Source organism: Sylvia atricapilla, chromosome 1 (assembly GCF_009819655.1).
Source record: "Sylvia atricapilla isolate bSylAtr1 chromosome 1, bSylAtr1.pri, whole genome shotgun sequence".
Taxonomy (NCBI): Eukaryota; Metazoa; Chordata; class Aves; order Passeriformes; family Sylviidae; genus Sylvia; species Sylvia atricapilla.
In genome coordinates, this window is record NC_089140.1 from 118712623 (window position 1) to 118847100 (window position 134478).

Below are 134478 nucleotides of genomic sequence, written 5' to 3' on the forward strand. Positions count from 1 at the left end.
AATCACTCTTTTGCTGAAAAATTATCTTTAAAAAATTATCTCAGGAAACAGGGTTTGTTGTTTCTTAATGACTGTCTTTCGACCAGCTTTAATTACCCTGAAATTAAAGGGCTCAGAGACTCTTTACACCTGTATTCAGCTATGGGGCATTAAGTTACCCTGCACAGGTCTTCAAAACTCAGCTCAGAGTTCTCAGTTGCACATCATACATAGTATTATTCAAGCAGAGTTCATACATATAAACAGTATGTAGCTTATTCATGGAAAGGGTTTGATATTGAGTACTTCTAAATGTCAAACCTTCTTAGATAAATCTAAGAATACTTGCAGTTATTCCTGTCTCTTAAGAAGGTCAATTAGGTCTAAAGTGTTAGGTCCTTTTGGTATCTAAAGGAGGACTTTCTTTTTCCAAGAGTTCAGTTACTTTTCATTACCAGTGGAGTTGTAATGGTATGAAGATAAAGCTGAAATATTTCACATTATGAACTACTGGACTGCGAGTAGGGATCAAACCATCACATAAGAATCTGGTTGCTCCTGGTCCATGCTTGTGCTGTAGCAATTCAGAAGTAAATTTGCCTCATGCTAATTAGACATCCCTCATTCATTCTCTTCTTCGGTCTCTTATGTCTTTGTATTAAGTTCAGTCTTTCCACCTAAATTCACAATAACACATAATGATTGGTGCTCATCATTTATACTGCTGTCAAGACCATTGGTGAGGAATCTGTGCATAACAAAAGACAGTTATTGCTATCTTCAAAATATTTAATGGTTATGGTTCATAAACAATTGAAAATTACTAGTTTGAGGGCTTCTGTCCCCTAGATATTTAATAAACCAGAATAGAAACTTATGTTATTCAAACAAGACTGAATTAAACAAATCTGAACGAGCCTTCAGAAACTTGTGTAAAATAAACACATTTATTAACAAAATGTTAGACAAATACAATGCAATTCTGTCATCTTTGCTCACTGATTGCCTTTTGCAGTCCTGAAAACAATGATATTTTTAATTGAATACAGTACTTCCCCTTCTAAGACTTATAAAGATTGCCCATTTGCTAAGTTCAAGTGCCTACTTAGAGAGGATGTAGGTTTTTTTAAATTCCTCATCCTTAGTGTCAGGAATGTTTTACACATAGGTAAAATTGTTACTTACTTGAACTCAAGTTTTAACATTTAAGTAAAATATGAAGAATACTTCAAAAGTCTTTGACAACTTTATTAACAAATATATTTTAGTTTATATGTAGTGGCGTAAGATTAAATTCAAAATTCAGAAAGTAAAATATATGCTTCTGCAGATATAATAAGATTAAAAAACACAGTATTTTAAAAGTACTAAAATCCCACAACATGTTGTTATCTTTTCTGTGCTTTCATTGTTCTTTCAAACATGGTACTCATTCCCTTTATTTCAGCTGTAAGGCTTCTACCTTCACCTCTGGCTCACTTAAGAATCCATTAAAAATTTATTAGTTCTTTTAAAACATGCAAAAAAAATACAGCTTCCAGGAAGAAGAGCCACATAGCCTAAGAGCCACAGAAGTCACTGCAAGAATACTGATAAATAAAACATCAGTTAATTACAGTTTAAGGCGAAATCCTTGGCTGCTGGAAATGGGCAGTCACTGTCTACAGCAGAGCCCAGATGCACCAGTTGACTGCCAAGTCCAAGTTCAAGTTCCAAGTCATGGCAACTGTCTTTGTCTCTCTATAAGGTAGAAAATTATCTATTTTAATAGTATTTCATTATAATTCTTACACATCACTAGGAAAGTTACATTTTCAAAGATGATGTGTTGGTTTTGGGTCCACTCCAATTATGTACATTTGAAAGTAGATCTCTCTGAACAATTAAAAGAAACCTTGGTTCAAAATATTTCATAATAGGAAAAAAAAAATCACAAAAGTGCATATATGTATGTATGTACGTATACACGCAGAAGGAAGCCACACTGCCACTTGCAGTGCAGCCAGCTACCACTGTCAGGCATTTATTGCTGTAGATACAGGCCTGTGTTGAGTCACAGGGTATATATTTACATGAATGTAAACTTTATCCCTTGTTTTGAGAGACCCCATGGGAAGCCTTCATGTTAGGGAAAGGCGAATGGCCCAGAACTGCCTGGAAGTGGCACTTTGTTTAGGACCAGCCTCACTGAAATTGCAGAATTAAAGTTTTATAGCAAAAAGAAGAAACTATTTTGCACCAAACTGGTAACTAAGTTAGTATGTCAACATTATGGACTTCAGAAGAGCAGATGTTGAATGATTTTTCTTCCATTTTCCACTAAGTTAATTTGGCAGAAACAATATCACATTTACCATTAGCTTCTAGAATTCTGAAGTGGCCAAAACTTAGATTGGCAACTGAACACACTGAAAGGCATCAGCACTAGGAGTAAAATGTTTACTTGCAGCCCCTAGAAATCCATCTCAATGACATTTCTTCAGCAAGTGAAGAGTTATATTTTTAACTGCAAGCATGGTCTCTGTGCAGGTTGGTTTGATCAGCATTTCGGGAAGCAAAAATCCAAAATGGCCAGTGTCACGCAGCTCAAATGCAAATGCATACGGGATGCCATTTTTGTAGGCCCAGTCCATAGAGCTGCCAGAACTCACATCTGAAAGAGGCAATTCAGAGAAAGCATTAAAAAATATTAAATGCAGGTCATGCTGAAATCACCAGAAGGTTCTTGTGGCATTTTGTCGCTGGGACTCAGTGAGTATACTTGCAACTCCACCTGTTGCTTGCCTTAGTCTTGAACACCCTTCAGAGAAAATAGCATGAGCACCCAGCACCTGATGAAATGTGCTCAGCACAATATGGATTAGACCCTTCATTTTAATAGGAAAAAACATTGTAACTGTTTCATGTAAAGCAAAACTTTAATAAAAGAGAGTATCTAGAATAAAGCCTCTAACTGTTCTTGTCTCCATGTGAGCAGTCTGAAGTTTTTCTTCCTTTTTCCTTTCCATCCAAAGATCTCCCAGCTGTACTGGAGAGCTCTGCATGCTCCTAGATATAAATTGGGTTTTTAGACAATTCATTTGCAGTGAGAAGGGAGAAAATTGATAAAGTAATCTGCCATCTTCTTTTTAAAATTCTTTTCATTTGTCTTACTTTCTCACCATTTCCCCACAGCATGAGAGCATTTGCATAGGTGGTGTCTAATATTAACAAACCTTTCTGAGGAAGTGTGCTGCTTACGCTTTCATTATCTCCATATGCTGATTACCCAAGACACACTTTTTTATACAGATCTATCTCTCATGTGGCCTGCTGTAATCTGTGCAATTCTGACATTAATTCACACTGCTTTTCCTTTGACATAGTGACTGATTGCAGTGTAATGAGCACAAGATGATGACTATGCTACGAGATGGAGGCCCATGATAAGTGGAACTGTAGCTGAAACACAGCAACGGCAGAGGAAACACAGGAGGTTACTTGTGAAAAGTCCTTAGCTTTTCACTTTTTCAATGTCTGTCATCATTAGCCACAGCATTCAGACCTCAAGGTTTCAGTAAAGAAAAAAAAGTGTCCTGTTAAAGCCTGTTGAACTTCTTTTTCTTTTACCTCTCTACAGAGAGTTTGCCTGACAAATGCTGTTACAACTTAGTAGTGCATTTGCAGTATCTGATAAAGATATGGTTTTAAAGACTTTAGTTTTTCTTTTTTAAAAAACCCATAGTTTCATATGGTATGAGTATGTTATTTGCTGGCTTTTGACTGTCAAGTGCACTGCATTTCAATCTCTTTTATTGCATCAGCTGAGTTAATCTTACTGCAATCAACTGACTAAATCAATTGCAAAACTTTCTTTGCCCTTCCTCAGAACCCAAAACTGGAACAAAGTTCACTTTAAATAGTGTTTGCATTCTTTGTTATAATCAGGGTATTCTCCTTCTTACTGTAGGAAGGTCAAAGTCACAAACCTGCAGAGGGAAACTTACACAAAGTGCTGGAAGCAGGGCCATATCTGTATCTTACACCATAGGCTGACTGAAGAGCATTAACAGCATTATAGGCTGCTGATTCCTGGGGAGGAGAGAAAAACCAAATACATAGATTAGACTTTGAATTAAATACTGTACTGTGATTGAAACCTGAGTCAATGGATCAATGATCTCCAGAGCAATGCTGCGTTCCATGAGTCTGTGGCAGCTAAGTTAAAATGATTGTAAAGGATAAATGCATTATTCTTTTTAATGACAGTAGTTCCCTGAAAAGCTTGGTTTGGTATTTTCATGGCATAAAAGAGCTCCCTGGACCATGAATGATCAGATGTTAAGTATTTGTAATTATAGGTATATATGTCAATTTAACCACATGACAAATTTAGATGACACATAAAACCATGAGATGAAATAATCTCTTTGTTATGTGGTTTAAAAGCCATGCATGCATTTTCTGAAGAAGAATTTCCCAGTTCACTGAACCTTGTCTCTGCTGGGCTTGTGGAGGAGAAATATCTTGTTGACACTCACAGTGGTTCAGTGAGCAGAGTGGGAAGAAGAGAGGAGGCAAGTTCCACTCCTGAATCTCTGATCAGCAGGTAAATGTTCACTGCTGGTCTGAGTTTCTCTGGGGCTTGATGATGTAGTCTTGGAGAGCTCTTTCCACTATTTCAAAAATGTGATTTCAGTCCTGTTCAGGGAAAATCAGTGGCCACATTGCAACAGCTTGCAGTTGAAAGGCTGTTTAGGAGGTTCATGGTTCATCCTGTGAAACTGTGTGCAGAAGGCCTGGCCCATGGAAAATTCTGAGAGTCACATATGGATAATGGTTTGAAACACAAGGAAAAGATGCACATATTCAAAAGGAAAAGCAATGTTACCCCAAAGAAAAGGATACTGGCAAATATACAAAGAAGGCTGGGAAAACACAGTCATGTCTCTACAGAGAGACAGGAAATTATTATCTTTGGAGCTAGAAACTCTGGACTTTGAACTACTGTGTGAAGCTGCAATGGTTGTTTTAGTTGTTTTATTTCCTTCAACAGGTTTGTTTGGTTTATGCAAGTTTCCATTAACTCAGTCCTTACCTTGTTATTCATCAGGCACTAAATGAATACACTGGGGAAAGATTACCCTATACTTGCCTTTCCATTTATATGTTTTTCCTAACCTTCCACTTGTTTGCCCTTGTCAGGAGTTGGGATTCTGACTTACTTCTTGGTCTGACCCATGCAGGCTTTGTCGGAGTAGAGAGGCCAAAGAAAACTGCTTTAAATGTCATTCCAGAAACAAAAATAAGTTCATTTCAACTTCCTGATGTGCAGGTAGGGCTTTGGGGAGTTTATTTTACACAGTCACTCCTCTTAGCAAATGAAGAGCATGTATTTACTCCCTTACAAAAATTTGTTAGGCACAACCAGAATTTTTGTTTGTTTAGCACAAGGATGATGGTGCTGGAGACTCTGACCTTTTCAACTTGACTTCTTGCCACCTCCACAAGAGAGTGTGTAGAGGCAAGGACCACTTAATTCAGTGTTGCTGGAACTTCTGCAAGGCTGAGATGTGTTTTTCAGCCAGTGTAAGGGGCAACCTCTAACTCACCCTAACACCACAGATGAGAAGGGTCTGTCCTGTGGGAGAAGGGAGAAGTGCTGTCACTTGGCACTCTTACTCAAGGTGCCTTGACTTCTGAGCTGTGACACATAAGACCCATGATGGGGTTGGAGTTGTTGGACCCTGTGAGGGTGGCAGTGTGAGGTCACCGTGGTGGCTGTGGCTGCACAGGGCCCAGGAAGCTGCAGCCAGGAGCTGTTGTCTGGCGCCTGCACTTCCCAAGTACGAGACTGTTGCTCAGCCAAAATTTGCAAGCAGCTGTGCTTACCATCCCAGGGGCTTGGTGAGAAGCTGGGATGGCCTGACAAGAGGCCTGATGCCAAGGGAGCAGGAAACAGGGCTCGGCTGGGGGAGCTGAGAGGGGTGGAGGACAAAGTCCTGATAAATGCACCATGTCAAGGAGAACTTGGCCACAAACAAGAAGACTCCCTGTGCATGAGTTATGGACTGTACAGCAATGAGATAACAGATAATCCTGTTGAAATCTTTTGAGGAAATAGTTTGGCAAGGCCCATTTAAAATCAGCACAACAGTAATGGGTTCTGAGCAGAGGCAGAAACTTATCTGGAGGTCGGACCAGGAGCATCCCAGGTCCATGTCCGCCATGTGGGCATGCATCCTTGGGCACTGTGAACTTGAAGCTCTTAGGCTTGAGGAATGCAGCTGGCTCCCACTGTTAGAGCCGTGTGCCCAAAAAAGGGACAGTTCTCAACTGCATCATACTGTGCAGGTTGCATCCTGAATAAATCCAGGCAACCAGTCATGCAGCTGGCTCCCACTGTTAGAGCCGTGTGCCCAAAAAAGGGACAGTTCTCAACTGCATCATACTGTGCAGGTTGGATCCTGAATAAATCCAGGCAACCAGTCTTTGAACACCCTCAAGGAGAACATGCCACATAAAATTACCAGATTTTTGCAAAGATGTACACAAACTCAGTCATGCCATATAAGTTCACTGCAAACACTAAGGCAAATGACAGCACAGGAAGAAAAAGGACAAAAATCAGGTGAAATTTAAAACTCTGGAGATGGATGTGTGTTTCTGCTGATGTTTTTTCAATCTAAAAGAGTACTTTCATTTTAAGCATCTTAAAAGAACAGATTTCAGGAGAGTGTTAATAAGAGAGTGGTGCCTAAATTAGAACAGAATATGCATGTTGTGATCAGTACACCGCTCTCCAGTTTCAAAGCAGCTCTGAATAATTGAACGCTTTAATTGAAATGGTAACTGACAGCTCACTAGAATGATCTGACCCAGACAGAAACAGCCTTTCTTCTGCTCAGAATTAATCATAGCCCACTGTTAGCACCAAAAGCTATTTATTTGGTGTTCATGTGGGGTCCTACTGTTCTCTACTGTACATAGGCCATGTAGACCAACAATACTTGTTCCATCAGTGTCAGAAAAAAGAGATCTGTCACTTTCCAGCTCACTGCAATTTCCAAGAGAACTGGAGAATCTGAAACCTCAGCCCAAGTAATACTTTTTAAGACTTCAAATATTAAAAACTATACATTTATGAGCTACCAGGTGATGGAGCCTTTGGCTGTAGACAAGTATTAAAACACACAAATAAATAACCACCAAGTATTCCCTTAATTTTCATTTTATAAATAACAGGAAATTACTTTAGTTTCTCATTTCAACCTCCCTCTTGTTTTTGACTGACCACAATGAAAAGAAGCATGAGGTTCAAATACTGACAAGGTATTTAGAATTGGTATTTGGCTTCCATTTGTCCATGGGAGTTGTTTAAAACAGTGTCTTTTTCTGCTCCTTTTGCTCCACTCCCTCTGATGAGAAGCCTGATCCAAGGTCTTGTGAACCTGAAGAACATCTGCTAAACATCAAAAACTGGGATCCTTTGGTCTAAAAGCCATGGGTGGAAAGGCAGAATGCATATAAGCTGAGGGGCAGTTACGCCCCATCTCAGAATGAAATTATCCCTTAAGCAACAAGAACAACAAAATATACTGGCGTGTGTGAAAACTGTCAGATAAATCTTCCTTTTCCTTAAAATGAATTTCCCATCTATAGCATCTGCTACTGACTTATATTACTCTGGGCATTTTAGTCAGATACTCAATAATCATATACTTCCAGAGAAATTGCTGATTCTCCCTAACACTACATCTTTACTTTCTCCTCTGTTGTCTGTTCTTAAAAAAATATGTTTGCATCTGCTGATCTTCAAAGGAATGAGAACCTATGATTTTAAACTCCCAGTCTATGTTATTTTTCTAACTAAATAGTTATCAGATCACTTGGGGAACTCCTTTCTCCTTGTCATTTGCCAAAAGAGTGTGAAGGTAGAATTAAAAAAAAAAAATCATAAATTTATTCACAGTCATTACAGGGTTTGATGGTCAGTCCCACAAGTCTCATATTTTTAGCTCCTCTGGCTGCTTAGTTAACTTCTAATTTGCTCTGTTTCACAGGAATGGCATCAGACAGAATAATGTTTAGCAACTACTGAAATTAAATGTCTCAACAGAAATAAACCTACCAAGAGAGTTTAGTTTGTGGAGTCCTGGCTGCTCAGCCCATTGAGGGAACAGCTGAGTGAAACTTCACTGAAGCCCCAGGGACTGACAACATCATTTATTCTGCACTGGGTAAATCTAAAGTGCAGTTAAGCTCCTTTGGAGAAAACTAGCTTAAACCACCAAGTTAAAAGTCACTGCAACTTTCAAGGTCAAAATGGGAGATAAATGGAAAATTTAATTTTACTCAGACTGAGGGTGAAAGAAAGAGGCTTGCAACTGGTTGATGCAATGTGAGTTGGTGAGCAGGAGGAAACAGAGAGCAAAGCTTAGCCATGTGTCCCTTAGAGAATAAGCCATAAGGGGGGGATTATGAACAGTAGGCTGGCCAAAGCAGACCTCAGACTGCAAGCAGAGGGAATAGCTCTGCATTTGGATGAGCATGGAATACATGAAATGTACTCATCTGTGAATCGAGAGGCTTACATCAAAAAATGTGCTCTTATTAATTCATTTTTCTAATATACAGAAGCTCCTGGTTTTAATTACCTGCTTGTCTGAAAGGGTCAAAACCACTATGTCTGTCCTGAATGATACATAGTGTAACTGAAGCTTTAATTTTGATGAAATCGAAGCGATTCCTCCTTGAATTGATAAACATAAACAATTTCAATTTTATTTTGTTCATAATATTGAAGATGATCTTCCTTGTGTTCCTAGTGTTTTAGTTATGAACATGAAGAGACAGAATTTCAGCTAGATGCCCAAGGACCTAACGACGTAATTCCCATTACAGTTAATTAAATAAAATGATAATAACTATAATTAAAACTTAGGGATTTATCCTATAAAGTAATTTAAAGGGACTGATGGATGAAAGGCATGATACCATTTTAATCAAATTACCACTGAATCATGGTGAGTGAAGGTTATATAACCAGAAATGTGATTGCAAGTGGATCCAGAATAAATACTGCTCAATATTATATATGTGCAAAGTATAGAAGAAAAAATCTCCTTCAAAACAAAATGTACCAAAAAATATACAGAGGAGCACTTCTCCAAATTTTAATGTACTTACCACACAGTTGAAGTTTGGAATGGTTGCATATTTGTAGGAGTAAGGGTACAGCAGCATCTGTGCATATGCATGAAAGGACAAATAGGCTTTGATTTGTTTCCGGTGTTTGCGAAGAAAATGAGCCACAGCCTTTACTTCAGGCTCAGACTCGGGAAAAGGACCACAATAAGTGTCATCACATGGGTGTAATGAAGCACCTTCATCTAGAGGTTGAAAGAGAAAGTTGATGGTGAACAATCACAGGGAAATCACCAAGGGTCAGCTTCTGGCTCAGCCTCTTTTGGCCCATGTGCAAAAGCGTGAAAAGCAATAAACAAATTCAATTGCTTTCTTGTGCCTGATGGGGATGAGCCTGGGGACCTCAGTTCAGCAATCTGCTTCTTCACCTCATAGACACACCAAGCTCCCCAGTTGGCCACCTACACAGGATTCTCTCCCCAGAGGATATATTCTTTCCAATTGAAAAAGGAGAACCTGACTTCATTGTATTTTCTTCCGTGGCTTTTCCTACCAGCCGCACACTTTATGACAGCATTGTGGTATTAAAACTATTGATGGGTCTCAGTTGGTCTATTTGAAATCAGAGAGCTATACCTCTTTCATTAGTCACTCCCAGGACAAATCTAGCCTTTTACAGCTTTTAATGTATTACCTACTACAGCGGTGGTTACAATAGTAGGTAGACAACCTCAACAGGGATTATCTTAAAAACATGAAAATAGTTCCTGAGTACTGCCTATTTTCACCCCTGCAAACCTCATGAGAAAAAAAAAAAAAAAAAAAGAAAGAAAAACCACACAGTATGACTGCTCAGTCAGCTAAAATAGGAATCACCTCAGTTTGCACAGGGCCTAACTTTGCTTCAAGTTTGGGGACAGGGCTTCAGTTTTGAGGATATTTTTATGTCAATCTGCTCAGGTGGCAGCAAGCTGTACAAGAGTAGCCTACATACAATATCCCATGAGGTACTGAAAGGTGAAACTTAAGAAAGGAGATGTGGTGGTGGCTCCTTTATAATTTAGCTATTCTGGATGTAAGCCATCATCTCATTTACAGCTTAGGGCCTGGGCCTAAAAGAACAATATTTATGCAAATCTACTCTGCTCTTTTATCTGCTGCAAATTCAAAATACCACAGATTTTATGTTGACCTGCAGAATAATAATAGTTTGTTTGCAAAGTTCCCTGGAGCTATCAGGGACTTACAACAACAGTGTTTTATTAGCTTTACTTTGTATAGTAAGTACTGCTGCCTTCAATTAATAAGAAAAGAGCCATGTGTGAGAAGGCATAATGATATCAACTAAAACAGGGTTATGCAATCAACATAATGCAAAAAAAAAAAAAAAAAAAAAAAAAAAAAAAAAAAAAAAAAAAAAAAAGGAAGAATTTCATGCTGCAGTTTCATTTGTAGGATGAAAATTGAGGCTACCATTCAATGGCCACAGGTGGGGATTTCAAAAGGTATTAGTGCTTGGATTGCAGTGGATATGGGAGGGTTATAGAGGGCAGATGGTCTTCTCCATGCAGAACAGATGGCCCCAAGTCATCCAAATCCCAAGAGCACTCTGCCTCTATTTCTTTTCAGATAATATAGCTACAGAAGAGCTATTTAACAGTCTCCGGAGCCTTTGCCTTTTTTTTAAAGTTTTGTTTATTTTTTTAATGGATACTTCATCTCCTGTTTCAGTGTTGTGCAATGGATAACATCATGCAATGGATAACACTGTTAATAAACAGTGGGTTCCTACAAGCTAATGGTAAAATGACCCAATGGTAAAATATGGCTCAGTTTAGAGACTTCCAGGGAAGAAAAAAAAAAATCTCTAAACTGTTTAGCCTATTATGGTGAGCCATGTGCCATTCCAGATGTAGCTAATGCTTTACCTTAAGTGAAGCAGGCTGGTAAGAAAAAAAGGAGATTTCCATGGTGACCTTGGATAATGCAAGGATATGCTCAATTTTCATACTGGAAGTTCTTTTAAAGCAACTGAAGAATGAAAAAAGAGTTGATACAGTATGTATCAACTCCTGTGACATTTCTAAGTTACAGTCATGAGAAGCAAATGGAATTGTGTAAAATGTTACCATGCTGCCTTATTTTTGTACCTGATAGCATACTGGGGAGGACAAGTATCCTCTAACATCCACTATGAGACCCTATGAACAAAGGAAATGTGTGCCAAGTCTGATAAAACCAGTGCTTTGGTACAGACTGAGGGGATGAAAGAGCTGAAGCACGATTTTCAAAGTTCCTTGGCAGCCGCTTCTGGCAGTATGGGACACTGTCCTCAGTGAGCACTGGGGTGCACTGGAAATTGCAATGTACTGGAAATTTTAACTAGATTTGCCCTATGACTTAAATTAATTCTAAGTACCTCACTATTTGCTTTAAAGTTGCTATTACTTCATTATCATTAAACCATTGTACTGGTTATTGCACATATATGTGCATTGCAAGGAGCATTTCTACCCAGAGTTCTTGCTGCCAGTATTCATGTGGGTCTGTGTGCAATTTGTGTGCACTGTTTTGAGTACAGGTTGCTGCAACATGAAATCTAGCAGTGATATGGCCCTTTGCTTGGGCCCTAGAGAGTTATAAAGCTTACATCAAAGTCCTACACTAGAAAGAAAGAGGAAAGCAGATGGGATGCTGTGTTATCAGCACTGACTGATAGCATTTGGCGGCTTTGCTGAGGCCAGAGACTGCCACAGCACACCTGCCTGGAAGCCCCACTGTGAAGTTCATGCCTGTCTGAAAACTCTAAATGCAACTGAACTGAATAAAAAGGTTTTTACAAGCACACGCAGTTTTAAATGTTAAACATACCATGATTACACAAGCCTCAAAGTGTGATACGATCCAGATTCTTCTCTGACTCATTTCATGTCAGATATTAATGAGAACACCAGGTGACTGGTCAGGGTCATCTGAGAAACCAGTCAGCCCAGTTCATGAAAGACCTTTTGATTCTCCATGAAAATAGACAATCAGACAGACTTTGGGATCCAAAGCAGGAAGCAGAGCATGTGCTTGTTGGAATGACAAGCAGACTTAAAACAATTTTTTTTTGAACTTGGGCTGGGGACCTGTCTTTCATGTTCAGTGCAGGGGAGAAATGCAACAAGTAGGGAATTAAAACATACAACATATATGAGTATTGTTACAGTTCCATTAAGCCTAGAAAGAACAGTTTTTTGAATGGAAACTAAGCAAACATTTTTAGGACTGAATAAAAAAAGTGTTTTAATACAGTGGCTAGGGAGCAGGAAGAGGAAAGAGGAGCCCAAGAAAGGTTAATTAGAACTAGAAAGAAAATGCACTGAGTATTAATTTTGCACTGATAGGTACCTAACATACATCTTTCAACACACTATGAGAGAACTGATCATTCCAATTATGCCGATGGCTACCTTCTGAACTGTTAAAGAGTAAACAATGGTAACAGTGATGCAGGCCTCGTTCATTTTTATGTTATTTTTGCAGCATAAAATCGTCTTAAAGATTGTGGTATCAGCCCTGGGCCTGTCTTCTGTAACAGAGGGTTTCTCAACTAACACAGGCTTTCTGTAAATGCTTCTGTCTCAGTCCTCTCCTTAGTGCAGGTAGAATTGAAAACAATTTGAAGCAATTCACAGGTCCACACTGGACTGAATGTATGCATCTGTTCACAATCACTTTTATCCTTACAATTCTCAAACTGCTACTTAAAGAATGCAGCTGTTGCAAGCTGGACTGTACAGTGCTCACCCCTACTGCCTGCAATCCAAGTACTGTGGAAACATCTAGAGACTTCCAGTGGAAGAGGGATGGGCTGAAAGCAGGGCCCTTGCACTACACAAACACAGTTTCTTGTCTTTACAAGCTTGTAATATAAATAAGGAAGGTGGAGTAATGCTGGATGAGAAAGCAACTGCACAGAGAGCTGAAGGAAGTTCCTTGAGATGGGGGAACAGGTCAGCACGTATATACTGCCATTTTTAAGTGTTCTTACTTCCTTACACCAAAACGTTTAGGGGCTGCTTACCCCTGTGTGAATTGCACTATCTTTAGGTAAGATTTCATAAAATACAATTTTTTCTTGGCAGACCCGTTCCAAATCTTCTGGTAGTTATTTCATTACTGCTGTGTTCTCTGCAAAATCCAGGCCAATTTTTATGAAGTATGTACAGAAGTGCTGGGAATTTAAAATTGTATCTCCATGCATTTAGAAGCACCTTCTTTCTTTATTAAATCACTAATAATAATGGCCTTAAGGACACTGAGGCCAGCAAAATAAGTTTGACATTTCCAAAGCTAAAATAATTTCAGAGAAATGGCAAATTGAATAAAATGAAGCTTGAAATGTTTCCTGAAGCTGCAGTTAGGTAAATCTTGAAAAGTCATGGCTCATTCTCAATGCCATGCTTCAAATTATTTATATGATTGCCAAAATACAGAATAGCTGTATGTGTGATTTTAAAAATTTTGCCACATTCCCCATGACAAGTTTTTACTTATGATAAGGTCTGTTTTTCCAGGGTTGAGAACTTTCAAATTTTTTTAGAAGTTAGTAGGAAGATTTGAGTCTTGTCTTATGGCTTTATTGGAAAAAATCTTAAACTTCAACTATGGAAAAGAGAACACTTCACAACAGATGTGATCTAACCTACTTGGATAATTACCTCTGTTGGATAATTAAATACAGGGTAATCTGAACTGGGGGACCAAAGTATCTCCATACTTACCACACCATTTCACTTTCCAGTTGCGATTAGCATCAACACCATGACAGTGAAACCTCATGTTCTTTGATCTTGTTTTTCTCCAAAATCGATCCTAGTATAAGTTACAAAATATTTAAATGGCAGTATTACTCTATTTTGGCAAAAAGCTATAACAAATACACATAACAATACAAATACACATAACAAATACACATAAATACACATAACAAATCAACCCTGGTAAAAATATTCATTATTCTGTTTTAAGTGGAGTAATTTACTTCCATTTTGCAAGGCACAAAGTGATGGACCAGATTTATACAGAGTCACCTTTGAATTATGTTATAATCATCTGATCTTTCTTGTATTAATATTTTTTTGAATAATACTACTGCCATTACTTACATTTGTCCAGCTGAAATGATATCCATCCACATTAAATACAGGCATGACATAGAAATACAGCTGAGTTAGCATCTTTCTCATGTCAGGATCAGTCTGGTATGTCTGAAGAGCCTAAAGCAGAAAAGCCAAAGCAAACAGTTTCCATAATAAAAATAATTTCCCAATTAAGTACTGTGATGGACTGTGACAGGCAGTACAGAGGTCTGTTCTCATGGCAGCGCAGATATCCTCCTAGCTGTGCCTGAAAGGTTGACATCTTCCTGCAGATGTGATTCAGACAGTGAACATGTGAAAAAGGTGTTCTAAAGACTCTATTCTTTCTGCTTTTCAGTATTGCTTTCAGTACTCAAGAAAATACAACTCATATTACAGAGAAGCAAATGCATGCTAAGTTTTTCTTGAAGTTCAAGAGCTGAAAGTCAGTGGAAGAGATTCTTAGTTGAAGAAATGAGTTCAGCTCCTGTAAGACAATGGAGCCCCATTGCTTCCACCAGGTGATTTGATAAGGTCTTGAAGGATTTAAGGCTCACATTATCAACACAGATTTTGTTAGTATTCAAAGTACCTTACTATATGCACAATTATCAATGCAGGCAGTTTATTCCTTTACAATTAAGACACCTCTCTATTTTTGGAGGACCTTTTGTATATAGGTTAGTAGAAGAAGTCCAGGTAGGGAAAGTTTTTGGTTTTTCATCCATTCTGCATCTAAGAAAAATGCAGCAAAACCAGAGGCTCCTCAGCAGTTCTATTTGCTAGTGCCAGAGATGCTACTTTACCTGTTCCAGGAAGCTTATACTCCACATTCTCTTGCAAATACTGTCCCTTGTCATAGCTGGGCATCAAATTTGCCTCCTTCAAAGTTTAAGTTTTGATTTTATAAGGTGAGAAATCCATTGCTTCATGTGGTAATAGAAAGCATATCACGCTGATGCTGGTTTCAGAGGGATGCCTGAGCCTGGCTCCTCTCCTCCTGCTACTGTGATTACAGCCTTCTTCTCTGCAGTATTTCTGGCCCTTCAGATCTGAAGAGTAGCATGTGTTTGGGGAGCAAAGGGAAACATTTGCTCTGAAATAAACTAAGCTAAATGCTTTTCAATTGACAAATGCTTGGGAGCAGTGTGAAGTACAGGAATTCAATACTTCTGGGCTCCTAATGATGCAGCTGTTTGAATTACTGAAGCTGCCATGGGAGCTGATGGATGCTTTGTGTGGAATACCTGTAAGAAATAACCATACATTTGGACTTGTCTGGAGCTGAAATTTACTCATGGAGGAGTATGACTTTTTTTTTCTTTACTGAGGGGATTAGTGGGTTAATGAACCACATAGAAGAAGTCTAAATACTTCTTCTATGTGGTTCATTAACCGTCCCTCTGTTGTGTAGTCCCTTCTCCTTCCCCAGCTTCATCTCACCCTCCCAGAAGTGCTCTGCACGTGCAAGTCCTTCAGCCTCACTGTCAGATCCAAAGCAGCACATTATCCCTGTGAAAAGCCAAATCAAATCACCCAGTGCTCACCCACACCAAGCTCTTCTGTTTAGCCAGGCAAGAAGAGAGGACGTTCAGAAACAGAAGGCAAAGGGGCAAAGCACAGAATGAAATGAGACTTGGGCAGCAGCTGGGACAGGGTCGTGTGGAGCATTGCACATTAGGATTAGATCCTGAAAGAAGGGAGAAGACAATGACAGTGTGCTTTTGAGGGGAATCTTGATGGACTGCCCAGGAGGAAGCCCCAACCAATGGGGAGGTCATGGGTTCCCTGGTCCATTTGCCAGAAATTCCCCAAAACCTCTTTGCTGATATTTCATTTAAATTTGATTTACTTGTATGAAAAAGCCATATCGAGTCTTCAACTATATTTGGATTTTAAAAAATTGCTGTTCAGGGAGCTGCAAAAAAAATTGGTTTTGTCAAAGCACTGATTTGTCAAAAATAATGACCATGAAAATCAGGACTGTGTGTCATTGCTATTTCAGATGCAGAGAACACGTATTGAAGTAAACAGGGCACTGTGTGCATTAGGCTCTTCAATCTGCACAGGATGAAGAGGCTATATGGTAAGTATGGATGTTAAACTGGTGAAAACTGTTCTTATAGTTGGAAACAGAACCAACCCATGCTCCAAAATGTGAGCCAAGGAAAAGGAACATTTTTTTCTTGCTTATTTCAGGGAGAAGTAGTTTAGCTGAGGTGGAAATAAAGCACCACACACCACTTCTTTGATGTTTTACTGCTTTTCTCTTTTTAGACAGTATTAACAAATTAAGATCAGGTTGTGTCCCCATAGTTGGTATTTACATACCAGTGATGATGAAATTGGCATGTGTTTGTATCTGTATTTTGTTTGCCATTCTTTTGCTGTCAGTTACATCTGTAATTATGCATTTTGTTACACTGGGCTATATATACTGTGTTCTAAACTGCAATGCTGTAAGACTGAACTCTTTAAAACACTTTTAAAATAATCTTAAAATAACTACAGATAATTTATTAATATAATGCTTAAAATTGCATTAATGAATTTTGCATATTCATCAGAGCATTTCCAAATTTGAAAAAATGTCTTAACGAAAATATCTGGATTAAGACTTTTTAATATACAGTATGTTATAAATCCTGTGAAGAATATATTTTCCCTGCTAGGTGAAAGCACCACCATTTAAAAACCTAAACAAAATATAGGCAGCAAAATGCCAAGTTTTACAGTGGCTCTATGTTATTTTAATGCCTGTTGTCATTGACAAAATACTGCAAGAAATTTTGGAAAGCATGATAGTTCCCAGTAATAATCCTCAAAATTGAAAGTCTTAAGGTTGGTTTAGAGCCAAATATGTTATTCAATTCTGTTCTTTAAAGAATCTATGGGGGTTTAAAAATAACTTTGTTACCCTTTTATAGTAGTATTTGATTAAAAATATAGTGGATCTAGAGCGGCTTTCTTTGAAAGCAAGCAGATAGTGTGAGTGAGACCATATTCACTCTTTCCGCCAAGAATACTTCGTCTTTCATACCGCTTTTATCTGGTATTTTAATGTAATGTATGTAATCAGGCAACACAGGCAGTATAATCTTTGGCAATGAGCCTTACAGTTACCAAGGTGTGTCCTTGCTGGAGCAAAGCCCATAACTTTCCTTTTGTGACGTGACTCTGAGTCCTCCCAGCTCCCATGGCCGTGCTGAAAGGTTCTCTCTCTGCTGTGACATGAGCAAGGCGAATAGAAACCATTAGTGAATTAACTGCACTGTAGTTTGCAGAGAGCTCTCGGAATATGGGTTGATTCTGCTTCCCCATGGTGCAATCAATAGCAGCTTTGCCGCTGAATGTGCAGAGAGCCAGGCCGGCCCGATAAACGCTGAATCGTATCATTAGTGAGTGAACAGATGATGGAGGAACACTGCCAACACCGTGCAAGCGATCTGCCGGGGGGTGGGGAAAGGACCAGTGATTAATAGGATGGGGCTCCATCATCTGCATCAGCTGAGTGATGGTTGCTGATGGAGCCACACCGGCTTAGGCTGGCTGAGGATATGGTCCATAGGAAATTTAATTTAGGGGACGAAGTAAACAAAAGAGCTATATTGTAAACTGCCAAGGCTATAAAGGCAAGAGTGTAAAATGGATTTAGGATGCAGTCAGGCTTTTTATAAAATCAGAGGATTGACTGAGAAGGACAAAGCAAGGAGACAGGGTTGGGAAAAACTCTGAAATCCCAGTTGAGCTTAATAAGGATTTGCTATCCCACAATTAATTATTATTAAATTTTAGGTAACGATCAGCTTTTGCTGTTTCTGATTTTGCATTAAACAATCATACTGAATTAAACAGTTCCTATTTTAGCACAAGGAATTGACTCCATTTACTGCGCTGCCAGAAATTGCACAAAACTGCTTCTGGCAAAACAGGATTAACTCTTCCATGCTATTATTAAGATATCAGTTAAAACATCTTTTCTGACAGTAACACACAGTATTTTACTTTTATCTGCACATGTTACACTTCAGCAGGCTGACACTTTTGTCTACTATTTAGGCCACTTCATTGCCACTTTATCAGTTCGGCAAGTTAGTAATTAGCTCTGTCTCTGCTCTTGGAAACAGTACAGCTTTTTATCTCTGTTTTCCCTTTTACTGCTAGTGTCCTGCTTTGGCATTCAAATCACAGGCAGAGTGGTAAGCCCATTATTAAAGCTAAGATACAGCCAAGTATTTAAAAACAAATGGCTTAAGACAAAGGGTCAAATTTTCAAGGCTGAAGCTTGAACTGTGTCCAATTTATCTTTTTTTGTTTAATACAAAGCAAAACCTTCCTTCCTCTTTGAAGGCATTACAGGAGAAAACCAGAAACAACTGCGAAAGAGGAGTGTGCTGCAACTACTCCTCAACACTCATAAAAAGAGTCTGACAAGAAGGATCTGCAGAATCCCAAAGACTTGATTATGTAGCTCCTTCAGGATGCAAATGGAAAAGAGCTGAAGCACAGAAGAGGCAGAGGGATGATGGTGGGATTGACATGTTAGAGAAGCAAACAACCATTCCAGGAAATCTTGTGCAAGGCTGGGACCACTGAAGCAAGGGCAGAATCTTGTGGGGAAAGAAGATGCATAATTATACAGATCTTAATAGAAACTGGAGAGACAACTTCTTGTTTCCACTCAGAGAGGTTGTACAAAAAGCAAAAAATGAAAATCCTCTTAGATGCCAAACAAGTCAAGAACTTCCTATCTGGGGAAAAAAAAAAAGGCCTGAGTTATTCTGAAGCATTGTGAATGCTTTGAAAGGAGCAACACAGATTTCTTTACTAGCAATTGTATGAAATTAGTGCCCACCAAGATACAGGCCTCTGAAAAATGTAGTTATTGAATTTTACATCCTAATTCTGTTGCTCCATGGTACTACATATTGAGGGAAACTCAAGAGATCTCACTTGAATACAAGGTTTAATTAAATTTTTGAGACAGAATTAAATACTTAAGATAAAAACAATTGCCTGTAGTTCCATTTCTGGAACAAATAAATTGTCCAACATGCAGAATTTTCTTTCACAGTCCTTTTTCATGCTCAGTATGTGCATGTGTGTGCACATACTGAGCTCAGTGTTTCTGCACATCAGCAGTTTTACTGAGGCCCTAATTACTCAGTACCATCATACAGGAGTGGAGTGCTAAAATACAGAGCAGAATTCCTTCCTTAGGGCAATTAATGTGTTGGAACAACAATGTGAATTTTTTTCATGCCTTGAAGAAGAACATACCCAACAGCTTAAAAGCCTTCAGGAGGTAGAATCTGAATGTCCTAGTGATGAATACTTAAATAGCATTTACAGGAGCAATTTACAGGAGCAAGCGTCATTGAAGAATTCCTATTAAAGGCACATCCCAGCTGCAATGTTGCTCTTCTTTTATTGAGATCTACTCACATTGTGAAAAATTAATAGCTGCACGCAAAATGAAATCAGTTTTTACCTTCTTAAGGTCATAGGTAGGCAGGAAGATGCGGCTGAGTAGCAGAAAGTGCACACAAAAAATAATGCAGTACTTACTTTCTTTTGGAAAAGGAAAACTGAAAACAATTTCAACCGTTTTTTTTTATTTGTTATCGTGAAGGTGTAACAGCAAAGGAAAGAACCTTCCCTAAACTGTCTTATTGTTGAATAAAACTTGGGAAATTCCATCACGGATCAAAAGAGACAGCATACTTAACAGCATAAAAATGGTTTGCCACAGTTGCCTTTAAAACAATGCATCACATGCCTCGTTGTGGTGGTACCATGGTACTGCACTCCATCTCTTTGGCATTGGCTTAGATTTTATCCATTAAGGAGGAAAAAAAAAAAAAAAAAAAGGCACCACAACCGAGGCCCCAGCCAGATCAGGAAACTCTTGTTGATAGTGTTCACTGCTACTTTATTTTCCTTCCCCTCAGAAGTGGCGCAGATTTTCAGTAGCAAGCATGTGCTAGGGAGATGCAGATAGTCAGAGAGAAGCGTTGTATAGGATGGCTGCCAAAAAAAAAAAGGGAACACATTCAGAACTGACACAGCTGTGGAGGGGAAGGGAGACGTTGAGTAGAAGCAGAAACTACTACACGTAGGTGTGAATACTGCACATGAACTTCAAACGGCAGGAGCAGCATTTGCAGGATGGAAAAAATCATGAGGCTAAAACAAATTCAGCATTGGTACCAGTGCCTCTTGCTGCTGAAAGGCTGATGAATGAAGTGCTGAGTGAAGAGGCTGGAAGAGGTGATCTCTCTGATGGAGTAAAAACAAATAGTGTTTCAGGCAGAAGCTCTGGAGAGAGAAGAATGAATTAGCTAAAGACAAGTAAGGCTGAGTGTTTCAAATATAGATACTGCAGGATGAAACAGATGGATTTTTTCCTCCAGATAATGAATATATAGGGAGCACTCAGAGAAGTCCATTTTTTTTTTTTTCTGAAATTAGGCAGCTAAAAAGACAGCTGAGGAGATTAGTATCCGGTAAACAATGAAAATTAAGCTCCAAGGATTGTATTGTGTTTGCTCAAAGAGCTGCAGACATTCGTGGTGAGATTGTCACCAGATGACTGGTCCTTCAAGGTGAAAAAAGCCCAGTTTTTGTGGTGCTGTCACCACTGGCATGTGTGAAGGAGGCTGCAGGGGGATGAAACAGCCCTGGGAATCTTCTGACTCTCCTAAACCAAGGGTAAACTAAAAATTGATCCAGAAAACCCAGATAGGAAGATTTCACAGAGTAAGAAGATGCAACTATTTAAAGAGCAACAAACATTTTCTGTCGAGCCAACATCAGCTGAAGAGCTTTAGCTGAAGGGAACAGACTTTGGAAAGAAAGAACAGCTATAGGATGAAAGAAAAAACCTATAGGTACAATGTTTGTTTTGGCTTTGCATGCCTCACATTCACTTTGGAATATTTCAAATTATTGCAAAAGCTCTTCAGATTTTTGAGGCCTATCAGTCAAAGATACTTTAGGAACAGTGGCATACCTGTGCCCAGGAAAGGACTGGCACAAATGTCTGATTTATATGGACAGGCAATCAGGTCCTTTTTTTCTTTCCTCTATGGTTCAAAATTTGGAGAGCTCCAAAAAATGGAGGTGGAAAGCCTATCACAGTGGATGGAACACATTGTCTCAAAGAATAGCTAAATATAGGTGTAATGAGCATCCTTTGAATTAATCTTAGTCTGAAACCCTGGGATGTGGGAACACAGCATTTCAGTTGTACCTGTTCAAAAGACTTTAGTTGGTTGACAAGTGACAGATCAAGTGTATAATCTTTAGGAAACATTATTGTGTTGCTTCACATAACTATTTTACACACCCCCAAGATCAGACTATTTCTGAAGTGGGTGGAAAAATGGTATCTGAATTCGATAATTAGGCAGTATTTCAAGGCTCTGGTAGTTATGGATAACACAGAGAAAGAAATTTTCTAAATCCTAAAAGACTACTGGTTTTGATGGAGCAATGCAAGACCCAGCAATGATCCAGAGTATGAAGCTGTTTTCCTGACGGTGTGAGCTTCAGCACTGGAATGAATGACTGAGTGCTGCTCTGACTGTCGACGCAGATGTTTTGTCCATCAGGACATGGACTGTGGAATTTTGCAGAATGAGTATAAGTGCTACACTGGCTTTCAGCAGATCTTAGAGTAAGAATACTTATAGTTTTATTGCCTTCTGACCACATGGCCTGAACAGTGCAGAAAAGCCAACCCTTTTTAACACTGTCTGAGTCTCCTGCTTGGCCCTGCATCTGAGCACACTGTTGTCCTGAGTGAGTTCTGTGTTTGTGCTGTTCCTTTAGCTGCCTGCACTCAAGCACTTCATAAACATTCTTGAGGAAGAATCTGAGGTCTTGAATGCTGCAAAATTCCTGGTAAAGACTGCTCTCTGGGGCCTGGTCCACAAGCCTAATGGCTGGCTAATTGGCAGTATGCATCCCATATGCATCCCACGAGGTGACTCATAAATCATTCTCAGGCTGAGAATAGTGGGGGCAGATGTTGCCACTTTGCTTCTTAGACAGTCTGTGTGTCTCTCTTGGCTCATTATTACGGAGTGAAAAGACAGGTTTCTAGCCTGGTTTTGGAATAAATCAGTACCAATGTCAGCATAAAAAAAAAACCCAACCAACAAGAAAATACCTCTGAGAACTGCCCTCAGCCTTTAATTTCTTTTTCTGGGGCTATATGTTTGTACCCTGGGAGCATGATGACGTCCAAATGCATAATCTTGAATAATTTGGGAACTCAAATAATTGTGATCACTGTTGAGGATGGGAGAAAAAAGTGGTGAAGGTCACAGCAGTTCCAAAGTGTGAGACCATTTTCACCTTCATTTGAGGCCCTGAACAAGGTCACTCCTTTAGGGAGATGCATGTGATCTTAATGGACATTTCCCTTACAGCTGACATTGGATTCTTAGGACATTTTTTCAAGAAGAACAATCAGTGCATGCTTCTTGAAGATTTTGAATTACATTTCTTGAATTTTATAATCTTGAAATATAAATTCCTGCATCAGAAATAAAGAATAACACACCTCAAAGTCACATCTCAACTACACTGTTTTCTGAAAATATTGTATGAAAGACATCTCAAGGTTATACATCATTGAAATGGATCAAATGGCGGTATTTATTAGAGGGAAGAAAGTCAAACCAGATGTAATGGGAATCCTCATCTGCTTTCACTAAAACTGAAACAGAATCTAGTTTTGATGTTAATTTGAATAGCAGCCTGTGAACCATATTTCAGATTTTTTAAGAAATGGTAAAATCCTAAATTTGAGGTCTGGATAATTTGATAGCTGAATTCTGCTTCTCCTCTCTCAATGAATAGGAGTTAAATGTTCTTACTTAACATATGTACATATATAATTGTATTTTTACAAAATGGCTATGTCTTTGTTTCTGTGAGGGCTATTTAATTTTGGATAAATACATAATATATCTTAATTTTGTCTATAAAGTTTACTGCTTTCTACGAAGTAATTACACATAATAGAGCATCTTTTAGTTCATAATATTTACTAACACATACTAATGTATTAGATCCCACACAGCCTTTTTAAAAATCTAGTTAGGCTTTTTTTTTTTTTTTTTTTCCCTAAATCTTTCGCTGTGGACACAAGTTCTGGGGTTATTTATCTTTGCAGATTGCCATCAAAGTAGCCGACATGTAATCAGTTCCATTTCCTTTTACAGTTTGCCTCTCTTCCCTACTCCAACACAAGTCTTGTAATGTTCCCACTATCAGAGCCCTTTTTCCATCCCTTTTTCCAGCTGAGTAAGGCTTGCCTTGGCTGGGACTCCACTGTAACCTGACTGCTATTTGACTGCAGTACAGGTGCAGACGCTTCTCTGTAGCTTATTAGCAGGTACCTAAAACTCTGGTCCTGTGTGTGTCCCCTTTCTTGACTCGAAACTCAATGACAATGAGGTGGGATTTGTCAGAGGCCACCAGTGCAGCTAATCCTGACAGAACATCTGATTATCTTTAACCAGAGCCTACAGACACTTAGGGGCGCCTTCCACAGAAACAGTGATGTTGTTATTAACATCAGACTTATGGAACACGGAGCCAAGGCTAGAGCTCATTCTGGAGTAGATTATAAGAGAAAAACCCAAAACACACAGAAAACCAAACAAAACCCACAACTCCCCACACCATAGTCTTTGCTCTCCTTTTGTTTCAAAATGTGAGTAGACTGCTTTTGTACTTTGAATTATATTATCACATAATATCCTGTGCATTCTCTTTCACTTTTAAATCTTTAATTTCTGTGTATTTCTTTCTCTAGTTCTTATTTTCATTTTCTCTAATTATTGTAACTGCCCAAATACAGAACAAGCCTGCACAGCAGGCAGCTTCTTGCCTTCCCATGCTCCAGCCTTACATCCTCACTCCCCAAGTCTGATCTGCTTTAGTCTGTTTTGCATTCCTAAGTAGGTGGGAGCCAGGTCCAGTTTAGCTGAACGATTCCAGATTCTCTGTAGAAAGTGGGGAGCTGCTGCCATACCCAGGAAAAACCCAAGAGCAGCTGCTCAGTGCCACCTCCACCTTTTTTGGAGGTGCTCTCCTGCTGCTAGCAGCAAATCCACTGTCATGCAGAAACTGCCACTTCTGTCTTGCAAGCAAGATACTGAGGGTTCCCAAACGGAATAGGAATATTTGGTGAAGTTTAAGGCACCCAGTCTGAGGCTTGAATGTTCAGTGACATTCATGCAAAGAGGGTTTTCTTCCTAAGATAAATTGCTTGAAAAGCCTTCTTATACACAGGAACGTGGTTATACTACAATAAAAATAAGTTTCAGAGATCACAGGGTGAAGAGAAAGCTTGGTAAGACATTTCAGGCTGCCTGCATAGCAAAGGAATGCTGTTCCTGCTAGAAAAGAAGCCAACATCATGTAAATCCAGCATTTCTTCTTGCTTGCCTTAAATCAATGGACTTGTGGTGCTATTCCTTAGAGTCAACAAACACGCCAGGAAAAATCTGTTTCCAAGCTGACAGCCCTTTCTCAGAACTGCCCGTAAGTACCAGGGAGGATGGAAAACTGGGCTGCCAGGCTGCAGAGGTGCTTAAGGGAGGAGTTTGCCAGCAGAAGAGAATTGCAGAGTTTGAAGTGCAATAAGACCTTCAGTTTTCCCAGAGTTCTTACTAAAAATTTATAATTTATACAATGAGAAAAGTAATATCCTAAACCAAGCCATGTAATCATCTTGTCTCTCCTCCTTAGCCAGTCTTTTTTAATATGATGATGGAGACTATGAGCATAATGTATTCTCTTCCTGATGCTTTTTGCTTTAATGCTGGATTGAAATACTGCTCTGAGAAGGGATGGGCAGACAAAGGTGGTACATTCTTGTAGTCTGAAGGAACTCTGTGGAGACTACTTTTAATCCAGGAAAATGTTTTTACATAATTTGAGAAACAGCCTTACAAGCCACTCTCTGAAGATCTCAAATAACAACCAGAAGGTTTGTATATACATACCCACAGCCTATATTGTGCTATAAGGTCCACAGAGAAGTCTTATGATTTTTACCCTGCTTTCACGTTGTACTGCTTTATGGGAAAGCTTTGGTAAGGAAGAGGAATTTAAACAATAGGCTTCCCACCAATGCTTTTCTGTCCCAGCTTCCCTCCTTACTGCAGCATGTTCTCCTGGGTAGGAAAGCTGCTCAGAAATTGCAAGTTAGTTCATCTTTACATTAACGGGAGTCTTAAGAAGAAGACACACCATCACTGCACACTGAAATTTAGAGACCAGCTCCTGAATGTCATTTATCCCATTTGTGATGACAGGCTCATCCAAACGGTAGTGGCCTCCCTGTTTCTGTATTTTCCCTATACACTGTTGTGACGCCCAAGGGAAGGCCACACATGATTATATGATCATGTCAGCATTAGGGTGTTGATGATGCAGAGGTTTACTCTCACAAAATCAGAGGAGGTATTAATACATTTTAGAATTACACAGTGATGGGTGGGAAGAAAAGTGAGAAAATTGCGTGTTTATAGAAAGAAGCTTGTAAAAGCATATTGCAACCCTGATTTTGTGCAAAAAAATGGTATGCAAAGTACTCAAAGCACAACTGTGGGGGTATTTTTAAGCCACTTTTGACTTCTGCCAATTACATTGCTAGGTAGTCTCCATTGTGCAGCTAATGTCTCATCTTGAACAAAAGTTTATTGGCTAGGGGAAATGATAAAATCCTGTAAACATATAAGGCATCTGTAATGAATCTCAAATTAGAAGAGTTTAAGTGCTGATATAAAAAAAAAAAAAAAGGAAAAAAAAAGCAAAAAAAGAAAAAAAGAAAAAAAACAACTCAGAACCAAAACAGAACCAGACAGTTTGGAAGCAAAATTTCAGCTCCATTTGATTTTGCCTCTCATTTGAAAACTGCGAATGGATAAATATGGAGACTAAATGCTAGACATCAAAAATAAGGGGAGAATAAACCCAATGAGATAGAATCAAAGAAACATTGGAATCACTTGTTTTTCAGATAATATGAAGTCCATCATTTCAGGTGAAATCCATCTATGAAGCAGAACAGCCAGCAAATCAATCCCTGGGTCTGAGACTGGTGTCACTGGCAGAATTTTGGGGATTTTTATCATGAGTTGGTTTATACAACAGCAGGATTCCCAGTGAGACAGGGTGTACCTGTCTCAAATGGGGAAAAGGATCTTTAAACACAAGTTAAGTGGTCTCATTGAAAGCTTTAAACTGGATTTAAAGATGGAAGAGGATAAAACCAAGCTTGATAGAGGTAAACTTGGGGGCACCACACAGATGTTTGAGGGATGTTGTCTTAGACAGGTCCTTCAGCCTGCCATCACAGTGGGGGCTGAGGATGGAGATCCATGCAGCAGCAAAGACAGAAGGGTTACTGATGTGTTAGAAACCACAAATGTGCGTAAAAATGGTCATGTAGGAATTAGGGCTTCTTCTCTGCAGAAGGCATTTGGATCAGTAGCCCAACTGAAGCACATCTATACACATAAGATGGGCAACAAACAGGAACTGGAAGCCATTGCACAGCAGAAGAACTTTGATAGTTGCCATCATGGAAACATGGTAGATGAATTCTTGACAGATTGAGACCAACTGTTCAGAAAGGCCAAGTGCCAGATCCTGCACTTGAGTCACCAAGACTCCATGCAGTGCTACAGGCTGAGGGAAGAATGGCTACTGTAAAAAGACCTGGGAGTGCCGGTCAACAGCAGCTGAACATGAGCTGAACTGTGTGCCAGGTGGCCAAGAAGGCCAGTGGCACCTGGCCTGTGTCAGCAATAGCATGGCCAGCAGGAGCAGGGCAGGGATCGTCCCCTTGTACTCGGCACTGGTGAGGCCACACCTTGAGTGTTGTGCTCAGTTTTGGGCCCCTCACTACAAAAAAGACATTGAGGCTCTGGAGTGAGTACAGAGAAGGGAATTGAAGATGGTGAAGGTCTGGAGCACAAATGTGATGTGGAGCAGCTGAGGAATCTGAGGGTCTTTACAGAAAAGGAGGCTCAGGAGAGTTTTTATTGCCCTCTACAAGTATCTGAGAGGAGGCTGTAGCCAAGTAGGAGCTGGCCTCTCATCTTCTCAAGAAACAAATGATGGTGCAAGAGGAAATGGCAGCAAGTTGAGCCCAGGGAAGCTTAGATTAGATACTGGGAAAAATTTCTTTACTGACAGGGTTGTCAAATATGGAACAGGCTGTCCATGTAATGTTTGTCACCATCCCTGGGGGTATTTAAAAGATGTGTAGATGTGGCACTTGGGGTGATAGCTCAGTGGTGGACTTGGCAGTGTTAGGTTAACTGTTGGACTTGATGAGCTTTAAGCTCTTTTCAAACCTAAACAATTCTGTGACTCTATTTAATGATTCTATGTCTTTAGTTTTCTATACCTGTGTAATTATACAAAAGAGAAATGTCTCTTTTAACCGAAGTTCTTAAAACAAAGATACTGCTGAACTGATCTGAAGCAGTACACACTGGCACTGATTTACCTGGGCCATTACCAAAATTACTGAAAATGTTCACACTTTTAGGTCTTGGAATAAAATCCTACTTCATATCTCTGCCAGTATGTGTCTGGCATATTTTTGTCCTGTGCCTAGTTGTGTCTGGCTGTCACTAACAGCTTTGTTTATTAAGCACTTAAGCATTCCATAAATAATTACAAAAAAATGAGAGGTATAATGTCTAGTTATTTTCCATATTGGTAGTGTGTTAGATCTGCTACAGCAAAAATGCAAAGTTTATTTAACAGAAGGAACTATATGAGTGTAAATTTTAAACACTTACTTCTTTTACGAACCACTGGCAAAAGGCTGGGCCAATCCACTCTCTTGCATGAATCCCACAGTCTATCCAGACAGCTTTCTTGTAGGGCCGGGATCTTTTACCTAACTTGAAGTGTGAATATTCACAAAATACCAATAGATCCCATCATATTAGTGAAAACACAATAATGAGAAGAAAATAGAATATGAGAGAGACAAAACCATTTTGAATTTCCTCATATAAAGGAACAAAAATTTACTGTTTTAAAAGGTATGGCCAAGATAATGGTAGGCAGGTATGCCAAGATAATGAGGCTGACTTATGGAAAAGTCTCTAGGAGAAGTGAGATCTGTAAGTTCCCATTTATAAGGAATGATTATCACATGGAGTAGGGTGAGGAGCAATGACATGAATTGCATTATAATGAATCAAATTTTCAGACTCTTCAATAGGAGATAAAAAGAAAATACATTGAAAGTAAGATTTTTGCATCTTGCTGACACACTCTAATTTGTGGTCATAATCATGTGAGTTGAGAGCATACAATCCTGAAATTTTGTCTGTAGCTAAAGAAGAAGCATGTGTGGCACATGCTGAAAAGGGCTCCACAGTCCTCTGGAATCCCTCTCCAGAGTAACTGCTCTCCTAGTTGTCTATAAACAAAAGAGCTTTCCAATCCTCTTAAATCCAAATCCTGCTAATTGAACTTGTCCTGGTATCTTTCTCCATGCATATCCAATCCAGGTAAATAGGATTTGGGTATTAGTTTTCCAGCTTTTTCTCCCCTTTTTTTCATTAAAGATGACATTCAGAGAGATACTTAGATTTTAGCAACTCATCCTTAGGAAACACTGTTAAGCTGTGTCTCTGGTGTATATGCTGTAACATAAATAACAGTATCTGTCCCTCATTCCAGATTTTAGTCTCATTAATGACTATTTAATCTTTACCTTGAGTACATACAGTGGTCTCCCTTCATAGGATTTTCCAACAGAGAACATGTGAACAAGATCTGAATAAGTTCTATTCAGATAATGCATCCAGTCCTCGATCTGCAAACATGAAAATAAAATCATTGCTTCAACCGTTGCATTTCATGGGAAGAAACTGTAATACATTTATTGAGCTCAGCTCTCAGTTCTCTGTCTATTCTTTGATTTTCCTGTAGTTTTTATTTTTCTCTTTTTTGTTGGTTTTGTTTTCACACTTTAACCATTATTTGGCACTGATAGCTCTATAGCCAGAGGCTGGATGCAGCCTTCACATGGGATTTTTTTTTTCCATTTCCTTGTTAGGTATTACTGGAATGCATAAGCTGTCCATCGAAAATATGGGGATATGGCTAATCCACCACTGCCTATAAGTATTACTAGAATGAAGAAAGAAGTATTTCTGCCTGCCAGAACACAATGGCAAGCAGATTGACAAGCAGGACTCAGGGCTGCCTGCAGTATTTGTTTCACAGGCACCAGGTCTTGTGGTGCAGCACTCTCCATGTTCAGCCCTAGTGACTTTGTTTTGGTGCAAACTGTACATGTGACCACACTAAAATCAACAGGAATTATTTACACAGCCATCATTCAGGACAGTATTCCTCATAAATGAGTTTGTGTCTAAGTGTTTTTACGTATTTGTACCTCCTGTGCAAAAACTTAAGCATTTACTCATATTGCTTAATTAAATGACTTAGTGCGACCAATCACTCATTGAAATCTCTTATTCCACCAGAGTAAAAGACCTACTTTAAAAACAAAACTCAGATGCTCTGAAAGTAGTTGTATCTAAGGATAAGTCTTGAATACAAATATTATATATTTTTTTTCTTTTTTTCCCCCCAAGGAAGTGCCTAATTTTGAAGAAGAAACACTTAAAACACTCCTGAAGATGGACAGGTAACCAGAACTTGTAAAGGGAATGAAACCTCAGCCTTACTAAATACAACATTGTAGTAGATAAGATGAATATGAAGTTTAAGATGAATATGAATTTTAAGACAATATGAATTTTAATGCACCTCTTCCAGGGAGTGGTACACTTCGTAGTTGTACCCAGAGAGGGACCTTCGATTCCTATGGGACCTCCCTCCAGTTTGGTTTTCTATTGCTTCCTGTAGGTCTGATATGAGAATCCTAGGAAAAAAAAGATAGTGGTATTACTGAAAAACTGTAAGAACATACAAGCTAAATCAGAACAACAATCACGTTTAGAAGAAATATGGCAGAAGTTAAACCATCCTGACTTGACTTCATTTGTTACTTTTTGACAATAGAATGCTTCAGGCTCACTTGAATATAGGCTGCCAAATAAATACTCCAGCTGCTTTGAAATGTAACAGTGCCTTCAGAAACACAGTAAGCTTGTTAAATAATTAAAACAAAATGATGTAAATAATATAGCCAATGTGAAGAAGCACCTACTTTCATTTGTTTATGGAGCAGCATTTAATGTCTTTTTATAATTGAATTATACTATGTGATCATGTATCTTCAGAAAAATGATTTCAAACCATTTCAAAAATTTTTGTAAGCTTATGAAAACATGGACAGACTTTCTCTTGGGAGTGGCATGGAACATTACATATACATACAAGTGGCAGAGGCAAAACAAAAAAATTAAGAACTTGATAGCATTATCATTCTGTCTGAAACAAGAAAAAACAGCAAACAAAAAATCTAAAGTGGGCTTTTTTACGTTATTTACTCTGCTGTAGTTGTTTGCCAGTTTTGTTACGATAACATAGGAAAAATACGAAAAAAAACTAAGTGAAAATTAAATATGCTTGCATAAAACGTGAGAGTCTCTTTGCATTAAGAGCAAAATGCAGAAAGAGTTGTGTAAGCTGAAACTTTCTTGTTTTATGGCAAAAATAAATAATAACACAAATACAAAATTTTAAGGTGGAAAACATCTAAAAATAATTACAATGAAGAAGTTGAAGCACCCATCCGTACCACCAGATAGTAGCAGAATCTGGTAATACTGTCACAGAGATCTGTAACAACATTACTGTACAAATGAGAGTCATCCTTGTATGCCCCCTTCTCCTAAAGCATGGCAATGTGTAATCACCATGCCACTAGTTCACTATTCCCATAAAAAGACAATCACATTCAACCTTTTACATTTTTATAGGCATTAGCTTCTGTGATTGGAAAATAATGGAAAGAAATGGCATTTACTCTGCTCCTAACTCAGCTGTGCAGCAGATGCCTCAAAGGTAATAGGTCGATCTACATATAGAATCAAAGTAAAGGTTATTCTCATCTTCCATTGCATTACTGAAGTAGTTGTATAATTAGGAAATACATTGTTCTACATCAGCAACATTCATTAAGCAAACTAAAGGATTATAGTCTTGACTTGCAAGGTGCTATATATATCATAAGACCAGTACTGTAAAGCTGATTAAAGGAATGATTTTATTCAAGTCATCAGGGCATCTAATATTAAAAAAAAAAAAAAAGCTGGACTGCTTTGCAGAATTCTGATTAGTATAAGCACCTACCAGAATCAAGGTTACTCTGTTAACTAATGCGTCTGTGCTCTAAATCAGATATGGTAATTTTTCTTTACTTTTAAATGACTATGTACTATGTATGCTTATAACACAAAGGCCCTCAAGTCCCTCAGGTCTGAATGTTATATGAGTGGCTTCTTTACCAGAAAACTTACAACCGAGGCCACTTGGTGCAGCGAGTTTAGCTGATGCCTGGCTTGTTTTCACGGCCGTCTTGTCATGAAATCAAACCCTAAGAGAGATAAGCCTGTTTTACAGGCAAGTGCTGGTCATTATTACGGATGCTGAAATGCTTCCTGACTTTGTAGATTTGTCATAATTTAGATAAGCATCACTGCATCAAGCTGAAATTTTACCTGGAGATTGACTCAGACTTTTCCAGTTCCAAAAGGGATGTAGAAATTTACCTCCATTTTAGTGTGTGGGAAAAAAAATAATTAAAAAAATATTGTGAAAATCAGCCATGAAAAGGAGCTGTACAAAATATCGGTTGTGGAGCTGCATTTCAGCTCAGGGCTGGAGTCCCCACCCCAGCTGTGCTGTGGGCATGGCTGTGCTTGGCCAGCCTGCTCCTGCTGCTCTCTGACTATGGCTGTTATTACTCTCATGGTGAATCCTCCTGGCTCTTGTGGAGTTACAGATCTCAGGAGGCTTGTCAGGACAAGAACATGCTTGTCCAGGCTCTGCAGGGGTTTGCTCCTAATGGCTGGGACCATCCAAAATGGGAGGAGAATAAGAGGAGAAAGCAAAGGACAAGTCTGGAGCTGGTAAAATGCTGCCCAGTTTCCTTTCAAGTGCACACAACTTGTGTGCCGAAAGTCAGAGAGATTTTCTCTGTGGAAGATTAATCCAGTGTTGAGCTAGCATTTGTAGCATGTTTTTTGAGGTAAATTGCAGAGATGTTTTGCTCTGGCAGATTTGCTTTGCACATTGCTTTGCAACCCAAGCAGAGGTCTTCAAGTACAGAGAGTGTTTATAACACATATAAAATGTCCTTCTGTCATTTCATTAAAGGTGATTACTGTGAGCAGGAACAGCAGCAGACATGAATACAACTGCTGGGTCACAGTAATTAGGGAACATTTTTTTATAAGCACAGGAAAACAATTAGAAAAATCCCCATCTCAGTTTTAAACATAAACAAAACCAAAGCAGTGCTGAACCCACATGAAAGTCACTCTGAGCTGCAGCTATGGAGCTTGTGTACTTAATTTCCTTATGTTTGTTTCTGTATTTGTAGAACAACTAATTAAGAAGAGAGCATTGTTATAATAAAAATGGGATTCTGATGAGTACTATAAATATGTATACATAAATACATCTATAGTATGATTTACACCATCTTTTTATCACTGAGAAATAAGTATAAATAACCTCATGTAGGTCTTTATTCAGCAAATGTTTGAGAACTCATCCACTGATTATTCAGATAAGGCTTAGGCATATCATTGAGAAGGCTTTAAAGACAAGATCATAACTCCTGTCCTGTATATCATAGGGACAAATACAAAAGGATAAGTATGCTCCAAAATTGCCTTGAATTTTTTTTAAGGAGCACTATAAATGATATGTGAACCTAAACGTGCATTTGTGCTGTATGACTTGCATTGGTCACTAGGAATGGAGAATAATAGAAACAGTTCCTGTATAACTGATGAAGAAGTTTTGCCTCTGCATTTGCAGCTCACTTGTAAATAAACCTTACTTGTGCTATATAAAGAAAGAGGCAAAGCAGGCTGCAGAATTAGCAATTACCAACCCTCTCTTAACAGATGTGATTTCACATACATTGAAAACACTTCAGCTTGACTCCAAAGGAGGGCATTTAATTAAAGCTGCCTGCCTGTGGGAGATTTTCTGCTGTGCCATTAAAGCGGTTGTTTTCTTGGCAATGCCTAGCTGTCTGCCAGCCTAATTGCTGTGGTGTGGAGCGCATTTTGGAGCACACTTGGCGTGGTAGGTGCAGACCTGCCCCAAAGGCCACGTCTCTGGAGTGAGGCACGGCAAGTGGAGCACAGGCTTACGTGTACTGGATGTTTGCTTGCTGGAGGTAGGGCAGCAGGCTCCATGTCGTGTTCCGCGGTACTCGCACGTCAACGACGGTACCTTCCACGATGTGCAAGGGACTGCTGGGCTGCCACAAGTCCACCTGTAGTGCAGGAACCAACCTGTAATTCACATGCATTCAGTGTAGGTGGGGAAGTCCAGGAGAAGGCATGCTTGAAGGTAGGGCAAACCCCCTAGGCATGGTAGAGACAATAAAACTGCATCAGCTGGTCAGCTCGACACTCATGCTAATGGAGCAGATTTTGAGGATTGTGTCCAGCTTACCACAACTCGCCTGGGAGATTTGCCAATGAGAACAGAGAACAGTCTTCAGAATATGCCTCCTCAAACAGATCAAAACAAAAGCTACTTCCAGCTTCATGCTACTATACATTCCCAATGCATTAGCTCCTATGCAGTCCACGAGTCTTTTTTATTTTGCAAGGCATTTTCTGTGTTCACTAGGGCAGCAAAAAAGAGCTAAAGAGATATAGAAAGCATAGCACGTACCAGTGTTGTTTGCAAAATGTACTCATGTTATATCCTTGATAATAAGCTGCTCAGAGGTCAGTAACAGGTCACCAAGACAATGAATACACAATAATTTTATATTAAATGTCAAAATAACATGATTAAGATAACCAGATCATGACAATCTTGTAGAAAATTATAGCTACTGAGCAATACCATTATTGTTATTGTGCCATCCGTATCTGCACAGACACAGGGATGTTTCTTGTCCATTTTTACTTCCTTTTGTTGCCAAATCTGAAATACACTTGGGTATTTTAGGCCAGGACATGAATTTACAAGAAAGCAAGAAAGTCTGCAAATCCCTTTTTCAAAGGGATTTGAAACTCAGTTTTCTGGACCCTGTAGTAATATAGTGTACTAGCACATACTTTTCAACAGAGGTGAGCACAGTTCCACCTCAGCCAGCAGGGGGACAGTGGAAAGAACACAAATCAACAAAACTCTTTCCAGAGCTTCTGGATATTCATGGGAAATTATAAATGGGAGTTTCAGCGACAGTCTATATCAAAATGACTAATAGGCATGCCAAGATCCACAGGCCTTAAATATATGTTTGTAAGCTGAATACAAGGAAGGAAATTGATACTGACTACATGTACACACATTTCTTAAAGAGAATCTAAAAAGAATTAATACTTGATAAATATATTTTGGTTTTTTGTCTTATCTTTTCTGTTTTATTGAATCAGCTGTGCTAGGCTGCACTGATGAAGCTCTTTGTACAGCTCATGAGTGTCCACTGCTTTCCAGGTATTTTAGAAACTTTATATAAGCTATACTTCAAAAGCTCCCCACTTCTTTTCTGTCATAGAAGCTATTTGAAAACATCAAATGCATTTACTTGGTCTTGCTATGGACCTCATTTGCAAGAGGAGTACAATCTTGCAACAGAGTTTATAGGGAGACAGGTTTAGTTCTTACCATTTCTCAAATGACCCTGAGTAAGAATATTCTGATTACTAAGAGGGCATCTGATGCTGAACCTGGTGCTACCTCTTCCAGCAATGGTGAAGCTCAGCCAGTTAATCCAATTAAATGCCTGCTACTTTGGAAGGAGCAGAATTGAAACACAGGGCCAGCCTCTACTTATTCTTGCCAAAACCACTCTTTGTTTCATGCTGCCACAATATGGTCTCTGGATCCATAGTGGTGGGTGGGTGCAGCATCTTTTGAAGTCTAACACCAGGACTGGCAAAGTTCATGAGGCTTGTGAAGCTGACAGCAGCTATGACAGATGGTCAGTAGAAATCAAAGTCATGAATTAAATGGTGCTAAATGCTGCTTACAAATAAAGGTTGTCTCACTGTGCTAACACCCTATGTTTGTTAGTTTATCTGTCTTCCATATTTTGATAAATTATAGGCACCCAGTGAAATTCCCTTCTAATTCAACATGGGGAATTTCACACATTAGATATGTGTATTTGACTTTAAGATGTATTCCTAAAAATATACATCAGAAAGGGTAATTTTGTTGCTCTTAGAATAACAGTCTATCAATCAGCTCAGCTTGAGCCACCTTTATAAAAATAACAACAGATTGTTACATGCAAGCTAAGAACAACTGAAGGGAAGTGTCTCCTGGCCAACTGCAACAACTAAACACACAAAACTAGAGTAGAAAAAAACCCGAACAAATCACAATTGATATACACGTGAAACATTTTTTTGCTCTTGACAGTTACTCAGGATTTGTTTTGGTGAAACTCACCACGGAGGGGATAAAACAACCAATATTCACACTATTAGTTATAACATCACCAGACTCTTGAAGTTCTGAGATATTCTAATTGTTCCTCACATTACTGGCTATAAGTGAAAATTAAAAGCAGAAGCAATTTTCTTTTTACTAATGAAATCTGGAGCATATTGCCACTATCCTCTTTTGGTGAAAATGCAGTATTTCACTCCTGGCATTGTTCAGGAAATGAGACAAAAAAACCCCGTATTTAGGATGCAAATCATTCCACTTCATCTCAGTTCCCCGTTTGGGTAACTTGGCTTCCTTTGACTCCCACTTCTCATCCTTTGCAATGTAAATGAAGCAGTCAGTGCCTCTCTGGGAGATGTTACCTGTGCTGTCCAGAATACCAGTCACTGGCTTGATTTTGCCTTATAAAGCATATAACAAACAACACGTTTCTCCACCAGACATCTTATATATATTGCAGCTGTCAGCTTGTCCTTGGTGTGACAAGTACATGGAAACTGACAAACAGAAGATGGATTTCAGAGCAAGCATATTTGGACTGAACAAGTCCAACTATCTTCTACTCACTGTCATCTTCAGGACACTTCATCACTGCATCTTCCAAGGATACTGAGGGTCTTATTGAAGGAATCACTCTTATTTCAACATCATTCCTCTCACAAATATGTCTTGGATTTCCATGCTGGGCTCTGCTGACTAGTGAGTGGCAGTGAAACTAATTGCTGTCCTATCCTCTTCACTCTTTATGATGGGGTGTTGTTACCCCCACACACACTACACATGAGCCTTTAGACAGTATTGTGGAGTACCAGTCAGTGCCAAAAGATTTCTATTTGCTGTATGGGTGGCTGGATTTGGTAGGTGGGAGGAAGATTCTCGAGCTACAAAACAAACTGATGCAGAAATCCTATTAAACTCCCTGAGTGTACAGCCAAATATTTGAACCCCAAAATTCACCTGGAATCTTGAGGCTAGAGGAAAAGCAATATGCTTTAGAGCGTGTCTGCAAACCTAAATATTCTCATCTCCTTTTCAGAACACTCTTATTTGCACATCTTTTCCTGTCTTTCAAGCAGCAGGTTGCCTTTAAAAGGTGTTGGGATGTTAAAGCCTCTGGATAATAAACAGAACCCAGGTAAGATTTTTCAGCATGTTTGGAGTTGGGACCAGGAGAACCAATTACACAGCACCTGCCACTCAAGTGTGACCATGAGTACCTGTTCTCTGGGACAGTGGTGGCTCCCCAGGGGCACAGTGAATTCTCTTTCCCAGAATCTCACTGGGGGCATTAGCATCCTGACTTGCTTTCTATGAGTAAAAAATGGTATGTAAGAACACACAGGCAGATCTCTTTTTCCAAAGCATTTAAACACATTATTGCTTTATTTAACAAAGAAAATGTAAGAGATTACACTTTGTAACTACATAAAAAGTAGTCTTTTTTAACTGCCTGTTCTTTTTTCAGCCTCACTTGTCCCACAAAAGTCCCTGTACTTCAGTTTTTGCTTATGAAAGCCAGGTTTCTTTGTAGGCTGTTTCTCTTTAAAGTGAGGTGTTAAAAGACAGCTCAAATAAATCTATCAACTCTTACCTGGACACCTTCCAAGGTATAGCAACACTGAACTCATTAGTCTCATAGGTTTTGGTCAGGGCAGTGATGAAAAGTCAGCACAAGGCAAAAGGACAAATATTTCAAACAGATCTGAATGCTTAACTAACAGGATTCAGAATTTCTTCCAAAGTAAAAATTATGCAAATAATTTTCCAAGAATACAAACACTTTGTTAGTATAATTCCACATATCACAAATGGTGCACAGAAAACTCTCTTCTGCTCTGCCAAGACAGAAAACAGAACAGGGAGTTTTTTATTCCCTAATTCGGTTTTCCTCCAGCTCATTCCATGCCCATGGAAAGGAAGAGAGTCTCCCTGCTTTTCCCCACGAACACTCTCATGGCTGCCTAAATCCCACTGTCTTTTTTTTTAAATTCACGTGACTGAAATAAATGCTCAGCTTCTTTAGACCATGGGGTTTAGGCTGGCCTTTGTAATTAAAGCTGTTTTCTTGGGCAGTAGCCTCCAGTTGTCCCTCACTACCTTTTCATAAGCAGATGTTTAATTTCTTCTTCCATTTAGCCTGAAAGGAAGATGCTTACTGCTCTCATCAGGTCTGCAATTATGTATCAATCAAAAGAGATATTTGTCATGAAAATAACTAGAATAACTTTGCCATAACTTACATTTAGTATCTGGAGAAAACAGTTTATGATTTATCTGTGTTATTCCCCATGGAGACATAATTGTGTTAGATGTTTTATTACCTAGCAATTCCAGTTTTTATTCCTACTGAGTTGTGTCCAGCAATACAGGTGCCAAAGATGGCCTTGTGCTTACCATCACTACAAATAGCATTTCTTTGAGAAATGCTGTCAACTGTAAAGTTCAGAATATAATTATTTTTATGATGCTGTCAGTCAAAATGCCTTAGGATTTCTGAGTCTCTTGTAAAACGGAACGTGCAGTCAATAATGAAAACTGGGGTAATCTTTGCTCATGGGCTCTTTCAGGAAATGTGGGTCTCCCATTTATATCCAGATACTCAGGTATAGATGCATTAAAGACCTAAGCAGTCATGAAAGTCATTAGATATGTTTTCAATTATAAACGCAGTAGGAGAGACAGAGAATGTAAGTGGAAAACACTTTAGTCTTACTGGCATCATCAGAGGTCTGACTACCTGAGTTTTATCACATAATACATGGGAAACACAGTCACTTACATGTATGCACACAAACACCTCTCACATGCACATGTACAGTGTGCACCAGGATTTTAGACTTGTGTTGGTACACATGAAAAGAAAGAAGCAAGCAAGAATGACTCTTGTTCACGGTGACACTGCTGCATAATTACAGCAGGGCTGTGGTTGATCTGGAAGGCGCAGAACTGCTCCTCTGGAATGTCTTCACCCTTGCAAATGTTTTTAGGGCCAGGACTGATTTCATCCTCACTTGCTCCTGCCAATTAAGGAATTTAATTGACAGTCCTGACTGCCAGTCTGATTCAGCTGCCCTTTATTTTGCATTCAGCTGCAAAATGGTCCAGTGGCAATCCAGTGTGGAATTCCCTGTGCTTTCTAAAAGGACTCACAAGGTAGTCCCTGTGCAAAGTAATTTAGGTTTCTGATTGAGTGCACTAGACATTTTACTGGCTCTAACTTTTCAGTATTTATTTGCTTTTCAGTGAGGCTGGTAAGAGTAATTGTGCCAATAAATTGGGAATGATTCATGGGATTGCAACAACCATAACACTGGCAGGAACAGAATGTGAACAATGCACAGCTTGAAGTTTTGAGTTTTGCAAATCTTTGTGGAACTATAACGAAGTAATGGTCTTCCTACTCTATTTACACTGGTATAATTTTACACAGGGCTCTACACTGAAAAGAACCTGTAGGCTATTCCTCAAGAGAGTCCACTGAGATAAAACTCATACTCAATTATACAGTAACTGAATATCTGTTCTTACAAGTACAGATGCCATTGGGCCAAGTATATTTGAAAGACGTGAAAAAGTCTTTAACAGACTCATTAAGAAAATGCCAAACCCTCCTTTTGTTTATTATTAAGCTATTTATAGCTTGGTTCAAGTTGCAGTTGTTGCTGCACTGCATGGGAAATGGAATAGTAAGCCCTGGATCTGATTCTGCTCCCACTGGGGGTGTGCTGATGACTTTATTGAGCTCAGGCTTCCTTAGAGGAAGCAGATTCCTTCCATCTCAGAAAGTCCATGCTTTCTGAGTCTTGTGGGAACAATACTGTCACTACCTGGGCTACCCTGTTCTGTCTTGTATTTCCCCACTAAAGTTTTTCTGCAACAACATTTTCCTTCTGAGACTGGCAAGTGGATTCCAAACATGTACTTTGATATACTGATGAATACTCTCTGTTGTCACCTGATGTTCCTTGTGTATCTGAAATATTCTAATACCTGAATGGAACCCTAACCATGAGCTAGGGTAAAATCTAGACTGAAAATCAAAGCATCTGCTTATTACAGATATATCTGCTGTAGGTGCAAAGTAAAATGCAGGCAGCCCTGGCTGCTGAGCCAGTTCTTTCCTTCTGCAAATAAGAATAGCTCCACTTGGGCTGACAGACTTTCTTAGTGCATTTCAGACAGGGTTTTGTCTTCTGAAGCCTTTTTAAGCATTTTCCTATGGAGGTGTAAACTATCAGATTTATAGCCAAGTGATCCTTTTTCCCTATGAGACATTTTTTCTGATTCCCTGAACTGCAATGACAGGATCAATTCAGGGATTACAATGGATAAGCAGCTGCTGTAAGGGCTAGAAAACAAACAAAAGAGAATGGAGTTCTGGCTTCAAGGCCTGCTAGGCTGGCTTCTCCTAAAGTTGAAGAAGTGCCTGGCTGTGCCCAGGAATTTCTTTTATTAAAACTACTGAAGAATGAGTGGTCTAACTCTATTATGCCAGGAATGTTCACAGAGCAGTTGGTTCTTTGCTACCTATACAAACAGTCCCAATCCCAGTCAGGCGTTATGTGATAAAAAGTACTTGGAGACCACCGATGGAGTAGAAGTTATCAGTCAAGGCTCAAATGAAGTGCTGCTTCAAAAATAATGCTTACAAAGGAAAATTCCAGAGCAGATAAACAGAAGCTGCTGCATCTGAGGACCCAAGAAAATCCCCGTTTCTTTGCAAAGCACTTGGGAATGTGACATTTGTTTCTGTCAGTCAGGTCCAACAGAATTAAAACCATGAAAGGGTTCATAAATCAGCAACAGGCTCTTCAAATTGTCTTCTGAACAAGAAAGAGCAGGAGAAAATAGCCAGTCATTGGAGAGGTGTACAAAGCAGAGGGATAGCAGATGGACAAGAGGAGTCCTGGGGGACAGATAATGGGCAGTAATGTTCATGTTACTGTGGTATTACCATCCTAAGTATTTCTCTTTCATTTGTTGATTACTGTAATAATTTGGAAATTATAAGGATGGAACAGTGAACCTGCAAAAAGATATTTCTGGTATTAAACACTAAGTCGGGATTAAAGATTGTATCGTATCTATAAAAAGAGAAATTATTTTTTAGAGCAAAGGACTGCAAAAGAAAATGAAAAATTCAAGACTGGCACCTGTGATGGCATTACAGCAGCAGGCAATCTCTGGACAATGATCTATAGCTTGGAAAATAAATAATTCAATGAGTTTGCACTTGAATTGTCTAAGTATTTGCTGCATTTCAGTCCATCACAACCATATAAATATGGTCCTCAGCACTGCTATGCAATGTACTTGCTATACATGTATAGTATACTTACTTACACACTATACATCTTACATGAAAATCAAGGCAGGAGCTCCACCATCATTTATCCCTGTCATACTCACGGTCACAACTACCCCAGTGGGCTTTGGCACAAGATCTGTGCAAAAAGTGTCTAAGGATGTGGGGTGGTGCTGCTGGCAGGAAGCACAGTTACCAGGGTTTTAGTTTTCTTCCCCACAGAGACTGAAAGAAATTATGTAGGAACATGCTGGAGACAAGACATACTGCTGTACACATACTGATGGCATCTCCCAGTTGCTACTACCTCTGCCACTCAGTGAAAACCAGAAACTGCCATCTCCTGCCCCAAAAAAGAGCATGGCTCTCTGTTCCCCTCCTGCCTCATTTCTTCTGACCTCAGACACATATTGTTCCCTAAGGAACAGTTGCATACACAGCAGTGCATGATGCACAAAAGTTTTCTGAGAACTTGTTCTGGAGAGATATAGTCCAAGAGTGAGGGGCTGGTGGGGAGGCACAGGGAACTGTGCTCAGCCTGGCTGAGACAAGAGTGATCCAGGCCAGAGCCCCCTCCTGCTGCTTTGAGACTGGAGTGCAGCTGATCTGACTCAGTATATTTAGGCTTCTATATTTCTTCTTTATGGTAGCTGAGTTTATTGGTTAAATACATGCCCATTCAGGCAATTTTACAGAACTCACAGCAGAAAATTTTTAATTTGTAGGGCTGGCTATTTTTACTGGCAGTGCAGATCTACATGCTATTTTCACCTCACCAGGGAAAAAAAAAAAAAAAAAAGCAATATTCTGTCACCTCAAAGTTAACAGAACCAGCCTATGAAGGAATCAATTTATAATAATGATTAATAACAAAGTACTGTGGGCAATGGAGCTACAGACCAAAACTAATTTGTGGAAATTACTCAGCAAGTGATTATGACTTATGTGATTTGCCACTGGGCAATTCATGAACAAAAGTAAAATGTGTGGAATGAAACGTTCATTTATCCATTATTCACTCACTATAAGCAATGGCATTCATATGGTAGCAGAGCCTGGACAATTTGGGTAGAATCCAGGGATTTGTTCCACCAAGCATTATATAGATTTTTTTTTTCCTTAAAAAAGGGGGGCAAATATCCCTCCTATGGAGCTCCAGATGCTAGGTTTAAGATGTTCTTAGGCACTACACCTTCTGTAAAAGTGTGTACAGCTCAGGTATTGGTAGAAGAGCAGTCCTGTTTGACATCAAGAGGTTTCCATGTGAACTAAAAACCCTGAGTAGTCCTCCAAATTCTTATATGAATTTTATGATTTATGTTTTAGCTCAACTGTCACTGTCCAAGTTAATCACTGGGGAGACATTCTAAGGTACTTCAAATACATCAAGACATATAGCCAATTCCAAGATGATCCTCCAAGGATGTCTCAGCGCTGGTTTCTGTAAATGCACAGAGATTCCTTTGGTGTCTGGTGCTTTTCCCAAAAGAGATGGACCTTGCTGACCTCTATGGCACTGACTTCAGCATGGAAAAAGGAAAAGCTCTCACCACTTCTTTCCCCACTGCCCTGGCATTAGAGCAGACTGTAAATGACAAATTTACTCAGGAAAAATCAGTGAAGACAGTAATTAAGAAGCTGGCAGATAAAACAAGTGAAATGACACATTGCTGTTCTTTCTAATGCCGGTTTATGTTCTTCTTGGTTCTTTCCCCTTTGTCCAAATCAGTAGACAATAAGGAGGGGCATCTTTGCATTTGCTTTATTCTCTGCTTGGCACCAAAATACATTGCCTTTGCAATAGGACCATCAGGATAATTTTTTCAAGCTTTGTGATAAAGTCCTTCAGAAGGACAGGGTAATTTGAACTGAACAGAGAGTTTTTCTTATAATTCTTTGGATTATGAGAGGTAGGCTAAGTCACTCTGCCTTACAAGTGTAAATTTAAAGGCAGAAGAAAAGGACTGGAATGAACAGAGAACACCAAAAGTCTGCAGAAAACCTCCCTCCACCACACACAGCGAGGAGGAAGCCTGGAACAGGAGGGATTATGTTCCCTTTGCCTTATTACCACAGATGGTCTGTTCTGGGCAAGGAAATCCTGCAACAAGAATACAATCCATTTGTGCAGAATCTACTCTGTGCTTGCACTGTCCTGGGAATTTATTCAAAATACTTACGTTGTGCATTGCTCACACCAGGGGTAAACTCAGCTCCCCAAAGGATTTTTGTGCCACAATTCCTGTTTTACTAATGGGGACTAATCCTGACATCCCTAGAAAGTGTAACTTTTGCTCCTCTGAAATATACCTCATCTCTAATAGACTGACTTTCCAGGGTAGAAAGCCATATCTGAATTGTAACCCAAGTGCATGTATTCTTCTCAATTCTACAACAAAAGTAGTACAAGTTTTATTTTTATTGACTTTCCTTGTTCTTGTAATACTGACAATGGCAGAGAATACTATCAGGCCAGATCATAACTCAGGCTGAAAACTGAATTTTGCACAACGCTGAGTAATATAACAAAACTGTAATGTCTCATTGTAGGAGAAGGGAATATAGGTGACCTTGTCCCTGAAAAGTAACAGCCGTGCTGATTGCTCAATACAGCCTTGCCCCAATGAGTCACGGCTATATCCAATACAGGTAAGTGTGATAAAAGGGAGTGGGTTAGCTAGTGGGCAGGAGGATCACAATGTGAGAATCATGAAGAAGAAGGATTCTGGGGAGAGAATCACTGCTGTGAGGTTAGTCTGGGACTGCAGTTACAGCCTGTTGTTGCAACCTGCAGTCACAGTCTAGCTGGGTAAAAGCCTGCAGTCAGAGCCTGTACACTAATGCATGCAGTAACAGTTTAGCAGGAAATAACCAGCAGTCAGAGTCTGCAAGGGAAACCTACAGTAGGAGATTGCTGCAGGCAGAGTCAGTGAATGGTTGGAGTCGGGATGGCTAAAATGTAAAGAAGAGTAAACTAGGATGCTTTTCATGCTGTGATAAACAAGAAGTCTGTGTCTTGGCTCATTTCTACCCTCTAACGAGAGGACTGCTGCAACATTTCAAAAAGATCCAGGTTTCATCTTTATTTCCCCCTTGAGAAACAGCATGTGTGAGCAATGTTACAGGTTAGTATTAATTTACTGCTCAAACCAAAATAGATTCAAAGAAGATGTGTCTTTGAACCAGTTCTGGTTTTCTGACTCAAAAATGAAAAAAAATCACAAGTGTAGTTTTTGAAATTATAGGAATTTGTACATCTCTGTTGACACTCCTGCTCATATTTCTGTTGTTTGTCAGGCTTATTGTGTTAAGATGGCAACAGGACTATATCTGGGGTTTGTTATTTTGCACTGCTGAGGGTTGTTTTTTGTTTGGGGTTTTTTTTGTTTGTTTGTTTGTTTTGTTTTTTTTCTCTCTCACTCTCTTCTGTTTTCTCCAGTGCATATAATCAACACTGGGCTTAAAGGCTCATATTTAAAAAGCTGAATGTAAATCCACTGTCCATTGAATTTCAACTCTGGAAGTCCGAGGACAGGGGAGAATTGATATGGTGACTAAAAGATTGCGCAACTCCAAAAACATGGTTCTCCAGAGAGGCTGATGACTTGCGGCCACAACTGACTTCTGCTGGTGTTGTAAGGACTAGGCATTTCTGAGGAGTGTTGTTATTGATCCACTTCTTCATGAGGAATAACTTGATAATTTTTTTGTGGAGTGGAAATACAATAAATTAATGTTAAATATATCCATTACTTATTATCCACTTGGGTGTCTCTTCCTCCCCATGCAGATGGGCAGTGAAGCAGCTGCAGATGGAAGAACCCTAAGACCTGACATGCAGCCAAACCCAGCCTGTGTTCATGAAACCGGGTGTCACTACACTCTGTCTTTTTTGAGTCTTCCTTTCAACCTCCTCAGCTTAGTTTCTCATCAGAATCAATCATTTTCTAATTAACTAGTCAGCTTCTGGTGAAGTTTGCCAAAATTTTATTATCCTGCTCTCAGAGTTACAGTATGCAATTATTTATTCAAGTTTCTACTGCTCCCACTTTGATGGAATTGAGTGAAGGAATCTCTTTCTGGGAGCCTAAGGGAGCTCTGTAATGAGAAACAGTTACAGGAAGGTAAGTAACCCCTTTGCTTTTCAGGGTTTACAATATAAGGAGAAAGGAAAAAACACATGTGCTCCCTCTTTATGTTCCAACATCCAGGGGGGAGAAATTAATGCAAAAACCAGCTTCCACATGTATTGCTTGGGTTTAGAGTTAGTTTTTTTCCCTAATTGGGAGTAAAGCAAGTATCCTTTTTGGGGTGTTACAGCCACATTCACAGGTGAGGGTTAATAAGCAGTGCAGAAACAAATATGAGACAATATTCTTTAGGAGAGTTGGGCATAACAGTGCAAAGTGTGGTAATCCATGGCATCATGACATGTTGAACATTGAAATTTTTCACGTAACCTGTGTGCAGGTGGGATGTCTTGAGAGTGGGGGTTACAAAGTACAGCATCTTGAATGGGGAACTAACCAAACACACCATTAAGAAATGCAGATGTGATGAAGACAGCCTCAGCTGTCCTACTTAAAGCTAGTAAGTTGTCAATGTCTTGGCTGCTCGAGTATTTGCAGCAGTAAGCCTTCTCTGGGGCTGAGGTACCTAAGGTAGCTCAGTCCTCTTTCTTTAAAAGTATTAAAAAAACAGTAGCAAGAAAGCTTCTTTACAACTGAATGATGGAAGGGTTTCAGGAGGGTGTAAGAGGTCTTCTAACACCTTACTTTTGTTTTATTTGGTATACAGACAGACACTTGATTTACTTGTATCCCAGATGTTAACTATTGGACCAGAAAATTATATGCACCTTCATTTGTTCCTCACTGAGAACGCAATCATTATGTAAGGTTTCAATAATAGAGGTAGAATTACATTGCAGACTGCCTTACAGTTTGCTGGAGTTGAAGGCAGTGAGCAGCCCTAAGCTTTTGCACATGCTCTAAATGCTGTGGCGCTCAACACGCAACCTGATTCTGCTCCATTTAGGCTGTTTTGGTGACTAATAATGAAGCTTATCCCTTTCCCACAGTGCCTGGGGGTGGTGTATGTGCACGGTGCAGTCCTTTTTTCGGGACTATAGACTGGATTACAGGTATTCTCCATCCTCTGAGATGCTGGGCCGGACTGCTATGGGAAGACTGCCTCTGCCCTTGTAAGTTATGCCAGCAAAGCAGCATGCTGTAGAGTGCCCCTGTGCTGCAGTGGTACCACTATGTTTCATTTACATCTGCAGGGAAAGGCTAGGGAAGAAAGATTTTTGGCTTGCTACCCTAGACACTCTGTCAACTGCCTCTTGAAAATTATTCTGCCAGAGAGATTCTCAGACTGAGGCCTTTCATATTTCTTTCTGTGTTCACAACTTCAATTAACTCAGTGTTTTAAATAACATCATTGAGCAGATAATGAAGCAACTATGTATGCTAACAAGAAGTGGAAGAGCAAAGAAAGCAAATTTACAAGTGTGGCACCTGTACTGCCTTAAGGAATTCTGTGTTGTTAAATTTCTCAGGCATGAAGAATCTAATACCTATGCTATTTTATTGATAAATTAGGAGTTTAATGGGCAAAGATGTTTTTCGAGATAATAAAACAAAGTGCTAAATGAAAGGCAATTCAGTTAACCCACTAGTCTTCAAGAAAGATCAGGAAAAAAGAAGATGAAAATAATCAAACTCACCTTAAGCCTGTTGATTGCAGCCCTCAGAATCTGTGTTTCCCTCTCACTCTCAGGAACAACTCGTATGACTTTATCACTGCCAATAACAGAAAATTGAATTAGCACTTTGCAGGAATTAGGAGTAATTAGGTTCAGATAGCTACTGTAATTGTGCTCTTTTTCAGCACCTGCAAAATGTTGGGTGAACTGGAGCTCTGCTTCTAAACTTGCTGCTGGATTATGCACTTCCATAGAAATTATTTGCTCTTTACGGATCAGTGTCAGCTTGACCTTCCATCTCCACATTGTTCATTCCAAGTTAAACCATTCAGGGTGTCATCTTCCATACTAAACATATGCCTCAGAACAAAGCAATTATTTTTTTTCCAAATGATTATTCTGTTTCTGAGGATGAGATTAAGTAAAATACACTGAGATTTTTTCGTGTTTAAACCTTTAATGGACTTTGCAAAGTTCACTGTTCTCATGCATTCAAGAGGGGAGTTGACTTGAGGAAAGCGGTGATCTTCCTATTGGGGCATGCCTTTTGCTTTACCCATTAAAACTAGCACAAATTTTGTGAAGTAAATAGCTGCTCATACATGCTCAGAAGGCTCTAGATAATAGTAGCTGATTTTATTAATTTTCTTTAACAGAAACTGAAATAGAGTAATTTTTAGGTAAGATATGAGGAAGAAATGATTCACTGTGAGGAGCAAAAGAACTGATTGCCCAGAAGCTGTGGATGCCTCACCCTAGCAAGTGTTTAAGGCCATGATGGATGAGGATCTGAACAACCTGTTGAGGTGAAAGGTGTCCCTGTCCATGGTGGGGGGGGCTGGAACTAGATGACCTTTCAGGTCCCTTCCAACTCAAGCCATTCTATGATCTACACGGACATAATTTTGCAAACAGGAAACAAGAAACTGAATGATTCTTCAATGACATGTGTCATGACCTATGGGATGCTGGAGACCACAGAAAATAGAGGGGATGATCATGTAACTAAAATATCAGCCATACACAAGAAGAATGAAGTAACTTTACATGGCCAGTGTGAATTCTGGTATTTTCCTACATTTTGAGTTTTTAATTTGTGTTGTTGATAATCAGTGCATCTCTTCCAGGAGATCCTGGAGGTCATGCATATCTTTATTTCTACAGTTCCATCCACTAGCCAGAATGCCTTTTAAATATTTCCTTTATCTACAGTTTCTATATTATGTGGGAATTTTAAACAGTAGAATGTCCCTTGACATTGAGGGCTTGTCCCTTAAATATCTTGTGAGTTCTCGTAGTTTGCTGAAGGTTCTGAGAGTGCTGAGAAGGTATCTGGCCAACTAGAAACAGCACTGCTGAGTGTGCCCTTCCTGGCTCACTGTTCTAGGAAGGGTCCCAGGCTGCTGCTGTTCTCAGGTACCAGGTGTTGACTTTGGTGAACTGCAGCTACAGCTCTGGTAAGACTTGCCTTCATTGCAAGACTCCTTAATGTGTACACAGGTAAGCATTAAAGGTAAGCATTACTGCCAGTTCAGTAGTTCACCTCTAATAAATTCTGAAATGGCTTGCCTGTTTCTGGAAATGATTTCCCCATACCCTCTATTCTTTTTTTAGTCTTTTCTCTATAGTCAACATTTTCTTCCCTTGGTTTGGCGTCTGATCCTTCTTTCTGTCTGAGCTCTCCAGTTTTGGTTCTTGCCCCTGCTGGGTTTTCTCTGTAGACAGGTCCCAAGCCCTCCAACTCCTTCATGGTATTAAAGTTTTTGGTTCAGTTAGACTGTTTACTGCTGCAACAACACTGATGTACCTGCAGGTGTGGACCTCAGTCCATTCTCCTTGGCTGCTGTTGACCTTACTGGACAAATGGTTTATGCCTAAGGAAAAAGATTTCTGAAAGCTCTCCTGTTAGAATTTCACAGCCAAAAAATTTAGGGAAAAATACTATGCTTCCAAGCCAAGTTTAACCTCAGAGCTTGCACAGAAAGGAATAAATCTCATAGAGTACTACAACTGCTGCACCTTTTAAAAGAAAATAGACATTTTTTACTTATCATATATACAACAACAGTAATATACTTTTCCATTACTCACTTCTTTCAAAGTACTAAATTGCTGTTAAGAAGAAAATAATAAAAAGTAATGATTGCCCAGGAAGTTGATCTAGCTAATAAAGATTCATCAGACATTTCTGGAAGGATCGGTACAACCAACATATAAAAACCAGATTTTAATGAAATAAGTAGCTAAGCATGTGTTACGCAGCTGTAATGGAATTTAGAAGGAATGGATATCACTTAGGTACGGTCTTGAATTAACACACATCACTGTAAACTGTCTTCGATTAGCTCAGCAACGCTGTCATTTCCAAGGTGATGAAAAACCTGCCCTAGAGAGGAAAGTATTGGTGCTGTGACAGATTGATCACTTGACACATTGCTGGGAAATGCTTCAAGCTGTGGCTGAGTCTGCTGCTAGAGAGCTCATACCAAACAGTTCAGCAGTTTGGCACGGTAATTTTAGTATTTTATTAAAAGATGGTTAAGGCATCATGGCAAAGCCCTTTCAATTTTTGTGCATGCAAGATGTGGGAATACACTGGATTTCTGAGAACTATCTGCTAACACCCGCTGCTATAGGCTGACTAGTCAGTGGATAATCATTATGTATTCATCAACAAAGCACAGATTGGAAATCCAGCTTTGCTTCAGATATCTACAGTCAAAACTCATAGTCCTAAGGTAATTTTTTAGATTTATAGTTTTTCTGGTTGCATTTCACCTTAAAGAAATCCAGTGATTACCTTAAATGCTATGCAATACCTATTGAATTTAGGCTAGAAATTCAGCAGCCTCCCCACTATTCAAAAGCCAACAAAAATCTATCAGATCACATACTAATGTGGTTGATAAATGGCAATTGTGCCCAAAACAGTCAGGACCATCCCCAGGTGAGGTCCCCTGCCATCCTTTATGTTGAGCTGTTGAGGAGAAAGAAGCAAGTAATCATATATATATCATGGGAAAGTTTTGCTGCCTGCAGACATATGTCAGCAGTCTGCTGATTTATGCAGGTAAGGTTATTTTTCTAACCATGGTGCCTCTAAATCTTTTTTTTTTAACCCTATTTAAAAAAAAAAATCTAAACAAATAGCAAGATGGGATCCATTTTGTATAAATGTAGAAATTTATATCCACCATGAGAAACTTTCAACTTACCCCTAGCAATTAGGCTAATGGAATTTAAAGCTAGGACTTAGTGAGATCTTTTGAATTTTTGTGCAAACACAGTTGAAAGCCTTTGCCAAGAGCAGAACACAAGCTTTTGTAAATGAACTGACTGAAACAGTGTGGTGAGCGAAGAGTAGAAGCCAGACGGCTCATGTCCCCAGGGACAGCCTTATGTCTGAGCAAAATGGGTGACCAGCTGTTGGCCAGCACTGACATGCAATGACATCTTTTTTTTCCCTTCATCACCCCCTTATATTTTTCAGGAACAGCATGAGAAATGACACAGCTGCTTCTGAAACACAGAATATGCTATGTGGCCCTGGGAAGGGTGATGCTCCCTGATGCCAATGGGGATTAAAACCTCTTGGTTTATTTCTTTGGCTTTTTCATTTACTTTTTTCCCATTTACTTCATAGTTTTACTCATCTATGAACAGACCAGATGGATCCAAAGAAACTATTCTGCAGCACAACTACAACTTCTTTACTGATGGAATTAGCAGTTCTCTCTCATGAAACTGTCCTGATGAAATCACATGGAATGAACTGCATTTATGTAAATTCCTCATTTCCTTCAGAAAAATCCTTCTTATTGTTTTATTCTTCTGGCTAATGTGAACCTTAATCAGATCTCTGCTCTCCCATGGAATTTAATAAAAGTACGTTTACAAAGGCTTTACAAGTATTTTAAACACAGTTTAAGAAGTGATATGCCATAAATCAAATACCTATAGTAAAAATAGGGAAGAAAATAAATCCCCTTTTACAGGCATCCATTCCTAATACCAGAGGAGGGATTACAGTTCTTGAAAACAAGCTGCCATAGTTGCTGCCCTTTAGTGGTTCATTAAGGCTGAATGACACATCTGAAAAGCTCTTCAGTATGAAAGTCTCTTGTCAATATGCCATCAGATATTTGTGATGAAAAATCAATTGCTTCATTCCCTTTTCTCAATAAATTCTGACAGTCAAAAGATTAAGAAATAATAAAACATTAATGCTTTTCTCTCTCTCTGTTACTGGGATGAAGAGTTTTGACTGTGACTCAATACTGTTACAAAATCAAGACAGATAAATAAGACTGGACTTCTTCCTGAGACCTAGTGGGTACATCTGGAAAGGGAACTTGACAAAACTTCCTGAGCCCTTCATAATGGTTTTCTATATGACAGCAGATGCTAATCCAAACAGAGGAGAAGACCATTTGTATTATCTAGATAGCGGCATATGTATTTTCTGCCTTTTAGCTGTTAAGGCAAGAAAACTGATACCACTCCTAGTATAAGAAATAGCTCGCTAACTTGTAATTTTGAATGAAAAATAAGTGCTTGGGTAATGTAGGCAGAAGTGCTGAAGAGGAATGTTATGTGTGTTATTGCATTATATTTATCAGCATAGCACAGATGACTTCTTGGGAAGCTAAACTTACACACTAATTCCCTGGCATGGAATATCTGAGTTTTGTAGATGTTTTTCAGATTCAAAAAGGGTTTCTTTACCAAGCAGGAAACTTTACAGACTAAAGCAATGTTATATTGCTAGCAGTCTTCCTCTGCACAGCTTCATTGCAGAGACATATGGTATGGAAATGTTAGTATCTGCAAAAATTCCAGTTTTCATTCCAACTAAGGAACAAAGCTTTTCCAATAAAATCTGGCCTCCAATCTCTCATAAACACTGGCTATAGGGCCATCTAGCTTAAACATAAAAAGTGGGAACCAATTGCTTCAGTGCATGTCTGTCTCAGAAAAGAAAAATGAACTGTGTACAGTAATGAATGCTGTCTTGCTTCATCAAGTGTCATCCAGCCATGTGCAAAAGAAAATAGAAAGAGGGCAGTGATTCAGGGCAGAAAATAAAATAAGAAGTAACAAGATCAATAAACACTTAAACAAACAGACCAAATTAAGCAACCAGATGACAAGGAAATATTGTGCTAACTGTGCAAGATTAAGATCCGGGGGGAGGCTGCAGTAATCTGCTTAAATTAAGCAGTATGTATACTCATTCATATTAATTTCCTAAGAAAACATATTGTAATAACATATTTGCATGAAACAGCCGATGATTGTTTAACTTGGATATGATTCTTCCAATGACATGTTAGTTGAACTACTGCTGCTACTTTTAAAGAAAGGATCATCATCATTCTGAGAACATATTATTGAAAGGAGCTTCTGCTATAACCCCATCTACTTCTTTATTGCCATGGCTTTTGGCAATAAAGTGAGTTGCTCTGTGCTTTGTAAGGAAGCGATGAGTAGATGGTGATGCTGACAGGACCAGAATGTTTATCTGTCCATCTGGGTGCTCCTCTGCCCAAATAGGAAAACTTCTCCTCCTCCCTTTTCATCCTGCAGAGGCATGTTGAACTTGAGTGGTGGGGCCAGACAAGCTTGATTTAATGTCCTGGTTAGACTGTAGCAAACAATTACTCCCTAGCCAGTGTCCTGAACAGATCAGCTGCATACATTTTATCACTTTTCCTGTTCTTCATCCTCCCTTCCACCACACTTCTACCTTGCTTTCCCTACCTTCTCTCAAATAAACAACTCATCCCTAATTACTTCTCCCCGACTGGTCCCAGCTTTATCAGCTTTATCCCAGCTGTATCAGTACCCAAATCTGGTATTTCAAGGTAATCTCAGCTTCATATGGTATCACTGATAGGGTTACCCAGGTATTGTTGCCCAAGAAACATCCCCAGTACTCCCTTCAATTACCTGTGAAATTCAACCTTTTCTCAAATAACTTCTCCTTTAGCTTCTGCAAGATCTAGCTATACTTCACAGTGCACTCTGAATTTTTTGTCAGATTCTCACATTATCATATTCAGCAATTTCTCATGTCATGTCCCATCCTTTATCCATGCCTTATCACTTAGTTTAAGCTCAGGCCAGAGTCCAGTCCATGACCTGCACATTCCTGCAGCAGCCCTCATTCTGGAAGTCCACACAGAAGTCACTCATTGGCTTTTCTGAGCTTCAGAGTTGCTTCAGTTCATTGTGAGCCTTATGCACATTTTGAGACAACTGCAGCAACTATTTTCAAATGAAGTATCTCAGGACTCTGTGCAGCAGATTTGACCTTGGCCTCAGTGAAAGAAGGAACACCAAATCTGACAGAAGGTTGTTAAAGAATTTAGATACCAAGAGCAGAAGGTGAAGGGGAAAATGGTTCAGTGGCAGAGAACTGCATTAAACTTTTTATACTCAGACTTCCTTTAAAACCTTGAACAAACAATCACGAGGCATTTCCAGTGAGGTTCACTGTCAGCTTGGCAGAAAGTTCCTTATACTGAGATCCATATGCTTTGTATCCATTCATGTGGGGAAACCACACTGTTTTTCACTATGGTTGGAGACATTTGATGGTGGATTGGTTTGTCTGGTCCCTCTCCTCCCCATCTGTACCAGTGGCCTGAGCAAGACTCTGGGCTCTATCGTGGTGGGTGTGCTTGAAGCACAGGTATTTTCCAAAGCCTGGCACTCAGCCTGAATCTGAGACCTTTTTGCAGGGCGCACACCTGCATGCAAAGCCTGACGGATGGGCTGGGGTAAGAGCTATGCTCAGCTGGCAGTGTAGGCAGGGTTCAGCTCCCTGCCCCTATAAACAAGGATGAGCTCATCCTTTAAACTTGTGAGAGTATGGAGACACAAATAAACTCACGGCTTTTAAGCTTCCTGATGGCCATGGTAATGGCAGCAAGGCAGGGACCACTGGAAAGTGCTATATACAGCTTTCACAGAACAAACTTCTGCAACTCTTCCTAAGTCTTGAAACATTCTGCTTTTATTCCATAGCCTTCAATGATGCTGAAAAAAACCCTTTTCTTTTTCAAATAATCCAATGTTTTCCACATCTCCATTTTTTTCAATGTATTGATGTCAGTAGAATAACAGCAAAGAGTCCAAACAGGAGATGTCCATGCTCTCTTGTTTTGGAGACAGGTATGAAATTTTGAATATGCTCCAAGGTTGGAAAGAACCCCCACTTTTGGTTGTTCGGGCAAGCTACAAATCTGGAAAATATAAAGTATATTTTCAATGAAAGCAATCTTCTACAGACTTTAATAAAAATTTTAAACACATGGTTTTCTGATAAAATTGCCTAAGTTTAGTATGCACAACCATGAAGAACACACGCTAAAAATGATTTACCATATTTATAGAAGTGTGTTTATATTAAAAATCCCATATAGCCAGAAGTAAGTAAAATAGCTATTTTTCTGATGCCTTACCACACACAAGTGTAAGGTTTAAACCCTTTCTTTTGAATTTTTGAAGTTGACAGGAGATCCTTAATTTATAGAACAAAAACTATCTGGACTCCACTTTTTATAAGTTATGGTTTTACCTGAACTTGCCACTGCAGCCAAATACCTGCACACTTCCAATGGTGTGACAACCACTGAATGTGGCATGTAATTTATCTGCCTTGATGACTTCTTCTCAAGGATCAAATAATACTTCTATCTTTGAAAAGCAGAGGAGAAGAAATCTTACTTTTATTTTTAAAAGTCATGTTCTTCACTTAAATTTGTGTTTATTTTTTCTGTCCTCTAATTTAAACAAAATGCCTATAGGTGGCCCAGAAAAAAAAAACAACTTGCCAAATTTATTACATAATTTCCTTTAACAGCAAAGAGGAAGATCTTATGACCAGCAGACCTTTTCTAACAGTACACTGTTCCTCTCATTAAAATACATGTAATGCTTGTAATGTATTAAATCCAAAACTATTTCCATCTTTGGAGGAATAATTCAGTACAGTAAGAGAACTGTTTTGGTTGATGAGATATCTAGAGATCATTTAATCAGATGTCCCTGTAGCTCTTCTCTGCACCTGTTCCTGGTTTTCTGCTTCTGAATATGGACCAAAAGCACTGTGTAAGTGTTGTTACTCCTTTGAAAATTGTCATACAAACTCAACTGTATGGTCCTAACACATTGAAAATCACAGTCATCCTGTGGCTGAATAGTACTTTGCTGATGTTTTTCTCCTTGATCCAACCAAAGGATTTGCAGTTATAGGAAGAAATTCCTGTATGGATGATCTTAAACTTGAACTTCTGCATTTCACCCTAGTTTTTTCAAGTCAGCTATTAAGTCCATCATGTTTTTCTAACATGTCTTGAACCTTTCCTGAATGAATAGCTTCAGAAAATAACTGGAAATAAAGAAAAACTCTGTATTTTTTGTAGGTAATGATAATTCAAAGGATAGAGAATTAGGGTTAAAGGCATGTAGCAATTGCTGCTGCTGAATGGGACCAAGTTGGGAAGAATTTAGCTATTCCTGACAGGCAATCTCTTAAGGTCAGTTTAAGACTCTGATCCTCAAGCCCTCATGACTGTACAAAGTCTTTCCGCAATGGGAGGAAGCCTTTACTCATTACTTGGTCCTGAAACACAAATAACTTGTAAGCATGTGTTTGTAAGTGTATAAAAAAAAGATCAGAGGAATTGCCTCATACATATTTTAAAAAGTAAATGTCAAGATGGTGAGCATAGATTTAATTTAGGGCTTATCATTAGTGTTTTCTATGCATTTATTCATTTATGCAAGTTACAGCAAGAAAGATGAAAATATTTATGGAGTAAAAAAGTGTTATGGTGTGAAATACTGCTGCATGAGATGTCTGTAGCATGCTAAGTTTCCCCAAACTATTCCATCATCACTTACTGCCTAGTTTGCTTCCACATTATGATTATATATTCTAATTCATGGAAAGTACACTCTTAGTGTCTCTATTCAAATAAAGGACAAAAAGGACACGCTTCTCCACAACTTTGCAAAAGAACAGGACCTGTAGGTTTCAAAGCTGGGGAATACACCAAATTTACTGAAAAAAATTGAGGAAATTCTCTTTTTGCTGGTGTTACTGCAATAGGCTCGCATAATTCTATTTATTTCCATGGAGTCTTGCTAGGTTAAGCAAGAGAAAAACAGCAGCCATTTTTTTTCATTACAGGACAATTAGCTAGTCCTGTGCTTCAGATAAGCATAATAGAAACCTGGTTCTGAACCACTCATCAATATAGGATGCTATTTTGGAGAAGAAATTGTACATCTGCAAGCACTAAGCCCAGAAACAATTACACATGGTGCTACCTGCTAAACACTGCCACAACTGAGAGTCTCACAGGGAGCCCTCCTATTTTCCCTCCAGGGACAGGAGCAAGGTGACAGTGCTGACCTGAGATGCAATACTTTGTGTCCAGGTAGAGTTTCTCTGACAACAGGAATGAGCAGAGTCCCTCAGCAAAGGGACACCTTGCACAGTTAGACTGAGGTCAAATGGTATTTGCAAATTTCTCTTCAAACGGTCTGTACTGCAGAATATCTTCCCAAGAGAAATTATACTGCAGTAAAGGAACAGATAAAATATATATAAAGCAGGGATGTATGGTGGAGTCTTTGAATAAAAAATGCTGGATGGTTGGTCTCCATGACCCTGGTACATTGTGTCATTTTTGCTTTCCACTATCTGCCTTGAATAAAGAGACCAGTGAGACAAACCTAGCAGTAAGTCTGCAAAGGTACAGCTGCACCTGAGAGTATTTCCCAGTTTAATGCACAACCTGGATGTATCTTGGCTTCCAGCTGAACCCTGTGTGACTACTGCACTGTGTTCAATCATCTTTCCCTGATAAAGGATGCACGGTGCACACTGCTGAGCAGTGTCTGTGGGTGTCCTGGAAGGAACCTACACTGTTGGGTAGCAAATATAAACAAATGTACTTTGCTTTTAGCACTGTCAGGTGTTGTACAGCAACTTGTTTTGAAAAAATTGGAGGTGTTTTTGGACGCTTAGTTATGCAATGGGTTTTCTTTAAATCAACTTTCAAAATTATTTTGAATAAATCTGAAAATAAAACTGTTTAATTACATTTTCAGTGAACATGGAAACCAAACGTGTGAAGCAGAAGGAGAGAAAAGTAATTTCCATGAAATTTTTTTTGTTTCACTTTAAAGAATTGTGCAGTGAAAAGTGCAGCTACGATGCTACACCACAGATACTTCAAATTGCAGTGTATTTACTGACCCATCTTTCCTTCCAGATTTCAATCCAATTTCCTGTTAAGTATAAACAAATTAGTTGTGCATGTGCCTGCAATAAGTGGTGTTATTTTACTAAGTATAACAGATTTTTAATGTTCACCTTTTTATAATTTTCAGATAAAGGCCAGTTTGGGTTGGGTTTTTCTTAATATGAGAGTTCAAAACAGCCCTTTGGAACTAGATGTAGTACTACAAAGAGGAAGCCTATGATGACTCACAGAATGTTCTCTCCTAAGGACCACTTTTCCATGGTGATGAATTTATAGACAAGGTTTAGAAACCTTCCGTGGTGGGACAATTTTAGCACACAAAGAGGAAAACACTTAACCAGCTGCTCAGCTGCTCCAAGCAGCTTTATTGATGCTATTTATAATCTTTTTGCTTATAGATATATTTAAGCTGTTTTCAGGGTATGTAATTTTTTTGAGCCTTTTTGTTTGGAAATGCAGAGGTTACATCCATTTGTTTCTCATACCATATGAGTTACTTGATAATTTGTCCAAAGGGAGGAACCAGCCCCTCTGGAGAGCTCATGCTGCCACCTTGGGTGTGTGCTCCCACCCTTCCCTGGCACACTCCCTGCTCACAGACCAGCAGCTTTTCAGATGATTGCTTGCACACTTCTATCAATATTTTGTCAAAAGCATAGATAAGATAGGTAAGGATAAAGACAGAAAATATATGTGGAACCACATCTAGGACCTGCATGTGAATATACAAGTCACCTTACACATCAGTAAAATTAACAGTACGCTAATTGCCTGCAGGATCTGAACATGGGGACGCATTTGTATATATCAGGAGAATGAAAAAAACCCAGCCAAAAAGTGTTTGATGTGATCACCATAATTATCTTCCTCATTACTGATTTTAAAGGCTGGGAACATCAGCACAATAGGTATGTAGAAGTGCTTTTGCTTTGATAATCTCCATCTTGAACACATTGGATTTTGTTCAGTTATTTTTTTAGGGAAGTGAGAAAGTGGAGCATTTGTTATTGTTGTTGTTTTTTGTTTTTTTGTTTTTTTTTTTTTCTATTATTTTAAAAGTGAAGTGGCTTTATGTATTATCAGGAGCCTCTCAGATACTCCTGTGATCAGCTCTATTTAGCAGCTGGGGTGTAAAAGCCAACCAAAATCAGTTTGCTGGACATGGGGCTCTCTTTATAAAGGCTGTGCATTTGTCTAGCCCATCAGGATATTACATTTTATCCTTCTGCATTTTTATAGCCACAAATTTAGGTTCCAACCTGGCACAAGGTTCCTCAGGGGCAGATTAAGGACAGCCTTAATGCCTAATGATGTTGTAATACTTACATCACAGTTCTTCCACTCACTCAGCTATGCATCTTGATAAAACAGATGTCAGGATACTACAACTAAACATGTCTATACTAGATGGCAAGTTTGTAGTCTCACTCAACAGCAAGGAATGGATGGGAAGGAAGAGTACAACACATCCACATCCAAACAAGATAGTTGTGCATAATTTGATGGATCTGAATCTTTGAACTTAATCATGATATGCATATATGCAATCTGACTCTCCTTTGACCTGGATTTTCGAAAACAGATTTTTTACCTCTTGTTCCTCAAACCAGTCCTGAGTATCTTACACAAAACTGACCTGCTATCCTATCACTGAAAAATGATACCTATAGTGCTGAAAGAAAACAAAAGCAGACCAAATGCAGAACGCTATTTGAAAAACAAAATCAAACTGAAGGCTTGGGGAGGGATATAAATATTTTAGTGGCAATGAAATTATTTATTCTCTGAAGACAGCTCCTGTAACACAGCTGCACCAGGCATTAAGGCAATTATATTTTCCCATTTTTATAAGCTGCTTGAGAAATAATTTTTCCACTAGATTAAAGCTGTGTCAGTTCTCTACAAAATCACTTCTGACTTCAGGGATACTGGAGATACATGTTGAGTAAATCTGGATGTGAAAGGATTTACTTCTTTATTGTGGTAATAGTTATTTGTGTGGGACAACTTAGATTCTACAGAAACTTCTGGGCCTCGTATTCGCTAATACCCTGACCTTGCAGCATGCTGTAGTAGGAATCCTCTAAGCAAGAGTGGAAATTCTACTTTTGCTTAAGGGAATAATGTTTAGTTTAACTGTACCTATCAAGCTTGTCACAATATCAACACAATTGAAAAGGAAGCCTATTCCCCAGGTCTTCCCTGAGCAGTGTTGTAACCCTCCAACACCTTCTACCAGAGTGCTGTGAATAGACAGAGTGATTTTGTTGTATTATGGCAGCCAGAAGACACATGGGGGATGGTGTTTGTAGGCACGCAAGAAAACACTGCCCTTTCTACCGACACGAGCTCATTAACAGACCAGGCACAAAACCAAATTCTGAACTGCTGACAGAGACCGCTTTGTAAAAACGATGACCACACATATCTTGGCAAAGCACATTGTGAGTGGCTGTCTTCTACCTGCTGTCTGCTGCCAGGCCACCTGACAAGACACAGCCAATAGAAAAATGGGCATCTCACGGCTATTCAGATTTATAAAGACACAAATCACCTTCCAGAAATACTGTCTTCATTATGTACACAGTGAAGTATTTCTGTAAGGACCAATGCAGTATAGAGCACAATGCAGTTAAGCTATTCCACATTCTATTTATATATCTATAATGTATTCTATTTTCTATTCTATTCTACATTCTGTTATTTATATTTTATATTAACACCTTATGTATATTAAGGCTCTCTGTTCTCTTGCCTTGTTCCTCTTTTTTTCCTTTCAAGCTTGCTGTTCTCTGATTCCAGGGCTGTGACTGCTTTGAGCACTTTATTTTGAGCTTTGCACACTAACTTAACCACTCTGCACATTCTGACACTTCCTTGAACCAGCTGAGAATGACTTTTATTCCTGTCTCTCATTAGCAGAAGATAAATGTATATTTTTAAAATAAGGGTGACAAATAAGGATTAACAGGCAATGAATAAATTAACAGGTCTTGGTGAGGTTATTTACGTAACTAAAGAGAGGTAAAATACTTCAGCAAGGAATAAATGCAGTCCATATATTATAGCCATGTTGTGAGGCTGATATTTAACTTCAAGACAATCTCTGTTTATGACTGGAAGGAGAAAGATTTATAGTAAATATTTAAATAATAAACTGTGTCTTAAAATACCTTTCAAAAGCACTTAGTGTTCTTTCCTTTTTTTTTTTTTTTTTTTTGTTGGTGCTAATACACATTGTTTTATTCAAGTTGATGGAGTTACGCTTGCTTGCATAAACTGGTAATGAATTTTCCTATCTGCTGACATTTGTGATCTGCAGATGTTGGGGTAAAACATTCACTGCAGGATGTTTATTGCCCTGAAACCAAAACGTATTTGGTATTTGTTTAAAATATACCTACCTTGCATGGGCACATGGGCAAATAAATCTTTCTGCAGGACAACGCTCACAGCAACATTTTCAATCCTGATGGTTTTTTTTTTTTTTCATTTTGTTTGGGTTTTTTTGTTTGTTTTGTTTGTGGGGTTTGTTTTGTGTTTTGCTTTGCTTAAAAATATCCTGATTGTAGGGTGAGTTGGTGTAATACCCAACAAAGCTGCCAATGCCAAAGTTCTCCCCATTATACCAGAAGGCTTGCTGAGCTGGAGCACTTTGCAATAAAAGTCTATACCTGAAACACAGCCTGACAATGACAACAATTTGGACAAGTGAGAAATTATGTGACATTCTGAAAACTTTCCCATTCTGCATGGAGAGAAAAGATTTTTCTGGTCAGAACTAGATGATCCCTAAGGTTCCTTCCAATGCAAACCACGCAATGGTAAATCCAAGAGAAAGAGTCAGTAGCCCAAATTAGCATGGATCTAACTCTGGCAGCATGTGAAATCTCCTGTCTGGGCTTAATGGCAGAGTGAAGGGAGTTTACTGCATGATCTGAACATGCTTAATACAGTGTATTTTAGGGATTCTTTTTTTGTTTTCACTGTTCTGTTTCACTTTGAACCTTCTCTTCCTCTGTGGCAGAAAGGGGCTCTAGAATTGGAATCAACCACACTAATGTGGTCTCCATGAAATGAGTTATGGTGTTCTGACTTCTCATAAAAGAGACTCTAGCAAGATCAGGGCTGTAGAAATTATTAGGTTATACTCTGAATGTTAGAATAATCCAAATTTGTAGCCAATTCCTAGCAGAGTCATACGGCTGTGCTTAACATGGCAAGTATATATAAACTGCTTGCAGTGAGTGATACAATTAAAGCTGCTCTGTTCTGCCTGTTTGCTGGAGAAAAAAACAAATTCACTTTCAGACCTCATCATTTATATTCAGGTCATCTATCACATTTAGCATTTTGATTTTGTGAAAATTGTGGAAGTTAAGCTATTCTTTTCTAAGTCTTTGCCAGCTGTGCAGGAAAATAAGTTACATAGGTATGTTAGATCATCTGCTTTTAATAATTTTTTACAGGAGCAGCAAAGATGGTGTTAATAAACCTTACTAATATTGTAATTAGAGACAATGAAAATATAAATTAAATACTAATGAAATATTTTTAGTAGTAGATTTCCAAACTTTTTAATGCTACTTAACTGGGAAACAGCACAGAAAAAGCCAGCAATGCATCCAAGTAGCAGATTAAAATAGTCCCACCAAAATGATGTCAAGCTTGGGTAAGGCAGTTCCAGCACAACAAGAAACCACTGAACAATGTGAAAGAAAAAGGAGAAAACCAGTGCACATTTTGCTTGTTTTTGTGAACAGAAAACTCTGAGGTGGCATTTTAGCTCAAGGAGTACAGTTCTGAACAGTAAGAAACACATAGTACAAATGAGTATTAAATGAACAAGTGCATATCTAGCAAAGTGCCCAGTGGTGCTGTATGAAGGGCAGCACTGGAGCAGCATCAGATATCTGCAGTAATCCTACTTGCCCAGACCAGAGACAGATTCATGCCTCCAGCACTGTTTCTCTCATGATGCCCAGAGCAAGACAATTCCCTTTGCCTTTACTTCACACCTCAAGCACTTTAAATTCCTTAAATACCTCTTGATGTGCTTCCAGAAAGCATATACAATATAAAATTGCTTTAAGATTCTCTGAATGTTAGTATGGATCAAAAGATGGTTATCTTTATCAAAGCATCTTTATCAGAGCATTTCTATTTTGGAGCAGTCTTCTCTCCCAGAGTTAGCTGGACATGCCTGTGGTAGGTGACAGACAGACAGCTGAATACTTGGCTGGACAGTGTCACCTGCACAAGGAAGAGCAGTGTAGTGCTGGAACTGTCCTCACTGATTCTGTTGACATTTTTTCAGTAAACCAAAAATACCAGGTAGTGTGGATATGAACACGGTGTTGTGTGTAATGGGATGTTTTCCCTTCTGCCCTCGAGCAAGAAGCTGTGATAGCTGTGTTCAGTTTATTGCAAGGGAAGCTGCCATGGGCAGACAAGCAGGTGCCTCCTCTTAAATCTTCAGCTCAATCTCAGAAACCTCTCCAGGGCTGCTGGGACTTGCCCTACATTTCTTAAACCCACTCGTGGTGATATGACTCCATTTATAGTAATTTCATAAGTGGAAGTCTGGTATTAACCCCTCTTGTTATTGGAGAATTTGTTTTTCTTGTTACTGACTTCTTGGTTTTCATAAAGGAGGGGTCCAAAAGATACCTTTGCAAATGAATTAAAGAAAGAAATGGATACTGACAGTCCCTGCTTCGCTATTTTTGTGCTGGATGTGGTGTATGCATAGCTAACACGTGGGGCTGTTTCACGGGGAGGCACAGGTGTCCCACAGCAGAGAGTACCCAGTGGGTGCAGGGTGGCCACCACAGCACAGTCACAGCTGTGGTTTGTGCTGACCACACGCTGCTTCCCAGCCCTGCAAGGCCTCCCACCCAGGCCAGGGCTGGCAGAGCCTTCCCCCAAGTCCACTCAGATGGCTGCCTCACGCGAACATTTTGCTTCCCCTGATATAATTTTTTTTTACTTAAGGACAAATAGCGTTCTCTGAATTGTTTCAGTGGTTAGTCAGTCAGCTGATTCCTAATATCTGAGGACAGTGATTGGAAGTGATCTGGATATTTACTGACACAACAGCCTTCAGTACAGAGGTCCCAACACACAGATGGTGTAAGGCAGTGCTTTAAAGTAACTCCTTTTTTTCTACAATTACTGTGTTGGGTCATAAAGCAAAGAAGAGGGAAAAATTTGCTAGTTTAGTTACATTCCTGGTACAGGGCAGGTAATTACTTCATTTTTAGGCAATACAAATCTGATTACAATGTGAAAACATTCTGCTGAAAAAAGAGCCAATGGCTGAGTAAAGCTTAAAAAAATATACAAAGAGAGGAATCATGGATCTCTCTGGACGGCCTCACTCCCTGTTATACCCCAAATTTAGAGAAACAAGACATCATAAATACAGCAGTTCCATATTCTCTTCCAAGACACCTCAGAGATCTCAGTATCTTTATCAATGAAAAGTGATGGAGATTAGGAAGGAACCTTTGCTGCAGAGATGCTGTTTAACAGCTGCAGTATTTCAGACACCTTATTCTTTAGGTGCTAGTGTTGGGAGAGGGATAGAAAACTACACAAACCTTTAATTCAGATCAGAAGTGCACTTCTGAAGTGAATCTGAGTGTCCCCTCCCACACACACGTGGTTCTCCCTGTGACACAGCCTCTGGGTTTGTGACACACATTGGACTGCTCTGAGGCTGCATGGACTTGACCGAACATAAACTGAGGGATGTTCTTGGGGTACATGCAGTGCACCCCAGACACAAACCAGCTTTTAGTCCATGGGATGAGATCAGCCAGTCCAAAGCAAAACCCAACCAGATCCATATAATGTAGGGAAGGTCTGTTCCTCAGCACCAGCTGGTCCAGTCTCATCAGAATGTCTGCACAGCACGACCTGCTCACACAACCTGAAAGGGTGGTTATTTTGACTCAAAATGCCAAGACTTTTAAGTAGGCCTCTGCTTAGATTTAAATTTAACCAAAAGTACTTTAAATTTTTACCAAAGGTAAGGTAACTCCTGGAAGGCCATTTTTCTTACAGAAGACCATTTGTGAGAGCGGATGTATATCCTCCACCACTGCTTGTGGAAAACATTTTCCCCCCACTGAAATCCATGTCATTAATACATGAGCTACAAGTCATCCTGTCTTCTGGAGAAATTTTGCCCTCAAACTTTCATAATTGTTGAGGTAAATTCTAATCTGTCAATAACTTCTTATGAAATTTATTTTTTCCCAGAGAAAGAGTAAGAAGAATGCTAATCTATTTAGCTTCCAGAAAAATAATTATTAAAACATATTTTAAATACCTCAGCTGCCTCTTTTTTGCATCAGCACAAGCATAAAAAAAGCCTCACAGAAATTTCTATTCTGTCAAAGGCCAATAATCAGAAAACACCCAGAGTAAGTTTTTGTTTTTACCAGCTCTACTTGACACATGTTTTCTGCCTACAAGGGCACTACATTATATAAGTGTTGATATCTGAACGCTATTAAAGTCAGTACATACTTAAATGTGTAAAATAATCTTTCTCAGCTCCACATTAGACTGTTATGTGAAATATTACAGTTTTAAGCAAGTGTCAATGAAACCACAGCACTTCTTCAAAACCTCTCCATAAAATATTTCAACGATTCACTTATACATGTACATAGCTTTCTAAATGTCTTTTGCAAACCCATAAATCTCAAGCTCATGCCATTAACCTAACTTTTAAAATTAAGTGATGTAAAAGTTTAACTACTAATTCTGATGTTTCTAGCTTCTTTTGTCTCTTCAGTATTCATGTTTAGCTATTTTAGAGTAATATATAAATGCCAGCCTGAAATTAGGAAGCATTCTGTCTGAGCTAACCGTGATGCATTTTACTAAGTGATTTTTTTAGATTTTAGGGGCTCATTTTCCTGCTCTGAGGTTTGCATTGCACATTTTGAAGGTCAATTGCCAAGAGAATGAACTGTGTAACAAAGAAACTATCAGATAAAGTTAACAGATGCCTAATTCCCTGGGTAGATGAGTACTTTGGGTGCTATTTGCCTACAGGAAGCCTTTTAATCTCCTAGAGTTTGAAACAGCTGCCACAGCAGTAAGTGGCATCCTGGTGCTATGTTGTTACTGCTGTAAATGACCATGCTATCACACACGACCAGATAAATACAGTACAATACAGAAATACACCAAGTCCATAGCTGGTTTAGGGAGCAGAGCAGGGTGGCTGCTAGCTTGCCATTTGCTCTCACTTTGGATGTGAAAGTGAAGAGATTCCTGATTGTATGAAATTCTCCTTAATGCTTACACTTAATGAGCAACACCTAAAACTTGCCTTTGGGAATCCTCTGAACAGCAGAGTAGCTGCTGAATTCCCTTGTCACATTACTGTTCACAGTGAAAAAAAGGGAAAAAGCAGAACTCCCTTATTTATGCTCTCTGATACCAATGTCATAAGCGAAATGATTTTATTGATTTTCAAATTAGTTTAATGGCATACTTAGTAATACCACATTGCAATGGCTTTTTATATTAGCTTATGAAAGATTGATAATTTATTCTGTGGCCCACTGCTGGTTTGAGGTTTGATGGCAGTAACAATTTCTAAATAAGCACTAAATTGGAAGAGAAGTGGGAGCACCATTTTCACAAGAACAGGGAGTGCAATGAAGAAGATGGAGGCAGTGAGGGGAAAGGCTGCTTAGAAGACTTTTGTATGAAAACACTTGACTGTCACTCAGCATAACACACTGGTGCAGTCAGTGGTACATGTGACAAATAGCACACAGAGTCAGTGAGGGGTGACATCTGCAATCCTCTGTTTTCCCTGTCACTGCTGACTTTAAGTGTTCAAACAGTTTGTGCAGACTCTAAGAGAAGTTTAAGAAATTATGGGTACTGGAAAACAAAAGCATTAGTCTATTTACCTGCTGGCTTTGAGTACATAGGTTCACGGTGGAAACTTGTTTTCCATATTTCAGGTATTTTTGATTGCATGGTCTGAGCAGATAAAAAAAAGAGGCCATTCTTAAGATAGCATGAATATAACTTACTCCATAACTTCAGAAGTATGTTACATACAGACTGAAGTGTCAGATATAGGGGCAAGTATAGCAGGATGCTGTAACCAATCCAGAAATGGAACAGGCTAAGAGCAAACTATTTAAATTCCTCTCTTTCCTATGGCATATAATTTGGCAACTACTGATACTCATTTTAAGCAATTTTATGTTTTATTAGGGCTCAACATCCGGGAGATAATAAAGACTTTTTTTCCCTAACAGCAGATTCCATCTACTAGTAAAACCAGTAAGGTTCTTCTCTGCAGAACACATTAAATCAAGATATACACAAATGGACCCATTTACAATCTATGATGACATACCCAGTTAATTCTAGATTCATTTTCGTAACTGACAAATACAGTTTACAGCCGACTTCCTCTAGTACTAGATTTTTGGTAACAGACCCTGAGTTTAATAAAGAAAGCAACTGAGAAGTTTCTGACCAGTCAATGGATGCACCAAGAGTACAGATGGAAATCTTTTCATTGCTGCTTTTCAGTGTCTGGTGTCTGGTGTCTTTTCAACTGTTGGTGATGCAGGATCACAATTCTTGCAGTACTGTACATTTGTCCCAGTCCCAATCAGAAATGCATATTTAGAGGCTTAAAAGAGCAAGGCCATAAACCCTAAGCACAAGGACTGAGTGTGAAGGTTTCCTGCATGGAGATCATCTGAAGAGAGAGAAGGGAGGGGAATAAACCTAAATATTAAATATTAAAGCTGCAACCAGGAACACATGGCAGTCCAGACAGCCCATCACCAGATAAAGCATGTGGCAAACTCAAAGGCCCTATTTAAAGCTGGCAATATAAAGTTTGTTTAGGCTGCCAAAGAACCAGATGTGTCAGGCCTGGAAGACTCTTTCCTTCACTGACTCTTTGCTTATGGGTCCTGTGATTAATATCCAAAAAGCACACCATAAAACATTTACAATTTAATGGGAGGTATTGTGTCACCAACATACCTCATTTTTTCTTTAACAAAAGGTTGAAGTTACTTCTTTCCAATTTGAAATGTGACCCTTTAGATAGTTTATCTTACTATTTCTAGTGCTTTGGACTTAGCTGGGCTCAAAAATCTGTTACAAATATGACTTAATTTATGGAAAAATGTTTGTAAAAAGAAGTACAGAGTGTCTTATTTCATTTAATAAACTCAGTTTACGGCTAAATAATACAAATATTTGTGTGGAAATGTGGAGTGAGGTTGGGAAATTCTCATCACACAACATGAATTAAGATGAATTAACATGTATTACGGATTCATTCACCTTGGAGAATTTAGTAAGTTCTGGAGAAAACATTTTGTTTACTATCATCTGTTAAACACAGGAATTGTCTTAGCCAATACTGCCCAGAATTACGCAGGTTCCTGAATCAATGTCTGTGTTTTTCCTCAGAAATACATTAGGTAAATAAAAAAAATCAGAAAATCAAATGGCAGTGTTATTAATTTTATCTAAAGGGACAACAAAGCTGTAACTTTGAAGGAAAAATATGACTAGAAAAATATTCTTTAAGCAGAGACATAAGGCAGTATGGTTTGGGAATCCCTTATGCTACCAAGAAAAGAGACATAATCTACTTCTGGGGAGCTCTGCTAAAGAAAAAAGCCAGAGCTGTTATTAGATGGTAATGTTTTTACGTCCACAAAGACAAAAAAAGTCTTAATGCTCTGAACTGAAACTTGCAAAAATTTAACCTATTTGCCTGGTAATCACCTTTTCCTCAAATTAAGGAGCATTCATGTTTGGCTGGATTCTGATTTTGTTGTTGTAATTTTTGTAACCAAACCTCCCTACAGTACCTTGGCTGCTCTCCCAAAACTCTTGAGTGGCACAGCAGTGACTCCGTGTTTTCAAAGTTCAAGGTGTGGCCACAACTGAGTCACAGCTCGGAATAGTCACTGAACAGTCACTGAATGTGACGTGATGATTTTGGCTCTTCTGCTGGAAGGAGGCAGGGTGGTGAAGGGGCTGCTAGGAAAGACTCAGGGCACTGAAATCACACAGCAACTTTCCTTAGTGCCACTCTCCATGCTGGAGCGGTGTGGCATGTGGTAATAAGCAGATGTTTTATGCATTGTTAAAACAACTTTAAATTGATTTCTTGAGACATGCCATTACATTTGTTTATTACTTAATTGTTAAAAAGCATTACCACACTCATTATTTGTTTAACATCAATCTGGAATCTAATTTGCTAAATTACAACAAACCACAAATGCAGAGATCTCCTCTAAGTATTGTGCCTTTGTCACTGAAATACCAAACTTGCCATTTGAGGTTTTACGTCATCCCTTTTGTTTAGACAATTCACTGCTGTGCTCTTAGAATAAACCACTCCATGCTGCAGAAGTTGGATTTATGAAACATGGTGTAAACATGTTCTGCCTAAGAGCAAGCAGACAGCAAATGCTTGGGGCATTCTGTAATTGTCCTGGGAACAGTTTCTAAATCATCTCAGATTTATTACTGTAATTTTCATCACATACCTGATACAGTAAATGTTTCTTAAGGTTTTATAGGTTTTATCTGAAAAAGACAGATTGTTTAGTCTACCTGACTGCATGACATCATGCTGTTCATACTTTCTGTATGAAAGACAGTTACCTTTGTGTGCACTGCCTTGACTTACCAGGTTTGGAGGTTATCACGGATAATGATGCCCATACTTTTGTGAAGGTATAAAAATATATTTGTGACTTTCAGTGAAAAGAGACATAGCTATCAACTTCATCCAGGACAACACTGGAGTGAAATGACCAGGGTAGATAATGTCTCTTAGAGCTATTGTTTATGACCTCTTGCTTGCTCCTCTTTTTTGATCCCTATTTCCAACTCTCACACAGAGAAAACTACTAAACCCAAGCAAATACACCAACAAAATCCAAAAGGATCCAGCAGAACAGGAGACCAAGTTCAGAGGGTGTCAATGGAGTCTTGCACTCAGGTATCAGTTATTTCTCAGCATTGCTCACATCTACTTCTTACAAAACAGAGCTTTGTCTATTGATACTTAATGAAAATTTCCTAAGTATGATTTAAGATCTCTCTTCATAAAATAACTCACAGAAATTAATGAAATGCAGAAGAGAGCTGCTAGCTCCTTAAACAAATCATCCCGTCAGCATTTCTTCCCTTCTGTCCAACTGAAACCAAATCCCTAAATTGGAAACATTCATAATAATAAAAAATTGTTGAGGTTATTTTCACCTGGACAAGATTGCTATTTATCATACTGTCTGGGCCCACTGTCCAAAAGACCTGTTTTAGACCTGAAATTGCTACTGCCTGATTATACTGCAGTCACACAACAGCAAAAATCTGGAATTATGTGCTGAGCCAGGGGATAGTAAAATGCCTCAATCCCCACCCAGAATGGTTCTGCAGGCTGTTTATGAGGGGAGATGAGGACAATGAAGTAGAAGAGGGGTGAGAACTGAGAGGCAGTTATGAGCTGCAGGTTTTTACACAGCAGGCTGTAATCTCAGCTCAGCACCTGCACAGCCAGCAAAAGGAAAGGTTCTTTGAAAAAGAAAAACTATGTACATAGGCCTTCTGTGAGAGAACTTTTGATGCCAAATGCTATTTCTATCAGGGAGCTGCTGCTTGCCAAGATACGTCCTCCAAGCAGCATTTTCACTCAAAATCTCATGCTGCTGCTGTAGCACCCAGTGTTTTTATGAGATAGAGCTTCTATGTACTTATTCTCATCTAAAGGTGAAATGCTGAGCTAGGAAAGATTGGTTGGTCTATTTGATTTTGCTGAGTTTTTGGCAGGTAAATAGGATGTACCTCAATTTGACTGAAATGGTCTCAAAGAGTGAGATGAAACTTCAGATGAAAAAATATATAATGTTTGCATTGCTTTATGCTATCTTGAATGCACAAATTATGAAACCTGTGACAATATTGAACCTCTCCGTTTTGCTCTACATTTCCTCCTAGAAAAGGACAGTTGCTTTGATGGGAGTTATCAAAAATGCAAACAAAAGGTTTGTTCGTTCTTTTTAATTAGCAGCAACAGTATGTGTCCACCAAACACTTAATTCAGAACCCAGATGGAGAGTTGCCTTTATTTTTGATTTCATTTTTTAAAATCCAGATAATATCGCATTCTCTGCTTTAATACTCTTTCAATTTAAATTGTATTTTTTACATTGAACAATGGGATAAATTCATAGAGTGAATTCATTTCCATTTGCAATTACTGCAGTCTATAAAGCTGCAATGGGCAACATATTTGCATTTTGAGCTACACTTGATACTCTGTGTCAATTATGTACACAAAAATGTAAAGCTTTATAAAACCCTTAAATTGTTGGCTCCATATTTCAGCTTCTTTCTTGTACCTTTTATGTGACCAGCTATCATTACATCAAGTTGTACGGAAAATGGAGTTGGCATACTCCATGGCTAAGAACAAGTGCCAAACACCTTTGCTATACAAGAAGCAGCCCAATATATGAGGTGATTCTTTGCGTTTATGTTGGAATTTTGGTGTTTTTCTGTCTCAAATGAAAAATATATCTTTTTGTTGCGCTGCCATTTCTGCTTTTGTAAAATAGAGAGGAGTGACCTAAACCATACATCAGGATAGTGTGTGGCCAAAACAGCAGAGGCCTCTTTGGCTGCCAAGCTCAAACAAGAGGCAACATTTCCTTCCATTAATCCTTACCATAACATAAGACAACTCTTACTTCTCTCTTCATAAACTGTCATTTAAAACTTCCCCTCCCTTGTTTCACATGAGCAATAATTAAGCTTAAAACAACAAAATCCCACACGCAACAGGGACTCAGGTTTTAAATTCAGTGAAGAGTGTCTGGTGTTCTTGTTTTATGAGCAAGACGTCACTGCTAAAAGCATCTGCGTGCTCCTCACAGACAACATATTCCAGTCTTGTTCTGAGATGACTTCATTGTACAGCATCTGGTGTTTTATAGCCATGCAGTTTAGAAATAAATAACCTCTCTGAGATTTTGTAACTTTAGAAATACTATGTTAAATTTGCCCATTTATTTATCTGTTCTTCTAAGAAGCAAAGTTCTTTATACAAAACCTAATTTTAAAATCCCCACTTTGTTTGCTTGAAGTTTGTGCTATTTTTTTCTCCTGAAAATAGCAATGTTTTCCAGTGAGCCAGAGGGACTTTTGTTGCTGATCCACCCTAATAACTGATTTTTCCATTGGGTGCTGTAAAACTGGTCCTCCCAGTAAGATCTCTGCATTTCCCTTCTGCATAAAGTGGTTTCTTGTTTGTTCTAATTATTTTGTTTAAACAGAATTATTATTTTGCATTTTTATTGGCCAGCTATTAAGACTCCATTAAGACTATTTCATTAGCTCTAAAGAGACAGCTGAAATCTAGTAGATCCATTACTCGTGGAATGAACGCATAAAACGTATGTCTCTTCCCTCTGCTAATGTCACTTCACAGCAAATACACCTGAATATTAGGAACCTCTTTCCTCAGATCCAGTTTTCACAGACCTGTCCCCTTTAACCACCCAGGAGAAGGCTTTTCCTCTCCTGCCTGCTTCTTTTTTCCTGACATAACTGTGCAGGCTGCAGTGGCGTGACTTGCTGCAGGCTCTGTGACCAAATGCCTTCTAATTGAAAGACCACCCCGAGTGCAGTTGTCACACATAAAAGCTCACATGTATTTTTTCAGTAGAGATAATAGTCGCTGGATTAAAGGCAAACAATGCAGAAAGATCAGATTTCACAGAGCACAGTGTGCATCCCTCGTTCTCTGCTATTCTGTACCCTAAACTGTTTCATGGCACTGTCTCGCTGTCCACAAATGGCTAGGACTGATCTCATCTGACAAGGTAAAATCTGGGGGTTTGCCCTTGCTCTGACAGTTTCATTCAGCAGAAGCAAAAAATCAGGTTTTCCTGGTCCATGGAGCCCTTCACTCACCATTCTTCTTGGGAATTTGAAGAAGTTGGAATTTCACAGAATTTGGAGAGGTTGCCCCTCATAAAAAAGAGATATAAGGCTTAAGTCATCCTGAGCACTACTCTATACTGACTCCTTAACATGTAGGGCAATGACTTTGCTCCCCTTTCCCATAATCTCCCAGAGGTTTAAGACAACTAATTTTTCAATGGTTCTATACTGTTTTCTCATGTTTGTGGGTGATACATGCTAATCATTACCAATAGTCCTGCACCTTGGTCAGGCAGGGGCAGCCTGTGCTGACCATGAGACTTGTGAGGTGCCTTTTTGTCCATCACTCATCATATGGTAAGAAACCACCAGTTATCTTATGAAGAAGGGGTGATAGGTCCAATGAAGAGGGATGAACATAGGAAAAATAACACACTGATGGGTGGCATGCCACCCACTGGCTAAGAACTAAGAATAGAGGGAGTGGATGCTAGCAGGGGCATTGATGGTCTTGTAGTCTCCAGGTCTGTGATGCCTCTTAACTTGCTTCTGAACTGCAAAAGCGCCTGAACTCACTGGACACCTACTTTCTAATTTAATAGAAACTCTTTTGCAGGTAAGGCTAGATGTAAGGCCTTGAAAGATGTTAAGGTAAACAACATGTGGCAAACAACATATGCTGTAGACAGGAGGAAAGGCTGAAGACCCTGAGTCCTCCCTCACCCAGTTTGTGCCTGAAAATCCCACATTTCTCCCTCTGTGCTGGCCCAGAACCACCTGGCAAGAGTAGATCAGTAACTCTGTCATGTGTCTGTCTGACAGAGATTGATAAAACCTCTTCACTGAGAAGGTTGTCAAGCATTGGAATAGGCTGTCCACGGACATGGCTGAATCATCATTCTCAACCATTCCTGGGGGTCTTTAAAACACATATGGATATGGTGCTTAGGAACATGGGTCAGTAGTTGGACTCAGCGATCTTCAAGGACTTTTATAAACTAAACAATTCTATGGTTCTATGATTCTATGACCAGATGATGTCCCTTTGCCAGGGGCCTCTGAGAGATGATACACCAAATGTGCTCAGACACTGCACAGCCCATGGCAGCAGAGAGGGTTCCTCCCAAGACCTGCTCCTGGACACAGGAGCCCCTCTGTTCCTGCATTTCCTGCTCCTTGCAGTTGCTTCAGAGGGAGAATCACCACTATGTCTCAGGACAACTTAGTGTTGAACAGAAAAAACCCTTGCAGTAGTGATCAAAACCTGCATAATTAAATATTTCACTGCAGTTTATATTCTAGGCTAGGCCTCAGAAAATACCTCAGTAATTATTTTAATGCTGCTGGATAGGGAATACAAAAGATTTTATCCTTTTTACACAAATGCTTTGATTTCCTCTGAAGCCTTTTTTTTGGCGATATCAAAACATGACTACATGTTTGACTATTTCAAAACTAAGAGAGATGCTTCTGGTAAAAGCAAAATAAAAGAACCTCAGCTGAACAAACTGAAGGTGAAACTATTTACTTTTTCATAAGGAAAAGCTAATTACTTAGATTTTATGTTCTATTAAATGATCTCCATTTAAATTTTTTACCATTGTTGCTACCACAGGCAGATGGATCAGGGATCCAGCCTGTTGATAAGGGAGCAGGATAAGGACATGCTGTGCCGTCTTTGTGCCACTGGGTATGTTTACACTGTGTTTTTGGCAAGAACACAAGCTCATTCTGCAGAGAGTTCTGAGTTACCAGACCAGACTTGGCATTGTGCTTGCATGGTGACTCCTGTTATTTGGTATAAATTTTGGGCAGAGGGTGTTTTTGTGCTATACAGTTCAAGTATTATTTCCCTGAAAGATGAAAAGGTCCAAGGTTTATTTCCCTGAAAATATGAAACTGCGCTGTGACAAAAAAGACAGAGCTATTAATAAAATGTACTTAATTAAATGTACTTGCTTTCTTGACATGTAATAGCTATTGTTTGCCTAACACCAACCTGTTTAATAAAGAGGCTATTTTTTCTGTCGGCCCCATCATGCCAGTCTTGTTCATTATGCAAAGAAGGACTAACAGCTTCTTCAGACATTAAGGATATTGAAATCCCTTCGCCTCAAAAACCCACAGGATGATGTTAGTACCAAGGTTAAATTTTTCTTCGGTTTTGCAATTTCAGTAATTATTTGAAAATAAGCATCATACTATTCTCTCTGAGTCTGAAACACTCCTTTGTGATTGTTTCATTGACATAGGTCTGGAGAGGAATCTGGCAGTCGGGACTGATCAAGACACCAAATTCTGCTGAGGTAAACCCACCGCGTGCTCCTTGGAACACAGAGCTGGAATTAACAGGTTTCAGACAACTGTTCCCAGTGCACAGGGAGACTGACAGACTCAAGGTACACAGGCAGGTACCAAACCCCAACCATTCCTGCCCCTTCCCTGTGCCAGCACAAACAGAGAGGCCCTGCCAGCCAAATCACAACCTGATAAGCTGTCAATTTTTTCCCGAGGGGGGGAAAAAATTAAGGAGTGGGTTTTTCTTTTTCCTCTCTGTGCTCCTGGAATTCTCTTGCTGTAGGCAGAGTAGTTCCAGTCCCTGAGCAGAAGCTGCTGGAAGACCAGGAGCACAACTGACTGCCGTGGCAGCAGGTAGCCACTAGTGTGGGTTAGCAGGATTTGGCCATGACTGCACTGCAGCCTCAGAGTAGCATCTGGTGGTAATCTTGGTAGGAGTATGGTGAAATAAAGAGTTTTTCATTGGGCCTGCTAAAGTAATTTAGAATAGTTTGGGTTGGAAAGAACCTTTAAAACTCATCTACTTCAATGCCCCCAGAGGGACATCTTTCACTAGTTCAGGTTGCCCAGAGAGGTGGCAGATGATCCATCTCTGGAAACCTTCAAGGTCAGGTTAGACAGAGCTCTGGGCAGCTAGAGCTGTTTCAGTACATTGTTTCAGTGTTTCAGTATTCTCATTGTAGAAGATTTCTTTCATCTACCTCATATAAATCAACCCTCTTTTAGTTTAAAACCATTACCCATTGTCCTACCACTACAAGCCCTGATAAAAAGTTTGTCCCCATCTTTCTTATAAACTCCCTGTAAGTACTGAAAAGTGGCAGTGAGGTCCCCCTTGAATCTTCTCTTCTTCAGGCTGAACAACCCCAACTCTCACAGCCTTTCCTCACAGGAGTGGTGCTCCAGTCCTCTGACCACTTTTGTGACCCTCCTCTGGACTTGTTCCAACAGGTCCATGTCCTTCTTATGTTGGGGTCCCCAGAGCTAAATGCACTGGAGCACTCCAGGTGGGGTCGCACGAGACTGGAGTAGATGGGAAGAATCCTCTCCTTCACCTGCTGGCCATACTTCTGTTGGTGCAGCCCAGGATATAACTGGCTTTCTGGGCTGTGAATGCCCAGAATTTATTTTTAATTTCAACTAAAAAGAGCTTCTTTTTTTATCTCTGAGTCAATCATGAGGTGCTGCTTACTGTATCATTACTATTTTGAAGATATTTGAAACACAGTATAAGAAACATTAAGTTTTTTGTAGAATAATTTTACTATAATAAACCCCCTACAAACTAATTTTCAAGGTCATACTGTGGTAGTCTCCCCCATATCACAGCCTTAACTGAGCTTCAGAACATAAAAAAAGAGAAACTGTTTTGATTTGATAGGATATATGTGTTTTTAAACAATCTAGAGCATCTTCTCTTTGGAAAATGCTGTTCTGTGTGTTGTTTTGTGTGGTAACTTTATGGCGTGGATTCTCTTTAAATAAATACACTTTAAGTCCCATTGTTCCCCAGAGGAAGAGGAGGCTCAGCAGAACATTGTTCTCCAGAGCATTCAGCCTGCACAGGCAGACACAAGGAAAGGGTTCATGCTCACTGTCCACTGCTGGATTCCAGCTCCCATCCCAGCCTCCTCATTTGGCAAATTCAAGGTACAAAATAACAGGAAAAAAAATGACATTTATTGCCCCATCCACTTGTTGATCTGAGTATATTTTCAATTCAGAGTACTTTGGCTTACCCACCCTTAAATGTCTTGCACAAAATGCAGTTTTGGAGCTTTCTTTGCAGCTATTTTCCTGAAAATCACTGTCTGTTTAAGGTCTGATTCTGATCTGATATACTGAGCTGCAAATTAGTAGCACCCTTGAAATTCAAGCACATTTTGCTGAAATACCAACATCAAATCAGAACCATAGCTCTGTACCCATATGTACAATCATTTGAATGAAGCCTTTAAATCAGATCATAATTAACTGAAAAAAAATTAGAATTAGGCTTAATTGTGTCCAGAATTTTGCTGACTGTTCTTGCAAATCTGAGACCAACAAAAAATGTGAGTGTTTTACCCACAGTAGAGTTTTCAGAGAGAGGTCCAATGTATATCCATAATTATTGGTTCTCATTTTCCAACTAAACCTGCTTACTGTAAATAGGATGGAGAACATGGGTTTCACTTGTTTCCTGCAAGAAAAACAATACTGAAAACATAAATATATGTTGGTTGGACAGGGGATAGTAACAAGCCTGCTTATTTAAAATTATTGTCTATTTTTATTTTGAATTGAGAAAATTTCTTTTAATCTCCTGCCTGAGAGCAAAACAAATCATACTGCCTGAGCAGTAAAAATACTGACTGTTGACCTACACTGCTGTTCTCAGTTTTTAATGCTGTATGCATGCTCACAGCAGGTTTTGTTTGCAGAACTGAAGAGATGCCCAATATATGATCAATGTAACTGCTTATTTCTTGACTTTTGCACTATGCGCACAGTGACCTCTTAAATACTACGTTCTACCAAAGAAAAGGGAGTACAGTTCTTGTTATGTATTCAGGAGTAAAATTAAGGAGAAAACAGAAGTGAAGAGCCATTCTGCAAAACAGAGATGACAGAGTTTACCTCCAGGAGATAGGGAGAGATGATTGATGGCGTCCATCCGCCTTCAACTGGATACAACAATAAATGTTTCCTACAGCATTTTGACCATGTAAGGCCATTTCAGACATGTGGATGACATTTTTACAGATACTAGACTTTCAGGAGACGAGACTTAGGGATCCTGTTTATTATACAGTGTGGGATACAGTCCTATACAGTGTATGAAGCTAAGGGTTTCCCATAAAATATCAGCAGTGTATTCAAGAAAAGCAGATTTTTACCCTCCCTTTTTCAAATTTACTCCTTTCAGAACTGTGAGCTTCCTCTGGGCTAAAAGTAGGTTCCACTGTCTTTTATGTGAATTGCTCACATATTTTAGATTCCTTTTGTTTTTAATAAAAAAATATCAATATATATGTAGTTTATAGAGTGTCTGTCCCCTGTTAAATGCTTGTTAAGTCCTGCACAAAACATTCAGATTTGAGAACTTCATTTTAAGGAACCTATGAGTGTGAACACACAGGAGCAGCATGTGGAAGTGAGTATATAGTGTAGAAGTGGGAGCTTTGGAGTTCATTGCAAGTACTACCAGAAGCTCTGGGAAAAGCTGTATTTCTTTGCCTGCTTAGCTTCATGAGATAGTGAAGCTGGTGTATCCAAAAGGGATGCTTTAGATTGAGGGTGCAGGCAGATTTTATATGTGAATTCCTTATTTTTAAAAGTATCTTTTTCTAAGTATCCCTTAGATTTATCCCAGGTTTTGGGTGGGTTTTTTTGTTGTTGTTGTTGTCATTGTGATTTTTTTGTTTTGTTTGTTTGGTTGTTGTTGTTGTTTTTTTGTTTTTGTTTTTTTCCCAGAACATAATTATTGGATGCAACCCTGGACATGCATTTTCTTTAATAATAGACTACATTCCCATTTGTAATATTCATACTTCTAGAAATGAGGAATGTCTAAGTGTTTACTGGAATTTCTTTTCCAATTTCAAAACAATCATTCTTACTGAAAGGCCATAGGTTGCATATAAGGCAGGACACCTAGGACAAGTTCAAAGCTTCGAAGTATGGGTGCAAGCTTTCCCCACGTCTTGATATTTTATATCTTGCCTTACTTTCCTTGCTTTTTTCCCCATCTTCTCCACCTGCAGAGGTCAGAAGCCACAGCAGCAGGCAACGGTGTCCCAGTTTGGATAAGTATGGGAACCAGGCTCACATGATGACATGAACCTGTGTGTCAGTTTAGACACAGCCATAATAAACTGAGAGACTCCGTGCCTGGCATGCACTTCACTTAGGTAGTGAGGATGTGTGTACTGCTGTTCCAATTACTTTTAAGAAGAAAGTAAAAGAGGGAAAGAAGGGGCAACCGAAACACTTCACATTTTTCATTTATAATGAGGAGGGCAGAGAAACTTCAAAAGGTAAATTTATAATGCTTGGACACAAAGGAGAAAAATAATCAAAACTTGGCAGTATTCTTTTTCTCCTATAGGACAACATAAATATTGTGCAGGGGAAGTATCAGGTAATGAGAAGCACATAATTAAAGTTGCAGTCTTGGGGCAAGAATAGGTAAGTGGTGCCAGAACTCTTGTGGATTTCACTGATCTGTGCTGGTTTTAGGAATCAGTGATGTTTGACTACAGAATCATTGGTTATTTAAAAAAAGATACTTAAATTGATTTTGCTAGAGATCTCACAGCTTTTCACCTCTTAGAAGCTCCTTGACACCACCCAGAGAAGCACAAAAGTTTCATTTCTGTCTGAACGAATGTAATTACCTTCCCTCTCATGCTGTTGGTGTGCTTTCCAAATTCTTTTTTTGCCAGTTGTGCTCATGACATTTTACTTTGACTTGGGGGTGGGTGGGGAGGGAGAGCTGAGCAGCAGGGAGAAGGAACTTTTTTTACATAGCAGAGCTTTTAGTCCGTGATTAAAACATTTGGAAAAAATCTGCAGAGGGAACAGCACAGGAGGTGTTCCTTTCCACTTCTCAATTCCCTCAGCAACTCATTTTCGTCACACTCCCATGTATTTTTTCCATGAGACAGACCAATTGCCAGCTATTGTGTGTAAGGTACTGTGGGATCAGAGGTACTTAGTTATGGTATGTAGGGGTATTAATGGGCATTAAAATGCCTGAAATTTGCTGAATGCTCTCAGATTTGATATCTGTCCTTATCTACATGAACAGTTGGTTTATGCAATTTTCCGGATGTCACGTCCCAGTAGCTACAGCATATTATATCTTGAATTATAGAACATTTCTTTACTGTTCTCTGTTTCCTTGCTATCCACCTCCTCATGACTCCCAGGTTATTTCATGTGGTTGTTACACAGTAAGCATGTACCATAGCCTTCATCTGACCAAGAGAAGTGATAATTATCTGCAGTACTCCAACCCACTGAAGAATAACATTTTGGGAGAGTTATCATCTTGCTCCAATATTTAAAAAGACCCAAATCTTGCATTAAAAACCTTATAGAAAAACCTGATAAGTTATTTCAGCCTTTGCCTGCACTTGGTCATTTGCAAGTGAGAGAAAAAGTCAGATGATGAACACTTCTGAAAAGGCTTTGGAAGAACAAAAAGTCAGGGAAAAATTGGAGGCAACATGCTGAGCCACCATGTACAGGTAGAGGTAGATTAACTGAAATAAAAAGATCATAGTAGTGATTTTTAAAGAACAAATGAGAGAGAGATTTTCTATTCTAAGAAATCTTGACCTGCTAATAGGAAGCCATCTCCTTCTTCATAGGATTCCCAAGAGTAGGAAGATTGTCGCATTTGGTAAAAAACCCTCACAAAACTCCATCTGCTTCAGCACTCTACTCTGTAAAGCTATCAAAAGGCTCCTACATTCATTTTATGTCTCTCGCTTCCTATAACTGGGAGAAACAGGGAATAACTACTGATCTCTGTCTACTAGGTCCATGTGATTCAAAGTTTGTACACATCTCTTAGGGCCTAAATTGTTTCTGCTGGAGACCAAAGTGTTCAGGAACTTAACTTGCTTAAGTTAAAATAACTTGGTTATTTCAGGAACTTAAACCATTCCCATGTATTTGGTTATCCTTGTTGCTCCTGTGTGAACTTCTGGTTCCTCCTGAAAAATCCTCCTGAAAATTCCACATCTACTCTGTCCAAACCCTGATGGGTGTGCGTGTGTGTCTCCCATTTATCCACTTCCCCTTTGGACAGAATATACAATTGCAGGAAGGAAAAAAAGTATGTGTGAGTATAATTTTAAGTTTGCTGTTGGGTGGCTGATAAGCAGTGTCTTCTAGAGAGCTCCTCTTGAGTTCCTTCAGGCACAAGAGCACAGAGGCAGGCTGAACTCCAGTGTATTGTGTGAGGCAGAAGGCAAACACAACCGTCCCTCAGTCCTTCCAAGAGCTCTGAGTGCTTCTTCCTCCTTGCTGAGACTCCCCAAATACTTGCTGACTTCCCAAAGGTATCTAGAACATATTTACTTAAAGATGTGCCCATGTGGCTTGACATAGTTTGGAGAAACATGTGCACTACCAGTTAATTATCTTAGGCCTGACTCTTTAACTAAAGAGTTACAATTGCATGTGCTGCCTAGAGCTGACCAAAGTTTATGAGAAATGCTTCCATTGCTTTTTTTGTTTGTTTGTTTGGGGTTTTTTTCCCCTCTCATTCTTTTGCCCTAATTATACTAATGCCTTTTCCCTTTATGGTACAGCTTCTGACACAATAGAAATTACAAGGATTCACAGATGTTTCTTGGCACAAAAAGAAGTCTGTTTGTTGGAACATCCCTTTTAATGATGAGCATTAGCAAAGTATTCACCTTCTAATTGGCTTTCTCAAAAAAAAAAAAAAATCTACCAAAATTTCTTCCCTTGAGTTCAGGTTCAGTAGTAATGGCAATACTTGATCAACTGTTTCTAATCAGTGGTACACACAGAAGAATTTAAATGATCCTGCCCAAGACATTGTGATGATGAGAGATGGACAAGATATATCTGTAATTCTGTAGAAACCTCCATGCCATTTCAAATTAACTTTCCATCACCTTTTATTGACACAAATAATGCCAGGATAGTAGAAATGGAAAATATTAGTAGAGTGGTGAAAATATTACTAGAGTAGGAAAAATATTAGCTTGTTTTTCCAGTTTGTTTTACACATGTGGTACACATTCTGGCTTCTGTTTCAAATATTGACCACATTTTCAGCAAGGCTTGTAAATGTATCTTGGCCCCCTACTACAACTGCCTATTGACCAAGAGTTTTTATAATTAACTCTAGCTTTTTTTTTTTCTTTTTTCTTTTTTTTTTTTTTAGCAGTGATTTCCTTGCCCAACTTTTGGAAGCTGATGAGAAGTCTCATTTTTTTGGACTAGAGTCTATGCAAAAGCTTCTAAAACAGAGATCAACAAAGGAGAGTTTGGGCAGGTTGTTCACATGTCATCTTGGAAATATGAAATTCTGAAACAAGAAAATTATTTTTAAAACTTTGAACAAAAATGTTGAGTTCATTAATGAGCAGAGGTACAACATTTGAATTTTTATGCATGTTATTCTATTTGAACCAACTTGGTCATAGCTGACCATGTCACTTCAACCTAGAGGATAGAAAAATGTATATTTTGACATTTAGTCAAAATTAGCAGGTAACTTATGTAATTAATATTTAGAAAAATTTAAGCACCAGACTAACAATGTGTTATTCATCTCCATGTCATCTGGAACCAAACTGAATGCTATCTTGAGTTTTACAAAAATTCAAGAGCATAGAGACCATGCCTCTGCTATGGGCTCCAGGCAGAGAACAGAGCTGTTGCACAAAACTTACAGCAGGATCCTGGCTTTAAAGAACAGTTTAGTTTTCTGTCCTGCTGCTTTTTGGCACTGTCAGGAGCACTCCTGACTGTGGTGGCCTGTTTGATTTCGCAGTGCAGAGAGGCACTGGGACCCAAGGAACTGAACAGAGACGACGAAACAGCTGTCAAGTGTTTAACTATTTTCTATCATTAATAGTGACTAAGAGGTGAACGGCTTCATATCACATTACCAAATCCTTGAAGCTTAGGGAATGTTTTTTTAAGCTTCACTTCAGTAGAGGAGTTTCTATGCCTGGCTTGGATACTCTAATAATATAAAAAAGAATAATACAGCTCTTACTTTCACAGAGTAAGAGCTTATCCTCATGAATTTACTGGTCACTTTGAAAGAATTTTATCCTGTATGTTGACACATGCCACTGGCTTCTAACACGACTGACTTTGCCTTTTCATTTGTGTCATAAACTTCCTATGTTAAATACTTATTAAAACCAAAGTCTTTAAACCGGGTGAAGAACATACGATTTGGAGGCCAGTTCACTTTTACTATTACTTAGTTCCATCTTTCCCTTTCTAACACAAATTTGAACTGCCGTTGGAACAAAAAGGAAGTCTAGTTTGAAATGCACAAGAAAGTTTTAGTCTCCGCTTGCTGACATTAGAGCTCCTTTACTGCGTGAACTTCTAACGCACTCCCTAATACGAGCGCACACTGTTCAAGTTTTTAGAAACAATTTTAAGTTCCAGCATTATTGTATCCTAAAGGAAAATACAAATCTTCATTCATCCCAGAGCACGGTGGAACCTCAAACCCTTTCATTTCCCCCCTCTATAACCGCAATTCCCTTTTCCACAAGGACGCTCAAACTTTTTTTCCCTTTCCCTCAATGTAGCGTCCTTCCTTTGGCTAGCAGAGACCCGCAGCACCTTTTCCAAGAACTACGTGCTACAACTAGCGGCAAACAAGCCCGGGAGCAGGTCGGCGGCGGGAGGGACGCCCGAACCCGCAGACACAGCAGGCGGCTGCGGCCAGCGGGAGGGAGCGCGGCCGCGGGGCTGCGGGCGGACTTACCCGGCGTAGCGGCCGCGGTGGCCGCGGAGCGGTAGCGCAGCCTGGAGGCAGAGCAGACAAAGGGGCAGGAGCCCGCGGAGCGGCATCGTGCGGGGCCGCGCCGGCACCGTCGGCACCGTCCCCGCCGGCACGGCCGCCCCCGTCCCCGCCGCGGCCGCCGCGCCCGCCTCAGGTGGCGGCCGGTGCCGCGCACACAAAGCCGCGGCCGGAGCCGGGAGGAGCGGGGCGCTCGGAGGTGTCGCCAGCGGCGAGGGCGGAAAGCCGGCGGAGGACACTGGTCGGCCGCCGCCCCGCCGCGCCTGGGCACGGGGACGGGGACGGGACGGGGACGGGACGGGGACGGGACTGGGCGGGGAAGCGCCCGCCCGCCGGGGAGGGCCGGGGGTGCGCGGCCCCAAGGCCGCCCTGCCCGCGGGGAGCCCGGGAGAGCCCGGGGGGAATGCGGGGGGAATGCGGGGCCGGCAAGGGCCGGGCGGGGGCCAGCAGCCCCCCGCGGGCACCGCGGCTCCGTCGGGGCCGGCGGGACCAGGGCTGCGGCGGGTGGCCTTCGGCTGCAGGTGCGGAGAGGCAGACGGCCAAGGGCCGCTTAACCCACTGTCAGTGGCATCGGGGAATTATCCATGAGGCTTTCCCGGCTGGGCAAGAGCTGAGGCTGATGAGAGGGAAGAGACACACTTCCATGAAACAAAGAGTGATACAGAGTCCATTAGGAACCATAAAGAAGGGAGAAAGCGGGATTTCAAGTTACCGGTGTGGTTAAAATCTTGTGTGTGAGTAGTGAGAATGGAAGAGACGCTGATACAACAGAATGAATAAAAAGCCCAGCTTGTTTTTAAAACTGGGCTTTTACTCTCTCTTCCACACTGGTGAGGATGAAAGATCCATGTAAAGATAAGTCATTGGAGCACTGAGAGTAACCAGGAAAATGAGAATTTTGCTGCAAATAATTGTACTTTATAGAAAACACATGGCATACCTGTTGAAGAAAATGTAGGTAAAAATATGATGCCAATATGGAATAAATGGATAGCCCCTTTGATAGCTTTATGTTGAATTTACTAAAAAGGAGCAAAAAGTGTTTCAAACCCAACTGATTGTCAGCCTCTCTGAGAGCAAAATTAACAAGCGGGCTGTAGACAAATAAAACCAGCTGACATTTGAACGTGTGAGAACTACTCTAAATCCCTGTTAATGTTTCAGAAACACAGGGAGCCTTTCGAAAAAGGCCTGTATTAAACCACACACACTTTGTATTCTCTGGCTGAAAGGCAAACAAGCATTTTCCTTTGTCTTTTTCATAGTGGTACCAAATCTGACCATAGCTGTGTGATAAGAGTCTGGAGGTGGAAAAGACTTTGTCCAAGGCAGGATCATACTCTTTGGTCTAGTTATTAGTGTTCTTTCCCTTGAGCTTCCCATCCCCCCATCACAGGCCCTGCTTAAAATCTCAGTTTTATTTCTGCTGAGAATATGCAGAGGTGAATGTGTGTGTGTGCCTACATGCTGTACATCTCTTGTTAAAACAGAATTGTACATCTCTTGTTAAATGGAAAACACTTTCCATTAACTACAGGCAAGCCCCCAAATCTGTTCTGTGAATCTTCAGGTTTGTAATAAATGCAACCTCAACTTTACAAACATCTGTTTAATAAAAGTTTTGCTCTCTGTTCAGAAGTGACTTCAAAAGTAGAGTTGAGCACCTGACTTTTGAAGGGCATGTGTATGATATTAAAGCAAACCGCACTGCTTTATTCAACATTTACATCTCTTACTGTGTATCCTTGCTACACCTGAAATGCATTGGTAATATAGTAATTTATTTAAATGTTAAAAAAATGTAGTTTGGCTATAATTCTAAAGTATTTGCTTTCCAGTTAAAAACCCTGACTTTACTGGAGTAAGTAAAAATTTTACTTTTGGCATCTGATTGTGGAAGAGTTTTGCTATTATTCTAAAAACATTACTTTCAAGAGGAAAACCTGGCTCCATTTGAATTAATATAATTCTGGGCTTCTCTGACTCTAGGATTAAATCTTAAATCCTGCCTTCCTGCAACATTCTCTGAGTAAAATACAAAGGGGTATGAGATAGAAAGAGAATGAAATCACAAGAAGCAAACACTGAAGGAAAGAAACACAATGAAAAAAAGGCTAAAAAAAGGAGAAGGAATAACAGGACAATGAGAACAAGGACATGGATGAGGATGAGGATGAGAAGGAAGACCCCAAACACTAACCCTAACCCTAAAAAATAAACCTAACCCAAAAGGTAAAAATAAACGTAATGCCAACCTTAAGGAAATCCCAAATCTGAAGCCTAAACAAAACCCTAAACCTAAAGCTAACCTTAATCCTAAGTAAATCCCAAAACCTAACCCAAACCATAAATCTAACCCTAAACCTAACCGTAACCCTATGCCAAAGGCTGCTCCTAACCCAAACCCTAACCCTAAGCCTAACTCTAATTACAACCCCAAACCTAACCCTAACCCTAAAAACAACCCTAACCGTTATGACAAACCCAACCCAAAGGATAACCATATGACAAACCATAATCCTAATCCAAATCCTAATCCAACTCTCAATCCTAACTTTAATCCCAATCCTGACCATAACAATACCCAGAACACTAACTAAAAACCTAATTTACCCTTAGCCCTGATACTGGGCTCAGGTAAATAGAACCCTAACCTAACCCCTAGTCCGAAACCTACACCTTAGCCGAAGATTTACCCAAAACCTAAATGCAACCCTAATTCGAAGACTAAACCTAAGCCTAAACCTAGGCCTAAACCTGACCGTAATGCTAACCCTAACCCTAAACTGAACCCTAACCCCAAACTCTAACCCTAAACCTGACCCTAACCCTATCCTTAACCCTAACACTAATCCAAACTCGAACCATAAACCCAATACTAACACAAAACCAAACCCTAACCCTAAATTTAACTCTAACCTGAAAGGAAAACATAACCTGAATGGTAACCCTAACCTAACCCCTATCCCTTTCCCAAACTGTAATCCTAATCCCAATCCTAATTCCAATCCCAGTCCCAAACTAAATCTCAAACCTAATCTTAATCCTAATCCCAATCCAAAACCCAACCCTAATCCTAATTTTAATACTAATCCTAAATCTAATCTCTATCCAAATTTCAATTCTAAACCTAATCCTAATCATAATCCCATTCCACACACCAAAGCCAACCCTAATCCTAATACCAATCTCAATCTCAATCCTAATCCCAATCCAAATCCCAACCCCAAACCTAGTCTTAATCCTAATCCCAATCCACACATCAAGGCCAACCCTAATACTAATCCTAATCCCAATCGCAATCTCAACCTCTATCACAATAACAATCAAAATCCTGATCCTAATCCTAATCTCACACCTAAACTCATTCCTAATCTTGATCTCAATCCTAACACTAATGCTATCCCTGACCCTACCCTAACCCAAATCCTAACCCCAACTGTAACCCTAATTCTAATTGTAACCCTAACCCAAACTCTAACCCTAACCATAACCCTAAACCAAATCCTAAACATAAAACTAATCCTAACCCAAACCATAATCCCAATCCTAACTCTGAACCAATACATAACTCTAAACTCTAACCCTAACTCTAATCCTAAACTATAACCCTAACCCAGATCCTAAACCAACCCCTAACCCTAACCAAACCCTAATCTTAACCCAGATCCTAAACCAAACCATAACCCTAACCAAACCGTCATGCTAATCCTAATGCTAGCCCAAACCCTAACCCTAACACTAAACTCTCATCCATACCCTAACCCAAATCCTAATCCTACCCGTTGCCCTGAGGGTGGATTGGGGCTTGGGGTGTGGGGTGGTTTGGGGTTAGGGTTAGTTTTAAGGGTTAGGGTTAGTGTTCCTCCTCCTCCTCTTCTTCCTCCTCCTCCCTTTGTTATATGTACTACTTCAGGCAGTTTGAAATACATTTTAAATGTAACTTTTAAGTACACTTTTAGAGCTGCGCTGATGCTTGGGATAGAAATAGGTTGAAGATACTGTAAAGTCCTTCAAGGGAGTTCGGGATAGAGAGGTGGATACAGGTTCCTTACTGAGTCTTCTATCCCCCCATTTAAGGAAGGGTCTAGGAACAAGTGACAAGGAATTGGAGTCTGCCAGAATTTATAAACGGGAATTAATTTACTCAAGGGGAGGGTGAAAATTGTCAGCCAATAGGGGGAAGATTGGGGAGGATCACAAGGCGTGGTTTACACAATTTAAACCAATGAGAAGGCATAGGAGGAGGGAAATAGTTCAATCAAACCAATGGGGCTTCCAGGCTCAGGGGATTTCCAGGGAATTTCCCAGGCAGGGGGCTGGCATAAGGCGGGATTGGCAATTTTGCAGGAAGAGGGACTGGGAACAGACTAGATCAAGGGGCAGGATGAGGACAAGGTAGATAACTAGGTGGGAGGATACAATTTAGATTGAACCAAGAACACAGGAGGGAATGGAACAAACCACTGAAGATGAAAACACACCTCAAAATCCTGGTAAGTCTACTTTCCCAGCTAGATGGGCTATCAAACTTGCACCCAGCTAAGGAAAGGATTTGAGACAAAGAAAAGCAAAGTTTCTTTTCCTTGTCTTTTTGGAACAGAAAAGAAAAGTTGCCAATGCCAAAGGGCAGCTTGGTAGTGATAACAGCCTTGGGTGGAACAGAAGAGACCAAACTGAGATATGGTTTCCCTGCTAATGAATCGAGTTGTGGGATTTATCACAGCATCCTACACTTTACAAGGAACACAGGCTGCCGAAACAGAGGCAATTCTACACAGTGTGGAAACAAGAAAGGCTTCATTTAAAGTGAGTGGGCAGGCGGCCTACATTTGGTTACCTAGACTTTAGAACTTGCCACTTATTGGGAATAACAGAAAAAGGGCATTAGCTTCTTATAAGTATGTTCTATACCTTTGAATTGTCTCAGCTCTCACCTTCATGAGAAGGTTGCATTGGCTTAAATAAACAGTCCTTGCTGCACATTTGTTAGAGACATAACAGTTCAGAAACAGGAGTTTAAAAATTATTTACATTTTCTTGTTTAAATCATACCCATTAATGATAAACTAGGCTAAGTATGTTCATGCTGGCATTTTCTCTGTTATAACACATTTTAAAAGATTGGATTTGATTGAGTGCAATGTCCTTTTCAAGATCTGCTCTCTATTTCTTTTAACTCCCACGAAGACCTTGTCAGATGAAGGACAGTGAAAGTGGTCCTGCTCATTATGTTCTAGATTAGGTTTGTGCTCTATAAGAATGAATGTGATGTTATTCACGCATGAGTGCCATGGCTAGTTAGCCTTAACTAGCTACTCTGTGTAGTCAGAGGTGTTACAGTAGTAACACAGAGCTGATAACCTCCTTTTTAGGAGAATTTCCCACTCTAGGGGTTGGTAATTCAGATTGTGCTGAGCGTTGCACTATCAGAGACAGGCTGCTGTTTGTACCTGAGGCAGTTTTGTTACAATGAACTGGTGCTTGACATTACCTCGGAGGGTATTCAGATGTAATTTTCTTACTAAGATGAAGTACAAGTATCTTTAGAAGGGATGGACTTTGCAATTAAGAATCTTGACATTCTGCCTTCAACTTACTTGGGGTTTCTGCATTATCATATCTGAATAATTTTATTTCAATTTTTGTCAGTGGCACCGATTATAAAATGGTTAAATCCAGTGAAAGAACGGAACAACTGCACTTAAAGAATTTCTGTCTTCTGCTATTATTCTGCAAGAGGACAGGAATACAGGTTAAATATTCTTTTCTGTTTTGTAGAATTGAAAGATATTTAAATATGGATTTGCTTTAGAAGCAGCTAAAGGAAAATAGGTGTGTAACAGACAGTTCATCAACAGATCAGCCCTCCAGAGAAGCCTTTAGGAACCACACTGATAAGTAACATCAGAACACAGTATTACAAACCATACTGATGAGTCCATTCCATAGTATAGTTTTAATCTTGGAAAGACTGCTATACTTTTGCTCATAGGTTTCTTTATAGGCATAGAATTCTTAGAGCTAACCATAGGAAAAAATCTTTAAAGGCTCTGCAGCAGGCTCCATTGTGAAGAAAAGCTTGTTCTGTCTTGAGATTCTGCCTTAAGACATGTGTGGCAACATGGTTTCAAACTTTTTGGCTAATTGCTCTGAGGAAAAAAGCATTGCTCCTAACAAATAAGAGGTGTATATAACTGGATAAACAAATTGCAGTGTCTAGACTTTGTCTCAGATGTCTCTACCCCTGCTCAAACACATAAAGAAACAATATAACAATATTCCCTATATTGAACTTAAAGGTTTTCCTTTGAGTGAAAATACAGCCTTTTATTAGGCGAGAGATTCCTTTATCTTTTCTGTTCTGCTGAAAATTTCATGCTGGGGAAATATGAGGATGGCAATTTAAAAACTTCTTGCACCTCCTACACAAATCATGTGTATTTACTTGCTGTACAAATGATTTCTGTGTAGTAACACATTGCACTTGTATTGCACATTTCTCCATCCTTCTCTGAACTTCTGTACTTCACAGTAGTTAAAGATCTCAGCCTTCCTCTAACTTCGTGTAACCAGTGTTTTGGAGTTGTTTTGCAGGTGGGCATACTATGATATGTGGAGGCTGGAGAATTTGTCCCAAGAGTAAGAGTAAGTCTTTAGCAACTGTAAGTCTGGCATTTGGATTTCACAACTAAAACCACTCAAACATTTGGAATTTGTAAATTTGTGTTTGATTGTGCTTCTAATTTAAAAGGCAGATATTTTAGTTCCCAAATTCTCAGACCTGTCTTGGTGTACTTGGGCTTAGATACAGTCTCACTTCTTTTGCTCCCAGGGTAGGTGACATATTCCCAATGAAAGATTTTGTGTTATAAAATCATAGAATCACTGAGGTTGGAAAAGATGATTATCTGAGCACTGCCAACTCCATTGTATGTTCAATATCTAGTTTTAAGATACACATTATTCATTATTTGCAACAGTTGGAGACCCAGTAATTGTTTTTTTTACAAAAACCAGTTTCTTCTCACGGTTGAGAAGAAAGAAAAATGATAACACTGTTTATTTTGAAACGCCACTAGAAATCTTCTGAATCAGCAGTGCTCTATGGCAGCTACTGCACACAAAAGATGGCAGGTGCCCAATATTTATTTATAACAATTGGCATTTGCCATATATACACGTGTGAAAATATTGAGAAGAAAGGGATACTTATGAAAGAGTACATTCAGTACAGTGGTGTTCTGTGTGACTCCCTGGACAACTCCTGGCTGCAGACATTCTGCAGTGAACTATTATTATATCTTCTGGGAGGAAAGGGAACATTACGTAGAATGTCGTACTGGAGGTAGGTGAAGCAGAAACTACGGAGTTGTTAATTTATCTGTCAGCTGCAATGGCATGAAAAGTGTCTTTCCTCCTCCTCTCTTTCTCACCCTTGACATTGCCTCATAATTATCAGGTCATTTTACCATCTGTGCCTGGAATGATGTTTTGATTGTCCTCCTTCAAATTTGGATGCCTCAATAGCTTCAAACTATATAATTAGGTAGCATGTACTTCAGAGCTTTATGCAACTTGAATGCTGAAAAATGCTGAGAAGACTGGAAAATATGAATGGTGAAAAATACTGGTATTACAGAATTCTGTCAGTCCTGAAACATCAAAAAGCCAAGGAGTAAATTCTAATCTGGTGAAATATGTCAGAGGAGGAAAACAAGGGGAACTCCAAAAGCATATTTAATGCAGACATCCTTGGGTCTTAAAAGCAGGCAACACTACAGCGAGATCACACCACCTGTCAACAGCTCCTAGAAAAAGTGGGTGCATGTGAGCTGGGCTATGAGAGGGAATTGTTTCAGTTGGGAAACAGAGAATTGCCAGAGCCCCGAGGGCACTGCTGGCCCTGCCTGCACCTGCCCAGGGCTCCCCTGCCCCAGTGATGCCGCAGCAGAGCTGGTCTCCAGCGCCCCACAGCCCTGCTTGCCCTGGGCCCTACAAACCAGACCCAAATCCTGGGGCTGGCCAGGGAGACTCTAATGCTCCCAGCCCGCAGGGAGCTGCCACTTTCTGCTCCCTGACGTTACAGGTCTGTTTATCCTCTCCAGCTTGGTTATCCTCTTCATTTGGCTGACACAGTGAGGGCACACACAGCTTGGCAGCTCAAACCAGAGGCAGTTGGATAGAAAGACAGATGAGGCAGGATGGCAGGAGCTTAGAGGTACCAGAAGTTGCATTGTAGCAAATATGGAAATATGATGCCAAAAAATAATATGAACTCAACCCCCCATATTTCTGATTAACACCACACTTGAGTTTTACAGCCACTGAGTTATTTTGACCAATGTTATACTGACATAACAAGAATTTCCTGATTCAGGAAAGAACTTCATCATGAGAATTTCATAGTTTTGTAATTTCATAATTGGATGGAAGTTGTGGGATCCATATATTTTTACTGAAAGGTCATCTCTTGTGATGCTCTGTTGGGGGGGAGGGTCCTTCCTTTCAATATGATCATTTAAACATATTAATTTAGTTTAAACATTTTAAAGAACAACCTGTAAAACTGTAAAACTCTTTATGAAGAGAAAATATAGAAAATAGTTTGTTTAAAGAAAGCAAAATTGCTGACGATACCCATTAATGTTTTCATCCTGGACACGCCTGTGTTTTCACCTGACATTAATGTTCGTAATGCCATTTCACAGAGCATGGCAGTGCAGGAGGGACACATGATACAGTTGAAGAACATTTTAGATTACAGTTTAGCTTTTTCTCTTTGTCATTGGTAAGCTGAGTTATCTGAATGTGATGTCTAAGCTAGTCTTTATACAGTGTTCTGAATGCAGTATCTCTTTTTCTTTTTAGAACAAGTACTCAGTGTTTTATAACTCAGGTAGCACATAGTCTTCACTCATTGCTCTCTTAAATGTGGTGATTTCAGGCATGACAGCAGTGGCTGAGACAAAAATGTGCAATTTTCTTTCATTTTATTTTTCCTTGGACTGATTAAAATTCCCTTCATAAGCAAATGACACACCCCACTTACCGCCTGCTGGTGTAAAAATATCCTTATCTCTTATCTCGGTTCCACTGTTGGAGAAACAAAAAAACCCCAACCTGGAAGCAATATATTAGAAAGAAAAAAAAAAAGGTTCGTCTGTTCTGTTACTGTCCAAAGAGGTTAGCACATGAAAGCAGAGCAGGAGCAGACAAGCAGAGTAGAAAATACCTTTATCCCTTAGGAGCCTGTTAAACTGTTTTTCTTCCTTGGGTAGTCAGTCATTGGATGTCAACTTGTTAACCGATTGATGACTTCCTCTGTTGTTTCTTAACACTATTAAAAGTGTTTCACACATCATCCTCCAATCTCTGTGTGACTGTAGAAGGGGGATAATCCTTTGTGGTAACATTTAACTCAGGTATATGTGCAGCTGAAGTTTAGTAGGTAAATTCTCCAGGTAAAAATCTCAAGTCAGATTCATTATCAGCTCAGTTATTCTCAGTTCAATTACCTTGCTAAACTCTAAATATTTGTTTGTTTGTTTGTTTTCCCAGCCCCAATAGTGTCCTGATTTCCTGCCCACAACTTGTGGCTGAGATACCAGACAAGCAATGAATAGTTTTGAATCTGGGTTCCATAGAGCGAAAACTTTCCTTATTCTAAGACATCAAAACAAGAGCTTTGGCGCCTTTTCCCTGGAAATGAACTACAATTTTGTGCCCTCTATTAATGCAAAACTTAGTAATGAAGATCCGTATGAACTGTCAAGTATAGTTTTTCTAAGTAACATCTTCATTAATATGGAAGTATTTTGGTGTAATACCATTTTGCATTCTGCCATGCAGCTATCACTGGATATAAACAAGTAACTGCATCTGAGAATGTTGTTTCTTCGAAGAAAATATAAAATTAATCTGCACATACTTTGGTCAAATTTTGTCAGATTGGTTGATATATCTGATAGAATTAGACTACCTATGCACCATGGAAACTGTTTCCATAGCAGAAAATCTCTTAGCTCAGAGACTGTTCTCCTGGATTAAATCCAAGGATTTAAACTGATAATCTAGAGCTTTCTCTAGCAGCTAGAAAGGTCAGTACTTATGAGGAAATTGCCACACAGCTCTCTGAAGGTTGGACCATCCCACCGCTGGAATATATTCTTACCATCAAAAACAAGAGAAGTGCCATGATGTTTCCTTTTGTTTCACACCTCTTTGACATTCCAAATGCCAACAGGTCGTTTAAAGGCAGTGGCACATTCTGCCAGTACCTTCAGCTACCTGCCAGAAATACAGATAATTGATGTCATAATAGAGTCTTCCTCCATAATGCCTCAAAACCTCCCCAGTTACTCTACTGTAGAGAAACTACTACTCACCTAGTGAGGGTAGAGAGAGTAAAAAGCATAAATCAATAAGATCTTTCACAATAGACACACCATTACCTATTTGAAAGCTGATTAAAAAAGATTCACGGGGTCTTGAATATCTCTGGATCAGTATTTTAATAAAACACAGGAAGGAAACTAATTAGGATTTGTTAAGGGTCAAATGAAAAAGATATGTTATTTCCTAAATACCTCTCTAATAAAAGAAAATAAAAACTGTATTGAATTGAATGACCTTTGAGAATAATTTATGTTATGGCCTGAAGACATCTTTCAATGATTTCTATTTCCCAGGAAATAGGACAGTACTGCCTAAAACTTCATCCTGGTTCATGTTACGTATTCAAGCAATATGTAACAAGAAAAAAGAGAAATATATACCAGTGGATGCACATATTCTACACTTCATAAATTCTGAGTTGTAAGAGGATTTAAAACCATCAGGAAGAAATTCATGGCTGGCAAGCCTAAGAACAAAAGGGTTTAAATACATTGAGTACAGTGTAAATCCTAGCTGTGGCAAAGAGGCACTGGTTGATGGTTAAATTATTAATAATAATGCAGAATTAATGTAAGTGTTCAATAGCAAAATATGTTCTGTATTTGTAAGAAGCAAGAATCAACATTAAATCCTAATACCTCAAGAGAACTGGGAATCATTTGAGCAGTGATTAAGGAGGACCATGAACAATATCTAATAAAGGATAAAGAAAATATTAATCATCATTGCCAGAGAAGCTGCATCTTGACCTTTCATGATTTTAGATAAATAATGGATCTCTGCAAAGTTATGGAAGAATCAAATACTGTTCCATATTATGTATTACAAAGGTGGAGTAGCTGATCCATGTAAAATTGTTGGTCTGACAAGTCCTAGGGAAGACAGAGGGTTTGCACAGGGCACAATTAGAAAAAAAAATGTAAAAATCTGAGGATTGGAGTGGAGGTAAAAAGAAAGCTAGTCAGCATGCATGGTGAAAAAAGGTACATCACAAGATTTAAATCAAGTATACTTGACACTTGTCCACAAGTGTAAGATGCTGCCCTGGGAGCTGGTTGATTGCCATCTGGGTGCAATATATTCCAACTTCTTGGAAGTACAATGCCCAATTTCATATTGCTCAGTATTCTGAATAGCACAAATCAAGAATAGTTGCATGCAATATCGCTAAAGTGCAAATTCACAGGTTAAGAGACTACTTAACAGGTGAACACAGGAAATTTGGGTTATTAGGAAATTGAAGTTAATGGGAACCATCTAAGCAAGGCTCTCTAGATATATGATGTGGGAAGAGATGGGAAGACAGAGATGGGGCTGAAGGCAATGTCCCTGATACATTGCAGCTGTGTTAATTAGTCAAGAGTGGGAACAGCCTTGTGCTCCCAGCTATGGGTGTGATAAAGGGTGAGTTAGCTGGTAGTCAGTTAGCTGGAGTCTGCTGGTTGTACTGGGAAGAGGAGGTTGTGTGAGGGTCAGATAAGGTAAGGCACTGTATGAGGGATAGATAGGGTTAGGTGGTTGTCACAGGAACAGGCTGCAGCAAGCTGGAACTGCAGAGAGAAGAAAGAAGAGTGAAAGAGCCAGAGCTGGTGGACCTGCCCATAGGATTGCTACATAGAAAAGGTATGGGAGACTTTTAGATAACATGGTGCTGATGCTTGAAGCCGTCTGAAGTTTTTGTTGAAGCACTCTGAGTGCAGCAGCTATCTCAACTCTGACAATATGTCATAAAGCTGATCTGCTAAACTGAACCAGTGCAAAAAACACTGGAACGATGAATTAAAGAGAATCCTTTGGGTGGATTAAGTTCAATATGATACCTGTAAGTGGATAATTTATAACATCTAAGACAAGTGTCCTTGACTTGTCCTTGATCTTATAAGGTCCATAATAAATGTGGAAGGAGCCATCAGCTAAAATGGTTTAGGAGGAGATTGGGATTAGTTTTGTTCCCATTATCAGAGGCTACTTGAACTCCTAGTCATAGAATTAGGTGTTGAAATGGACCTTTATTCTCCACCACTCTGGCAGTGTGCAGGGACCCTTCCCACTAGACCAAGTTGCTCAAGGCCTTATCCAACCTGACTTTGAAGACCACCAGAGTTTGGCTATTCAACACCTTCCTGGGCCATCTGTTCCAGTGTAACCACCCTTACAGTAAAAGAGTACTTCCTAATATCTAACCTAAATTTCCTGTCTTTCAATTTGTACTCATTGTTCCTTGTCCTATGACTAGGATGATGAAGAGTCCCTCTCTGGATTCCCTGTAGGCTCCCTTCAGGTACTGAAAGCTTATGATGATCACCCATTGAATATCAATACGAAAAATATTAATATGAAAGAAAAATTACTAGATGAAAAAAAGATGCCAGAATATATTTTTAGTGGATATTTACAATGCTGTTGGAAGGCAGCTGGAAACTGAAGCCAAGTCTGAGGGATTTTGCTGGTAGTGATGGTTCTGCACGAATTACATCATCTTCCTCAGCTTAAGTTACCCTGTCTAGAAAAGAGGTGTAATGATACCCTTTTCAAAGGGCGCTTAATGAGTAGTGGAAGGTGCCAGCTTGTCTTACTGGCTCTGTACTATCTTAACTACAGCCCTGTGTGATGGATGCAGCTGATAACTGCTCTGAAATATAATTCTGAGAAAGAAACAGACTAACAGAGAACTTGATGAATGTAAAAGTGAGACCCAACCAGCTTGTAAGCACACCTGGAAGAACTTCACCGGGGTTAAAATTTTGTAGGATCAGTTCCACCATTTTTTAATCCTTTGTGAACTGCATTTAATTGCTGAGCTTACGTGTCTGTGTGAACAGTCATTTTCTGAACAGTCATTTTAGCTTTAAAAACTTAAAAATCTCTTCAGCTTTACTTCAGAATCCTATTTATATCACTCAATTTGGTTTGATCACCTGACAAAATGTCAGGCATTTGTTTTTTAAACTGATTTATTAAGAAGGCTATTCTGACCCACAGAAACTATTTACTTCAATCTCCTGCCATCTAGCGTCAGAAATAACACATTTATACTTCCTACAGCTCATGCGAGCTCTGGCAGCTTTAAATTGTACATTGCAGAAACTATAAAATATCTTGAGTAATTTTTTGTCAGTGTTTAGCATGTTGGTATGATAAAAATACGTGTATATTTATATGCACATATATTTGCATATATGAAGAGATATATTTTCTCTATTTATTGACGCCAAAGTATGCACTAAACCCATGCTTCAGTCTTTGGGATCTGTTTGGCATTGAAACAAGGTGTGGGTTTGTGCCTGAGCAAAGCATTCGTTTAAGAAAACTCTCTATGGTTAATAAAGAAAGCATTCATATTTTTGTGTATATTTTAAGGGTTAATCTGAAATATATTAGCCAGAGCTCAGTAAAATGTACTTTGCTAGCTTCTTCACTGTCTTGGGGATGTCTTGAGACATTCTGTTGTTGCAGCAGCCTGGGTGGAGGTTTTGGAAGACTTCCACATCAGTTCCTAGCAGACAGGCTTCCTCACTGAAGGACTGCCTTACCAGAAGGAAAGGGAGGCAGGCAGGAAACTCCTGAGGCACTTCAGCGTGGCCAGTGCTTCTTTTAGTGTGAACTGCATCCTGTTAGAATTTACCATCCCTCAGTGTATTCATTCACTTTAATTGTCCATTAGTTCTCAGGTCTTGTAGTAATCTATGACTACATCTCTTTTTCCTCTCTCTTTGCAGTGAGTGAGTCCTTTGCAGATTCCTTTCAAGTTCGTCTCTGTTATCCTAGCTGGCTTTTCCAATTGCCTCCTGAGCTCTCACCCTCAGGTGATTACATTCCATTCAATACAGCAATTTCCTATTTCTTTTTTTTTTTTTCTTAAACAACTACTTGGATTCTTTTTAGCATTTAATATAATAGTCTAATATGCTATCATTAATTAATACAGATACAATTTAATATAATAGACTTTAAACATATTGTAAATGCAGGTGTTTTTTCAGCTATGTACCCCCACCTTACCTGGCATTGTAAATAGAATCAGTGAAAATACCTGAGGTTAGGACAAAAGATTTGTCAATGTACCAAAGAACACTGGTACAATTGCTCAAACTACCCTTTGATCTTAGGAAATAAAGGTTAGCACTTGCTACTTTCAAAATGTCATGTCTTAGTTTCCAATGTCTCAGTGATAAATGGCAGTTCAACTGTCTTACTCCTTTTCTTGGAGAGAAGGGGTTTGTTGTTCGATTTTTAAGGCTCCATCCAAACCTATTGATATCTGTGCTAGGAAGCTATTGACTGGGAGTGTTTGGGGGGATATTCAACATAAGATTGTAATGGGAAACAATGCAGAGATAGCAATATAGGAATGATAATGTTTTCGATTTTTTCTTTCCCTAGACTGCCTTTTTTTGACATTTGTTGATACAGTTGCTAGTGTAATGGGTATTCCTCGTCCCTGGGGCCATTTGTGCTAGTAATACTTTAAGAACAGTAAAGTGAGTAAGATGAAACACCAATGAATTGTATAAGGATTTACAGATTATATTAAGAAAACTGTTGGGAAAAATGTCATCCATGGAGCTGTTTGAATTATCCCCACTATAATTGTATGTAAAGTCACTATTTTGCTCCCATCTTGTTTTCAAAACCCTTTATTCCCACTGCCAGCCCTGGCAGTTACAGATTTGAGTGTGGCTTATTACCTGAAAGAGTTGATTTAAATGACTGGTACTATGTCTATGCAGCACTAAAATTTTATAGTAAGATCATTGCAGCTGTACCTGGGATAACGGGTTCGTATTGCTTGGTAAAGAAACTGATTAATGACATGAAGTTTAGCTGCAAAAAATTATTGTCCTGATAAGAGCACATAGAGAATACTCAACTAGATTAATCCTCCTTCTCTTAAGAGTGTTGGATTTCAGGAGGTTCCTAACCTAACCTTCTGCTCAAAAGAGGCATATGGATGAGGTGAGACCAGGGCCTTATCCAGTTGCATCTTGAAAATTTTTAAGAAAAGTGACTGTATGTCTTCTCTGGGCAGCCTCTTTCACTATCCTTATAGTGAGAAAGATTTAATTTGTATGTTCAAACTTCTCTTGTGTCCATCCATCTGTTGTTTCTTGTGTTTCCACCATGTACTGCTGTATTAGCCTGTCTCTGTCTTTTCAGTAATCTCCTCATAATTACTGGCAGGGGATTATTCAATCTCCTTCAAATCTGTCCTTCTCAAGCTGAAGGTCCAGATTTCTCAGTCTCTTCTCATAGGAATGCTCCAGCCCTTCAGCACTGTGCTGCCCCTTCACTGGATGTGCACTGGTTTAATTATTGCATTTTCTGTATCAAGGCCCTAAAACTGGACACAGAATTCTAGATGTCATATAGCAAGTGTCAAAGGGAATAATGACTGCCCTCAATCTACTACTACATGCCTGTTAACATAGTCCAGGATTCTCCTTCCTTGTGTACTTACTAAACTTTGGATTAAAAGTCCTTTCAAGTTTTTTGCCACTGTTTCACTCTTATTTCAGGTTAGAGATTTCGAGGTCATAACCTGAAATAACACTGAAGAATATATTTTAATTCTGGGGCAAGGTGACCTGGTACAGTGGCGAGACAAACTCCCAAGAAGTTTTGACACACTCCTATTGACACAGTATTATTGCACTGACGAGCTCCTCTAATCCTAGATATTTGGAAAATAACATATAATTTACTTCCCTTAAAAATTTATCTCCCTTTGAACTTTGCAGGTTTATAAGTACAGATATATGTCTATATTAAGACTAGGTTGTAACACTTATGCCAGTCTGTAAGACTCTAGTGATGAGTAAGCACATGTCAGTGTGCTTTTGTGTCAAGGAGGCTTCGTGGGAAGGAAGTTAGAGACTTAATAGAGTCACGAATTTTCCCAACACCTGTGCTGGAAGGAATATATAACAGGCAAAGATCACCCACATATTACTCCTTCCCCTTCACCAAGAGAATATTGGAAGAAGTTTGTGTCTAGACTAAGCCCCAGAGTCTTTTCCAGACTGCAGCAGGACGATGTATTTCACATTCATCTCATCTCTCAAGCCTAAAGACTGACCAGGAGCAGCACTCTAGAAAGAACCAAGATCACTGCCACATGATATTTCTGGCCTGCGTCTTTTTAAACGGCCTTTTATTTTCCACTTGTCACATGGATTTTCTTTGAACTGAGATGCGAAATGGATAAACATTTGTGTTCAAACCAAACTTCAAAATCACAAAACCCATTGAAAATGGAGGTAGGATGAGCTTTCCACTAGCACATTTCCTCAGTCTAGCAGCAGGCAGACTGATACCTTTTGTGTGTTCTGCCCAACTTGTTTACTTGAACTAAAACTCACAGTGCCCTATTAGTTATGTAAATAATGTTTGGCATTCAGAAAGAGAATATGCCTCTTGGATTCCATGGAAAACGTGTAGTGAGCTTTTGGCAGGCAATATGGGATCTTTGGTTAATTTCCAAGCTCATGCAGATAAATCTATTTCTCTTAAATTAAAATGATGGCAAATGAGAGTGCTTAGTATTTCATTAAACCTGGGTATAGATAAGTCTCTGGTTAATTTTAAGAAGATTGGTTTCAGTTCTTTATATGTATATGCATATAAATATATGCATAAAAAATGCAACTTATTTGCTGCATTCACATTTCAGCACACAAGAAATAAGTTGGTAAAAAGTTTTTCTGGAACTGCAGTAATTGTCACTGGCAGCCATTTTTTATTAAAGAGTATTTAGAAATCTTGTGACACTTGAAGGAAAATCCTCAAAACCAAAAGAAACGAAACAAAAATTGCTTTGGAGACCACATTGTCAGCTGCTGTAGGAACCTAGGATAATCTGCCGAGGAGGGAGCAACATAATGCTGCTTTTATACCTCACTGATATATGTGAAATTATTTTTAATATCCTTAAAAAGCTTTGCTAAAGAATGGTTGCATTAACCCCTATGTCTTTTGTTTATCTTTTTGTGGGAAATATCATTTACTATAGCTGAACGGGCTCTAAACAGGCTATTTGGGTTACTTGAGTAAGACTTCTACAGGAATTGTGGACCTTGAAATTCTAAGTGAAGAAATACCAGTGATATTTGAAAAGGACCTACCAGATGGTTTTGAAATGGCATAGTGTTTCTCAGAATCACTTTAGTCTGTATAATTGGTTGTTTTGGGTTTTTTTCAGAAGAAATGGCACTAGCACTGAAGTTAAGGAGTTTGTAGAGAAATGTAATAGCGGACAAAGTAGAAATGATGGAGATTCTTGGGGACACTAATGTCTTGACTCCTTTGATGTCCTCTTATCTTCTTTGGTGGAAAGTGATGGAGCAGGTTTCAGCTTTGAATGTGATGAAAAGTCAGTTTAGTTTGTTAAGCTATTTCATCAGTTCAAAGGATCTTAAAAAGAGAACAAGGTAACAAACAGGCAGATGTTATCACATGCTGGAAGCTTGTGAGAAAGGGGAAAAAATATAAGATTTCTTAGGAATCCACTTATTACCAGAATAGTAGAAGCAGGAACCCAAATGAGGAAAATTTGTTAAAGGTGTGCCATTTGCTCTACATTCTAGTATGGCTGTGGAGAACACTGCAATGGCATTAGAGATTCTAAACATCATGGAAGTATTTTAAGGCAATCCCATGAATGTAGATGTTCTTGCAAAAACCTCTGCTATTACCATAAAATCACTCAGACCACATCTAAAAATTCTTACATTCCATGGAGAACGAAAACAAATGTACCCTTACTTTGCAATAAGAACTATTTTGATTCTCTATCACATCAAGTTCCCCCATGGGAAGCATTTAAGGTGCCTTAGGATATGTGTGCATGCTTTGGAGCATAAGGATTTGCTAGCATACTATTTAGGCTTGTATGGGTCAGCTCTTGTGATTAATATATGTGGGATCAGGATCTATCTGCTATATTTTATCCAATGATTAACCAGGTTAATGTATTTCCATCCAGTTTTGTCACTTATCTATCTAGAAGTGCCTGTGTTTCAAAATCAATATATTCGTTTTGTGTTCTATAAGCTGCTGAATTTCTTTACCTATAGGCACCTGCAGTAGAAGAATACGGTTTCCTAATACTAAAAAAATACTGTAGGGTTTGGGGACTGTATCTCGGGTATTTACCATAACCAAAACATTATGAATAATATATGCATCCACTCATGAAATGGCTGCTGAGAGGTTTAATGAGCACATTTCACTTTAGTATGGAAAAGCATTTCATTAAAAAGTTTTTATTGACCATACAGTTTCTTTGCCATCGTGATATCAAACTGATAATTTCTAAATTATTTTCCTCCTCAAAATATATGGGAATTCCATGCTATTATCATGAATGAGTCTAAGAATATTAATACTGTTGGTAGTAATTTGTTCTAAGTACTTTGTTATGCTACTGGAGTATGGTAATGACTAAGCTATTGCAGTTTAATAAGAGGTTCATTGTGGTTGTGACAGAGTGGAACAGTGTAAATCAGTAGCGGCTACAAAACCAAGGTATTTGGGAAGGAGTTCTGCAACAGGGGATCCCACCACTGTCTGCAGTACGACTGTGGGATTAATGGATGCAGATAGGTGGTGCTTTTCCTTCCTCCTTTCCTTTGTTCCTCACACTAGATTTAAATTTAGCTTATATACCTCATAAGCCTAGAACCAGACATCTGACCTTTTATGTATTTTATTATAGTATGTTAATCACATCAAAATACGTGTTATCTGTTTCTCCAGCTCTTGTTATATTTCTGTGCAGGTGTGTTGAGTGTCTTTGTTTGGAATAAATTAGGGAAGAACTTCCAAAAGGAGTCTCTTAAACTAAAACTTTCACCACCCCTTCCCCCTCAGCCCTGGGTTCGGGAAGGAAAATACCTTGGAGGAAAAGTGGAAAAACCAGTTTATTGACAAAAATACACTCCCCAACACTGAATAGTGGGAAAAGACGGGTTACTGTGATGATGAGGGTGGTGCAACACGTCTGTTGCAAGCTCCGGGACTTCTCCAACTTGTCAGGTCAGGTCCGGAGCCGGTTCAAACCTTGGGGGGGGGGGGGGGGGGGCGGGGAGGGGAAGAAGGAAGGAGGGGAAAAAAAAAAAACAAAACTAAACAGAAGCAGCAGGGGGGGGGGGGGGGAAACGGTGGCAGGGGCAGCCGGAGAGCAAAGCAAAGCGAAGTCAAGGCAAAGGCAGCCAAGCCAGTAAAGAGCCGAAACAGGAAAAGAAAGAAAGAAAAAAAAACTGCTGGCACCCACCCAAGAGGGAGGGGGCAGCTGCGAGACATAACTGTATTCAAGATATGGGATGGATATATGGGATAGGAGGCAGGTCAACCCAGAACAGTTGAGCTATCAGGCTGATAAGGCATCTGTTGTTAGGTAGGCCTGGGAAACTAACAAAATCACAGAGGAAGTCACAGACACATCATACCCTGAGGTACATCCAATAAAAACCCCCAACTTTACTTACAAGTCTCTGCTATAAGCAATTTGACACTGTTCTCCATTGAGAATTAAATGCATAACTGAGGAATATTTTTGAGCAGTCAAAAATGAAGTGAAAAGCAAACAAAAATATCCCACAAGTTCCTGTTCTTCTTCTTACTGTATGTAGTGCCTCATAAAGAGTCTTTTACATTCTGTTAACTTCAGCCTTGTTGCAAAGTTTCTTAGAGAGCGAGGACAGGATTTTTATTTGGATTGAGGGTTGAGCTACTACAGCCTGGGACTCTAAGTTAAGCCTGTGAGGCCTCTGGTGCAGCTAGAAATTATGTTAAAGTGTGCACATGGGATAGTGGGTTCTTAGGCGTTGATAGGTCTAGTTTTTGTGGAGTGAGCGTTTCAGCCACCTTAAGAATAAGATAAATAATGTTTGTTTGCATTCCTTTTAGGACCTGTAATTGTAAATTGTCCTGGAGTGTATATAATCTGCCATTTGAGAGAGAATAAATGGAGAACGTTATGCTAACCATATTGGCTTGACCTACATTGCTCTTTGTCCAGCCTCCCAATATATTTCAGAGTCCCTGTCAACACAGCCTCACAAAATTTATAACCCTGGACTTCCTGGGACTTTTCTGGAGGGTGATGCAGGGTGACTCAAGTTGGTTTAAGTTTCTTTGCCCAAGAAAACCTTTCACTGCTGACAAGTGAGGAAGCTTGGAGAGCATTTTAGGTTTTAGGGATCATAGGGATCACAGGATCATTTTAGGTTTTAGGCAATCCCTTTGGATTTCTTCCTGCAGTTTGCAAAGTTGCGATTACATTATGAAATAATGCACATACAGATCTTCTTGCTAGGAACAGGTCCCCAAGATGTCTTTAAGTAGATGCTAATATATATGCAAATAACCACCATTATGAACATGAATCAGTTAATAACATTTCAGGTTGGATAGATAGTGATCAACAATTGCCAGTTATGTGCTCTTTGGACAACTGTGTGAAACGTGGTGATGATCTTAGTTCAGTTGGCCTGAATCAAGGCCTGAACAGAGCTGCCAGCACTGCAAGCCTTTTCCACCAGGGAAACTTCTGTCTAAACTGGGTTTAAATGAGGCTCACTGCCTGAAGAGGTCACTGGAGGCCAGGGCTGATGGATCTTGATAAGTTTTGTTGGGAGGTTTGGTGTCAGTTCTGCTCAAGCTGAACATTTTTGTGATTTTGCAAAAGAATACAGTCACGCTGGGGCTGTCATTCACACATGTTTGTGTAGCTCTAACTTGACTAAAGATGAAGAGAGAGGAAAAAGAATCCAACAGATTTCCTACAGTGTCAATGCTCTTGTTTCATAACCATGTGGCAACAAGGTGACTTGTCACAAGGGAGACTTCTGGCAATGTAGCTGAATCATTGACCTTGTAGACATAAGTGCCTGGAGTGTACAGTAGAAGGTGGGGTATGCATTGGAGCACAGTGATCTTTGTAACAAGTATTTATTTGTTTTGGGCAAAGCTGTATTTTTAATTCACACTGTGTGCTGAGTCACTGGTATCTCTGGTTGTATAGGATCTAAATTCCCACAGAATATGTGCAAAATGTGCAGCATGCTGGTTTTTAATTTGAATTTCTGTATCTCAGAACCCCCTAGGTTTTACTTGTATGCCCTTCTCAAAGTGTTAAAAGAACAAATATTTGTAATCCCATTTTTTTTTCTTTCTCAACTGAAGCTGAACAACAAAGCTAAATTTTTACATAGTTTCTTTACTCATTTTCCTGTCTCCCTAATTTAAATCTAAATGCCAAGATTTAGAAATTAATTATCAACACTAGGAGGAAAGTTAGCTGTCTTATACTCAGCTACCTCAGCTGTTCTGTGATTCTGTGATACACATCTGTGGCAGCTGTCTTTTGCAGTAGTCGTTGTGGGGTGCAGACCAGCATGGCTGAATTAGGTTTGGATGAATAGCATGCAGCATGGCTGGGCAAATCTGGGGACAAAGGGTGCTCCACAGCCAAGCTGTAGCAGCAGACAGGGAGACATGGGGCTCTCTTGGGCCAAGAGACAATGGAGGAGTTGGCCTGGGAGTGGGGAGGCCTGGTTACGGTTCTGGACTCCAGGGAAATAGAGAGAGACACGGATGTACTGGAGAGAGTACAGTAAAGGGGCATAAAGATGAAGGGACTGCAGCATCTCTCCAGTGAGGACAGGCTAGGTGAGCTGGGACCGTTCATCTTGGAGAAGAGCAGGTTCAGGAAAACTGTTCAAAATATTTAAATACCTGAAGGGTGGGTGCAATGAAGACAGAACGCAGAAGTCAGCAGTGCCCAGTGCCATAACCAGAGGCAATGGGCACAAACTGAAACACAAGATGTTGCTTCTGAACACCAGGAAACACTTTTTCACTGAGGTTGCCCAGGGGGGGTTGTGGGTCTTCATCCTTGGACATATTCAAAAGCTTTTCTGGACATGGTCCTGGGCTCTACGTGACACTGCTTGTGCAGGGAGGTTGGACATGATGCCCTCCAGAGGTCCTTCCAAACTCAACCATCCTGTGATTCTGTGAACCTGTCAACTGATGACTTAGATGGTCTACCTGGCTTTCAAGAGCCATCACTATGATATGTTGGTTTAACAGTGCTGCTAAAAAACCTTCCAGTTAACATTGCAGAGCAAACAGAACTCCTATTAAATGAAACAGAGGATAAAAAATGCAGAGAGCCTCGGTAAAGCTGTAGATCTCATTTCTCTTATACATTTCTTCTTCTTTTCGTATAAAATAACTCAGTCACTGTTTTACATATTTTGGTTGTCACTTTCCAAATTGCTTGGAGCTCTCATCTGTACAAAGCACTCAAGATATTTGTCACAGCCTGCTTTCCCCAAGACTCCTTGGAACACCACATGCTATTCTGATTAGTATTCCACCACTTTTGTGAAATATCCCCTTTGAATGCATTTCACTTCTCAGATTATCATTTATAGGTGCTGATTTACTGACACTCATTATTAAGTTATTTTTGCCCTGTCATATTTTCACCTCGGTTGGACTTAGAATTTCAAAAGGATGAAAAACCCCCTTCTCATCCTTGGCCACCTGAAATTCAAGTCCCTACTTCAAAAAACAAACTGCTAGAATTTCAGAGATGACATTTTTTTTATTAATGTAGGCAAACAAAGTCTCAACCAATTCTGACTACACAGATGAATTATTTTTATTGAAATATGTTCCTTTCTTTCTCTTGTCCCTTATTGCCAGATTTCAAGCTGACATGATACTTAGCCTGGATACAAAAACCTAAGGGCAAACTACTGGTAAAACTATAAATAATTAAACATTTTAAGTGAAAAGTGGTAAACTTGATAATAAGTACTGTTAGTGCCATCTACCATAGGAACAAAGCAATGCACCAAAAAGGAAGATTGAATAAGGCCAATCTTGTTTTCTGTTACTGCCATGGAAATCACTGGAATCCACAAGTCTCTAAGGCTCTTTATAGGCCCTTTCTTCTCCTGAATCCTGCTTTTGCTCTGATTTTACTACTGCAAGAGAGATCAAACAAAACCACCAGTATTCTTGAGCCTGGGTCCTCTTGTATTAATAGAATAGTAAAGAACAGGCACAAACCAGAATATCACATCAATGCATGAGTAAGACTCTCAAAGGGAAATAGAAGGACACTTCCCTTTCTAAAGCTGACCTACTCAATTTGATTGGATGACCAGAGAGGAAAAACCTTCCTGTGTTCATTCTGTAGCATTCCTAGTTGGCTCAAAAAGGTGCCCAGATAAAAGAACTGAACACTCAAATAGACTTCTATTGAATTTAAAATTCCCTGAAGTGCATTCCTCTTCTATCCAGTCTAAAATCTATAGCTATTTACTTCTAGCTTCTTCAGAATGTTTTTATGCCTTTTAGCAGCATCAGACACTGCAGCTCACTTTCTTGTAAATTAGAAATTCTAAAATCTGGCAGCTTGTTCCATATGCAATTACATTGCATAGACATGCAAAATTTGTCATCCTATCCATCTGTTCCTCAACGTGTATTTAAAAATGGGTGATGCCACAAAAACTAAATCCTGAATGAAGCACGGGAAAAGCACTGCATATTCTGGTTCCTGGGAGCCAGAAGAAAGGAGCACAGACTCAGCTGGGTAGCAGAAGAGCTGTGGTGGAGACTTTTCCATGCTGTTGGCATGGAGAAATCTATATCCTTGAACTGCCCCTAGATGCCAGCAATGAATTCAGATTGTGAGCTGAATTTTCAGTTTCACTACAGCATTGAATTCAGAACTGTGTTTTTCCTCATTATGCCTGGAGCTGATCATGCATAGGAGTTCATCTCCAATACTTTTATTTCCTGTCAGAGTTATGGTCCAAGATGCCTTGATTTGGGTGATAAGAGATTTGATGACATGGATTAAAAAGATTATCAGGATTTGGTTATCCTGTCAAATATTCTTCTGCTTTTTGTGAAAGCATTCTGAAATGCAGACTTTCTTGGATACAGAGGAAATAATAATTTATCCCATCCTGAAGTCTTAATTTAAAATATGATGGAAACAATGGATATATTATGCTCCTTGATCAGTGGCAGAGCTTGTTTCATCATGCTACAGTAAACCACTCTAATTGAAAGCTTCTGATCTTTTTCCTCCCAAAATTAGTTGAAATCGATTAATTGGAGAAGGAGCTGGAAGGGAATGTGGGTTTTTTGGACTGGGCTGAATGAGGTTATTGACACAGACCTTTAGCTATACACTGAACAGGCCAAAGCATCCTTCCTGTGGCATGCTTTTGAATAAATCCAATTTTGCCTTTAAAAAAGTGCAGCAGACTATCCCACATTCAGAGATAGATAAATTATATACCCCGCTTTGAAGACTAAAAAAAAAAATCCAGGAATTTGTGAAGTTCAGGAGCAGACTGAATTGCAGAGAAACTCGTATTTTCACATAGAGCAAACAACAAAGTTAATGCTCAAAGGATTTTTTTGGGAATACTTGCAGATCTGTCTTCCTCAATGTGCCAGCTCTATTGAAATGTCTCTTGTTTCTGCAGCTTGCATAAATGTTCCTTCTGGTAGTCAAAATCTGGGTGTTTTACCCGTCTTGACCTGAAAATATGTGCATCATAAATTTACATGAGTTCTAAACTATTTACATTACTTGTAAATACCTATTAAAACTGGTGTAGACTTTGGCTTGATTTTAAATACTTAGCTTGATTTTAAAGCAGCTTAAGGCTTTCATTAATTGAAGTGTTTTTCAATTATATTTGGTACAAAAAGAAAATTTTGTAGCTAAAATTATCAAATTCCAATCCATAAGGTATTTTTATGTAAAAACCACAAATAGGTTTTTTGAAGACATGAAGAGCTGTAATTTGAATGTGGAGTGTTGTTAATATATTTATTCTCTGATTAAAAATCAGTTCTGTAAATGCTTATGTATATTTCTGGATGTGAATTCCTGTGGGCCCACATCTGTGACCAAAGTCAGGCTTTATAGGGCTTGGGAAAACAATCTCCTGGGTGTCTGTATATTCTTAGTCTGTTTACAGATTCCTTTTTCCGATTTATCCTCTGATGAATCCACGAGAGGGCAGTACACAGCAAGAGTAACGCAGATGCATTTTGCTGCAACTTTCTGAAAAACAGGACCCAAATCGTCAGATGAAGGAGGTTGGTCCCCAGTATCATTCTCTTTTGGTATTAAAATAAAATAATTTGGAGTTAAGTCGGAAAAATTATTCTATTTATTGTTATTTTAGGTGAACTTTGTCTTCTGATGTTGAATTCTGTTGTTAGTTATATTAGTTTCCTATTTTCACAACTACAAGTTCTATATAATTATTGGAATTTGAAGAAAACTGAATTTAGAAAGTAATCATGATACTAAAGGTGCTGTGGCCATAATGAAATAAACCTCAAATAAATGCAGTGAATTAAAACCTGTAAAAATTAGTACCAATAAATTATCTAAACAAATCCAACAGCTGCTTCAAGATTTAAGATAGAATTAGGCAAGTACTGATGGATGCCTACAGTACATGCAGTTTTGTACTTAGGTGACAGTATTTTTGACATGAATTGTCTCAGACTATTAAAAAAAATCATTACAAAGATCATTACAGTGGCTGGAACAACTGAACAATTTAAATCTGATTAGAATTTCTCATTTAGACTCAAAGGCTTGCTGTGCTATATTTCTGATTGCAGGATTTCATTAATTAGTAACTAGATCACCTGTACTTATAACAATAGTGCACTGGCTGTGCAATGCAGTAGTGATCAAAAGGATGCACCTGATGTAGGCTAAAAATTCAGTGTATTTTTCTGATTTAATTATTTTAATTCTATGTATTAATTGAATGAATTTTTTCTCTCCTAATAAAATTGATGCTCTGAATATTACTTAGCTAGTGAAATAATGAAACTAAGGATTTAAGCCAAAGTGGCAAATGATTGTTTAAGCATTTCACAGATGTAGTAGGTATTTTTGGGTGATCCTGTCACATTTCTTTCCCATGGTAGAAGATGTCACACCTCATTTGTCACACTTTAGACTTGAAGTCTACCTTTGGTTGGCACAAGCATGGAAACATTTCTATAGATGTTAGATTTCTACCAGAGGTTCCTAACATTAGCCTTTTCAACAACATCAGTGTGTGCACTGGCCATGGTCTGCCTTGTGCAGTGGCCAGTTTAAGCTGTGTGCTTAGCTCCTGCCTGTGAATGTAATAGTAGGCATGACAACTGCATGGCTTGACCCATGTAGAGCCAGCTGCAGTGTGGCCCCCAGCTGTTTATATGTGCTCTGCATAGAGATGAGCAGTGTTTATTTTCTATATCTACTTCTGGTGGTAATGTACAATTTGAACATTAGTACAGAGAGCAGTGACTTGCAGAGGCAGGATATCCAATTCATGCTCTCCAGGAACCAGGTACAGAGAATTCTGGGTGCAGGGCTTTAGCTTTATTTTCAGAGTTTGAATATGCTGTTCGAATGTATAATTTATCCTTGAATTTAAGCTGTGCTCAGTCCTGAGAACAGCAGTAATAGAGATCCTACATGTCACAGCTTGCAGATGGAGAAATAACTCTTGTTTCTTTCACCTCCTGCAGGATGTGGGTTTGTGTCCCAGTGAGCTTGCTTGCATCCCCTTCCACTCCAGGACCTAGCCAAATGCATGTGTATATGTGTGTGCTTTTGGGAAACTAAACACCAGAGCCCACACAGACAGGTATATTCACACATACTCACACTCACTCACATTCCCTCACTCTGTTTTATCTTGCAGATCAAAGGGAAGAAGGATGGGTGTTCAGACAGGAGCCTGTGCGCATGTGAAGTGTGCATGCATGCAAGCCACTGTTTCTTCATAGCTGGGATGAACGGAGATAAATACAAGTAGAACTGAGTGGTAGAAATAAGGAGCAAATGAAGATATTAAAAAGGCACAAAAAGCCACAGGAACTGTAAGCATTTAGTGCAACTGAACAAGTGTGTGTGTAAAAAAATTAGCTGTGTGCTTGTGTAATTAGATTAACTATGTTAATTTCTACATGAGGTATTTAATGGTACACAGTTACAGGAAAGAAGGGATGATGGAAGTAGAATTTTTGGTAGTTGTATGTGATACAGCTTTATATGTTGTATGTTATACAGCTTCATAGTTGTATGTGATGAGCTTTATATGGAGGCATGTGCTCTCTGCAGTAGGACAGCAGTTGTGAGAGTGGGAGATTTCAGGATGGGAATGTAAAACTTCTGGAGAGAAATGTAAATTCCTTTCAGTGTCTCTCTGTGAAAAATACACCATTATTTCTAGGGGAAACAGGCTGAAGGGTGTGTGTAGGGATCCTGACCAGAAGACCATATTATATCATTAGTGATCCACAAAACAGTCAACCTGAGCTGGGCTGCATGTGCTGCTTTGCCTTCAGTCTGGTGCTGTGCTGCCTTTGTCTCTTGGCTTCAGGACACACTCAGCCCACTCCCCGTGAAAAAGGAGCCTGCAGGCAAATCCCACCACATACCAGAGATTACACCACCTGTGTGTCTTTGCCTTTATCTAAAGGCACAACAAGAAGTTCTCATGTGAACCTGCGTTCTGTTTGATAGTAGAAATGATGAACAGAATTGTTTTCTTGCAATAAAATCCTATAATGGCTCAAATTACCAAAATTCTGTGGATGATATCTGCAGGATGTGCTACATCTGCTTCAGGGAATAATTCAGTGCTGAACATTCAGAGTTGCCAGCAGCAAATGGGACATAAAATTACCTTTATTTTTCTCTCATGATAGTATTATCTCTAATAAGTAGAATTTTAAATGATACCTTACAGAGTCCAAGTGCTTTCTTACTTGGTGTCCTGCGTTGTCGTTTAGAATGTATTCTATCACCATCTTCAGTTAATGGCCCATCAATGCCTTGTGGATGACTCATAGATAACTCCCTCTGGGAGTTATCTCTCTTTAATGGGCCATCAAGGCCCTCTTCCATGACTCCTCATTCCACTGTGAGATGCTCCACCCATGGGGAGGAGCCAAGCATTCTCACCTGGATATAAGCTGGGATTTGGGACAGTAGAAGCAGCCTTCACCCACTGGATTCCCAGAGGACCGGAGCTACCAGACCTTTCTATGAGATCACTGCTTCAGGAAGACCACCTCACCTGGACTGCTTCCATCACCCTGATCAGGTTGTATTCTGACTCTGTCAGTGGTTTCTTTCTTTTTGTTTTCATTTTATTTTATTTTATTTTCCCTTGTCTTCTCACTAAATTTTATTTCTGACTTAGAGCCTCTCACTTGGTTTGTTTTCAAACCACAACATATTTTTGGTGCCCAAAGTGGGGCAGAGGCAATAAGAAAAGTCAAAATTACAATTTTATTGAAGAAGACACCTGTCTGCTATGATGCTCAACATGCTTACATGTGTCTTATACCTATCTCTCTATATTTTTCAGAACGTGGGGTACTATCTGCCGGCCTTAATACTCCTGCGTAGACCAGGATATGGTACTAAAATTGCTTTACTGGTCTATTATGTCCATTGCTTGAGAAACTCTGAGAAAATGAACATTATTCAGAATATATACCCAGTTTTGTATTCTTGTTCTAGTCTAGGATGCTACATCTGGGGCCTCAACAATCTCACCCAGCCCCTGTGGGGAGGAGTAAAGAATGATTTTTTTCCCAGCTTTTCAGGAATGACACAGCAGTGTTTGAAAATATTGAGTACCCTCTGGATGCCAAGGACAGCATGGTGTTCTTGTTAGTCCTGCTTGGTTTTCTCTGTACGGCCCGCACTATGCTTAGAATCAAAACACTACATGGTGTGTTGAAGCATGTTCTTAAAGAAGTAGAAGAGGTAAAAAGAGGCAAAGCAACAGCATCAATGTCCACACAGACTGTTACAGAGGAGAAGGGAACCAAAGGCGAGGCAGCAGTGTCCTCATTTACACAAACCATCACAGAAGAGAAAGAAGCCAAAAGTGAGGCAACGGTGTCCACATCTATGCAGACTGTCACAGAGGAGAAAGGAACCAAAAGTGCTGTCAGCATCTCCACACAAACCATCACTGAACCAGAACAGCCTAAACCAGTAGCAGTTGCCACCACTCAGAATAAGAAATCAAGGAGCAAATCAGTCCGCATAGCGACTGACGAGGATGGAGCAGGACCTTCGCACTCAGCTGAAGAGACAGAGACAGAGATCATCACCCGCTCTCTATCTCTGGGTGAGCTGCGTGACCTGCGAAGGGAATTCACCTGCCAGACCAACGAGTCCATCCTCACCTGGCTGCTCTGCATCTGGGACACTGCAGCCAATGACACCATTCTGGATGGAACTGAGGCCAGGCAACTGGGATCACTGTCCCGGGATGTGGTCATTGACCAGGGAATTGGAAAAAGCCAAGAAACTCTCAGCCTCTGGCAGCGACTGCTAACAAGTGTGAAAGACAGATACCTTTGTAAAGAAGACCTCCTAGTGCACCAAGGAAAATGGAACACAATAGAACAAGGTATCCAATGCCTAAGGGAATTGGCTGTGCTGGAGATCATTTTTGCAGAAGATGAGAGATTTCCTAAGAGCCCAGATGATGTCCAGTGCACATCACGGATGTGGTTGAGATTTGCACGGCTTGGACCAGAGATGTACTCACGTTACCTGGCAACACTGCAATGGAGAGAAGGTGAGGACAAGGTGGGTGTCCTGGCTAATAAACTAAGGATTTACGAGGACACTGTCACCGCCCCAGTTCGTACCCATGTCTCATCTGTGGAAACAAGACTGGCTGAGCAAGTCAGGAGCTTAATTGAAGAAGGCCATCAGAAACTGAAAAAAGAACTTAAGGAAGAAATTTACGATATCTCACCAGAGCCGACGAGAGTCTCTGCAATTAGGAGCAGGCGTCCCCCAGCCAGGGAGAGAGGATACACACCCCGAGGTAACCTTTGGTCTTTTCTTCGGGAGCATGGAGAAGATATGAAGAAGTGGGATGGAAAACCCACTTCCTCCTTAGCAGCCCGGGTACATGAACTGAAAAGAGAAATGCCTACCACAAAAAGCTCATCTAGAATCAGTGTTGCTCTGGTCTCTCGTGCACAGAACTCCAGACGGTACAGGAATGATGATATGACTGATCCTCTTGAAGGGACCTCAGCAACACATTTACAAGAAGAGAACAACATATGCGATGACCAGGAATAGGGGGGCCCTGCCTCTAGCCAGGAAGAGGAAAGGGACAATCGGATCTACTGGACTGTGTGGATCCGATGGCCTGGCACATCTGACCCACAAAAATATATGGCATTGGTTGACACTGGGGCCCAATGTACCATGATGCCATCAAGATATGTAGGAACAGAACCCATTCCTATTACAGGAGTAACAGGAGGGTCCCAGGAACTGACTGTATTAGAGGTTGAAGTGAGTTTAACCGGGAACAAGTGGCAAAAACACCCCATCACGACTGGCCCAGAGGCCCCATGCATCCTCGGCATAGACTAGCTCAGGAATGGATATTTCAAGGATCCAAAAGGATATCATTGGGCTTTTGGGATAGCCACAGTGGTGAAAGAAGACATCAGACAGTTGAATACTTTGCCTGGTCTCTCGGATGACCCCTCTGCTGTGGGACTCCTGAAAGTTGAGGAACAACAGGTACCAATTGCCACAGCAACAGTACACTGTCGACAATACTGCACTGACAGAGACTCTGTGATTCCCATACATGAGATGATCCGTAAACTGGAAAGCCGAGGAGTGGTCAGTAAGGCCTGTTCACCTTTCAACAGCCCGATTTGGCCAGTGCGTAAGTCCAGTGGAGAATGGAGACTGATGGTGGATTACCGTGGTCTGAATGAAGTCACGCCACCACAAAGCAGCAAAGTGGTATGCAACCGTTGATATTGCCAATTCCTTCTTCTCCATTCCTTTGGCAGTGGAGTGCAGACCTCAGTTTGCCTTCACCTGGAGGGGTGTGTGGTACACCTGGAACCGACTGCCCCAGGGGTGGAAACACAGCCCCACCATCTGCCATGGACTGATCTAATCTGCACTGGAAAAGGGTGAGGCTCCAGAGCATCTGCAGTACATTGATGACATCATCATATGGGGGAACACGCCAGAGGAGGTCTTCAAGAAAGGAGAGAAAATTATCCAAATTCTGCTGAAAGCTGGTTTTGCCGTTAAAAGAATCAAGGTTAAAGGACCAGCTCAAGAAATCCAGTTCCTGGGAGTCAAATGGCAAAATGGTCGTCGCCAAATCCCCACAGAGATAATCAACAAGATCACTGCCATGTCCCCACCTACCAGCAAAAAGGAAACACAAGCTTTCCTAGGTACCATAGGCTTTTGGAGGATGCACATTCCTGAGTACAGTCAGATCGTGAGCCCTCTCTACTTGGTGACCGAAGAACGATTTCCACTGGGGCCCTGAACAGCAACAAGCTTTTGTTCAGATCAAGCAAGAGATTGCTCATGCAGTAGCCCTGGGCCCAGTCAGGGCAGGACCAGATGTGAGGAATGTGCTTTACTCTGCAGCTGGAAACAATGGTTTGTCTTGGAGCCTTTGGCAGAAAGTGCCTGGGGAGACTCGAGGCCGACCATTGGGATTCTGGAGCTGAAGTTACAGAGGCTCCGAGGCCAACTACATTCCCACAGAGAAGGAGATCTTGGCTGCCTATGAAGGAGTTCAAGCTGCCTCAGAAGTGACTGGCACTGAAACACAGCTGCTTTTGGCACCCCGACTACCAGTGCTGGGGTGGATGTTTAAGGGAAAGGTTCCTTCCACGCATCATGCCACCGATGCCACATGGAGCAAATGAATTGCCCTCATTACACAGCGCGCCCGCATTGGAAACCCAAATCGCCCTGGGATTCTGGAAGTTATAACGAACTGGCCGGAAGGTGAAACTTTTGGATTATCGTCTGAAGAAGAAGAAGAAGAAAAGCAAGTAACACGTGCTGAGGAAGCCCCACCATATAATGAGCTACCGGAGACTGAAAGACGATACGCTCTGTTCACTGATGGCTCCTGCCGAATTGTAGGAGCTAACCGGAAATGGAAAGCTGCAGCATGGAGCCCCACACGACAAGTTGCACAAGCTACTGAGGGACAAGGTGGATCGAATCAAGTTGCAGAGCTTAAAGCTGTCCAGCTGGCTTTGGATATTGCTGAATGAGAAAAGTGGCCGGGGCTCTATCTCTACACTGACTCATGGATGGTAGCTAATGCCCTGTGGGGATGGCTGAATCGCTGGAAAAAGGCCAATTGGCAGCGCAGAGGAAAACCCATCTTGGGCCGCTGACATTTGGCAGGACATCGCCGCCAGAGTAGAGAGGCTGACCGTGAAAGTTCGACACGTGGATGCGCATATACCCAAGAGCCGGGCTAATGAGGAGCATCGCAACAACGAGCAGGTAGACAAAGCTGCCAAGGTGAAAGTATCACAAGTGGATCTAGACTGGCAGCACAAGGGAGAATTATTCCTAGCTCGTTGGGCCCATGATGCCTCTGGTCATCAGGGAAGAGATGCAACATATTGATGGGCCTGTGACTGAGGGGTGGACCTCACTATGGACAGCATCTCACAGGTCATCCACAGCTGTGAGACCTGCGCTGCAATCAAACAGGCCAAGCGAATGAAGCCTCTGTGGTATGGTGGACGATGGCTGAAGTACAAGTACGAAGAAGCCTGGCAAATTGACTACATCACCCTTCCCCAAACACGCCAAGGAAAGTGGTACGTGCTGACCATGGTGGAAGTCGCCACTGGATGGCTGGAAACCTAAAGCTGGGCTCCCTTTTGACAGGTTGGGCTGAGCTACGACATTCACATCGATGCAATGTTTCATGCCGCACTGACATTTATTGTTTGCACATCCAGATTTATTCCCTTACAACTTTATTGACATTACAGGGCACGTAAAGAATGTACACATTTGCTGCCTTAAGGAGGTTTCCATGTTAACACTATTGATCTATATGTGAGCACCTGTTAGAACCCGGAATACCTTAAGAGAGAGGGGTGAATTTTTTGCTGCGCCACAACTTGAATTTTCACTGCGCCACAAAGGCCTACAGGTTTTGCAGGCCAAAGGGCCCAGTCTGGCATTGCTCACACCTCATTCCAAATATTAAAAACTTCGCAACATTTCCCCCTTTTTCTTTTTGAGCAATTCAGACTGAATCAAAGGCACGACTCAGCAATTTTTGCATACAGCGTAGTAGGCAAGGCACACACACTAAAACAATTACAATTGCAATACCACACGTAATACTAAAACGAACCAAGTCTTTGACACAACCAGTCAAAACTCTATGAATCAAACCATTGGTCAAAAGGAGCGTTCCTCAGTTGCGTGAATTGCCTATAGATGGACTGTGAATAGTAACTTAAATATTATTTATAACTTAATTTAACTTAGCTTATCTTTACATAACTTAACTTATGTAATTGATATAACTTATTTAACTGGTATAACTTGGCCAAGTTATAATTTATACTATATACTTATAACTCTATTTAACTTAACTCTATGTAACTTAATTCTATGACTGTATTTATATGACTACTTTGTAACTGTTACACCTTATAAGCACAGAGCATGTCAGACAAATCGTGGGCGTCAACGTTGTTGACACTATTTCGTGGTATTTTTGACTGGGGACATGCATGGGTGAAGCGACTGGGTACACAGACAGGTCCAGATCCTTTCCTGGTCAACTCAGCAAAAGCCTCTGATCTGTTCATGACCCGATTTTTTTTGGCTGGACAGGCAAAAACAAGCACTCGAGGATGATTTGTGTCTCCCCCTTTTCTTTTTGCCATTGAAAAACAATGGCAAACAGGCAGTTAAAGGGAGTTGTTCCAAATGACGAGCACCCAGCCATGCTGTAATTTTTCTGAAGTTCAACAAAAGCTTCATAAATTGTTCTGTCGTATGAGTGTCCATATTACATTTTTGGCACCATACAGCCTTTTGACATGTCTGCCTAATGTGACCAGATTCACCACATTTGTAACAAGTGATGTTGCTTGGATGCAGCAATTCGTCATCGTGGTCAGAACATTCACTTTCCCCACCAGATCTGCCTGACAAGGCAGCTGCAATGATGTGACCTTGCTTTTCCACAGCGTCGTGGACAGCTGTTGCAAGTGCTGCAACCTGACTAGTTTGCTCTGCTCGCATTGCAACGACCAGCATTTCATCCACTGAGCTGCCATGTGGAAGGGTGGCTAAAATGGTCCTTGTATGTGCATTGGCCTTCTCAAAGGCTAGAGAGTGAAGCAAATATTCTTGTACCTCTGGTGTCATATCTGGTGCATCCTTCAGAGCAGCTGACAATCTATCAATGAATTGTCCATATGGCTCTGTGGCGCCCTGCTTTATTGTAGCATAGGGTGCTGGTTTTTTCTTATCTGGAACTAAAAGCAATGCCTTGTGGGCCTGTGACTGAGACAGTTGATGGAGTTCCAATGGAAAGGTGAGCTGAACATTGGTCATTGCATAGGGTCCATGACCTATTAACATATCAGCTTATACACCATATAAAGGATATCCCACAGTTCGGTGTCGGTTAGCTTCTTCAATTGCTAACCGTCTCCATTCATGTTCAAAAATAAGAAATTGTGATGGAGTCAACAGCAGTGAGGCAATGCTGGTAGAATCTGCGTGGCAAAGCACATCTGCTGTAAAAATGTATTGAATGATATTCCTAGCTGCTTCCGATCTGATACCATAATTGGTGACCGTCTGTTTCGCTGACTGCAGAACGTTCCACTCATGAGGCTCCCAGGTAGCGCTTCCATTATTGATAGTAACTGGACAAGACAAAGCACCTGCAGTTTCCCAGTCTCCCTCCAGCATAGCATTCTTCTGAGCTGCAGCCCAGCGCCTTTCAATAGGGTTACTTGACGTGGCTGGTAGCGACACCTGCTGGGTCAATGGGAGACCTGCCGGTGCAGGGGGTGCTGTTGGCACAGCTGAAGAATTGTCTTCTCCCTGTGACTGTGTTCATTTTTCCAGCAAGTCTTGTCGAGTGGAAAGCTCAGCAAGCTTAGCTATTATCTGTTGTAAGTCCTTTCCACGCTGCAAAGTTACGTGAGGTCGCTGCTCGTCATGCAAATTGTCATTGTCAGAGTCAAACTCAGGGTCATGTGGAAGAGGAAAATCCACGGCGGCTGCAGAGGCTTGCATTTGCGCCACCGGGATGCCAGCCGCTGTTGCCAGGGGAGATGGAGCCACCCCACTGTCCGCAAGCGCTGCTGCTTCCCGAGTTCCAGGGGAGGGAAGGGGCTGTGACGCTGCGCCGCTGTCTTCGCCTTGCACTCTGCCCCCTTGCGTCATGCCTGTGGCTGGCCCCCTCTCGTCACCGACTCCGCCTGCCATCTCCTCTTTCACCACGCCCCCAGACTCTGGCGGGCACTCTCCATCCTGAGGAGGGTCAGTTTGCGCCGGAGCAGCCGGGGCCACATCCGGTCCTTGAACATGCTGAATTACATCTTGTTATGTGGAGCACACTGGAGCCTGTGTTCCTTTCACAGGGCAGGCACTATAAATACCGAAATATCTCGCCAGCCTAGAGGGTTTCTGCATCTCATTGTTCTCAATCCCCGCACTGATTTTGGAGGGCTTCTGATCCTCCGCGCTTTTAGATCTCTCACCCTCCAGACCCCGAATCGCAGCCTCCACAGCCTTCTGCTCGGCCGCGAGCATTTATAAGGTAACCAAGGTCTTTTTCCACACCATTCCTAGTTCTTGAGCGACCTTCCCTTCTTTGCTGCCACTGATTGCATAATCCCACAGCATTTCTCCTATCTCTCACCACTCTGTCTCACTAAAAACAAGCAACGGCTCGTTCAGCTTTCCCCTCTTCCTGGCCCATAGGGCCAACTGTTCTAAGTCTGCTTCTTTTACTTTTTCTCCTCTCTTAGAAATAATATTGACAAGAAGTCGTGTTGCTGCCTGCATTTCTTGATCCATGTTTTTCCCCACTCTTTGTTCCGCAGCGAACGCAGTCTTACCTTCCACCAGGGTGTGTCGCTGTAGCCTCACGGATCACTACTGCAACCCCCCCTCAACCTTTCGAGCTTTCTGCCTCGCTTCCTTCCCCGGCCGAACTGAGCCGAACACGGTTCCGAAGCAAGCACTCCTGCGTCCAGGAGACCGCAAACCGTCCACATCCTGGGGACGGCGCGTGATTCCCGTGAAATGCTCCGTGACCAGCACGGGTTGGCAATTCCACGTAGCCCACGTCTGGGCTGACTCCGTGAAACCGCTTCCCAGCGGGCTGCACCTGTGGTCAGGCATCGGCAGCAAAACAAGGCAGGGAGTCCCGCTAGCCCCTTTTTTTGGCCAGCGGACTGTACCCACCCGCATTCGGGGGGAGGGTTATGGTAACTAAAGCAAAGGGTCCAAGTTCCAGGCGCCACGTAAAGTTGGGGTCCCTTTTGACAGGTTGGGCTGAGCTACGACATTTACATCGATGCAATGTTTCATGATGTGAAACTGACATCAGTTTCCGCACTGACGTTTATTGTTTGCACAATATTATTTGTTCTGGGTTGAGCTGCCTCCTATCCCATATATCCATCCCGTATCTTGGATATGTTGTTATGTCTCACAGCTGAATCCCGCCCTCTTGGGCGGGAGCCTGCAGTTCCTTCTTTTCTTTTTCTTTCTTGGCTGTTTCAGCTCGTGCTTTAGCTAGCTCGGCTGCTTTTGCCTTCTTCACTTTGCTTTGCTCTGCTCTCTGGCTGCCCCTGCCACCGTTCTTCTTCCCCCCCCCGCTGCTTCTGTTTGGTTCCCCACCCCCCCCCCCAACCAAGGTTTGAACCGGCTCCGGACCTGACCTGACCTGAGAAGTTGGAGAAGTCCCAGGGCTTGCAACAGATGTGTCAGCACCCTCCTCATCATCACAGTAACCTGTCTTTTCCCACTATTCGGTGTTGGGGAGTGTATTTTTGTCAATAAACCGGTTTTTCCACTTTCCTCCAAGGTATTTTCCTTCCTGAACCCAGGGCTGGGGGGGGGAAGGGGTGGTGGAGGTTTGGTTTAGGGGACTCCGTTTGGAGGTTCTTCCCTAATTTACTCCAAACCAGGACAGTTTGCACATCCATATTTATTCCCTGACATTACAAGGCACCTAAAGAATGCACACATTTGCTGCCTTAAGGAGGTTTCCATGTTAACACTATTGATCTATATGTGAGCACCTGTTAGAACCCAGAATACCTTAAGAGAGAGAGGTGAATTTTTTGCTGTGCCACAACTTGAATTTTCACTGCGCCACAAAGGCCTACAGGTTTTGCAGGCGAAAGGGCCCAGTCTGGAATTGCTCACACCTCATTCCAAACACTAAAAACTCCGCAACAGAAACCTACCCTGTGCCTCATGCCACTGCCCGGAACACCATCCTGGACCTTGAAAAACAAATCCTGTGGCGACACGGCACCTCTGAGAGAATTGAGTCGGACAATGGGACCCATTTCAAGAACAACCTTATAAACACCTGGGCTAGAGAACATGGTATTGAATGGATATACCACATTCCTTATCATGCACCAGCTACCGGGAAAGTTGAACGGTGCAACGGACTATTAAAGGCTGCCCTGAAGGTTCCATTCTGTATGTATATATGCATTCCTCTGTAAGAATGTATTGATTTAGGCATGTTGTAGATGGTAATAGAATAAGGGGTGGATTGTCCTGGGTTGTCGTTTAGAATGTATTCTATCACCATCTTCAGTTAATGGCCCATCAATGCCTTGTGGATGACTCATAGATAACTCCCTCCGGGAGTTATCTCTCTTTAATGGGCCATCAAGGCCCTCTTCCATGACTCCTCATTCCACTGTGAGATGCTCCACCCATGGGGAGGAGCCAAGCATTCTCACCTGGATATAAGCTGGGATTTGGGACAGTAGAAGCAGCCTTCACCCACTGGATTCCCAGAGGACTGGAGCTACCAGACCTTTCTATGAGATCACTGCTTCAGGAAGACCACCTCACCTGGACTGCTTCCATCACCCTGATCAGGTTGTATTCTGACTCTGTCAGTGGTTTCTTTCTTTTTGTTTTCATTTTATTTTATTTTCCCTTGTCTTCTCACTAAATTTTATTTCTGACTTAGAGCCTCTCACTTGGTTTGTTTTCAAACCACAACACTTGGCATCATATCAGACCAGAAACTCTCTGTGCAAAACAAAGTGTCAGGTGAGAGACTGGCTGTTCATTACCTGGGTTTTCTGAATTATAGCCTTGACCTTCCCGAAAGGGGTGCCAAAATTTATTGAGAAAGGCATAACTGGACTCTTTAACAACTCCTTGGGACACTTATTACAGAATGATATTGTTCTACAATGCTAGGTTCATTTTTTCCATTTTCTTCCCCCAAATTGGTGATAAATTGGAAAGTATTAATGTTACAGTTTTTAGACATCACAAGCAGGGAAGGAAGTGTTTAGCTCCAGCTTGCCCTTTTAGTTGTGAGAGGACTGCACAGGGCTTGAGGTCAGCATAAATCCTGTGAACTACTTCTGTAATTTATCTCCTGAAATAATCTCCTTTAGAAAGAAAAAAATTCTCTAAAATCTTTGGCACAATTAACTGAAATGGTGAAAAAATAAATGAATACATTAAAAAAAAAAAAAAAGAAAAAAAAGAAATAAGTTTTCCTTTTGTTTTTGGACCAAAAAGTTAACAGTAATTTGTAGCTGAGAATTTGACCTCTATAACTTCTTTGAAAGTTTCTATATTAGTAAGTCTTGGTAATTTAATGTTTTCCTGATGTTCCAAGACCGTAGTTTTAATTCACTTTAATCTGTGTATGAATAACTGAGCAGTAGCTTTTATACAGTGTTAGTTCATTAGAACTACTGAATGTTCCCAAGCTATTTACATGAAATATGAACAGTTCTGCCAACAGAAGACGATTAATCAAAAGAAACTGTAGATTATGTATGACACCTCTTTTCCTTTTTCCTCAGTAACTGTTCAAGTGATATTAAGTAAGTGGCATTAAATAAGGAGAAATAAGTTAATATAAGACATCCTTATGAAAATCAGATAAAAATAGAAGTGATAGGACATTGTTTTGTTTGAGACATGTACTTTAATCTGCAGACTGTTGATAGAAATAATTCTCTTAATCATTATTGGCAGTATAAGTAGAATGGATGGAACATGTTCCAAAGAAGCACACCAACTTTTCTAAGTCATTCCTGTTTGAAGTGAGTAAAGAAATTAGTATCTGGTGTGAATGTGTTGAGATGACAGTTTTATTTTTATCATGGTTTCTGTATATGGAAGACATACATTGAGCAAGAGAAAAGAACAGAAAAATAACTAGAAGAAGCCAAGACCAATCCTATGTTTGTACAGTTCGGAGCAGGGACAGAAAAGGAGTAAGACCAAAACTCGTGATACCATATTCTTAATAGCTGTTGCATTGCATACCAAGGCTACCATGAAGTAATAATTGAAGAGAGATATAATATATTTGATTAGACTCAGTGATATGACTCAATCATTTTTCATATGATATGATATGAAAAATGAAAAATCTCTTTTATTTAGACACACTGAGACTGTTTCAGCTCTCCTGTTCTGTGCTGAAACCAACAGCACTTGTAGCTAAAACCATAAAACAATGATTACAGCATTATTAAGTCCATTCACTTCTATGTTCAGAATAATGTAAATGAGAAATTTTACTTAAGGATCCTTGTACTAAACAGGGCAGAGAATTTTACTTTAGTTCTGTTTTCTCAATAAGGGAGACCCTTCCCTTTATATTTATAACATAAATCGTCCCTACAGCATTTATGTGGGAATGGATGGTTTTGCTTCCTGAATAGAGCTGTCCTTTCAACTACAGAAATATGCATGTGTGCCTTTCTGGACATCAGGGGTTGGCTGTTGCTGTGTCTGAAAGGGAGTAGTGTTTTAAAGCTGCATCACAAATCAAACTCTGCCTGTTCTATTGTGATTTGTGGTGTAAATTTGAACTCTTTTCACTTGGTCTAAGAGATGTTAAATTCAAAGCACTGAAGCCATCAATCTATGTAAGCACCTCATATGACACAGTGTCATGTGGGTTACAGACGCGTGTAACGGCTATAAAGGTGCTGAGTCTGGTAGTGCTGCTAGGGGCCCAGTCTGGAGTTTTATGACCTATTGGAAAAGTTCTGGTTATTTTTTTTGGTGTAATGGGTAAATGACAGCTATGGGATGAATGAATCCTTGCCTCATAATCATTGAATCATAGAATGATTTGTGCTGGAAGAGCCTTTGGGATCATGTAGTTCCCACCCTTAACCCTTCCACTAGACCAGGTTGCTCAATGCCCCATCCAGCCTCAAACACTTCCAGGGATGGGGCATCCACAGCTTCTCTGGGAAACCTCACCACACTCAAAGTGAACAATTTCTTTCTAATATCTAATCTAAACCTGCCTTCATTGAGTTTAAGACCATTCCCCTTTGTCTTGTTACTACATGCCCTTGTGATAAGTCCCTCTTCAGATCTCTTGTAGGCTTCCTTTAGGTACAGATGTGAGGGTAAAAGAGTCCTTAATTTGGCTATCAAAGAACTTTTGCATATGTATTTGTGTTCCCTGCATTCTCCTTTTACTGTTAATGGCTAGCAATCCAGCACATTGGAAAAAAGACTACTTGGGCAGATATAAATCTGCATTGTTTCATAATTTTCCAGATAATTTCAGAATACTAAGGAAACAGTTCAAAGGGCATAAAAACCAACTTGGGATCAACAGCCAGTAGAATGCCAGCCTTTCCCAAGAAATGTTGATTTTCTTATTCTTGTATGCAATTTTAAAAGCAAGTACATTAGATTAAAAGTGTACAAAAATTGACTACTCTGTGTGTTCTTTCTCCTATCTTGTTGCCTTTGTAGCAATTAATGGTACATGTGGAAAAGGATGATTAAAACTTACTTAATATAGTGAGCACCTACATTTAAAACTTATGTTTTCAATATATTGTTTAGCTTTTCCTGTTTTCAGTGGTTTATTTCCCTTGGAGTTTTCTTTCTTTTTCTTGATATGTTACTCTACAAACAAATTACTGTTAGAAAGCATACATTTATAAGACATATATTATATTTTCTTTTATTTGAAATTTTAATCAGGAAAAAGCCAAACCTGACTAATCAAATGCTTATAAGATGTAGAGTGTTCAAAAGCACTGGAGAATGATACAATTTTCTCCTTTATTAGTGATGGAAAATTGAACACTTGCCAGCCCTCTATCCCCAATTTTTTTTTTGACTTTTCACGTGAGAAATATTGTCCTGACTTTTTTTCCTGTAACTCCCATACAGTTTTGTTGCTGAGCATGTAATGGAATGACAAGTAATGACCCTTTGCCCGGGTTGTGTCCTCTCCCAGCATCTTGCCCACCCCCAGCCGACTTGCTTGTGGTCAGAGAGAGGAACAGAGAAAGCCTTGCCCCCTGTGCAAGCACTGCTCAGCAGTACCTAAAAGGTTGGTTTGTTAATTAGCTCCATTGCCAGCCTGATCCTGCATACCCTGTGGAATCTGAAAGCAGCCACTGCAGCTCCCATGCATTTTCATGCTTAAAAGGGGTCTAGTTATTTAAAAAGAAAATAAATTAGAGGAAAGGATGTGAGCTCAGACCTAAGTTTGCATTTATGTTGAAAACATGACTGTTATATGTAAGGAAGACTGTGGACTTAAAAGCTTAATTCAATATCACAGATAAAAATTTATATTCTCTGGTGAATATGCAAATGACATTTGTGCAGTTTTAATTTCTTATCTGTATGTGTCTCCTTATTTGCTCTTCAACTCTTGCTGCTATCAATTTGCACTGTACACAACCCAGAGGTTGGTTTTTTTAGTGAGTAAATGTAAAAAAAATGCTTATTGTTATTTAGGTATTTAAAATGTTAGTCATCAGTTTGGAAATATAACCAAAACAAATACGTTTTTAAAATAGATGGTTCATTTCCCAGACTAGACAGCACTGGAAGACCTATAAATACACTGCATGTGTCTGTTTCTCTACTGGGAAATCAAATGACGTTAAAATACATTCTGAAGAGCTGTGATGATTGATATCTAAAATGGTGTGGGTTAATTTCCTACACATGTAAATTAGTCTGGAAGCTATAAAAATGTGATCAAACAGCATCTGATACATAGCTAATGACCAGAGAGGGGCACCATCACCACTTCACTTGTTTTAATACTTTAGATGCTCTTAAATGTTATTCTGTCCTAATTACAGTTGCTACAACAATACTACAAGATTGGCAGTGGATTGACTACATTTAAGACATATTTTCCAGTGGCATATCAATGATCTCTTATTCCTCCAGTTATGTCCGACAAAATGACTCAACTTGTTCTGTAATTTACTCAAATGTTCCTCATGAACAGTTTTGATAGTTCTCATGTATTTTTAGTTCTGTGATCATTACTCTTTCTAGTTCAAAGATGCTCTCTAGTGCCATTAGAAGCCCTCAGCTTCTGCCTTTTTTCCCAGTTGTTTTTTTTTTTTTTCCAGATAAAGGAGTCATATTCAAATTTTTCAATAAGCATAAAAATAATTGCACTATTAGAAGTACTGTTTGCCAGTCAGCTGATAAATTACCACAGTAAATAATAAAGGAGAAGGATGTATAGTACCAGAACCGTACCCAGTTAGAAAGATGATTCTGCTACTCACCACAGGAAAATCACTGTGAGAGTGACTGAATACTGGCACAGGTTGTTCAAGGGTTGTGTGGAATTGCCGTTTTTGGAGATATTCAAAAGCTGTCTGGGTATGGTCTTGGACAACCAGCTTTAGGAGGCCCTGTGTGAGTGAGCATGTTGGATCAGATGACCTCTGGAGTTCTCCTCCCACCTCAGCTGTTCTGTGATTCTGTGAAAGGAAATATATTTGCCTCTGCACACAATCCAAATCCAAACCAAACAAAAAGCTCCATCAAATTTAAAATGAGCATATTCAGAATAACTCTGTGAAAATATAGACCACAGTTTTATAATGCTACTGTGTAGACCAATTTATTTAGTTTTAAATTACACAACACAATGTTGGAGTTGAATTTTCCTTCTTCCCTAGAAATATCCACAGGCTATATAAATGTGAGTTATGTAGGTAAAATTCATGGGCAAATCTCTGGAGCCCTAAGATGGCTGCAAAAATTTATTTTTCTAATGCCTAAAACTGCCCTAATTATTAATTTTAATAAATACTCTTCAGTTATTATCACAGAGGTTATATATTGTCATGTTTTTTGTCCTGAAAGGGATGACTGTAAACACCTCGATAAATGCTTAAATTTTAACTCTGGTGATGCTGATTATGCATTCAAGGATAAATTTAATACCTAATGTATTTAGGAAAGTACTTGCACATATGATGATGGGTGGATGAATGACATGCACAGGGTCAGACACCGCTGGTCAGTGCCATGACAATGGGACTGTGCAGAGGCCAGGCTGGCCCATCAGTTCATGGTGGGCCTGGCTCTGGGCAGGGCAGGGCTGGGGGAAGCTGGAGACCTCCTATTGCACAACTGGAGCAGGGCAAGGGGAGTCCTGGGGGATGACATGGGGTCCTGTGCCAATGGGCAGCATGGAGCTCACTCCATGCCACTGGAAAATACGTCTTAAATGTAGTCAATCCACAACTCCTGGGGAGTGAGGGCACAGCTGCTAAGGCTGGAAAGGGACCTAAGAAACTATATATCTCAGTACTCACCCTTGACAGAAAATATGTACTTTAATACTCTTAACCAGAAGTTTCTGTCTGTGAGTTTTTAAAGATCAAAATGGCAAAGTAGGGTTGGTCATCATGATGAGTTTGTGCAATGGCAATCCTATAGAATCACAGAACAGCTGAGGTCTGTGGGAAGGGATTTCTGGATAGCCTTGGGTGAAAACTGTCTGCCTGGACAGAAAAACCCAGAGCCAGCTGTCCAGTACCCTGTCAGGCACCTGAACCCTGGCAGAAAATTCTAGGAAGAAAATGGGATAGATTTTTTTCTTGCCTCAGGTATCCTGAGCTTACTGAAGGAACCAACTAGAATGTTTTTGAGCAGTTAGACAGCACTTTGTATTTCAGATATTTCCTTGTTTCAGTCACTCCTATGTAGTCCCTAATTGATTTAGATCAGATTACTGACTCCCTGCTGTATACATAATGGATTTTTTTTGGCGGGAAGTAAGTTCTATCTCATATATATTTATGTTCTTTAGATCCTCAACACAGTTGTTCTTATGCACATATAATTCCAGGGGAAAACACCAGTTGTTGCACTTTATTCTAAAGGTTGATTATTTCTTTCATAGTAAAGTTGCTTCAGAAAATTTTCTTTCTCTGGTTACTCTAGATTGGGGAATTTGTCAGTTAGGCTGTAGGTTTTGGCTTGCATAAGTTCAGCTGTTGACATGGCTAAATTCTAGGTTAAAATCGGAGCCGGTATATTTAGCATTTGGGAGTTTGCAGATGTTGTCTTAATGACTCTGCTTTCTTTTGTGGGAGGTTGAGAAACCAGGGAGGATCGCAACAGTGAAAGAGCTATAACCTGTAGCAATAGCCCTGTTCCAGCTTTACAGAGCTAAATCCAGGACAGGCCACACCAGCTAATATGGCAGTGCTGGGCTGAAACAAGACAGAGATAAGCAAGCAACTTTTACTCTCTTGGACAACAATCTGAGACTAAATTCCAGAAGTAAGGATTCAACATGCAGAAAAGGTTTTCTGACTCGAGAGTCTGGGACACTTGGATGGTGTTTGATATTAGGGACGCTGCAGACACTACAGATTTGTCGTGGAATCATTACTGTTGGGATGCTGGTGCAGCTTGGATGCAGATGAAGGGAAGTTATGAGGATCTGTAAGAAGCAGTGTGCTGAGGCTCTGAAGTCTCTGGGGGCAGCTGCTGTGTGTATGCATGCGAGGAGAGATGTCAAGGGCAGGCTTGTGAAGGGGTAGGTGATGGCTGTGCAGAGTCAAAGCACTGTGAAGAGCAGACTCCAGTGGCAGAACTAATTGCCATAAACATTTAATTACTGATTTGGGTATTGGGAAGGAGGGAAGACGTAAGATCAGAGAAAGGAAGAAAGAAAGACTGTCTCCTATTTTATCTTAGCTCTTTTGTCTTACTTCTTGGGTCTCACCACTTCTTTCTTTCTTTTTCATCTTTCTTATCTCTTACTTCTGTCTTCTTTCTTAATTATTACTCCTTCCCTCCTTCCCTCCTTCCCTCCCAATACCCAAATCAGTAATTAAATGTTTATGGCAATTAGTTACAGCTTCTGCTCAGCCATTGCCACAGTACCTGAAAAACTAAAAACAAGACACCTGCTGTGTGATTACACAGTATGTCACCTAACTGACAAATTCCCCAATCTTCATATTCTCTCTTGTAGGAACTTAATAGGGTGGTTTTTTTTTTTTTTTTTTTTTTGGTGGTTGTTTGTTTGGTGTTTTTTTTTTTTTTTGTTTTGTTTTGTTGAGGTGCCTCTGAGTAGCAGGACAATGATCATATGTATCCACTGCTCCTCCTGGTTATATATCTTACAAGAATTTGCACTCTATCCCATAATCCAGATTAGTAATGAAGGAGATGAAGAGCATTAGATCCAGTACCAGCTTCCATATAGATCATATATATATAAACTTGCCTCCACCCAGACTTTGTGCCAGTGATCAAAACCCTGTGAGCGTGGCAGTTCAAAGAACCACAGAATGACTGATAGGGGAAGGGACCTCTGGAGGTCATGTGTTTCAACCCCCTTCAAGGAGGCTCAGGTAGGGCCACCAAGAGCCAGTTGCCCAGGACCATGTTCAGATGACTCTTGAGTGTCTCTAAGGATGGATATCTCTCTGGGTAAGGTGTGCCATTGCTAGGTCAAGCTCAAAGTGAAAAAGTGTTTCCTCATGTTCAGAAGGAACCTCCTGTTCGTGTTTCAGTTCATGCCTATTGCCTCTGGTTCTGGCACTGGGTGAGAGCCAGTTCTCTCTGCTTTAGAATAGAATTATCTAGGTTGAAAGAGACCATGAAGTCCAACTGTCAACCCAGAACTACCGCTGTAACCCCTGTACTGCTAAATCATCACCCAGATTCAGACAGCTCTTGAACATCTCCAGGGATGGTGGCTCCACCACCTCTGTTGGCAACCTATTCCAATGCCTCACGTGAACAATGAAGAAGAAAATTCATATATTTCATCTTATATCTCTTATTCTTGTATCTGAATCTCTGCTGTCTCACCTTAAGGCTGTTTCCTCTGGTCCTCTCACTGCCAGGACAGTAGAAGGGACTAGCCCCTACCTCGCCAAAACCTCAGGGAGTTTACGAGAATGATGTACCTGAACCTCCTCTTCTCAAGACTAAACAAACCCAGCTCCCTCAGATGTTCCTCAGAAGACACATTCTCTAGTCCTTTCACAAGCCTTGCTGCCCTTCACTGTTGCACCTTTACTACCTTGCTTCTAGTGTATGTGTACATGGATGAGATCCAACCCTTTCCCTATCCAGAGCCGCCTCTTCCCCAGGCTACAGAGCCCCAGTCTAGGCTAAACTGATCCAGATATATGTAGTAATGATAGCAGATTGAGTTCCTGTATTATGAAATGTGTCATCATTTATCAAAGAATGACACAATAAAAAGGTTATTTTCTACCAAAAGGAATTCGGGCCTTGGGAATTGGAGTTGTACTTTAGAAGTTGCTCAATTTCTTCATCTAGGCAATTTGATCGTCCAAGGCTTAGTACTCTGAACCTTGCTGCAATAATTCCTTTCATTGGCTTGATAAACCTGAGTTCACTAGTCCTTGCTGGAAGTCCAAATCTGCATCTGGCATTATTTATGGAATTTATTCCATCAATTTCATTGATTTCACCAGGCATTTATTTATGGAATGAAGTATCAGGGCTGTAAAATCACTGACTGTCTCACAGGGAAGCCAAACTACACTAGCAAGTGGTGTGCAAATCTGTGATAACTCACTGGGGCAGAGGTCTTAAAGCTGTGTTATGTATCACCTCCTTTGTAATGTAAAAATAAAATATTTTTATTTTTATTTGAAAAGCTAGGGAAAAGATAATAATTGAGGCAACATTATTACTGTAACAGAATAAATTCTGTTGTCTGAGAAGAGAAAGCCTATCAGATATTATAATTTACACAGATTAGCATAGGTGTTACTGTTTAGTCTCCTATGGTGAAAGTCCTGCTGGTGGAGGATTACTGCCCTTTACTGATAATTCCGGTTTACAACAGCAGCAAATTTTGTCTCTTTTCAGTAGGAGGTACTTTGTGGAAACACTGCCAGGTATTTTTGATGTTATATGACCAAGGAAATGTGAGTTATGAACATAAAAGTTTCCGGGGGAAAAAAAAAAGCTTCTCTTGATTTACAGGTTAGTGGTAGTCAAGTGTATAAATGGACCTAATAGGTGGTAAGTACCCAGAGGTGCATGTAGTGAAATGGCTTAATGGTGCTTGCACAACAAATTAATGGTGAACTGCAGATTCAGTTATTTGATTACTATTTTCTGGCCATGTGTCTTCATCATGTATAGTGAAGCATTTTTTAAATTGTGATTTCATATTGTTGACAGAACATATTTGTGTGCTTTTTAGCTGCACAAACATTTCTGCAGTTCCTTTCAGTGGTCATGGAGCACCTGTGCAGGAAACTCTCTAGAGTCCAAACAATGTCATAGCAGCTGAGTGGGAATTCTTACTGTGGAAAACAGAAATGCTACTTCCACAGGAAATTCCTAATCACCTATTCCCATAGCTGCCATAATGCACTTATTGCTACATGGCCTTAATAGATGGCCATAAATGGTTGCTGATCCACACCTAACTTGTACTCAAATTACTGATTTTTCAGCACTCATAAATCAGTTTGCTGTCACTGGCAGGCACATTTATATCCTACATCTAGCAAGCTTTTGTCTTAGAGCAGCATTATACTGCTGCTGAACATAAACAGTTCTATTAGGCGTAGAGTGATGCTTAACTTAGCTAATAACGAAGAAGAGACTAATATTGAGACACTACTTGGCTTCTTCTCGGGTTTCATTGCTTCTTGGCAGAACAAAAGTGTTTCAAAATCAGCATAGTTGGCAAGTCCTGCATTCCATTCATAAGGAGAAGTTACTCAGTGATGGTTGTCATACCAGGCTGAGGATAAGAACAGCAGTGTAGCTAGCAGGTCGAGGGGAGTAATTCTTCCCCTGTCCGGCACTGCAGAGGCTGCTGCTGCAGCACAATATCCAATTTTGGGCTCCTCAGTACCAGACAGACATTGACATGTTGGAATGAGTCCAGCAGGGAGCCAGCAGGAAGCTTATAGGGTACAAGAAGTGGTTGAGAGAACCAGATGTGTTTGTTCAACCTGTAGAAAGAACAGGCAGGGGTAGTGCTGCTGTCTGTAACTCTGTACAAATTATAGAGAGATTAACTCAGAATCTCCTCAGAGTTACACAGTGGAAGGATGATGGGCAACACATATAAATAAGAACATGAAAAATGTTGATGGTGTATGGGGAAAAAAAAACATAGCAGTGGTAAAACACTCGAATAGGTTTCCCAGAGTAGTAGTTACTACAAACTCAGTTGCATAGCTTTCTCTTGTTCCACTTGCTTTGAGCGTGATGTTTAATCTAGGAGTGATAGAGGCCCTTGTAATCTATGTGATTTTTTTGATACATGTTACTTTAATAATTATTTCCTTACAGACCCCACTATAAGGGTCAGGAAAAAGTTTTTTATAACTACAGATAAACCCACACTGATTAGACAAATCCTGTCTAATTGACTTTTCTGGATTAAGAACTTGTTATCTGGTCTCACAGTGCAGGGCAATGAGACACAGCCTCCAAATCTAGATTTACCTAGGCAAAGCATTTTTGAAGCACTTGCATTTGTAGTTGTACATGTGAAATAAAAGAACTTTCTCGTATTCTCAAAGGGCTGCAATCAGCTTGCCCCCAAATCGGGAAGTGTTGTCTTGAACAGTTTCTACCTGAAGTACAAGGACTGTTGCTTCGACTGTCTTTCTTCCATTATAAATAGCAATTAGCTAGTAACAGCAAAAAATAGCAATGTAGTTTATTTTTTTAATCCCAACCTTAACACTTACAGAAAGGGTAAGATAATAAACATGTGCCGGGTCCTCATCATGTTGCTTAATGCCTGAATGGTAGTCATTTGGATCATACCACAAAGATAAGGTTATTTTTAAAATTGATCTATCATAGTGGTTGGGTTATGGAAACTAAATTCTAGAAGTCAGAGGAGGTGAACGAATAAATTTGTCCTTAAAAAAAAAAGTTCCACATCCCTGTTCAATCAGTGTTGCCTGAAAGAAATTTTTACTGCTAGGGCTGACATTTCATAGTTCACTGGGGACAAACTATGTGAATATATTAATAAAGTCATATATGTTATGATAAGTAGAAATGAAAGGGAAGGTTAACAAGAAAGTGACTCAGAGCAAATTATCATGTTTTAATAAAAGTATTCTACAAACATTTAGTATTAATTTGTAATCATTTTATGGTTGACAAGCTAAGTATGTTTATGAAGAAATCTGTGTTTTTGATTAGTTTGTAAATTTTTGTTGGCAGTGATTTTTAATTTTCTTTTTTCATTTTCTTTTAAATTTTTTCTTTCCTTTTTCTACCTTTCTAGGGAAGAAAAGTGCATTAAAACATGCAGTAAAATGCCTTTTTCTCATGCACAGCTAAAATAGATGGGTGATAGTTCAAGCAGGGTTATGCTGTTAGTCCATATTTCTTCTGAGTCTTTAATGGTCAGTGAAGCTAATGGAGTTATGATGATTTATGTCAGCTGATGTTCAAACCTTATATCGTGTTGTTTTGTGGTTGAAGTACATGGCTTGGCCTGCAAGGCCTTGTCTTGTTCCCTGTTTGGACAAAGAAGGAACATCCAAATACACATAGCATAGTTTGTCTGTAAACTATCTCACTATAAAATAATAAGTTGCCATTGTGGTCAGCCTATCATTCAGATTTTTTTTTTAATTCTGCTTTTAAAAACAGAAGGTTTAAGTTCATATAAAAATATAAAAATAAAAATATAAAAAATCTAGCAAATTAATATTAGAACACTTTGCTCTACTTGGCCTTGATCTCTAGGCATGTCCAGTCTTTCTCTGCTTTTCTGCTGATAAGCTCTAAGTTTTTAAAGCCTTCATTTTGGCAGAGGTTGCATCTTCTGACAGCAGCAATCCTACCTAGGGAAGAAAAAAATTCAGATTTCTCTGTAGTAGTTATCATTCTTTCAGCTCTTTAATAATGAAAATGCATCAACCGTAATAAAATCCAAATTAATTTTTCAGCTTAAAGTTGTCGTTTCTTGATTGATAGGTCTTGCTAGAGCCCTTAGTTTGGAATAGTTTCAAAATATTTTCTGCTCTGGTCTTGTACTCTGTGAAAGGTTGGAGATGCAAAATATCTGCTTTGGGTATCATCAACATTAAATCTCTGGGGTATAATAGCAGTTTGTTCTGTACTTTCAACTTTAACCAATGAACTAAGTATCTCAGCTGTTTTTTATTATCTGTGGAAGCTGCTGCATGGCAAAAGGAACTCGGAGAAAAGAGGAGCTTAGCTGTCACGTACCTTATAGCACATCATAACTTGAACAATCTGTATTTGCTCTTGGTTTGCCAGAGACAAAGAGTTGGTGCAACTATTGGTTACTTAAAAGAAAATGGAAGTCTTGAGACCAATCAAATGGTTGTTGTTTTTTTTTTTTTTTTTTTTTGTGCTGGTATTGCTAGTGTGACTTGTGTTCTGCTTACATGCATGTCTAGCTTGCTTCTGGACATCTGCTTTATGTTACCTCTCCTTGCCTGCTCCCCACCATCTCTCTCAAGCACATACTTGGGAGCATAAAAATAATTTCTGACAAAGTATGAATTGAGGTTGTTGCCCGGAACGAAGTTAAAAACACAAACTAACAAGGAGTCAGTTTATGTCGTGCTTTATTCGGGGCCCGGGGACCTGGGGACCAACGTCCCAAATCAGGATTCCCAAAGACCCTCATCAAGACTCAGGTTTTTATACCTTTTTACAAAGATTACAAACAGAAAAATCTTTGATAAAGCAATGACGTTCAGCT

The 134478-nt window shown here is 39.9% G+C and overlaps 1 protein-coding gene and 1 long non-coding RNA gene across 2 annotated transcripts; one reads left to right on the forward strand and one right to left on the reverse strand.

Annotated features, from left to right (window-relative positions):
• Positions 1-966: 966 nt before the first annotated feature.
• On the reverse strand, positions 967-83067 carry CPA6 (carboxypeptidase A6). The gene is made up of 11 exons (XM_066332121.1): positions 82904-83067; positions 46889-46964; positions 33590-33714; positions 30063-30177; positions 28999-29100; positions 28070-28174; positions 14259-14369; positions 13875-13965; positions 9148-9350; positions 3966-4050; positions 967-2632 (listed from the first exon to the last, which is right to left on the reverse strand). Exons 1-11 carry the CDS (start codon positions 82987-82989, stop codon positions 2445-2447), a joined length of 1287 nt encoding a protein of 428 aa, XP_066188218.1. The 5' UTR covers positions 82990-83067; the 3' UTR covers positions 967-2444.
• On the forward strand, positions 43861-50983 carry LOC136369357 (uncharacterized). Its single transcript, XR_010745016.1, has 3 exons — positions 43861-43910; positions 44951-45284; positions 50358-50983. It is a non-coding gene; the product is annotated as an uncharacterized lncRNA (long non-coding RNA).
• Positions 83068-134478: the final 51411 nt, after the last annotated feature.

What these genes read in the sequence shown, in the direction of transcription:
- CPA6 (XM_066332121.1), bottom strand. Translation starts at nt 82,989, where the DNA reads ATGCCGCTCCGCGGGCTCCTGCCCCTTTGTCTGCTCTGCCTCCAGGCT. An exon ending in GCCAGTGGTTCGTAAAAGAA is followed by an intron (nt 14,370 to 28,069) that starts GTAAGTGTTTAA and finishes TTTCTGCTTTAG; the next exon opens with GCTCTTCAGACATACCAGAC. An exon ending in CCCTGCTTCCAGCACTTTGT is followed by an intron (nt 2,633 to 3,965) that starts GTAAGTTTCCCT and finishes TGCCTCTTTCAG; the next exon opens with ATGTGAGTTCTGGCAGCTCT.